This window comes from Zeus faber (assembly GCF_960531495.2).
Source record: "Zeus faber genome assembly, chromosome: 18".
NCBI classification, from domain to species: Eukaryota; Metazoa; Chordata; class Actinopteri; order Zeiformes; family Zeidae; genus Zeus; species Zeus faber.
This window is the reverse complement of record NC_137210.1, coordinates 4536436-4680614: the sequence shown is the minus strand read 5'-3', so window position 1 is coordinate 4680614 and position 144179 is coordinate 4536436. Positions and strand designations below refer to the sequence as shown.

Genomic DNA, 144179 nt, shown 5'->3' with positions numbered 1-144179 from the left:
AGAATGGTGGTGTTGAACATTGGGTCTACACCAAAGCTCTGTGCATAGTCATTTTGAATCTCCAGGTTGACTTTTATGAGCTTCATTAGATGCCTAAGCATCACAAATGTTGTCTGTCCAATTTTGCTAACACCCATCCCGTCTACAGGGTAGTGGAGGTTTTTCGTCAGATTCTCAATCTGATTACTGACAAATAAACCAAAGTCTGCTGAAGCGAGTTGAATGGAAACTTGCATTTCTGCCTGACGATAAATATAATAGAGGATATTTGAAAATGGGCTGCTGGCGGTGATGTTCTCCAGCTTTTTCAAATACCACTGGGCGATCTCCATTGAGAACTTCTGTGCATACTGGGGGTTTTCCAGCAAGGTGGTTTTGATATTGTCAAAGGGCTGCGTGTTGGAAGCTAGCACTAATAGACCCTCCAACACATTCAATTCATTCATGATTTCAGGAGAGTTGAGGTGGATCAGCTGCAGGCTCATCTTGATATTGGTCAAAATGCTCTTCAGGATCTGTATGGCAGGCAGGTGTGGATGAGAGGTGAAGTTGATATGTTGGCTACCAAGGACTGTTTCATTGAGGAAAGCCGGGATGAGGGAAAGTATGGCGGTCTCATTATGGAGAGCGGGCAGTTGTGAGAGAAATTGACTCACTCCCCTCATCAGTCCGAGAGCACAATCGGCTGTCACAACTGGGGTGTTCTGTGGCTCAAAACATTGGGGGACATTGATGATCCCCACAATATTCCTCATCAAGTCATTTAGGTTGGCAGCCCCGACCAAAGAAGAAATGTCATCCAGCTCTGACACTGTAAGGTTAAGGTTTTTGAGCAGATGGTGAAGATCTGCTCCTGGAGAGGAGGTGTTCATGGAATAGTTGCCCCATTGGAGCATGTTGTTGAAGACTGAGATGACGTTGGGCTTTCTCATCCAGTCTCGTGCGAGGTCAAGATTCTGTCCAATTTGGTGCTCAAAGACATACAGAATGGTTTTGTTGAACAGATGTTCTTCAGCAACACTCTGTAAATAGGTATTCAGAATCTCCATGTTCATCTTTATGCACTCTATATTTTGACTAATGATTGCAATGATTGTCTGTCCAATTTTGCTAACACCCATCCCGTCTACAGGGTAGTGGAGGTTTTTCGTCAGATTCTCAATCTGATTACTGACAAATAAACCAAAGTCTGCTGAAGCGAGTTGAAGGGCAACTTGCATTTCTGCCTGACGATAAATATAATAGAGGATATTTGAAAATGGGCTGCTGGCTGTGATGTTCTCCAGCTTTTTCAAGTACCGCTGGGTGATCTCCATTGAGAACTTCTGCGCATACTGGGGGTTTTCCAGCAAGGTGGTGTTGATATTGTCAAAGGGCTGCTTGTTGGAAGCTAGCACTAATAGACCTTCCAACACATTAAATTCATTCATGATCTCAGGAGAGTTGAGGTGGATCAGCTGCAGGCTCATCTTGATATTGGTCAAAATGCTCTTCAGGATCTGTACGGCAGGCAGGTGTGGATGAGAGGTGAAGTTAACATGTTTGATATCTAGAATAGTTTTATTGACAATTGCCGGAATGAGGGAGAGAACAGCGGTCTCATTATGGAAAGCGGGCAGTTGTGAGAGAAATTTGCTGACTCCACTAATTAGTCTTAAAGCACAATCAGCTGTAACAACTGGAGTGTTCTGCAGCTCAAAACACTGGTGGATGTTGACAATCCCGACAATGTTCACCATCAAGTCATTTAGGTTGGCAGCTCCGGCCAAAGCAGTGATGTTATTCAGCTCTGCCAGGGTGAGGTTGGACTGTCTCAGGGCATTATGGATGTCAGATACAGTAATATTTGGTGTAGCCATGACCCTCCCGATGAAATACAGAGTCTTGTTTAACAAGTGTATGTAGGCAGCATCTCTTTGGGACAGAAGGAATGAGAACAGGGTGGTTGACATATCCAAAGACTTCTGGCTCCTCAGGAAAGGATTTGTTGGAGCTAGTTGGATGGTGACATTTCCTTTGGCATTTAGCATCATCTCTACTATTTGTTCCAGGAATCTGAAGATATCAGAGACATTGGCGACACAGTTTTGGTCTGGTAATGTACAGAAGGACATCTGAGCCAGCAACATCTGGAGATCTTGGAGAAGGTTAGAAGCACGCTTCTGGACCTCGACAGGTAGGAAGGCCAGCATTTTCTTTATGACAGCTTGTTGGGCATTAGAGGGTCCGGCCTGAGTCAAGTTCTGGAGTCCCTCTGAAGTGACAAGCTTGAGGAGGTCCATGGTGGCCAAGTGGAGATCAGTGACCTGTGCCGGGCTCCACTGGCCACTGGGTAGCCAAACCTGATCGATTCTGCGTAATCTGAGGGCTGAAACCAGGAACTCCTGTAGTTGGTGAATGTAGCCCAGAACAACACCTGTCAAGCTTCCGTCAGGAGTGTCAATTATCTTCTTAAGCAGCTCAATTGCGCTTAGGGCAGCCTCTGTAAAACCTGCTGACGTCTGGTTACTGTATAGTCGGATGGCCTCACGGAGGCGGGCCAAATCCTCAGGCCGCAGGTAGCCTGAGTACGTCAGTTGCGTGTGTCCTATGCTGAGGGACACAGGGAAAGTTAGGTTTCCCTCCATGGAGAGAAACTGCATCACCAAACTCTCCAGGTTGGGCAGCAAGGGGTCTGTTTCATTGAAGGTGAAGAGGTGCTGGTTCATCCTACCTAGCTGCATGGCGACACCCAGCACCGTAGAGACATTGAGGGTGCCATTGCTGTGAGACAGGGGCATGAGCGGCGTCAGATTAGTGGACTGCAGAAGGCTATAGATGCGAGGGAGGATGAGATTCGGGCTGGAGATATAAGTGTCATTGAGGGTGGTGATCTTCTGGGCAAATCCCCACAGATTATTCATCAGGTTCGTCAGATAGGCTGAGAGAGCATTACCATTGGGGATTTGTTGTTGGAAAAATGAACTCAATGGCTGCTTCACCATGTCGCCATAGAGATGCTGCAGGAGATTCACAGTTCCCTTAAGGCAGCTATGAAGAGCAGAGAGTGAAAAAAAAAAAAAGCCAGACTTTAAAGGCATGCTGCATCAAAATGTAAGACAATAAGTCAAAAACAATTTACAGCAGCACCTTCTGCAGTCTGTTACCTGATGAGAATTTCTGGGTTGTCTGGAAGTGACATCAGCGTGTGAGCTGTTGCATGAACAAACTGTGTCCAGTTCAATCCAGTGTCACAATGAATACCTAAAGTGTTGGCATCAACAGAGCCTGCAAGGAAATACAGATAGCGATAAACTCCATACATGCTAAGGATAGGTTTTTCAACCCCGGCATTATTAAAATGTAAGTTCCCAACATTGATAACTGCTCCTAATACAATTGAGAAATGTCACACTCTGCTGCAGCTTCTATAAAAGTCTGAAGCCATAAAAAAAAATTGTGAAATCTCCTTTTCAAAAAGGAGAAGCTCACAATATAATTGTCTATGCTATACTGTGAAAAACGACTACTGTACTGTGACAATTGCAAAAACAAGTAAAAATAAAATTTGATGTTTCTGTTACTTAAAAAAAATTCTAATAAAAAACAAACAAAGCAGATATAATAGTTCAGACTTTTCCCCATTGGACTGTGTTGAAGCACATTGAGAAGCTGCAGCAGAGTGGTATGTTTCTCAATAGTAGTAATAGATAAGTAATAAAAGTGTTGTGCAAGGCAGTGCTGGTTTGAAAAGTGGCAGCCCTATTGACTATAACAGGGGTTCTCAAACTGTGGGTCCCGAGCCCTGAGTGGCGGTCGGCAACATATTTTTAGGGGGTCGCCAGATGATTTTTCTGAACATGCACCAAAATAAGGAAAATGTGTTTTTTTTATTCAATCATTTTTCACAAAAGAAAAATACATTTTGAGAAATCTCAGTTAAATATTAAGTAGATGCACAATGAACAACCTTTAGGCTACTTTTTCGGTAACAGAGACCGAGAGAAAGAGACAGCTCGGGCCTGTGTCTGTGTGTCCCTGTAACCATAGCAACTCACTCTCCCACTCCTGTTCCCGAGAGCGCAGTCCACACAGAAAAAGAGGAGACACTTTGCTGACACAAAAGCTGCTGCTGCGCTGATTCTCTGCGAACCCAAGTCCGAGCCGCAGCTGGAGCCGCGGGAGCCGGAGCTCACAGCTTGTGCCTTCTAATAATTAAAAGAAAAAGTGTGCTCCGCTTCAATAAAATTATATATTTTACAATATGTCCACTTGATTTGCATCATAATTGTAGTCAACGTTATGGATATGATTTAGATTGTGATATCAAAGATAAGATAATAAATGGAACAAGATGCTGTGATATGAGTAGAATTAGGAAAAAAGTCCGATTAGAGAAGAGCGGACAGAGCGGACGGGGGGCAGAGCAGAAGAGACACGCACTTGCAGTAGTGTTGAAAAGTTTGTCTCTTTTCGAAGAGACTGAAAAGAGCCAACTCTTACGGCCCCAACCTTTCTTTTAACTGTGAAATTGTATAAAATTATGTTTATATTTATTCCACTACAAAACATTATTTATAATGATTAAAGTGAAGCAAGGCATTTCATGAAAAAAATCTATCCTATATTACAATATTTTTCTTGTTCCATTGTCTTCTAAAAGAGTGAAGAGCATGTGAATGGTTCAGTTAAAATTCTCATTTAGCTTTGTTCACTGGAGAGATCTATACCTCTAAATAGTTATTGTTTACTAGTTACTTTCTTATTTATTACGTATTTACTTATAGTTTACGTATTTAGTAAAGCAGCGGCAGGCAGTGGCTCAGGAGGCTGAGCGGGTTGCCTAGTAATCCGGAGATTGCCGGATCGATCCCTGGCTCCTCCTGGTAGCGTGCTGATGTGTCCTTCAGCAAGACTATTAACCCCTAACTGCTCCCCGGGCGCCACCATATGGCGGCCCACTGCTCCTAGATACGTCAATTACTAGGATGGGTAAATGCAGAGAAATGCATGTCGTTGCATCGGTACCTGTACTCTGTGCAATGACAATTAGTTGAATCTAGATTCCATGGGGGTGCTGGTGATACATGACATCCCCCTCAATATTTAGAACACATGCGTTCCCCCCCCCCCCCCCCCCCCCCAATAGAAACAGTTTTGTCTTTTCCTTTATATAAATAATGATATTTCCACCATAAATTCCACCATAATGTGTTTTACGTTATGTATTTTTCATATTGTCCACGATTGGGCAACATGAAAATAGAAACAATCGCCCAACCCATATATATAGGACGCTGTGTAGCTATACCTTAGTGTATCTTTATTGTAAATGTTACCTGTTAATTGTATGTTTTACATGTAAATAAATGTATAAATCAATAAACGTTAAATAATTGTCCAAATCCCTGCTGTTTCTCTTTTTTTTTATAATAATTTATTCAAATAGACCCTCAGGAAGTAAAACATCTCAAGCAAAAGCTTAATGTCAAGCTCTGTTAAATATATCAAAAACCATAGCGGCACAAATGATAATTTTTACGGCACAAATCAGCAGAAACGCAGCACGAATGGCAATGATTTCATTCAAGTTCAAATCACATGGGGTGCCAACTCCACAGAGGTTTGTACATGTACTTAACTATGCTGTTGTTAGATCGAAAATCAGCTAGTTGGAATGACAGAGTCGCAAGACTTTTGGACTTGTTTTTCAGAGGGCGCCAGCCAAAAAGTTTGAGAACCCCTGGTCACAGAGAAACATGAAATTGGTGTGTACCGGAACATTTTTTGTAAAATAAAAAAAAAAGTTGGAAATGGACTCACAGTTAGCTGGCTGTGTAGCGTTGCCAGGCCTGTAGTTCAGGATCCACGAAGCCATGTGGAAATAGCTCATCACCTGTGGCCACTGGCCGCTCTTTTCAGTCTTTTCTCCTAAACTTGCCAAGGCCAAGAAAACTCTGAAACCCAATGTGAGAAAAGATTGTGTGGTTGATTAGATTAAGTTGTGTGGAGAGTAAGGGGGCTTGGATTTCCTGTGACTTGTGCCAAGGCCATCAAGGTTGGGTATTGCAAAAATTGCCAATTGTATGTTCCTGCAATAGAGGAGGCTGCAGTTTCAGGAATGCAGTCCTAGGACCGCATTTCTAAGACCGCATTTGTAGGGACCCTAGGACCCTCCTATGTTGGGACAGCGCCACCTAGTGAATTACAGTTTTAAAGGTTTAGTCCATCCAAATACTACTTTTAATGTTAGAGAAGGTTAAGTTTAGGTATAAGGTTGGAGATGGTTACGTTTAGGTATAAGGTTAGATATGGTTAAGTTTAGGTATGAGGTTAGATATGGTTAAGTTTAGGTATAAGGTTAGATATGGTTAAGTTTAGGTAGGGTCAGGGCAGTCGCTTTGGAGAAAAACATCTGCTAAATGAAGTTATGCAATGTTATGTAAATTGTTAAGTTAGTCCGGTTTGTCTGCCCTGTTAAAGTGGATCACAGGGATCAAAGTCAAAGCAAAATAAACACTCATTCATATTGAAATATCATATTTCATTCATTGTGCATAGAATGACTCGGCGTCCAGTTCATAAAGTATTTACAGGACTCCTGGGTCACACATGTATAAAAGTATTAAAACATTTTTTGACATACATTAATTGGGTGTGCAGTAGGGATGCAACCGTACACGGTATGTTATCGAACTGTTCGGTACGCCCCCTACGGTTCAATACGCACACGTGAACCGCAGTAATACGATATCACAGTAGAAGTCCACCAGATGCGTTGGCCCAGCGTACGGGCACGGCCCGCCGTAAGTGCTGCTCCTATTAAATCCATGTTTATCCACTGCTGCAGCTCCACTGGCCACGTAAGCTGCGCGGGGTCCACGTGGAGCCGTGCAGCATTTTTCTATTTTTTTTTACTTGAACCCCCATCCCCCCCCTCCCCCCATGGCCATACACACAGAGCGTTACACTAGTTACTTGAGGCAGACTACTACAAAAATATTTTTTCCACCTTTTTACTTTAAAACCCTTAAATATAAAGATATCAAAACCGTACTGTTACCTTGGCCGCAAAACCGTAATACATACCGAACCGTGAGCCCACTGTACCGTTGCATCCCTAGTGTTCAGACATTTGCCGGTTTTCTGTAGATCATTTTGTCAGTGTAAAGCGGGATTTTACGTATATCTTGCACATGTGCGAGGGAGAGATGCATAAGGGAGAGATGCACACCCCTAGAATTATTGATACATTTTCCTCTAGAAAAATGCTGCGGGGCCCGTTACACCTTTCCCCGGCCCTGAAGGACCCAGCCCAGACCCGACCTCATCGGCGAAGGTAACCATTCTCCAGGTAACCTGTCTCGCTTGTCTCTGGTCCTAAGATGCCTAATCCTGACCTGAACATTTTCGGATGCACTTAAATTATGTGCAGGTGCACCCAAATGTAAAAGGTAGGCGCACCAGTGCCACCAATGTAAAAAGTTCATCTGGAGCCATGATTTATCATCATTTTCATCGTTAGACTGTTCATGTTATGAAGTGGTTTAAATGCTGTTTTGTCCCTGCAAGTCTGCCTGGAGCAAAAACAGATTACGGCAATTTAGCATTCACAAAATGCGGATCATGCGGCTGTGTTTACAATTTGCAAACAGGTTTTCATTTCAATGGGATAAATGCATGATAACTATGTGCTACTACACACTATACTATACTATACTAAACTATATAACTCTGTATCAAATGTGCGCATGTTACAGTGAAATTGGTGACTGACAAAAATGTCTTGTTTAGAAAAAAAAGGCAATATGTTCAGGTAATGCATGTTTTTCATTTGCATGCTTTCATGTTTCGAAAGACCTTTGTTTGAGCATCCCAGTCATGTCGTAAGTGCTGTTCTCTTGCATCCAGGCCATCCAGTAGTTTGCACCCAGCTCCGCGGCGATTCTATCCAGCAGTGCTGCAAAGTGAAGCGAGTGGTTCGATAGCTTGTGCCACTCAGACAGGATCATGGGAAGGGTAACGTTGCGGTCTGATTGACCGGGAACGGTGCTGTAGATTTCTTGCACCTGGTGAGGGCAAAAAAATGTATTTTTCCTCGTGAATATAACTGACTGAAATGTAGAGATGTGATCTAGAGTCAACAAGAAGTTTTTTTCATGAAATAGATAACCAGGACACTATATAATAAAAAAAACAGAAAAACTCCAACATGGCCGTATTATCAAATCTATAGCCTTCACCTTCATCATCAATGGCGCCCAGTCCCTTGTCAGGATTTGCTGCAGGTCGGAGGTGTTCTGGCAGATTAAGGCCATCCACATCTCTGGGTCTACGCTCTCAGAGGGCAAAATCCACTTGAAGGGACCCACCAGGCCCTCGCATGTCAGAGGGCCCTTGGGTGTCAGAATCTTTAACGACACAAGGACGACAAGCAGCACCTGAGATGTTGCGAGCAGTGTGTGTGGTGCCTTCTACCTTCCACCTGGATGTTGTAGCTTGAATGTTATTCTCCCTTGTAAGTCGCTTTGGATAAAAGCGTCTGCTAAATGACTAAATGTAAATGTAAATGTAAATGTTTTAGGACTCTGGAACCCTCTGATTGTGTCCTCTCTTAATTTAGGGTAACGTAATACTGTACTTTATATGAATGATAGTAGTTTTCATTTTCTCAACTGTGTTTGGGCTATGATGACAGAATTGCAGAGTTGCAGTGGGAAAGTCAATTCAGACTTCCTTTTACCATCATCACCATCTCCACGGCGCTACCCAGGGCCCGGCCGATCCAGGAATTTGCCCCGGACTGGTTGGTCAAGAGCGTCAGGAAGGTCTTTTGGAGGTAACTGGCGTCATTTAAAATGCCGTCTGTAATTTCTGTAAAACCAGGGGGAACATTTTAAGGCCAACGCAAAAACACGTCCTTCAATTTAAAAAACAAACCAAACGCCTCCCTTTCCCCCTTAACAGGGCTTAGTAAGACAGGAACGGGGCCCCAATTTTGAGTTTTGGAGTATGAAAAAAAGTTGTTCTTGGAGGGGAAAAATCGCTAAATCTGACAACAAAGTTGCTCGTTACCATTACTTCTCCTGTTTCACCTTGGGCTCTTTCTGATTGGTGTCCTCAGATGGGTGTTTATTTTTTAGTTTGACTCTGTTCCCTGATTGAGTGGGATTGCTTCTCCCCAATTTTAAGCACTGTGAAAAAGCAGGCGACAAGAGCTGGATATGATATACATTTAATCGCTACTTTATATAAAGACTATAGCTCAACACAGGATTTGTCATTAGAAAATTGGGCTCCAGAGAATCTAAATTACGACAAGAAATCGATTAATCATTGATGATGGAGAAGTAATAATAATTTGGAGAAGAGGAAAGCTACTGAATAAAATTAAATGAGGGAATGGAAAAAAAGAATTGAGTCTGTATTTGAGCTATGCCGATATTTAGGTGAGTCTGTAAAATAATACTTGACATCTGTGCTGTTAGTAATATTTCCCTCCTAAAGTGTTGAAATCCACCCCAAAGGAGACCTCAACTCCCCTATTAATTTCAAACATCTATTTCAATCAATGGGGGATATGAACAAAATTCCTGACCGTAACATATTGAAAAAATAAAATCACTCTGTATTGAAATTGCTGCAAGATCTTACCCTCTACGGAATCCAAGGCCAGGTTGGCTGCCTGCATGGTGGTAAATCCACCGCGCAGAACGGTTTGAACCACCATGTCGACCTCCGGGAAGCTTCTGAGAATATCTATCACCACGTGACCCAGGTGCAAAAAGCTGCCAATGCAAAGGAAAAAGACAAGTGTGATACAGGCCAAGAGGCAGAAAGTAACAAGTACAGTACTTACTTAAAGTACACTCTTAACGGCACTTTATTGACTGTACTTTATATAATACAGGGTAGACATCGGACTTGGATATAGGGCATTGGACCTCAGGAAGCACGTTGAGGAGATTCTAACTTATGTTATGTCGACTGCTGTCAGATTTCTGTCAAACTATGACTTGATAATGTTTACAAGACTGATGGTGGCTGCTGTCTGACTTGTGTATTTATAACTAACATTTAATACAAACTAGACCAATTTAATTTGGGCTGTTCCCGAATCGGATTCGACTGTTCAATTCGAATATTAGACTATTCGGTGGAGGGGGCTCGTGCCTAGGGTTGGGTACAAATCAACCCGGTATTAAATGGTCACTGGGCCTAAAATATTAACGACTATAGTATATCGATAAGCTCTGACGTTGCCGGTACTGTAAACAGTATTGAAGAAATTAAGAAACATGTATGTTATTTTTTTTTAAGGCTATACAACCTGTATCTAACTTGCGATAACATTATGATATTTGTCAAATGAGCATTTTCACTAACATCGGAAGATGTTAGGGAAATGCCATTCCACTACATACTGTATATGTATGCTCGTATGTATATGAAGGCGCCCCTACCGCCCCCTCTCCATGCGTAACGTGCAGAAAATAAAGCAGTGTTGATTCTGCTCTTAATTTGTTTTAGTTTTTCTTTGAAAAAATAGAAAAAGAACCAATAAGAGTACCGTTAAAGTACCAGATCGACGAGCAGTAGTGGACTTTCAGGGGACAGCCTTAAATGTTATCATTAGTTGATGTGGAATTGCATTACTTGTTTAGAGGTTTAAATATGTTCCTGTAGGATAAAATATAGGATTACCATATGCCATATTTTGTTTATTTTTCAAGATTATTGATTGATTTATTAAACGCATTTGTCTGTGATGTACCCTAACAGGCTATACCCCTTTTTAAATCTTAAAGGTTGTGTCCCACTAAACCTGCAGAGCGAAAAAAGTAACTCAATAAGAAATTACTTGAGTATGTTTTTTCTTTAACTATTGTTTAATGTATTTTTACTTGAGTAAGAATGTCCAGTACCATATTCACTTCTGGCCAGGCCGCAAGAGCACATACACATGTTGTCAGGTTTGATTTAAGCCTATTTAGTCTTTAATCCATGTTGTAGTTGAGGTCACATTAGAAATAACCTTTTGATAATGCCTGGACACGGAGGACAAGAGGAGGTAGAAAATACTCTCTGCTTACAGCTCCTCGTCGACGCTCTGTTGGGGATCCTGGGCGTTGCGGCGGGACCTGGTGTTGTTGATGCCTCCCCGGCCCCGCGGGAACGACCCTCCCATCAGGCTGTGCAGCAGGCCTCTGGCGAAGGCCACGTCACCCAGAGCTACATCCTTACTCCATGCCAGCAGAATCTGGGTTAGAGAAGAGGAAATGGAGGAAATGTAAGGGAAAGTAAATATATGTATTTGAATATCGGGATGTCGATACATCCTACAGTACATCCATTTGTATTTTCCACATTCCCTGCTTGTCAACAAGTCTCCAAGCCGCTCTGTCCACTTTGACCACAGTGTCCGACGGGTTCCTGTCTCCTCCGATGATTTGTGACACGTGCACAAAAAACACTTAAGCCACATGTAAATATGTAATGTACAGTGAGTGCAGAGCATGCAGAGAGGAGGTGGTTAGCTAACACCTCCTGACTGGCTATTACCCAGATAGCAGTGTTCCAGCTTAGTGGCAGGCCTAATTAGACGTCCCCAGGGCTTCTGTCTCCACATGTGACCCGGGAGCTGTCTGCCACAATGCTTGTTAGCACTGCTCAATTGCGTGTGAGTGCGTGTATGTGTGTGTGTGTGTGTGTTCATTGGGGTGCAGAATAATTGTTTGTCGTACCGCTGAGTATAATCACCTGCGGCGATGTTAAAGAACATTGGGAGAGAGGGAGATTTTAGACGGACAGGCCGATGCGAGAGATAGATAGATGGACAGACGGATGGACAGACAGACAGACAGAGACAGACAGACAGACAGACAAAGTCACAGCAGCTCACTTAAAAAATAGGCAGTATTTACTATATATGTATATATATGTATATATTATATTTTTGTTATCTTTACCAATTCATATTATAAGTGCCATGTATATAAATTTCTGTATGCATTTTAGCATATATCCTTATTCGTATATGTATCAATCTATATTCAATTGCCATGTCTACATTTTTGTAATTTTATTTTAGGTTCTATTCAGTTATCTATATAGATTGGTTTTAACGGCATGTTTGCACTTTTCTATTTTAATTTTCGGTTATTATCTCACAATGTAAACGTGTGTTTCCCAAGCCAATAAAGCCCTTTGAATTGAATCAATAGATAGAAAGATAGATAGATAGATAGATAGATAGATAGATAGATAGACAGACAGACAGACCGCAGATATGCCCTTTGCCTACACTCAAAGGAGAGAGAGAGAGGGACATGACGTAGAGAAACCACAGGGCATCTGACTTCACTTATCTAGCCCCGTGCTAATAAAGAAGTAAAGCAATGAAAAAGGTCATTGTCTGCCCGCATATCAACAAAACAAGCTTTTTGTGCTATTTTTAGGAGTTCCTTTGTTGGTGGTCATAACAGATTTCGGCCAGACCTGCTTGGCCACCTTCTCCGGACTGATCCAACCCAGCAGCGCATCTACGGTGCCGGTTGCGCACGCTGTCGTCAACAGTAAGCCGGTGCTGTTGCATATGCAGGAGCGAACCATGGCTCTGTCCAACGCCAGGCCGAAAGCCTGCAGCGGCAGAAGAAAAGACACAATAGCTGCGTTATTTGTCAGCTAAATGTTGTGGAAGACGACAGCTTTAAACCAAAAAAAAAATATATATATATATATATATATATATATATATATATACACCCACTTTTTTATATGTATTTTAATTTGCATGTACCAGTACATAACCAGTCGTTCGTTATGTATTCAACTGTCAGCGTTGAACGTCCAGTGTGAGTGAAAAAAAAAGATGTATACTTACAGTACATACTTGATAAACCATATATACTGTATATATATTTATATGGAGTGGAGATGGTGTGGTTTGAGCAGCCACACCTATCTTGGGTAATTGGGCCCAGGATCAGTGTGGCGTTTTTCGACTGTTGCTCTGTAAAAACCCCATCCCCACACACACACAGCAGAGGAGCCCCTCATGAAAGGTTTTACATCTGCTCCAGCCTTGTTCCACCTAGCCCACTCACTACAATAAACTGGTGTGTTTTCAACTCCATTGTCTGTCTCTGTGGTCGGAGGGCCCTGAATACGCCACTGTTGGCGTGTCGCAGGCGGAACTACGACTATATATATATATATATATATATATATATATATATATATAATTATTAGGAAATTTGTTTTTTGTTTTGCAATTTGAAGAGCTTTTGAGTACCTAGATAAGCACAATATAAGTTTGATGTTTATATAACAATAATAATAATAATAATAATAACAATAACAATAATAATGAATATAGCTGCAGGCGGCAATACATGGGGTCCATTATCAAACACCAATTACACATTTTAGAGTTCCCATGGAACGTAGCATCAGTTTGTTTTCAATAAACGCAGCATCGACCGATGTAATTAAGCGGTGAGTCCAGGTGACACACATAATTACTAATACAAGATTCACTTGTTCTGACTTTATCCAAAAAATGAGAAGGTGGCTGTCTCCTATCTGTAGTCCATGGAGTCCTACCTCAGGGTGTCTCTGTGGAAGGAAATCAAACACTGCATGTCCCTCAGAGACATTTGATCAACTTTTTAAACTGTTGGGACTCAAACAAAACAGACACCATTCGGAGCCATTGCTCTGGGGCTGCAAGCAAACTCCCTGTGTGAGGACAAAAACACAGAATATGTTTTGGACTGTTTTGGCCTCCTACAGATGGAACAGAATACGTTTGTATTTTAAAAAAGGATAAAATATCAAACGAAACGCCCTGCCAACGTCAAGCAGGTAAGAGTACATGCACACACACACACACACACACACACACACACACACATGTCATTCTATGATCGGGTGGTGTTTGCTGCTGTGGATGGGTTTCCTACGCCAAAAATAATGTAGGGCTGCATGATTATGGCCAAAATGATAATCCCGATTATTCTACTGAATATTGGGAACACAATTATTAACCACGATTATTCATCCATTTTGGGGAACACAATTATTTTATCGCACTTTGTAAATCAACAGAAAACTGCCCTCACAATAATAATGTATTTTATAAACCTATAAATAAATAAACTAAAATGAACAAATCTTTAAGAAGGTACATAAACACAAGCCTAGTTTGTAATCTCTAACCACAACAGAGCGAGGGAGTCTACACCGCGCACTGGGCACACACTGGCCATAACCTGCACATAAATATAGTACGTAGTACGATGACGTCACAAAGCGTCTTCCTGTAAATTTGAATCTCGTACCATACGTTTTCAAACGTTGGTGTTTCAGTGACCATCCGGCTACGTTGGGTGAGATTTTCTCGGTTTTTCACTAATTTCTGCAACGTATGTGGATTAATTTGGATGAAACTTGAACCACGAGATGTTTGCAACGTCTGGGTTCTAACAAGACGTAAACTGTGTTCGTAGCTTCTGCCTTTGTTCACTGTGGGCTGGACCCCTAATAATAATAATAATAATAATAATAATAATAATAATAATAATAATAATAATAATAATAATAATAATAATAATAATAATAACATTTATATTGTCATATTATATATGACTAGCAGAATACCTATTCTGGTACGTGACAAAATACTGGGTGTGTCATAATACCTTGTTCAGTGGTATCTGGACCTCCTGCAGAACACCTTTCACTACATTGCTCAGCGTGGCATTTTGAAGCGTGACGACGTCTCCCAGGGTGATGTAGACATCTGGGCAGAATCAAATGGTTATGTGGGAGTTGTGAATGGAATTCTCACAAGAATCATTTAGTCCCATCTAAATGATTTATTTAGGTGGAATGCAAAGTGTAAATAAGTCAAAATTCAATATGAATTGTGCCAAATGCATTCACCGTTTTTTCACATTAATTGAATCCTCTGAGTCTCAGTGAATGCCTGCTCTTACCGAGTCGCGAGTGACTCTGTCGGCCAAGTGACTCCCGATTCCTGAGACCTTTCACTGAGTTGTTCACTACAAACAAATCGTTCGCTAGGAATAAATCCTTTGCTCTGACCGAACCATTTGCGAGTCGTGCATCACTAATAAGTACTTTTTGTTTGATATGATAGATGTTTGTCTCAGTAATGTTAATATAAACTACAAAAAATAACCCTCGGGGGGGGTGTAGAAGTTAGGGACAGGGTTAAAGTCTCTAGGCTACAGGCGGTGTTACCTCTTCCGGGCCACTTTTGAGCGTAGTGGATCAGGTGGATGCCTGCAGTAAGCAGCGGGCGCATGGCGGTGATGGTGGCACCGGCTTCGGGGAGGCCGACTTCCACCACACCCACAGCCCTGGGGAAACAACGGAATAAAACACAGAATTCTCCTAACGAGCACTAAAGCACCCTAAACCTCCATGGTACTTAAAGGTGCAATGTGTAGAATTTATGGAAGAGACTTGGCAAAAATGCAATATAATATTCATAGGTATGTTTTAATTAGTGTAAAAAGAACATCTTTCCATACGGAAAGTATATTTTTAGTATATAAATCCATCCATAGTTATTTAATCTATATATATAATATTTTATATTTAGTCATTTTATTTATATCTATAGTTAATATATTTTTATCTGTTGATATGAATTTATTTTCTTTCTTTATCTCTATTCATATTTTATACCCACAGCCAAAGTAGAAACCATGCGGCGCCAGCCATTGCCTTTTAACTATTTTTTATCCTGTGCATAGAATCATATTTTGTATATCCTGTATATACATTTTGTATATTATTGTTATGCTAATTGTCTGTACAGCAATGCACCAATCCTTACCAAGACAAATTCCTTGCATATGAAAATGTAGCTGGCCAAATAAACAGATTCTGATTCTCATAAAGTGTGTTAAATGTTTATCTAAGTATATTTCTACACATTTATACTTTTTTTGTGAGTTAACTTAAGGATAAAGTAAAACTCAACTTGTGATTTACTTTTATGAACTAATTTATAGTACAGGTTTAATATACTAGTGATTTATATGCTCCAAGTGTATTGTAAGTATTGTACACTTAAGTACACAAGCATAAGTGCACAAAAAGTATATTAAAACATTAACCTAACATAATCTTTTTTTTTTTGTATACTAAAAGGTGTCTTGTAATTATAAGTGTGCTATTTTCAGTTCAACAAAACTTTAGTATATTAATTGGAAATACACAAAACGTGCACTAAATGTACTTATTTATTATCATTAGTATACTTTCACACTTAACTTTTGTGAAGTGTGTCCAAATTACTTAAGTGACTTATTGAGGTGTAATGCAAAGTGTAAGCTGTAATTGAGTATACTTAAAAGTCTGCAATAATTATAACTGTGCTATTTTGGCGGCCAAAAGTAACCTTATAATAAAATACTAGAAATTATATTTCTCATATAATTTAGACATAAACACACTCAGTATAACTTAAGTGGTTTTGATTCAAAACAACTCTATTATATATATAATATTAATTGTGAATACATAAAAAGTATACTAAATATACTAAGCATACTTTCAGATAACACTTGTGTTATAAACAAATAAAAATCGTCAAGAGCTGTCTGTTAGAAGTATATTTGGTATTCTTTTGATGTACACAACAAGTATACTTTCACATACGAGACATCACTTAAGTCTGTAATCTCAAAGTATACTCAAAGTATAGTATATGAAAAGCATACTTAAGTGACGTAAGTTTACTTATTTTTTACTTGCTGAGTGTTTTTTATTTCCCATTTTACGAAAGAGAATAATTTAGAGACGCTTATAATGAAAAATTGAGCTGTACCCCTGCAGGTTAGTGAGCAGGGCCTCAACGCTGTCCAGCGCATGGTCCACGGAGGTGGGTGAGAAGAGCCGGGGCACGCCCAGCAGGGTGTCCCACAGCGAACTCTGGTTCTGCAGCTGGTCGAATATCATCACCACCTCCCCGATGGCGGACAATGCCATGCTGGGGTCATGAAGCATCAGGTCCATCAGCATCTGGAAGCCCAAGAGAGGAAGTACGTTGAGGGAATCGTCGTTTCGTATTTTCGAGCCAAGCCCAGCTACCCATTCTGTACAGTGCGGGGTGAATAATAGCGTTCACCTGGTTGAGTGTGAGCAAGGACACCTCCAGCAGACTGTCGTTGGACTTGCAGAAGGTGATTATGGCGAAGGCAAGCGGGTCATCAGAGGTCTTGTTGACCATGGAGAGGCCCACGGTGCAAAGGGAGCGTTTCAGCAGGCTCATTGAGTCCAAGACCTCCTGCTGTAGCTGAATGGAAAGTAGAGCGGGGCATGTTTTGGCTGTGGTAAATAATCGCATTGTGTTTTAGGAAGGAATCGCTTCCTTCTAGAATAATGAAATGGACACCGTCTTTTTGTTCACCCAACTGCTCACTAATTTTCAAATACACTATTCATTTCACGACATACAATGCTGCTTTATGCTGCCTTACAAGTGTAAGACTCAAGGATGCTGAAGCCGCCAGTGAGGCTACAATCATCTCCCTCCCTAAACCCGTACATGTGGGTAAAGACTCCCACAATGTTATTCACTTTTCAATTAATTCAGTTTTTTCACTTACGGATAACAGTGCCAGAATTAAGTAAAGTACACTGTTGTATAGTGTGTGTGTAACAAGTTTAACAGCATTCTCAAAATACCTTACCATATGTGTATCTAATTTGTTGAAAAATTTAATGTGAAAAATTTAATGTGAAAATTGAAACGTGAATAATGAATTAATAAAATGGTTTATCAACTAAATGTGATAAATGTTCCAGGAAAATTATATTATTATATATATTATTATTAATATTTTTATTACTATATTTTCATGTATTGACCTTTGTGTCTTGACAAAAAATAGCATTGAGGCTACACACAACAACCAAGTTTGACTTATTCTTTCTGAACCTCGTGAATCAGCTGTGGGTGGTTTGCCCTTTTACACACTGTGGGAAGTAGCTGACTACATGTGGGACTCATCCCGGTTTCTAGAATTAACAGTTTTATGAATAACGGCCACCTGGTCTCCCAACACCGTGTCATTAACGCTGCTTGTTTGAGCGGTGTTGTTGGGTCTTCCTTGATGAGGTGAAGCTGAAAAGCAGAAGACAAGGGTTAAGCCGGATGACAAGACTTGTCAATATGAATCTGCAATGCGAATGGAATCTTGAATAACAATATCCTTCTTGAACTTGAACTTGAACTTGAACTTGAACTTGAATAGATGGCTTTGATATCAATAAAGTTGGCAACAAGTCATAGAATTCGGTATCAGTGATTATATCAGTGAGACAAAAAATAAGTCTAAATGTTCGTACATTGAGTGTAAATGTGCCTTGTAATGATTTTTTTTTTTTGTTTAATAAATAAACTCATTTCAGGGCCTTTTTCAATCGGGTGGTTTTATTTCAAATCATATAAGGCCATTAACTCATTTATTTTTGCAGTATAAAATGTGTGGAATACACTTACACTGCCATCATAACAGTTTTGACACTGTAATAATTTACATAGTATTAATAATTTATACCCTATATACCCATATACAGTATATACAAATACTTTATCCTGCGCATAGAGTTGCACTTTGTAAATAATGTATATTTTATATATTTGGGTATTTCTGTTCCTTATTTTTGGCTATTTCTATATATTTGACTTTCACTTTATTTTATTTTTTACTTTTCAGACTTAAGCTTTTATTAAGCCTATTGTCTGGGGAGAAACACACCAAGTTCCAATATGAAAAAATACTTGGTGGAATAAACATATTATGATTGTGATTCTAAAAAAGGCTAAATTGAAAAAGAAAAAGTTGTTATAGCAAAAAGAGGATTATTTAAATACCAGGCATTGAAATCAAGGCATCCTGAAACTGTTCCGCTATTGAAAACCTAAATCAAAACGGCTGCCTGGGTGACATACTCAAAATCTTTTCCCACAAGTCCAAAAGGCCTCTCTGGTCGCCAGCGGAGTCTAGGAGAAGCGCTGATCGGACAAGGTCGATCTGCTCGAGCATGGCAGCCACGGGAGGACCGGTGGGCGCAATATGTGAGCTGTAGAAAAAACAAAACAAATTCGTCACACTGGACAGTACAATAACGTAAAAAACAAAAGGAAGGACAATGCCTCAAGGCCTTTTGCGTCACAATAGCAGGGGACAGCAGCTGTCGTTTCATGGGGCGAGTCCTTCTTCGAAAAACCGGTTTCGCTATTTCTCTCAGCGATACGGCCCAGTGACAGCCAATACCAGCCAGCATGACTTTGACATTCCAAAATAAGGCAGAGGACCGGAGTGAGAGAAAGAATGCGAGTGAGAAAACACCTCTGATAAAATTCCTCCACGCGATCCTCGTGATCCGATGTGGGGAGGAAACCAGGCCACATCTCCGATTGATAACAGAAGTGCTCGTTCTGCGTTTTGGTGTTTTCTATTCTGTTTTTCGATCAAAGGTTGACACAAATGCGTTTTTTTATCAGCCACTGTGCTTATTATTATTGTAGTGTCACCCGGGGGGGGGGGGTTAGTACTGTTGAGTCGTGTGGAAAAAGTACCAGTTATTTTACCATCACCAGTGGCGGTGATGGTAAAATAACTGGAAGCATTCACAGAGGTTGGAGAGCAAAAATCTATCAACTCACAAGTATGATGGCCTCCTCCATTTCAGTGTGAAACTTGAGCTTATTGTGACAAACACAGGGCTGCTACAGTATCCTGACTGGAGCTGTTGAATTAGTCGACCTTGCAATTTTGATCTAGCAACACAACTTATTTCCATTATGTATTTATTTAAATTGGAATTTGGCTTTGTCAAAAGCTATCAAAAGCCAAGGTTTTTTCTTCAACCAGGTGGCAAGGTTATGAGCGGGCAGGAGCGCAGCAAGAAATACTTCCAGGTGAAACAACTCCTGTCCCAGTGGTGATTTTCCATGACGACAATCACTAATCATCTCCAACGTGAGGCTGAAATTCAAAAGCGTGACCTTTGGGTCCCAAATGAGGGACACACCCTTGAATTTCAGCCTCACACTGGAGGTGATTAGTCATTGTTGCCATGGAAAATTTTGTGGGTTTTGTGTCACATGATAACAGGCAGTTGGATTACAAAAAAAATGTTCCTGATTGATATCTACATATCTCGAAAGAAATTGCAAAGTTGAGATTCAGTAGGCATATTGTGGACCATTAATCCAGAGGTGAATATATGATGTAGTGTATGTACACTTCTTTATGTACACACAAAACATCAAAAATAAAAAAAACTCTAAACTATAACCAACATCAATGAAGAAATTGGAGAACCAGCCAATGGAAGCAATGTACCTTTTATGTGTGGAGCTTGATTTGTCCAGGTTGGACAGTCGGGACTTGTTGTGGCAGGTGCTGTCGGTGTTGCACATGAGCGTCTGCAGGAAAGGGAAGAACCCCGAGCTGGGAAGGTTCCGGGGGCCGACGTAGCCTGGAAAAGACAAGAGGACAGTTTTGGGAAGAAGGGAAAAAAAATAAAAAAAAATAAAAAAAAATATATATATATATAAAAACCCTTAAACCCTAAAAGTGCAAGAAAAATTACAATAAATCATTAGCCTAATAAACAATAACCCTATAGTTATTTTTCGGATTTTTATTATAATTTTTCTCCTTGGCACTTTCCAGGCTGGAACAGGTCCAAGTGTCTGGAACAGGACAACCACTGCAGCTATGGACACGGGTATCGAGGTGTCACTAGAACAGGGACGTCGCAGACATCTCATGGTTCAAGTTTCATCCATATCAATCCACATACGGAGAAGGAATTAGTGAAAAACCGCCGAAATAAGACCGGAAGTAGCCGAAACGTTTGTGCATCACCGACACGCCAAGGTTCTAAAACTTACGGTCAGCGGTGGAACGAGAGGAGTTTGTGTGTGTGTGTGTGTGTGTGTGTGTGTGTGTGTGTGTGTGTATGTGTGTACAGTCGTACAGTCATAATGTCTGCGGCGCTGTTCGATTGATATGTTATCTCTCTGGCCTTTTTGTAAATGAAGACATTCTGTTTGAATCTAACATCGCGTTAGAGGCTGCATTGTGTTCCTTGTTACTTCACGGGATTCGAGGAAGTCATAAGATACAAAATGTGCAAATCCATGATGAGTTTATATTCACGGAACTAATCTGAAAAATAATACCCGGAAAATTGTCAACCGTTTTCCGGTTTCATGAAATAGTAACAAATCCCAAAACTTGGACAAGAAAACGTTCATCCTGAGAAAGTCGGGTCCACCCAAACTGTGTGAGTGTATGATGCGTTTTACATACTTGGAACGCATCGGAAAACTAGTACCCGGAAAATTGTAATTAATCACAGAAAGACGTCTACACTCTTTGGACTTCATGTAACTGTATCCCATCAGAAAATGTAATAGAAAGGCATCACCATGTCAGTACATCACAAGATCATGGTTGCCCCATATGGAATCAAACGGTTAAGTTTCCGTAACTACGTCATTATTGCCTGAGTCCATCCAAATGTGTGACTGCATGATGCGTTTCATGTGCAAGAAAAAGCGTCGGAAAACTAGTACCCGGGAAATTGTAATTACTCACAGAAAGACGTCAACGCTTTTCGGATCTGATGAATCCGTAAGCCATCATAACATGTGATGCACAGAAAGGCGTCACCACCAAAATTACGTCAAACTTCCGTAACTGTCATTATTGCCCCACACAAGACCAAATGTGGCCTTTCCGTCACTAACTGCAGTTTTATTTCAACAGACAACACGGTTGAGTTCTAACATGACAAGGTTTGGTTTAGAGGCAAAAATAGACAGTTGTTTTAAAGAAATTTCATGCACATGCAGCTTCTTACAGTTAAACTTAGTGGGCTTAAAATGAAAAGGGAGAAGGCTATACTGTATTGTAAAAAACAGATTACATTCTATCTTCACTCAACCTTGTTCGAAGATAAGGATAACCCCAGAGGGCTTGACAGATTATTGTGGTTTGTATTATGGCACAGTAAGATTGTATCTGTGACTGGAGTTTGACTGTTAAATCATTGTATGAGAGAAACACCCGGAGATATGATTGGGGGGACATGATCGTGTAAATGACACCTGACCAATGGCACACAACCTCTCATCGGTATATCGGGCTCTTCGGTAGGAGCAAGGGCAGACTGAACAGCTACACGAGTTTGAAGTGCATCTGTTTCTTTATTCTGCAGAATAAATATCTTTAATACTCTCAGTTTGTTTTTTTGCTTTCTTGGATGGTGGCCAGTGAAATGTGGCCTCTGCATTTTTCCCATCCTGGCTTGTCCTTCCTCCGGGGGGGGGGGGCAGCCAGGAGCGGGCAGCATTTGTCGATGCACCCGGGGACCTGGTACCAAGTGTCCATCGCTGGTGATGTGTGTTGTAATTCATGTCAATATAAAAATATGTGTTTTACAGAACCTGGAGAAATTGTAATAGCCATAATGTAAAAATGATTGACCTTTTGTCAGGGTTTTCACCGCTTATGTCACACTACACAGGATAAAGATGACTATTATGGCCGGACAATTAAATATTTTTCCGGTACAACAAATCCGGGTCAGAATCAGGCATAATTGGTGTAGTCTGATGCCGGATTAAAGAAAATCTGCAAAATGTAATACCAAACTAACAGGACTAAAATGGACCCCATGTATAACTGCCTGCAGCAATATTTATTGTTGTTGTTGTTGTTAGCACTATTTCTATTGTTATATTTATTTGTTTGTTATGTTATATATATTATATATTTTTTTCATTTCATTGTATTATTATTATTATTATTATTATTATTATTATTATTATTATTATTATTATTATTATTACTGTATTATTATTAGGGGTCCAGCCCGCAATTGTACGGCAGCCCCTTATTGTTATTGTTAGAGGAAAATTTTGGAAAAACTATCTGGAAAACCAACTTCAGCACTGTGCCCGGGAGCCGATGCTGCGTTCAAGTAAACTCAGAAAACTGTTCTGCGTTTCAGAGAACTCGAGAAACTGTAAAACGTACACAACACGACTAAACTGGACCGCATATCGCTACCTGCAATTTTATTTATCATTGTTATCTTAGCTATAAAGAAACTATTCTCAGTTTTGTTTATATTTACGAGTATTACGTTGTTGTATTGACATAACGCACAAACAGCATAGGAGTACTTATACAGCACAAACATACCGAAAGAGAGAAAAAAAACAAAATTACCAATAACACAACTATATTCTGATTCCTTAGAGCTATCTTCACACTTGTATCTGGTTGAATTTAGAGACAGGTGCTCAGGGACTTAAATTCGAGGTTGCTCAATGTTTACTTTGATTGTTTCCAGCCTCTCATCTAAGTGGCGTTGGACAAAATTGTCTGCTCAATGAATAAATGCAAATGTAAATTATTATTATCATTTGTATATTATTTATATTATTATTATTATGCAGGTACTCCTCACTTAACGACGAGTTCCGCTCCTAGGATCAGGTCGATAAGCGAATTGGTCGATAAGCGAGGATAGCAGTGTTATTTCGCGGTAAGGGGGCGTGGCCATTGGCCATTGAGAACGCTAGTGTAGTGAATACTGACAGACTGCGAGAACGAGACTGAGACAGAACGGTGATGAGATGAGATGTATACAGTGTATATTGTTGTGGCGGGCCAACGGGGCGTGGTCAAGCCACCGCTGCAGACAGGCGGTGCAGGCGGGGCATGGTACGACCGGGCGAGACAAGCCTGCTATCCAAGCCGCCGGACACCTCAGAGCAGCAGCGTCCTAAAGCGCAGATCTAGTGGACTATTTCCATACTGGCCTGCGAGCCCTTTATTTATCGTTTTGGCCCACGAGCTCCATTTTGTTTAAAGACTGTGAATAAAAACACGCCAACCGGCGCTGTTTCTCTGGTCGTAAGTCCAGTCGGTCATTAAACAGGTAGGTCATTATAAGCAACAGAAGGTGAAGTCATTCCAAAATAAAGTATGGCTTGAATATGTTTTGTATAAAAGCTGAATGGGCCAAAAAAAATCTTTATCTGTGAGGTCACCAGAAATTACATTTTATAAAATAAGAGAAACACATGATTACTCAAAACAAACAACGGAGAGGGGGATTTAATCCTGTGGTGCTCTTTGATAAAACCAAGACAGGGAATTTCTATTGCTCCAGGTTAGGGTTAAGGTTAATATTTGGTAAAATAACTTAATGCTTTATTTTAGACAACATGTTTACTGAAAGAATGATTAAGAGCTTGGTAAATAGCCAATCTGAAAGGAAACAGCTCCATTCAGGGAGCAATCCATCAGGCCACACATTTGGGTGTACGCAGTGCCTTGAGATGGTGAACTGTAAACAATCAAATAGCACGTTTCAAACACAAGTTACGAAGGACGTAGGGTTTACATAACGCCAAAATCACGACAGGGGGAAGGGAATAAGGTGGTGGTGAATTTATAACACCAAATACACCAGCGCACGATATGACAACGTTTTTTTCCTCATGAATGGGGAATAGGCCATTACCTCACAGGCCTATAGGTAATGGAGGAAAAGATTCTCTTTCATCCCCCCATGTTTCACTCAGGCCTTTAAAGATTTAGATTTGCTACAGAACAATACAAGGCGCTCTTGGCTGAGGCGGATAAAAGGAACATAATTGCAGGTTGACCCCAGAGGGGAATCCACAGAGGAGCAGAAGTTTGTAAAAAAAAATTAAAATAAAAATCAATCCAAGAGAAGGCCGCACAGGATTTTGCATTTTGAGGACAACAATGGTACAGGAGAACTTCCATTCTCGTTCAACTTCTGCTTCCCCTTTTAAAAAAGTGTCATTTTCTATTAAACCTCCCCCGCCTTCCCCGCTCCCCTTGGTCAAAACTCATTGTTTCAAACTTGTCAGGGAGGGATTTCCCACTCATAATCCTGAAAAATGAATCCAAAATTAGAAATTATTACCTATTTTCAGAGATTAAACAAATAGGATTAGGGATGTTAACAATTAAACGTTTAACCGTTGAGCAAAAATAAGATTTATGACCGATTAATACTATCAGTTAAAAAAATATTATTATTATTATTATAAATAAATAAAAGTAATTTAAAGAAAAAGTTTGCGTGGTAAAAGAAAAACAGGGATAGACAGTCCATTAAACTTATGGGGGATTTATTTTGCGTGTGTCCAATTATTAACTATTTCTAGGGCTGTTCAATGGAGACATTCTGTATTTTGAGCTGTTCCTCCAAATAAAACAACCAAAACAGTGTAAACAAATAAACACCGCTTTAGTTTTATTTGGAGGAACGGCTCCAAATCCAGAACGTCTCCATGTCTCTCTGCGATCGGCTCTGTTCGCATATAAAATTATCTTTATGGTTCCACTTAAAAATAAAAAGACAATTTTTTTTGTCGTTGTTGGATAACAGTTAATAATCGAGGTTCGGCTATCAGGTCAGAGAAAAGTTTATAAATTAGTGTCCCTAGTATTGGCCTACTAATAGTTTGTGGTGCAAGACTTGGATGAGCGATTCGTTCATCGCGAGCACATCTTTTAAATGACCCGGCAGTCGGGGGTCACTCCAGCTACAGAGATGGCGGCCGAGTCTTGAACTTCCAAAGTGAAAATAATTACTGAGGACTAAATTAAAAGTCCAAGGCAAAATATTTACAGCATAATTAATACTGAATGTGGCTAATTTACACTTCCAACGAACGACTCTTTAGTCTTAAACGAGTGACTCGTCAAGAACAGAATCTTTTTTTCCCCGTTTCTTTCTTTCTTTTGGGGTGGTGCTTTAATCTGAGCGGTCAGATTGCGTTGCTCTCCATACGGGTGTGGTCCACTACCGTGACGGTTTTTCTGTGAAGTAGAATAAGGCAGACACTACATTGGAAAGGGAGGGGAGCGGGCTATTGTTTGGCTCGACTTTCTACATTCTACATTGATGTTAGCAGGACTATCGCATTGCACAGAGAAATCTCCTCGGCCATTGAATTCAATCTGTTGTGCCCAAACACGCACGCACGCAGGCACACGCACGGACGCACGCACACACACACACACACACACACAATTATAGGGACAAAAGTGGGAGGGTAAATTGGTTCATGTATATCGCCTTTTAGCTCATCGTAGCCCTTATGGAATTATTACTAACAATGCACTTTTTTTAAATGATCTATTACAAATTGATCTCTTAACTTCGGCTAAGTAGTCAGTTATGACCAATGCATCTCCTTTATTTTTCTTCCAAACCCAAAATGTGGGTGCGTGCTGTATCAGCGACCCCACAGCAACCAGCGATAAACAAAGCCATTTGGCACCAACGCTACCAGCTACCTTACCTCAGATCAGATGAGATAGGATAACACATTAATTAATCCCTGGAGGGAAGTTCAGACATTACAGCAACAAACAGCTGTGCAGTTGAGAAAGGGATAGAAAATCAAAAAGAGATAAGAAAGAATACATAATACACTATCTACACAAAGTTAAGTTTGAAATACAGTAGCTATGCTAACTAGTAGCACTACGCTTATCCATCACAGAGAGGCAAAATGAGGGATGAGAAATGGTTATATTATTATTATTATTATTTTTTATTTTTTATTTTTTATTTTTTTTCAATATTTTAGGTCATTTTTAGATTAAAATATATTGTTATTTATTGTTAGCCATTTACGGTTTCTATTTTCACATCGTTTCATCCTCTAGTTAACTTTGAGGTTTACGGTATAATGCCATTTTCTATTTAATATTTATATTATATTTCTCTATTATTACTGCCTATTTTTATGTTAGCTGCTGTGACACTATCTATCTATCTGTCTGTCTGTCTGTCTGTCTGTCTGTCTATCTATCTATCATTCAGCTTAACAAGAGCTTTGAATATTAATAACTTACAAATAAATAATAACTTTCCGCGACAAAACCCTCTGTCCAAACAAAAATACAGAGTATAGAATGTGTTGCTGCAGAGCGTGCCGTAAAAAAAAAAAAGCTAAGAAGAAACAAAATTTAAAAAAAAAAACCCTAGTAAGGTAAAGGTGCCCTTTAAGTGCCGTTTGAAAACTGAGAGCGCAAACACTAGAGATTGAGCCAAAGCCATAAGAGATCAATGGAGCACATTGGAGTGTTTTGGCCAGAGGTCAAACGGTTTTAATGGGATAGAGAAACTGGAACGTCTCCAGTGGCGACGTGTGGACATTTCTCTTTCAAACAAACAAACGACATTTGTCGAGTCCAGACTTCCTTCTCGAAATGTGGCCCGTTCAGTTCTATTCTTTAGATATTTGACTAGTATCATTAAGTACTAGTTTCATTCTGTGTTTGAGGATCGGTGGGCGGCGGGGGGGGGGAAACGACACAAGGCTGTCCACCTACATGGGTCCCGCATCACGGCGGGGAACTGGTGGCGGGTGACGGCCAGGATGATGAAGATGATGATGGGCCAGAGGACGAGGGTCAGCGACCATCCCTGAAGAAGCCAGCCGAGCATCCCCCCCAAAAAACACAGAATATGAAGAAATGACTGTATGCACAAAGTCCTTTCAGATTCCTCTCACAAAGTGTTTTTATTCCAGCTTTCATTTATGTAATTTAGTATTTTAGTAATTTCGGGTTTTTTTTTCTGTCTTACTTGTAATATTAATTTATATTTGTAATTTATTCATACCTTATTACATCAGAGTCAGAATGTGTCATTTAGAAAAGGATGTAAAAAAAGACTAAATAATGATTTAATAACAAATAAATCATATTTTATAATAACATTTCAAATAAAAGTATTTACTCATCAAAATAATAATAATTTAAAAAATAATAACAATAGACAAATATTTTTATCATCATCTCAAAACATATTCCTCTATCTATCGAACTCATGAATTTGAAATTATTTTGAAGATTGTTTATTTGCAGTCATAGTTGTATAACAACGATAATTGGTCCTCTTTGAGTCAGTGTGCGTGTTTTTTTTCCAATACTAAATTACAGCATCGTATTATGAAGTTCCTCATTAACAACCTGCATCGTTTTCCCCTCCAGGGGGCTGTGTTGGGGGAGGTAGAAAATACAGAGGGTTCAAATGGATCTTAAATCAAATGGACAATAAAACTGCAGATATGCAGGTATCCTACACTAACGTAAATGTTTTTTGGATACATTTGAATGAAAATTGGGACAAATCATCTCTTTCTTAAAGTATTGCAGGTAAGAGTAGCAGGTAAGTATTGGGATCAGCCGTAGACTCAGGGTTTTATAACAGCAGAAAATGTTGACTCTGATGCAAAAATAACTTATGAATAAACTCCGACAAGATTATCTGTGTTGTAATTAAGACCTCAGAATGTTCAAATCATGAGAATATTTCAGCACTTTTAAGGCCTTATATTTGTCAATAACTGAATTTAAGACAATTCCCGACTTTTCAAGAGACTTTTGGGGGCCACTCACCGGCTGCCGGATGACCCCAAGGCCATTTTTCCAGAGAAGAAGCCGTAATTGACGGAACGACCCCATCTGCGCAGGAAGCTGTGGGGAATAACGTGTGAAAATAACATTTAGAAAATAGTTTTGTCAATGCATTATTCAGAATACCTATAAATGACTCATACCATAGATAGTCATTTTCAAGACCCTCAATTTACATTGGGGCAAGGACCCCATTCGATAACATGTTGCCTGGGGGCCCCCAATCTGAGAAGATTTTTTTTATTGTATGATCCAGTCCCAAAGATTCCACACCTGTCTATGTTATAGTTACAGAAATAACAGCAATGATCAAAACTGTCATGATTGTACATTCTATAATCGTCTGTGAATGAAAATAATAGTGAAGCTTAACTAGTAAATCACTTTTTCTACAAATTAACGCGTTTATATTTCACCATTCCTTGTGGAGACCTACCTTGGTTGTGTCTGAGAAAAAGTGGTAATTGTTATCGAACTATATTACAGGGAGTTGAGGGCACCATCGCGCAGGGGGAGCGCCTAGCGGGGGACCCTCTCCATCAGTCCTCCGAAGAACTAAGTTGGGATCAAATATCTATGAAAATAACAAAAGGAAACACTCAATCGGAGTTTTCCCCCCACACTCGCGCTCGTCCGTCAAAGCGAACCACCGCCCGTGTGACGCTCGCTCCGTGCGGCCGCGACGATGGTCCGGGGGGGCGGGGCCGATCACGTGACGTCACGCCCAGGTGAGGAAAATGGGATTGCACGGATGAAAGTCAATGTCAATAGATAATACAAAATAAAACACAATAAAATAAAATAAAACAATAGCAAGGATAATAATAATAATAATAATAATAATAATAATAATAATAATAATAATAATAAATAATAATAATAGTAATTATATTAGTAATAATAATACAATTACTATTATTATTATTATAATTATTATTATTAGTAGTAGTAGTAGTAGTAGTACTATTATTATTATTATTATTATTATTATTATTATTATTATCATCATCATCATCATCATCATCATTATTATAATAATAATAATAATAATAATTATTATTATTATTATTATTATTATTATTATTATTATTATAACAAATTAATACAATAAAAAAAGGTGTGAGTATTCAAAGAAGACAATCAAAATCGTCAACAAATATGATTTGAAACTGTTCCGGTGTTTGTTTTGAATGGATTTTAAATCCACCCAGAACTAAGCTCCAGTGTCGTGTCGTCAGGCGCGGGCATCCAGAGCAGTGTTGCCAGGTTCCGCGGTTTACCTGCGGAATTGGGCGAGTTTCGAAGCCTTGCCGCGGATTTCGTTTTGTTGCCCGCTGGTTGGATCGATTTCTTTTGCGAACCAGGTATATGAATGATACCCATAAATAAAACAACAAATAGTTCGTCGAGAGCGGCAAAATGGCCAGAGCCGGCTCTCATGACGCCACGGCTTTTTGTCGGCGAAAAGGCGAGATTCGCGCGCACCGCAGTGGCGTCATGGAGCTGGCTTTCGTGGCGTCATGACGCGGGTTCCTCACAGAAACCCGTCAGAGGGGAGCGTCGCCCGCTGCTGCTGGTCACGCGGGGTGACCTTGGGGAGTGGTCACAGGTTGAACAACAGAAGTGACGTTGTTACGCAGGGGTCTGACTTGTGGTTACCATGATGCAACACATGTGACGTGTAGTGGGTGAAAAACGACGCGACCGATCCTACTCGTGGCATAATCCTTCACCTAGTTTTGTAAATTCGACATCGTTCGTTGTCCTTCGTTTCAAGGGGTTTACGCGCCATAATGGAGTACCTATCATGCAGCCTAAGAATCAATACAAATATAAAAAAACCTTGTTTTATTGATACATGTCTATAAATATGGAAGCGGCATGACCTGACAAAGAGACATTCCGGTTGTTTTTATTTAATCAAAAAATTAAACAATGAAAATAACACGAGGCTTCTAGAACTTCTTGTCTTGTTTTGAACATTACATGAACGTTGCTGTGCTTTAATATCCTTGAAATAAAATTACATTACCGGGAATATTACATTGTTGTCCAACCTAAACACAGGATTGGTTTCCATGTCTCTCCCATACGTTGATGAATCATAAACCACAACAAAATAACATTAATGGGAAAAAAACTGACTCATAATGACAATGTTAAATTATTACATAAGCAACTTAATTTTTATTAAGGGAAATTAAAATCATGTTTTATTTGTTATTTTATTATTATTATTATTATTAGTAGTAGTAGTAGTAATAATAATAATAATAATAATAATAATAATAATAATAATAATAGTAATAAAATCCTGATTAACCCTGATTTAATATCATTTAAAAGTTGTCCATAAAATAATGAAAAAATAAAATATTTTCCTAAATTGATTACATTATTATTATTACATTACCCAACATCTGTACACTTTCTGAGTGTATTTATTCAGCCAAGTTTATTTTCATATACAAGGAATTTGTCTTTGTGGTGCATTGTTGCACGGTGAATCGCCATAAAAAAAATTAAAAAAAAGGTTTAACGGTCTAAAAAAAAAAAAAAAGTAAAAAGATACAAAATCTTTTCCAGTCCTTTAATCTGTCAATCGTTCTGGGTTGAGAGTCTGGAGTCAGTGGTGAAAAAGTCAAGGATTGTTCACGAGACATCAATAATCCTACGGGGTTATCACGTAAAGGGTAAACAAACAAAAGTGCATATCTTATTAGATTTAAAAAAAAAAAGGGGGGGAAAAATGCAGGGTGTGTTTGGAAACAAGTCTGCTTGTCTGTCGTTGACGCGGTAGTCAGCTCCTTTATCATTCCTTATCCTTTACCGATGTTGAAGTATTCAATGCGTCAACATCAAGAGCAAAGTGAGGGACAAGAACATTTGAAACAGGTGCCGCTATCAACAGACCAAGACAGGAGTGACAGGGACTTACTGTTTCACTGTAAAAAATGTAAAATATGTATGAAATAACAATAAAATACTTGACATCATAGGTGTTCACAGTGGAGCTCAGGTGGGGCAGCACTTAGAAAGGCAGTGAGAGGCAAAGGTAAAAAGGTAGGCTACATACAAAGGATAAAAAAAAAAAAAACACTTGAGTGCGAGGCGATGACGTCACTTTTTCCACCAAATTTCGACGCGAGCATTCAAAAGGTTTTCATCTCAATTATCAGCGCTCGAAAGAGCGATAACATTAGACAGCGAGCAATCACTCAATAGGTTGGAAGGACTCCGGCTCGCGTTGAAAGTGACCACAAGAACAAAAACACCAAAAACATGCTTTGGGCATCCCAGTTTTGGCCGTCGAAGCACAAATGTCACTGGCGGCCACTTAAAACCTGATCGCACAACTCTGTAGGAATAGAAACGTAGCGAGTAACAAAATTGACTATAAAAGAAACACTGCGCGTCAGACGGCATGTACTACAAAATAAAAGCGTCAATTCCAACGCTGGCTTTGGCACTCCCCTCTCGGCGACATTGGACATGTTGTGAAGTCAGTAGACTATTTTCCAGTGCGTCGGCTTCTCGCATTCCTTCTCTGCGTCCCCGCAAAAGCGGTTGTATGTGGATTTGGGGTCGAAGCCCAGGATCTCCCTCTCTTCGTGGATTCGGAACGAGAACGTCGAGACGGACGTCCCAATGAAAAATCTGTAAAAATAAAATCAATACATTTTAAAAGATGTGACACAAATGATTATTCTGCGTAGAATTCCCATGTGTAATACCATGTCTGAGTTCTCAGAACTTGGTGACAAAACATCGAAATCATAACACAATCTTTTTTACAATGACATATCTACCCGATCTCTTATCATGCTCCTTGACGCTCGTCACGTGTAGGCGCCTGAAAGTCCAGATACAGTATATTCTGCATATTTCCTATTTTTTCATGGTACACTCGGTGCAGCACGTCCAGGAACAGTCACCAACATACTAATTATTTTGGCAAAAGTTAAACATCCACAGAAAAATCCTCAACCTCAAAAGTTTCATTTGAGCGGTTGCCATCTTCAGTTCTGCTCATAGATGCTAGCTGATAGCAGCGTTGTGAATCTGCTTCCATTAGTATTGGTTGCCATGTTGTTGCCAATACATGAATTTTGATCACTAACCCCACACCCACCCACCTGTGTCGTGGTGGTCGTGGTAAATCCAAATAGAACAAGTAAAAAAGTGCAAGTACGGGTACCCCCCACCCCCCGCACCACCTGACGTACTTAGCATGTGCACATATCCACTGGTCAATAATGGCGACACCACCATCTTTGAGGAGCTCCAGGTCCTCCCAGGTGGGCTCGAAGCGGACCATCTCTGGAAGCATTCTCTTCAGCTCCTCCAGCTCTGCAACACACACACACACACACACACACACACACACACACACACACACACACACACACACACACACACACACACACACACACACACACACACACACACACACACACACACACACACACACACACACACAGGCACGCACAGGTTCTCAACTTGTGGCTCTCGAAAAACTGGGCCAAGTCGATTTTGAGTTGACTTGGGGTCTACTCCTACAAAAATCGAAGTGTACTGAATTTCCAAAGCTGTGCTTTGATTTTGAAAAATGTTTTATTAAAGAAATTCTAATAGAAAAATAATCATAAATAAAGCTGCAGGCAGCAATACACAGGGTCCAGTTTAGTCATGTTAGATACGTATTACAGGCTCCAGAGGTTCCAGAATCTGAGCTCTGTGATTGTATGTGGAGACGTTTGGAGCGGACCGAGGGACTCTCTCCTACCGCGGATTCTTCCTTTAACCGCTCTCCTTTTGCAGGGATGGGGGCCGCGCCGGGCTCAGGTTGGGAGGGGTGCGAGTTCGAGTTCAAATTGGCGTTTTAGGAAGACCCTCCTCGTCAGCTCAGGGGGCCTCATCCCCGCTGCGTGCTGCCCGGCCAGAGAGCACTGCGGACGGGGAGAGAGCGGAGGAAGCACCAGCGCTCCTGCTGTACGATTGCCTGCTCGTGTCACATGTTTGAAGTGGCATATTTACGGAGGTTTACGTAGATGTAATCCAAGGAAAGAAGTCACCGCTATAATGACGTAATTACCGTCATTTTAGTGGTGACTTCTTTCCTTGGATTACATTTTTAATAAGTTAGGTTTCCATGAAATACAAAAACGTTGTGGTATTTCTGAGTAATCACCATAACAGCGCTTCTATTTTTCCGACGCCTTGGTGGGTCTTGAAGCCATCACTTACTTGCAAAGTCGAGTAGACTCGACTCAAGTGGTCACGAGTTTTTGTGGACTAATGTTTTTTCGTATTTTTTTATGAATCTGGCAAAGTAATGGGGACCAAAAAGATAAAATATCAATTGAAACAGATCCACTGACATCTACCAGGTAAGAAGGTACATGAATACACGTACCTGCCTAGTTTGTAATGTCTAACCACTACAGAGCCACTGAGTCTACACTGCACACTAGAGACGGTGCCAATGTACGTTCTGAGCCAGAATCTGCACATTTATAGTACACAGTATGATGACGTCATAAAGCCACTTACTGAAAATCTCATCTCGCTCCGTTTGTTTTTGAACGTTTGCATGTCGGTGAAGCAGGACCGTCCGGCTACTGTGGGTCAAATTTGCTCGGTTTTTCACTTATTTCTGCTCCGACATGTGGATGTCGATTTGGATGAAAGTTGAACCACGAGATGTTTTTGACGTACCAGTTCAAACGAGACGACAACCGCGTTCGTGGCTTTTGCCGTTCCGTTTCAAATAGTTTCAGCCTGAAAAATTCAGAGGAATTTTCCCAAGCAATTACAATAGGGCTGCGGACTGGACCCCTAATAATACACAACTTAACAAACACAATCATGACGTTCTTGTTAGCCAGGGCAAATGAAATCAAAGCTAATCTTGTTGGATGGTCACCCACTACACTCAAGCTTTCCACATCGACGCTAATGGTGCAGAAATGCATTGTGGTTAACCCCACTATTCATTTTGTGAAATCAATTAGAATGGTTCAAATTATGTTTGTGCCATGAACCCTCACTGAGATCCAGCATTCTTTGGTCTACTCATTTAAGTTGATCTAGTTTTGCCTTTAGCCTGTCAGCAACTCTGTCACTTCAGATGCGGCCACTCCCCTTTGCTCAACGTCACCTAGGTTTCCCCACTCTTCCCCTCACCTGCATCTCATCCCATCAGTCACCCAGTACTTATACTGGCCCACCTCCTCTGTTCTGTGCTAGATTGTCTTTGCTTGGGCTGAGCGCGCCGGCGTACCGTCTAGTGATCCCTCTAATACCTTGTTGACTCCCCGGTTTTTTGATCCTCTGCCTGTCTCACGGATTCTGATTCTCTGCCTGTCCCTTGCCTGACTTGTTTGCCCTCGCTGACAGATATCCTGGCTTTCCTGACCCTGGCCTGTTTGTTCTAATAAACCCCTGCTTTGTGAACTTTCACCTTCTCTCCTGCGTCGTGCTCTTGGGTTCACCTCTGGTCTGAGTCAGTGAGCCTAACAGTTTGGAGGTTTGTGACTAAATGACTAAGAACGATTGTGGATCCTGATATAAATATAAATACTGTGTGTGTGTGTGTGTGTGTGTGTGTGTGTGTGTGTGTGCTGGCGCTTCGGTAACGTTACCTTCCTCGTCTGCATCCGTGGCGACGAAGACCTTGCTGAGCTTGTGCTTTTTCATCAGGCTGTGAATTTTCTTGACCGCCCCTTTAAGGCTGGGCACGTCCTCTCTGTGACCCCAGATGAAGTCCTTCCTGCGGAGGTGGACGCCCAGGTACGGCCCCCCTTTGGCTGAGCCCAGCTTCACCTGTGAGTTGAAAATTATTATTATTATTTAGATGCGGTACTTCCAGACTAGTTTGATATTCTTGGGGCAGTTTTGAAACCCAAGTAATATTTCATGAATTTATGGACGGATTCTGTGATGGAAAATGACAAAGTGTTACCATGTAATTCGGGGGTTGTATGTATCTTTTCCATATTATCTGACTCGCTAGATGTGTCTCATTGGATGTGTGCGCGTGTGTGTGTGTGTGAAAGACCAATGCCGAGTGTTTACAACCTGGAATGCTAATGGGAGTTTACGACCTGCATCTAAATAACTTCATTTGTCTATGGAGCCACATTCCCACATTCCCACAATCGTTCTGAGATCCTATCTGTATGCAGGGGGATATCCTCCTTTCAGACTTTGTCCGGAGGTAATGGGGGGTTGGCCATTACCTACAGTTCAGATGAAGGTCAATAAGAATGATATGGCTCTCTGTTATTTCTTGTTAGAACGTCTTGTGGATGCGTGGGTACGTGGCGATGTTCTCTTGAGCTCAGTTACTCTTACTTGTATTCTCACCGAGATTGGAAGTTCATTTGTTAAAGAAGTAAAAGTGAATATCCGCCACAATTATTTTTCTGCTGCTTCTGTAACCTGTCGTCAAACGAGCAATAGACAACGTTTTTGCTTTTACTTACCATGATGAATTTAATGTTGATTCGATTGAAAATGATACATTTACGATCACAGGAATCATGTGCATCCTGTGCATCACAGGAAGTGCGTCAACCAGTGAACAGCCATTAGCGAAAATGGCGTCCAGTGGAGCAATCTACTCCAGGGAGATCATAAACGCTTGAATATAAAAATGTCTCATTGAAATCGGTTGATAAATGTACACGTTATAGTGCTTTTTATCCAGAAAAAAATGCAGCTCCCCCGTTTACTTGTATTTGTTCAGAGGCCAGTCTTGCCTGTTTCAATATGGCAGCAATTTACCTCTTCGGTGAACATGTCTCTTCTCTATTATTTCTAAAGTGGTGTTGATCATTTCCACGGAGCGCTCTGTGGAGAATGTAACACGACCGGGTGTCTTTGTGACGGCGACACAAATAATAATAATACCACTTGGAAATGCTACGGAGGGGAAGTTGAAAAGCTGTCTGTCTGCTTTCAAAGCCACATATAGTAATTATTTGGAAGTTTATGTATTGCAATAATCAGGAACAGAGCTAGTACAGCTGCTAATAAAATAAAAACAATTGAAAAAAAAAAAAAAACCCTCAGTATGGCCTTCAGGAAAAACCTAAAATAAAATAACGTAACACATGGACTCACCTTCATGCGAGTCCAGTCCTCGCTGTATGCGGTCTGATCGCTGTTATCGGTGGAGTTCAGGTACTCGGCCCGAAATTCATCTCCTATAAGCCGTAAGTGCTTTGCAAAAACCATGCTGCGCCGGGTCTGAAATCAAATATGACGAAGAGTTTGAGGAGTTTTGACGCCAGGAGGATGACGGATTTAAGAGGTCAGGCGGTAAACGGTGCGATGAATCAACATTTTCCAATACAAATGTTAATTATTTTCTTAATGTTGGAAATAATCAAGTTAAAGGTCATTCATTTTCTTCTCGCCAACACTGAATATATATATATATATATATAAAGTATTTGGGTATCGGTAACGAAAAGCAGCAGAAGATCCGGCCTCAACTCACATCCCAGTAGTCTTTCCCGGCGTAGTGATCGTGGAGGACGGTCTCTGCTCTGTCCAGCATAACAGAGCTGTCGGGAGGGGGAAAGGGATGAGACATTTTTTTTTTAAAGACAAGCATGCTTTCAAAAATAAATAAATAAAGCTATCAAAAACATGTTAAATAAAATGATTTAAAAAAAAGCTGTTTTGCTGTGGACTACTTGCAATTATATCACGGACCCCGTTGGGGGAACCCCCTGGTCTGGTGTAATGAAGGTTTAGTTGTTATCCCCTTATGGTCCCAGTGTGGTGAATGCTGTAATTGGTTGTTTATTGTAATGTTGTTTAATACACTGGTTACAAATCAAATCAATGGATGGAACAGAACAGGATTCAATTCAATTGAGCTATGTATATGAATTGAAATGAATTTGATATTGAATTAAACTGACATCGAAATAGCAGCTCTGCGGACTCACGTCGCTGTGACGTTGCTCCGGAGAACGGGAGCAAGGATAGAGGCGTGGCCTTGGGCCGACATGCACGTCACCTGCCGAACGCGCGTCTCCTCATAGCCCCAGAACCAGCCCCTGCGCAGGAAATGGGGAAAAAAAAGACAGCGTCTGGAATGCGTACTTCCTAAACTTAGCTTTTCAGTGAAGATGACCACAAAAATGACTCAAATCTCCATTTGGGTTGTTTAGACCTGCTTCAAATTGAATGTTCTCTCACCCATTCATTGATGTTCCCTTATCTTGGCATCAGTCAACATTAGTCAATGGTATTTCAACGGTAGCCGCCAATGAGCTTCACAGCTAAAGGTTTCTCGTGTAAAACCTGGCGAGATTTGTATTTTCTATTAAGTTTTTCTCCACCCAATGATGGATCTCAGCCTGGGGTCATTCAGCAAGGCTCCTAACCCTAACTAATGGTTGTTGAGCTCTTCCCCTTCGGGCAAATACATAGTTGTTGCAATGTCAGAGTACCCCGAGGGTTCTCCAAGTTAACCCTCGGTTAACCCTAAGCCTTTTTTTTAAGACCTTTTTAATACCACTTGAATGAAATCTAATGCCAACCTCACAGCCATACTGGCAAAGGTATGAAAGATATAATGGAAAATCAGTATGGATTTAAAGCCCTAGAAAATGATTATGTATCTGCCAGGAACTTGAATTTAATAAAACATTTTGCGGGGGCAGCGGCTCAGGAGGTTGAGCAGGTCGTCCAGTAATCGAAAGATTGCCAGTTCTGGTAGCGTGCTGATGTGTCCTTGAGCAAGACACTTAACCCCCTAACTGCTCCCAGGGTGCCACTATATGGCAGCCCACTGCTGCCATCTAGCTCCTAGATACCTGTTACTAGGATGGATAAAATGCAGAGAAATGCATTTTGTTGCCTCAGTAATTGTCCTCTGTGCAATGACAATTAGTTGAATCTAATCCAATTTTATTAAATCTAATAACATAAAATGAAACAAAACTACCAGCCCAAACCTTGGTGATTCATAATTTGCACCACTAGGGGAGAGTAGAGCATCACAAAAATTAATCTTGAATCAACAGTGCAACAACAACAATGAAACAGGCATAGTACATTAGGGGGGGGACCTTGGTGACCCCCCCCCCCATGTAGCGACACATAATCACACACAAATTCTATGTGCAATGATGGGGTCCTCCTGGATGTTACAGATCTTCACTTCTTTGTTGAGAGAGAAGCCCCTCTCCACTGTAGCCTGGCCATGAGAGAGAAGCTTTTGGAGGAAAGCTCTGGGTGGGGCTCGCTGATGAAACCAAGGAACACGTCCAGCCTCTCCTCCATGGGCTTGAAGGACAGAACTGCTCATTCCTCACCTGCAGGGACAGGAATTGTGAAAACTGCTGGATGAGCAGATCACCTCTAGAGTTCAGAATGAAAAAGTATGTCTATAGATTATATTATCAATAATCAAATAATATGTACTTGTATTTTGTTTGTGAGTAGCAAGCCTGAATGATTCCAGTGGCAGGACTTAATCATAAAAATAATGTCATTATAGATATGTACCTGCAGGCAGTAACACCTCCTTCCAATTGCTTGACTTGGAGAAGTTTTATGACTAGACACTTAATCTTGCCCTGGCACAAGTCTGGATCTGAATACATCATGGCTGGGTTCACACAAGTCATTTGTCTCACAGTCGGGTGATTCAAGGGGCACTTCAGCTGAAACTTCTTCACCATTCTGATGGACCCTCAATGCATTCCTGTCTGAACTGGAGGACTGAAAGCTCTCCTCCAAAAGAATGAGAGAAGCACACACACACACACACACACACACACACACACACGACTGCACCCTGATCATACATAATTCTTTCTACAATACCCTTATAACAGCTTCTGTTCCAATGCCAATGTCAACAGATCTTGGATGACTCCTAGACTGCTTGTCAGTGATAGGTGTCACAATTCTCCAAATTCACGATTTTATTGGACTTCCGGTTTTAAGGTCACGATTCGATTAAATTTTCGATTTAAACTTTTTTTTTCCCAGCACTGACGGCTATGCCATTGTTAGACTATCGAGTCTTTATTTGAAAAGAAATAACACTTGTTTCTCAATAAGTAGCATTTAATTGAATATTAAAAAATATAAATAATAATGAAAACATGAGAATATTCAAACAACACACCTAAACAGTTAAGAGCTTTGCAAAACTAGACTTGAATAATAAACAATAAGTTACTTATTACACTACTGTGGCAGACCAAGAAGCGTGGTCAAGCACCGGCTGCAGACGACAGCGCATCTCCCTTTCCCGTGACCGGGAGGGGAACGGCCGGGGCTCTACCGCACCCCCATTTCTTTCCTGCATGATCCCCCCGCCTGGGGGAGGGCGAATGTCTACCAGCAGGATCCTGTGGTGCCGGGGGACGCTCGCTCTCCTTCCCGTGCTGTCCCCTATCTGTCCCCCGTCCCCTCCGGGCAGAGCTGACGTGGGAAATCAGGGAGCTGGGCAGGGGTGCGGGCACTGTGGGCGGCCGAGCCACAACCGCCGGGACTGTCCCCAGATGGAACTTGGCCAAGTGGTCTGGGTCGCCGGCCTGCCGGACCCCTCCCCCGCCCGTGAAGGGGCCTACTAAGGACCGGTAAGGCTACAAGGGGGTAGACATCAGGCTTTGCTGGAATCGGGCTGTTCGCAGACAGTGGTCCAGCAACGCCTGGTTCAACCCGGGCTTTGGTGGAGGCGTCACAGATGGAGGTTTGTTGTGTACATGGGGATGTTCACATGTATCCAATGGTCCAGCACGAAAATTCGTTACACGGAGAAAAAGGATAGGGTACAGGCTACGGTTAGTTCCCACCTGTCATACTCCCTGATTTTGGGCACGGATTGGCCAGGGTTTGACGCGTTGATGAGAGAGGCTGGCGGAGTGCACGGCCGGTAGGGAGATGTGAGTGTTGTGTGGTGCGCGGTGACACAGAAGGGTCGTCGGCAGGCGCGACAGGTGCTGGGGCAGCGGAATCCCAATTGTGATCTCCCCCGGTCCCCTTGACCTTCCCTAACCTTCCCGATTTTCCGCTGGAGCAATCGCGAGACGACACCCTACACAGGGCCCTTGAGGGGGTAGTTAAAGTCGATGGCAAATTTATGTATCCAGACGCCGTGCTCGCTCACAATTTTTCGGTGATCAGGGACAGGTTATATCAAGTGAGCCGTGACACTCTTAACAGGAGAGGAGTTTTGTTGGTGCCGAAGAGCTGCCGGGAAATGCTCTTCCAGGTGGCTCACCATAACCCGATACGAAAAAACATGACAGCGGATAATGGCCCACTTCTATTGGCCGGGCATTTGGGCAGATGTGCGTAAATGGCGCGCTGCGTGTCCTGAGTGCCAGTTAGTTAACCCTCCGGCTATACCAATAGCGCTGTTCAGGCCCCTCCCCCCAGTCGAGGCCCCGTTCAAAAGACTCGGTATGGACCTCTTCGGCCTGTTAGTCCTAGTGGATTATGCAACACGGTACCCCGAGGCGGTGCCAATTGCACAGGATTAAGGCCAAAAGTTTGGCGCAGGCGCTGTTTCAGGTCTTCTCCCGAGTCTGGACTCCAAAGGAAATCCTGACCGACCAGGGCACTTCCTTAGGTTGCCTACACTTCGGGAACTTTACGAGTTATTGGGTGTCCATTCAATTCAGACCAGCATTAACCATCCCCCGACAAATGGTCTGGTGGAGCGCTTTAATAAAACGCTGAAAAACATGATTCGAAAGTTTTTTCACAACGATAATCGTAATTGGGACAAGTGGTTGGACCCCCTGTTGTTTGCGGTGCGGGAGGTTCCCCAGGCTTCCACGGGTTTTTCTCCCATTAAACCCCTCTTTGGCAGGAGACCCCAGCGGGCCAGACCAAATTAAAGAAAACTGGAAGGAAGACCCGAGCACCAGTAAGAACGAAATACAGTATGTTATGGACCTGAGAGCAAAGTTACACGCGCTGATTCGGCCGTGATCACGGGAGAATTTGCTCCGGGCTCAGGAACGTCAGCGCCTTTTATACGACCGAGGGGCTTGACTCAGACAATTTGCACCGGGAGACAAGGTGTGAGAGTTGCTTCCTACGTCCAGCTCTAAAGTGCCCGCGAAGTGCCAAGGGCCTTTTGTGCTGGCGAGGTCGATTATGAGGTCGAACGGTCTGACAGGCAGGGGGCGACACAGATTTATCACCTAAACCTCTTAACAGTGGTTCTTAAGCTGGGTTCGATTGAACCCCAGGGGTTTGTTGAGTCACTCTCAAGGGTTCGGCAGGGGTCAAGACACACAGCATAGCCCGGTTCACACGAGCAATGTCGGGCCGTTTTTGTCGACCGTCAAAAAATTGGCTGCCGACAATTTGGCAACACACAATTTTTCTTTGCCGTGTTAGATTACAAATATTTAGTTGCTTCGTAAAAATGTGTAACACAAAATAAATTCAGCCCACTCATATTATTCGTGACGTCACACTCCGCTTGGTCATCATTGGCTGCAGCTGATCACGCCACATTGCTTGGCTTTGATATCTGTGCTGCAGGGAACTTGGTGCGCTCAGTAGTCGACTTGTGGCTGTTGTGATTGTACGTCATTTGTGATTTTCTTTTAGCCTTTCAATCCCTTAATACTAACTATGTCGAGCAAAAAAAGAAAGTGGTTGGACGAATACGTACAACATGGATTCACGTGTATAAAGGAACGTGATGGGAGTCAGCGTCCTCAATGCATGATTTGCAATGCCAAGTTGAGCAATTCTAGTCTAGCACCAGCAAAACTAAAGGAACACTTCCTAAATCTGCATGGAGATGGGAAATACAAGAACACAACGCTCGCTGAATTCAAGGTGAAGAGAGCCAGATTCGATGAAAAGGCTACTCTGCCTGTTCTTGGCTTTGTACCTATCGACAAACCGATCCTCAAAAAAATTCTGAGTTCATTCTCATTTTGGCGTACATGGCCAATATTTTTGATGCTCTCAATCGACAGATGCAGGGCGGTGGAGTCAACATCATCGAAGCGCAAGAAAACCTGAAGGCGTTTAAAAAATAGCTACCTTTATGGACGAACAGAGAATGATAACTTAGCAAACTTTCCCCTGCTGGACGACTGTGTAAGCAAGATCAAAGACTTGTCTGGAATTGGAGACATTTCTGTACCTGGGGAGCTGAAGCAAGCAATTGCCATGTAGTTGGATGAGCTCGCAAAGTCTCTCGATGGATACTTCCCCACCAGAGAGTCATATCCAGCATGGGTGAGACAGCCGTTCACGTTTAGTGTTGCAACCGCAGATGTCAACGACGAATACCTCGACGAAATCATTGAACTTCAGCAGAAACAGCTTCAACAGCAACTCTTCAGAACAACAACGACCTCAACGTTTTGGTCTCACCAAATCGTACCAGACGCTCTCATTGCTAAGAAAGCTCTTGAGATAGTCTCACCGCTTGTTAGAACGTATCTTTGTAATCTCAATCCTTTTCGAGGATGGTAGACATGAAAAGTAAGAAAAGGAACAGACTTTGTTGCAAAAATGATATGAGAGCGACACTTGCCAAGGTGAAGCCGTGCATTTCTAAACTTGTATCTCAAAGGCAACAGCAAAAGTCACATTGATTTGCAGTAAATATTTATTGAGTTGTGTTTTTGTGTGAAATTCATGTTTTGTTGGTTTCGTTCTTTGAACACAGTGATTTTGTGTGCAACTGATGCATGATTCATTTTGTGCACTAATAAAATATATACCCATGTTTTGAAGAAATCAATTATTTTTACAATTACGAAGGGTTCGGTGAGTACACTGATGAAGCTTGCTTCAGTACTTCCAATAAGGTTAAGAACCACTGTCTTAAAAGAATAGAACGAGGGGGCGTTCGTGGCTCTGGTCACGCCGGTCATTGGGCAGGATGATTTGGGGCCGGAGGTTCAAAAAGCGGCCGATCAAACCGCAGCCCTGTTAAGTGACCATTTCTCTCTCCGTCCCAGAGGGCAGACGTGGCTGCACTTCAGCGTCGCTTCTCTGATGTTTTCTCCACCCTGCCAGGCCTCACGTCCCTCAAACACAAGATTGTGCAGGCGGAATTAGAGGCCATGCTGGACATGGGCGTGAACACGGTGTCACGGTTCGACGCCAACCCAATGCCCCGGATGAACTTCTCGACCGGTTAGGTACCGCTTGTTTTTGTCACAACACTGGATTTAACCAAGGACTACTGGCAGATTCCCTTGTCCAAGGAATCCAAGGAAAAATCGGCCTGCTCCACTCCATTCGGCTTGTACCACTTTCACTCACTTCCGTGTCCTGCGTCCGCATGTAGCATATGCCGCAGCCTACCTAGACGACGTAATCATTCACAGCGACACCTGGGAGCGACATATTCAGCATGTGGGCGCAGTGCTTGAGTCCCTGAAGCGGGATGGGCTCACCACCAACCCAAAGAAGTGTAACGCTACACACACACAAAACATTTTATACATTTGACACTTATTTATGATGCAACGGTATTTGTTTCATCCTACGAAAGACCTTTGTTACAGAAATGCAATACTTTGTAAATTAAATTGAATACTTTTAATGCCCTATTTTGAGAATATTAAATTCAATACTTTTTTAATACTTTTAAGACCGGCGGGTACAGTGCATATGCTTAAGGAGTTCAGTTGGACAACATCTGTGGGGCAATAACAATACCAATGGGGTGATATCATATAAACACATCAAAAAATGACTAAAAACGTATATATACAATTTTGTATTTAAGAGTATTTCTATACCTTGTAGAGAAATGTTGAGTATTATCATTGAAACTGTGATTTTCTAAAGTCTGCTTCATAGATGCATCTTGCATTTTGGAACTTTTGCTCTACCTGTAGTAGCCCTGCTTGTCTTTGGAGTACATCAACTTGTCAATGCAGGGGCGCTCGTCCACTTTCTCCTCCCATTCCCCATCGCTCCACCCCTCGGCATAGTTCTGCAGCACCAGCACTTGATCGATGAACGGGCCTCCGGACTCTGGAAAGCGAGAGGAATTCGGTGTTAACTGCGATCGGACGGCGACTTCAAACCTGACAAACTGACCTGAGTGACCGTTTGTTTGCACGGCTAGTTATCAGATCAGCGTGGAATGTGGGGGGAAACGCCAAACCCCCCAGAAAAACACCCCTAGCTATACTTATTTGTGAATTCCCACATACCCCGGATATCATATATAGTTGAGATACTAAAAAAAAAGTATTGTTTATTTTTCTTAAAATAATAATAATAATAATAATAATAATAATAATAATAATAATAATAATAATAATAATAATAATAAATCAACCAATCAATACAAAAAAAAATTATATATATATATATTTTTTTTTTGAAACAGTGTGATTTTCACAAACTGCAGTTGGGGGGGTGCTGGATTTTTGCTGTAATTTTTGCTCAATCACCTTCAGCTACTGTATGGTGAGCCGACTATTATTTAAAACAAATAGCCATTGCTATGTGAAAAAAGTTAGGAAGACGGGTTCAGCTCCTTATCAAAACACCTCAACAATACAAACGATATGATAACAACCCAAATCCCGTAATGCATTATTTCATATTCATCCCTTTATTGTCCTTATTGCAGTCAGGTAAAAGACAATAAAAACAGGTCGGACAACAACAACATCAAAGTGGTACGTTGTGTACATTAGGCTGTTGGTACTCCACCTGCCCACTATAGGGGATAGGCAGGTAATCAAAGTAGTCATGTGGGCTACACAGGGGAGTCACAGGTGAACAGCTTGGGGAAATAGGAACTGGGAAGCCACAAAGTTTTTCGACCGTGCACGTATGTGTGTCTGGGCTGCTTTTTTGTCATGCCGTAGCATTAGTATTTTTTGTTTTGTTTCACATTCACAAGCTTGTTTTTCATTTAATTTCATCATTCAGGCAGTGCACCCAACTTTCATAGGTGTTGATTTAATCTGTATATAAACAAAGTGCCAAAACCATAGTCCACGGCAGATCTCATTATTTGCACCAACATGTTGGAAATAACTTAATACTCCTTCAGGTGGATTTTTTTTGGTTGTTTGATTGCCACTACACTTTGTTGGAAATCTTTGCTTCAATAGATGGATCACGTTGATTTGTGACACAGGAGGACAGCACTATGTTCTATTGAGTCTGTTCCAGCTGATTCCACTTAATTGAACGCTGACAAGTGGGAGCCTGGGTTAAAGCAGACGTTGAAGAATCACGGTAGAATTATTTCACAGTTGTTAAACTGTGTGGAAGAGATTGGCCTCCTCACAAACAGGAAACAGGTAAATCCTTCGGCAGCTTTGTTAAATCAATGTCAAAATGAGCAACGTGGAAATGAGTGCACCTGTTTGAAGTGAAACGGAGAATGAACTTGGTAAAAGGCCGGTTCAACTCACGTTTAAGGCATTAGAAGCAAAAGTAATATCACATCAAAATTAAGGAATTCTAGGATAAAGAAACTCCACAAACAAACAAAGGAAGTCGAGCAACTGATGCTTTCAAACAAAAATGTGTCTGAGGTGCAGAACAAGTATGAAATGTTTTTGAAGTGTTTTTAGTGTGTGGGGGAAAAAAAAGAGTTACATGGGTTATTGATAGCACCAACCATGAATACCGAGGATGAAATGTCTAAACAAAAGGAATGGTTTGAAGCCAGAATTTACAGCAGCAGGCAGAACAAAAAACAACAAAAACAGACAGCTCAAAGATTCAAACCATCAGTTCAATCATTCTCCAATAGGAGCACGGCCCAAGGAAACTATTTTGCAAAGAGTTGGACCAAAGGCTCATGCTCTGAAACACATCACGACACACATCACACACGGAAACCGATTCAGTGTACTAGTTTAGTTTCATCTTTTCACCATCATGCAAAGGCAAACGCCATATTGTAACAGCTACCCTAGTGCAGCAGCAGTCTTCATTATCATTACCCCCAAGGGATATACCAACTTTTGATGGATGCCCTCTTGAATATACCGCATTCATCAGAGTGTTTGAGCATGGAGTGAAGGGAAAGGCTGCTAGCAGTGTAGGCTGCTTGTACTTTTTGGAGCAGTACACCAAATGTCAACCTAGGGAGCTGGATAAGTTCCCATGGCTGCAATGCCATGAGGGAACGGTAGTTATAGGACTGTATATATATATACATATACATATACAGAGATGAATATGCCATACATACAGAAGGACTGTTCATCTGTTTGCCGCAATATCATCGCCAAGCTGTGCCAGTTTGGCACCAAGAAAAGCTGCTGAGGACAACAGAGCAGAGTTCCCCAGCACAAGTGAGTGACACCAAAGTTCAAAGTTAAATGTGTTTTATTTGTCAAGTGTACAGTACAACACAAGGTCATTCGGTACAATGAAATTCTTGGGGCATGACAGGCAACAACTCTGTAGTGGGCATAAAAAGATAAAATAACAAGGCAAATATAAGGAGGAAATATATTTTTTTAAATAAAACAAGAGTCGAATATAAAAAAAGTAAGAGTCGATGTTACAAATATGGGCAAGCGGTGACAGAGTATGTAAGTAACATGAAAATAAGAAAAATAATCTTAAAACGGAAACTAAAATAATTGGAACATTGTAGCAGTTCCAACAGAAATAAATAGGTCAGTCTATTGCAGAAGATATAGATATAAATATAAAGTGAAGGAGTGCCGGTGGATATGTACATGTAGTTGTGGTGATGTACATTTAATTTACATAGGTGACTACAGATGTTGCAGGTTGAGAAGCCTGGTGGCCTGAGGGTAAAAACTGTTCGTGAGTCTGGTAGTCCGTGCCCAGATGCTCTGGTAACGTTAACCAGACGACAGCAGCGTGAACAGTCCGTTGCCTGGGTGGCTGTCGTCCTTTATGATTTTCCATGCTTTCCTACGGCATTGTGTGCGGTAGATGCCTTGCACGGAGGGGAGGTGGCAGCCAATGATGCACTCCGCTGTCTTCACCACCCTCTGGAGCGCCTTGCGATCAGCAGTGGAGCAGCTGCCGTACCAGGCGGTGATGCAGCCAGTGAGAATGCTCTCAATGGTGCATCGGTAGAAGCTGGTGAGAGACCGGGCGCTTTTGTGCAGTTTTTATTGTCACGTCCGATTGCCTGGACCAGGAGAGGTCATCACTGATGGACACACCGAGGAACTTGAAGCAGGAGACTCGTGTCGTCCGCAAACTTAAGGATAGTGTTGGTGCTGCGCGTGGCCACAGTCATGTGTGAACAGGGCGTACAGGAGGGGACTGAATACGCAGCCCTGCGGGGCTCCGGTGCTCAGGGTCAGTGCAGAGGAGGAGTAGTTTCCCATTCTCACCACCTGGGGTCTGCCTGTCAGGATGTCCAGGATCCAGTTACAGAGGGAGCTGTTAAGACCCAGGATCCTGAGCTTAGAAACAAGCTTAGCGGGCATAATAGTGTTGAATGCTGAGCTGTAATCTACAAACAGCATCCTCACGTATGTGTTGCTCTTGTCCAGGTGGGAGAGGGTGGTGTGCGCTGCCAGGGCGATGGCATCGTCCATAGATCTGTTCGGGCAATATGCAAATTGAAGGTGGTCCAGGGTGTCAGGAAGAAAGAGCAGATGTGGGTTCTGACTAGCCGCTAGAAGCACTTTGTGATGGTAGAGGTCAGTGCTACGGGGCGATAGTCATTCAGGCAGGTGATGGGTTGTTTCTTGGGTACCGGGACAATGGTTGTCTGTTTGAAGCAGGTGGGGACTGTAGACTGGATCAGGGAGAGGTTGAATATGCAGGTGAATACCTCCGCCAGCTGGTCAGCGCACGCTTTGAGGACATGGCCTGGAATGCCATCAGGCCCTGGAGACTTCCGAAAGTTTACTCTTATGAGAGCTCTCCTCAAGGCAGCCGTAGACAGGAACAGAGTGCAGTCATCCTGGTCCTCCGCTAGCCTTGCAGCTGGGATGGTGTTGCGTGCCTCAAACCGTTTAGAAGTTGTTGAGCTCGTCGGGAAGAGAGGAGGCTGGCTGGGTATCACTCCTGTGTCTCCCTTTGTAGTCTGTGATGGTGTGCAGTCCACACCACATACATCTGGTGTCGGAACTGTGGTAGTCCGACTCCAGCTTGTCCCTGTAGGCTCTTTTGGCATCTCTGATGGCTTTCCGAAGGTCATATCTGGACTTCCTCAAGGCCTTCAGGTCCCCAGAGCTATAGGCGGAGGGCCATGCTCTGAGCTTAGCGCAGACATCAACATTAACCCAGGGCTTCTGGTTGGGGAAAGTCCTGACCTTGACTCTCAGGACGACGTCATTAATGCACTTGGAGATGTAGGCTGAGACAGAGTCTGTGTATGCATCAATGTCCCCATCAGCTGCAATACAGAACATCTGCCAGTCCGTGGTTTCAAAACAGTCCTGGAGAGGGGCAGTGGATTCCTCACTCCAACGTTGGACTGTCCGACAAACCGGTTTTCCTTGCTTTAATCGTGGTCTGTAGGTTGGTAGGAGAAGAATGGAGGTGTGATCTGCCTTACCAAAGGCAGGGGGATGGAAGGGTTTATAGCTGTCCCATAGTTGTAGGAAAGTTGGGTAGGAAAGTTGATATGCTGGTGATATTTAGGCAAAACTTTCCTCATATTAGCCTATTGAAGTTGCCAACAACAATAGAAGCTGCCTCAGTATGAGCATTCTCCAGTCCATTAATTACTCCGTAAAGGTCCTCTAACGTGCACGTTTTATCCGCCTGCTGGGGTATGTAGACGGCCGTGAGTATAGCAATCTGAATTCCCAGGGGAGGTAGAAGGGACGGACTTTTATAGTTAAGAGCTCCAAGTCCGGAGAGCAGTGTTTTGAAAGTACTGATATATCCAAACCCCAGCAAGAGTTAACCATAATGCAGACCCCACCGCCTCTACGTTTACCTGACTCCGTGTTTCTGTCGTGCCGGTAGAAGGAAAATCCAGCCGGAATAACGGCAGCGACTGGCACCATAGCGTCCAGCCAGGTTCCTGTGAACGCCAGCACACAGCAGTTTGCGATGTCCCGCTGGAAGTTAATCCATGTGTGTAGTTCGTCCATTTTGTTGTCCAAGGATTGAACATTTGCCAGTAAAATTCTCAGTAGCGGCGGATTGCAGTATCTCGTCCAAGATCTGCATAGAATTCCGGAACGTTTGCCTCTTCTCTTCCTCCTCCGCCGGTGTATTGCTAAACACAGCGGCAGCAGAACAAAGGGATAGCAGCACGTACTCCGAAAAAGTCCGTATTAGGTGTTGAACAGACGTCCAGGAGTGCTTGTCGTTCATATTGTAAGAGCGACAGGGCACTGCGTGCAAAAATAAGAACAATACAAATAGTAATAAACACAAAACTACAAGTTGAATGCGGAGCCATTGCCAGTGGGTCCATACTACGGCACAGTATCAGTCAAAGTATGGAAGTACCATCCCGCACAACCTCTATTTGGATCAATGCTTGAAGTCCCTGCCTTCAGTGGCAGAAGCCACGGCCTTGGCGGTTGTATGCCAGTTGGGAGGATTTCAGTTGATGAAATGGATAAGCAACAGCAGGTCAGTGTTGGAATCCATTGATGTGGAAAAAAGCCAAGGACGTGAAAGAATTGGATTTCGACAGAGGCAGTCTACCTGTTAAGAGAACACAGAGACTACAGTGGTGTGCAGAAACCAAGGCCTTCAGGTTCAAAATGGCAGTCCAGGAAAGACCACTGTCTTGTTTATGGTAAGCACATTCTTCAATCCCATTGGATTTTTAGCACCCTTCACCTTACCTCCCAAGTTGATACTGCAAAAGGTTGTGCTACAGTTGGGATGATCGCATTCCCCACAACTGTGGGGTGGCTAGAGGACCTAAGAAGGCTCAGCACATTCAGTGTGTCGAGATACATCAAACCAAAAAGATTTTGGACAGCTCACAAGTGCCCAACAACATCAGTTCTGATGCTAGCAAGGATGGTTATGTCAAAGTTATGTGCCTGCGGCTGCAGAATGACAAGGAGAATATTCATCTAGCCTTTATTCTAGGAAAGGCACGAGTTGCTACATTAATGAATGTGACCGTTCAACAACAACAGTGCCAAAGTACATCACGAATGAAACAAAGTGCTTTCACAGCTTTGTGGCCAATAGGATCTCCGCTATAAGATTCTGTCACTGCCATCTCACAATGGAGGTAGCTTGATACAAAGCGGAACCCGGCCGGTAAGGCCTCCCACGGGGTGAATGAGTACCTCCTCACTTGCAGCGGATGGATCCATGGCACAGACTTTCTTCTCAAGAATGAAAGAGAACATTTTGGACTCTACTTCTATCAGCAGTGACGACTCAGTCAAAGGAGAGGCTATGGTGAAACAGTCATCATCAAAGATACAACAAACCAGCTGATGATGATGAAGCTGTTTCTCTTGATGGAAAAGGCTAAAGACCTTGGTTGCTTGGTTTCCAGAAAGATGTTACAGTTGTTGAATCAGAAGAGAAAATAAATACAAGCCTCTGTGTCCAGCAGTGGACTTGACATAACTCAACAAAAGAACAAAGCGGAAAAGGAGATGCAAAGATTCATATGCCGTTTCTCAATACCAAGTGCACAAAGTCTTGACTTGCGGACTTGGTAGTTCAGACTTGGCAAGTTCGACTTGGGAGTACAGACTCCCGGGGACGGGAGGACGCAAGACGGTCATTCTGCGAAATGCATTCTGGGATACTTGGCTGTCCCAAGCCCACACAAGTCATCACCGATGCATCCTCCATAAAATGGGCAAGCGAGTCCACATCCGGGCATTTGGACTGGACTTGGCTTGATGTGTACTTTGAATTGGAACAGTACTTGGGCTGCGACTGATGACGTTTCACAAGTCCACAAGAACACAAGTACAAACAAGAACGCAGATTGAGAAAGGGCCATAACCACATTGTTTGGTCAAACCTTGTCTCCTGACGATATTGACACCGCTGAACGTGCCGTCATTTGGTCCTGTCAACTGGACGAGTTCAGTGACTAAATAACTGCTTTGAAAAAGGGGACATCTGGAGTGAAGAAAACAGTCACATTTACAAACTTGATTCAGTGCTGTAAAAGGGGCTCTGAGAGTGGGAGAAGGGCGCAGCAATGCCTGGTGATATGAAACACCCAGTCATTCTTGCTAAAGATCAGCACATCTCCACTCTCATCTTATGCCACCTTCATGAGCAATTAGGACACTGCGGAAGAAATCGTCTGCTTTCCAGACGTCGTCAACAGTATTGGATTACCAGCGCAAATGCTGCGGCCAGAAAGATCCTTCCTGCGTCATTTGCAAACGTTACAGGGCAGAGCTGGGTTAACGCAAGATGGCAGATTTGCTGAAAGAAAGACTTCAACCTGACCTCCCACCATTCACAAATGTGGGCATTGACTATTTTAGCTCATTTGTGGTGAAGAGAGGCCACAGCCTCATCAAACGTTATGGAGTTATCTTCACCTGCATGGCCAGTGGGGCAGTGCATTTGGAAATGGCATATTCATTAGACACCAGTTCTTGCATCAATGAACTGCACAGATTAATTCCCAGAAGAGGCCAAGTATCACACATCAGATCAGACAACGGAACCAACTTTGCTGGAGCAGAACATGAATTGAGGGACATTATCTGCTCTGAATCACAGGAAACTTCAAAACTCATTACTTCAGTCTGGAGTTAAATGGAGCTTCAACATTCCTACTGCGTCACATCATGGGGGAGCGTGGGAAAGAATCATTTGCATGGTCAGGAATGTACCTCATCAGCAAAATGAGGACGATGAAGGATCGCAAACTCTGCGGTGCGAGGTGGAAGCCATATTGAATGACCATCCCATCACAAGGATCTCAGATGATCCTAATGACCTTGAAGCCCTGACTCCAAATCACATCCTCTTGTTGAAGGGCAAACCTACTCTACGTCCTGGGCTTTTCGAGAAAAGTGACTCGTACACCAAACGATGACGGATGCAACTTCAATTCCCGTCAGATCTCTTTTGGCACAGACGGATTTACCACTGTTACAGGAACGACAACACTTTCATGACACATGAGGACTTGTGCGGTCTGTTAAAGTCCAGAGCAGATGCAGCATACTCTCATTCTCAAAGATCGGTCTTCGTCAGGAAGCTGAATAAAAACTGATGTAAAACCCAAATCCCAACCTTGGGGTTACCTCTAACCCAATGGAGACATACATGAACATTATGTACTGAAAACACACACTTGCACTAGGACTTTTCATTGGCTCCATTATTTGTATGATGTTGAATTGTTATGTTATTTCACAGTAACAATTCGGGGCCGGTGTGTTTGGCAGTTTGATGAACGAAGCACTTTAAGAACGAAGAAAAGAAAAGCAAAGGTTACTCGGCTTGACGAGGCCGTAAATAACTCGATGTCTCACCAGCGATGAATTCTTCATATTCCATGACTGGCACGTTGGCCTGCAGGCTGGTGAGGCTGAAGAACTCTCCCCAGGGGATGCGCACCTGGTGGATGTCCGGGCTCTGCCAGTGGTAGAGGCGTCCCCAGGGGGGCAGCACCAGGACCCAGTCATCGCCGTCCTTCCTCAGATTCTTGGCCAGGGACGCCATGCGGATGTAGACATCCCTCCGCAGGTTGAAACCCTCCGGGGGGTTCACATCGTACAACAGATACCTGGGTACGCGGAAAAGTTACTTCACTGTGTAAACTGTTGAGCCGCCACCTTCGTTACATAACAATGATCGGGAGTGACAAGAGGAAAAGGAATGATCCTGGGGGGATATTTGTCTTGTGAATTTGACCTATCCTGTTGCTATTTAGGAGCCAGGGTTGATTCTGGGGTTACAAAATGAAATTTAAGGACAGATACAATCCATTTTCCATGTGATCTTGATTAATTAAAATATTATAATAATTATTATAATAGTCTCATTGTCTATTATTTATATTTGTATATCTATTATATTTTGGTATTTTATATACGTATATATAATTTTATTGCCATCTATTATTATAGGTGTATATTTCCAAGCATGCTGGATGAAATGTACATTTCCTTGGCATAATCTGTTGTAAAAGCGATTCTATAAGTGTTTTATTACGTTGCGATTTGGATAACAAAACCAGGGGGAATATCACGGGTTTTCAATTATATAAAATGGCATAAAATGAACAAAAGGGACAATTGTTAATTGCAATTATTCACATGGCAATTACCACAATTTCAACCACCAATTCTGTTACCTTGCCACACAGATTGTTGTCTCAGAACATACAGCATTCACTATTTAATGAATGCTCTATCCGTCAGTGAAGAAGACCAATACAAATGGGTAGGATCAAGACCTTATGGAGATCTATTGTATTCAATTCAATAAAATAAAAATAAATAAATAAATAAATGTATTAATTCATTTATTAATCAATCAACCAAAAAATAGAAATCTGAAAAAATGTTGTACAAATAGAATAGAAATTAGATTGAATAGTCTACCTTTTAGACATTTAACTGTGGCATTCAGCTTCCTGCTGTGCCTAGTGCACTGAACATTACTTTTTTTTTTTGTTATCGATTGCAGATGGAGTGCACTTTGAGCTCATCATCCTGTCTCATCGTGCTGAAATGTCAAAGTGGACTCTGTGTAAACACTACATTCCGCCAGCTCGGTTAGCAACTTACCGAATGTCCCGGGCTGCAGCGACCGGTGCTGTGGCCGTGTGGCCGGCACTAAACATGTCATTGGTCCTCACGCCAGCTACAGCCACACAAACTATGAACGCAGAGAGAGCGTATTTGAAGGAAGGCTGCGTTGAAAACGTCAATAACGGGGGGGTGAGCGGCGGTCTGCGCGCCATGTTTCCTCGTCCCAGACGCGCCACTTCCGTGGGAGTGGCGCGTCTACGGTTGCCTAACAACGGCTCCGCAAGTCGGCGTTACGTGCCTGTTGCGGCGTTCCTCGGAAACTCGGAATTCTGAAATTCCGAGTCGGTGGTCCCCACGTCTCCTTCCGAAGAGGCCGTCCATTGATCATGTTGGGGGGGCGTGAACTTCCATGTTTGTTTGGCTTATTCATCTTCAAGCTACAAAACGCATGTTAACGTAACGTAAAAAAAAAACAAAACATGCGGTGCTTAACGGTTCACCGTGAAGGCCATGCGGCTCCTGCGTCGGACCTGTTGTCTCGCTTCACTTGTTCCGACGAGAGCTGCCCCGAAACTCCGAGCTGGATTTCTACTCGAAATGGGTGGGAACGCAGCATCAGTCCTCCTGCCTCGTGTCCCTGCGCTGATGGGACGTCACGACGCAGCCGACGTGATCTGACGCGTGCACGAGGGCAATGCCAGAGCCATCCGGATCACGTCACTGCTGGAATTTGCTGACTTTTAAACGAAGGCTGTGTTCATAAGACGAGCACCTAATTATTCGTCTTGAATAACCATGCAGGTGACGACACCGGGGAGGATGGAATTTCGCCCAAACAAGGAGCCTGGACGCCGTACACACTGTGACCCGGGGCGCTGCTCACTTGCAGGTCCCTCTTACGCCAAAGGCCGAACTCCACATAAAGTGCGCCAGTGAATACCCCCACTCGTGAATTTTGAAGCTTTTTCCTGCCTTAGAAAAAAAAACAGCACAAACTTTCAATTCCTTCCTTTGACAATATATCAACAAAGTCAACTTTGTTTAAAACGCAACATCTGTCATTCAAATGGGAGCGTCATTACACATAAAAGCTATGCGACTGAGTAAGCCTTGTGAAACAAAAGAGATTGTGGCCCATGATATAATTTCTTCTTTGAGGCATTATCATTTGCAATCAGTGAAAATGAAGGAAATCACAGAAAAAAAAACAAAAAAACTTATGGTCATCAAACACATGAAAGATAGCTCCAACTTGTACAGTAATTCCTTAAGACATAACTACTTATCTATTGAAAAGTATTTACAATCATCACAAATGAAAAATGTTGGAATTTGCCCGACTCAAGTTGAAATACAAGCGGCAGTAGATGTACTAGCTGTACATATATTCGATATAGTCATAACAAATGGTTAAAATATTGTATATCAAAACCACAATTTCACATAGAGACAGAAGTTAACCTAAAATGTATCAACAAGTAATTATGAAGTTGTTGCATCAAGATTTAAGATTCAAGAGGTTTATTTGTGTTAAATATCCAAATTCAGAAGATTGTGGTTATATCTGCAATAAATAAAGTCAAAATGAAAACGACAAAGACCATTCCGTGACAGAACTTCCAACACCTCCGACACGTTAGAGAAAATAAAAATACAGAGAAAATGATAGACTTCATCAATTTGCTTAATACCATAGATATGAAATACAAAGAAAATATATAAAACAAAAAGAAGGAAAATGTAATACTAAAAAAGTAAAAACACCTATAAGACATGACAATGTTGTAAACTACAAAGCTGAACAGAATTACAAGAAAAAAGGACTAAAATATATAAAAGACAAAAATATATATAATGAACAATACTGGAAGAAAAAACAAAGGAAAAACAATAATACTATTCATAAGCAAAATACAATAATGAAAACAAAAAAAAAAAGAAATATTTACGTTAGTTGCCATCAACTACTTTTTCAACATCAAGTCATTAAATGTCCAAATTAAGAATATATTAAAAAAAGCGAATTAAAAAATGCTTAAATCTCAATTTATTGAATAACAGAAATCTATTTATACAAATGCACATTTTTTTTCCCCCTGGGACCACTCTGCATTGGGAGACCCTACCAGGGGCTAATGCCCCCGACAACACAGCTCCCAGGGTCACAGGGACACACAAACCCCTCCGCTGCGGTAAGGTGGCGATTCTTTGGGGAAAAAATTGTTTTACAAAAAGCTAGTATTGCCATTGACAAAATGGTGTTCATGGACCAGTCACATGCATACCTTCAAATATCACTAATCTAACAAATGTACTTCCAAGATGTGATGATAATGACCTCATGATTTGTGTCAAATTAAAAAGAAAGTTAACCTACAAAGGCCATTCTAAATATCAATATGTTATTACAGATAAAATAAAAAGAGCATTGGCGTATTTGAAAATGCATAACAAATGGTTGAAGGATATGGAATTTAACAATGAATGGAATAATCCTCTTTCCAAAACTGAAGAAGATCCAAAAAACACAAACAACAATAATGAATCTATGTGCATTGATAATATTTAAAATGAAGATTTAAGTTCAGAACATGAAAATACTGATGAAACAAAGTGATAAACAACAATATGGTATGTTTATGGACACATGTTTACAATCAGTTGATATTGTACAGGAATTACTTTCTACTCCTACTTTATTCTATTTTCTACTCAGTGGAGAGCATCCTGACAGGCAACATCACTGCCTGGTTTGGGAGCTGTACTGCTCAGGACAGGCGGGGCCCTGCAGGGGGTGGTGCGTTCAGCTGAACGTACCACAGGAACTACCCTCCCCTCCCTGCAGGACTTAAACACCAGGAGGTGTAGTAGCAGAGCCCGTAGGATCATGAAGGATCCTCATCACCCCAACAACGGACTGTTTCAGCTGCTGCGGTCAGGCAAGCGCCTCCGCAGTCACGCAGCGAGAACAGAGAGACTGAGACGGAGTTTTTTCCTGCAAGCCATAAGAACTGTCAATGCTGACCTCACCAGGGGTCCTCACTGAGACACACACATAGGCCCCACTGCCTTACTGTACTGTATGTAGCATACTGTACTGCATACTGTATCACTATACTAGGTTACTGCATACTGCGCTGTATTTCTGTTCTGTTCAGTGTTACTGTATTGCTGTGTCATACTGTTGTATACTGTACTGTATATCTCCATACTCACTTTATTCACATGCACTTTACTACACATATCTGTATAAAGAAATAGCCTATCCCCATAAACATAACTCTATTCCAGGGGTGTCCAAACTTATTTCACTGAGGGCCACATACAGAAATATATGCGAAGGGCTGGGCCACTCACTAGACTATATCGCCCCACTTCTAGTGTATCAAAGTTAGCAAAACCAATCAAATGTATGTAAATAATGCTTGATAATTGAATATGCTTCAAGAAAAAAAAACTGCCTACATCACAGCTTTCCATTAATGAGTTTTCACTTATTTAGTTACAAAAATGGTTGGCAGCACATTCTCAAAACAGCTGCCTCCGATTGCTTCTCAGTCAGGACGCTGATCCCACTTCACAGCTCTGTATGAAGGGGGGGGGGGGGGTAAGGGGGAAAAGGGGATTGGTATATTTCAAGCTTTTTATGCAAATAAGTTATTGGGCTTGTTAACACATCAACTAACATTTGATAGAAAATGCTATCAACTTTAATTGACTGGATTTATTAAGTAATTGGGCTTATTAACACATATACAATATATTTTTAACTCATCTATAATGGGAACAGTGTTGCACTCAGTGGGAGCAGTGATGCTGCACTCTGGACTGAAGGATGGCTGGCAGGTCAGTTAAGTTTGGCGGTTGAGATGCAAAGAACAGCACAGAGATGGGCAACAGTGAAGTTGCGTAGTTGTGTCTCAAAGACACGGCTTCAAAAATGTCCCGACCCGTTGCTGTGTCCTTTAAGACTCCTAAGATGAAGCAGCTCCCTCCGCAATTCAAAAGTTTTCGTCAACTCCCTGCAAAAAAAAAAAAATGAACAGCTGTGCGGTGACCGTGGCCTCTGTGCTCTCATCACATGCAATCGAGTGAAAATCAAAAGCACAAGCTTTACCTGACACTTGATGTTTTAAGTTAGCTGACAAGTCTTCAGTTCACCGCACAACTGTGCTTCTGGACATGCTGACCTTGTCAAATTCTCGTTCTTTGATCGCTCTTGTTTTGGGGAGAAGCTGCCTTGTTCGATACAGTAGAACCACCTAGTGTCACAACTAAGAAGTACAAAACAGTCAAGTACCAACTTCATGTCTGGGCCATATTCCATTATATTTTTAGAATTTGCTGCGGGCCAGTTAAAAATGAACCACGGGCCACAGTTGGCCCCGCGGGCCGTAGTTTGGACACCCCTGCTCTATTCCCTTTATTTCTATTTTGTACCCCCACTCTGTATTACCTTTTTGAGTCTTATTTCATTTTATTTTATTTTGTATTGCGTCCTGCAGCTATATTTATGACCATTATTCTCCTTGGCATTTTTCAGGCTAAAAGTGTCTGGCCCACGATAACCGCTGGACCCACAGCGGCGGTTGAGGTCTCGTTAGAGCCGGGACATCTAAACATCTTGTGGTTTCGGTTTAATCCATAATGGTCTACATTTGGAGCAGGAATTAATGAAAATCCAATACAATTTTTCCGGAAGTAGCAGAACGTTCGCACATCGCTGTGTGTTGTGGGGATGGTGCGGTTTGAGCAGCCACACCTGACCTGGATCAAGATAGTTTGGGACCCAGGACCAGAGTGGCTGCATACCTGTTGCTTGCTGGTTGGTCTAACGAGCAACAGGTAAAAAACCCCATCCCCACACACACTCAGGAAAGGAGGCCGTCTCATGACCCATCTCTTCTCTCCTCCTGGGCTTTTTCCAACTAGCCCTCTCCCAACAATAAACTGGTGTCCTCAACCTCCTCTTCCGTGTATCTGAGCCGGAGGTCCCTGAACACGCCACTTGGGTGACGCGTGGTAGGCGGAAACTGCCACACGCTGATACGCCAACGTTCTAAAACTTCAGGTCGGATGGGGAAGCGAGATGAGTTTGTGGCGCGGGTGCTTTGTGACATCATCATCCAAGTTGTTGTGTTACGTGCAGGTTGTGGCGTAGTATAGACTGCATCAGTCTGCTTTGTTGCAAACTGTGTGTGTGTGTGTGCGTGTGTGTGTGCGTGCGTGCGTGCGTGTGTTTCGTCTTACCAGCTTAACGCCGGCAGGGAGTTTAGTTTGATATTTTATTCTTTTGTCCTTTTTGTAAATATAAAATAATTTTGTTCCATCTAATCCGGTGCTGTGTACCTCTTTACTTTGTGGCATTTGAGCCAGTCATAACACGCACACTGTAGGAGTCAAAAACAAATTCCGTGTTTGTGTCCTCACACATGGAGTTCGCTTGCAGCTCCAGAGGCAAGGCAATTATTTGTATCACACATTTCAGAAACAAGGCAATTCAAAGTGCTTTGCATAAAAAGCATTAAGACAAAGTGCCTGGAACCACATTATTAAAGGGCATAGAATAAATAAAGTAAAAAAAAATGAATACACAGAATGTGTAGGGCAAAATAAACACATTGTAAAAGGAACATAAAGTTAAGAAATCAAATGCATAAAATCAAGTCAAAGTGACAGTGCAGTGCAAGAACTTGATATTTGGTTTCGTAAAAGGCAGCGGCAAACAAAAGTCTTCAGCCTCGATTTAAAGGAGGTGAGAGTTGCAGCAGACCTGCAGTTTTCCGGGGGTTTGTTCCAGATATGTGGTGCATGAAAACTGAACGCTGCTTCTCAATGTTCAGTTTTGACTCTGGGGACAGAAAGCAGACCTGTCCCAGACGACCTGAGATGTCTGGATGGTTCATAACGTAGCGATGGTTAGAAATGTATTTTTGACCCGAAACCATTCTGTGCTTTATAAACCGACAGTAGTATTTTGAAATCACTTCTTTGACAGACAGGAAGCCAGTGTAAAGATCTGAGAACTGCGGTGATATGATCCACTTTCTTGGTCTTAGTGAGGACTCGAGCAGCAGCGTTCTGAATCAACTGCTGCTGTCTGATCCATCGTTTAGGGAGACAGTATAGTGATAGTAGGCTGACTGTTGAAAATTAGGTCAGAGTCCATGGTTTGTGCTTTTAAACATTACCCATTCAAGCACTTGCTCAGTGATTGTATTGGATCATAGTCCCCTGGTGATATGGTTTATGTACATTTGTGTGTCATCTGCGTAATTATAGTAAAATGTTGTTTTCAATAATCTGAGCCAGTGGGAGCATGTCGATGATAAACAGAAGAAGCCCCGGAGTGGAGCCTTGGGGAACTCCTCATATCAAGAAGGTCCCGGGGTCGATACCCGCCTGGGGCGCTGTTGGCACCGTGCAGGTTATCTCCCAAATAGGAGCCTTTCTGTGTGGAGTTTGCATGTTCTCCCCGTGCTCACATGGGGTTGCCTCCACCTAACATCAGTAAGGACCCCCACCCAAAAACATGCACACATCATCATCATCTGACCAGCGATGGACACTCATCACCAGGTCCCCGGGCGCGTCCACGTATGCTGCCCACTGCTCCTGGCTGTGCCCCCGGAGGAAGGACAAGCCAGGATGGGTTAAATGCAGAGGCCTCATTTCACCAGCCACCATCCAAAGCATGTGTGTGCGTGTGTGTGTGCATGTGTTGTAGTGTGGTGTGCTTTGTGACAATTAAAGATTCTTCTTCATTCATGTCATTTTTGTCATTTCAGATGTGTAATTACCTATAGACACCAAGTAGTCTCTGTCCTTTAAGTAGGATTTAAACCAGTTTAGTACTGTGACAGAAAGTCCACCCAGTTTTCCAGTCGGTCGAATAATATGTTGTGGTCAAGGTGTCAAATGCAGCACTGAGATCCAGTAATACTACGATTTAAATTCTGCCACCATCTTAGTTCAGATGGATGTCATTGAAGACCTTAACAAAAGCAGTTTCAGTGCTGTGGTGTGGTCCAAATCTTCACTGGAAGACATCAAAACAGTTTGTGTGCCAAGAATGCCAAGAAATTGTTCAGCTGTTGAAAAACAGCTTTTTCAAGATTTTCCTTTAAAACAGGAGGTTTGATATGGGCCTATACACCGCGTTCCAAATTATTATGCAAATTGGATTTAAGTGTCGTAAACATTAATTTTTTTTTTGTTTTTCAATTAAACTCATGCATGGTGTTGTGTCTCAGGGCTCTTTGGATCAGTGAAATCAATCTCAGACACCTGTGATAATTAGTTTGCCAGGTGAGCCAAATTAAAGGAAAACTACTTAAGAAGGACTTTCCGGATTATTAAGCAGGCCACAGGTTTCAAGCAATATGGGAAAGAAAAAGGATCTCTGCTGCCGAAAAGCTTCAAATAGTGCAATGCCTTGGATAAGGTATGAAAAACATTAGATATTTCACGAAAACCTAAGCGTGATCATCGTACTGTGAAGAGATTTGTGGCTGATTCAGAGCACAGACGGGTCATGGGATTTAGAGAGCAGCTGCTAAAATGCCATTACAAAGCAGCAAACAGGTATTTGAAGCTGCTGGTGCCTCTGGAGCCCTGCGAAGCTCAAGGTGTAGGATCCTCCAGAGGCTTGCAGTTGTGCATAAACCTACTATTGGGCCACCCCTAAGCAATGCTCACTAGCAGAAACGGTTGCAGTGGGCCCAGAAATACATGAAGGAATCATGGGGAGAGAGCTGGTAGGCCCCTTTAGGGTCCCTGAAAGTGTGAAATTGACCTCGGCAAAGTATAAAGAGTTTCTGACTGACCACTTTCTTTCATGGTACAAAAAGAAGAACCGTGCCTTCTGTAGCAAAATCATCTTCATGCACGACAATGCACCATCTCATGCTGCAAAGAATACCTCTGTGTCATTGGTTGCTATGGGCATAAAAGGAGAGAAACTCATGGTGTGGCCCCATCCTCCCCTGACCTCAACCCTACTGAGAACCCTTGGAGCGTCCTCAAGCAAAAGATCTATGAGGGTGGGAGGCGGTTTGCATCAAAACAGCAGCTCTGGGAGGCTACTCTGACATCCTGCAAAGAAGTTCAAGCAGAAACTCTCCAAAAACTCACAAGTTCAATGGATGCAAGAATTGTGTAGGTGATATCATCTATGTTAACATGTAACTTGGCCTGTTAGGATGTTTTTGAGGAAATAGCTTTTGATTTCAGTAAATATGACCTCCTAATGCTGCACATTCAACAAATGACCATTTTCAGTTCTTTACAACCTATAAAATGTTTTGAAACTCTGTTGTGCATAATAATTTGGAACTGTGCATTTTGAGTTTTTTATTTTTGAAACAAATACTGTTATCATTGGGAGGTTTGTTCAATAACATTCAAATTATACCCTGACGGTTGATGACTTGAAAATGATACTGACTGTCATTTGCATCGACTATTTAGGAAAATCTGAGAAAAATATAATTTGCATAATAATTGGAGTGCGGTGTAATTGTTCGATAGTGAGGTGTCTAGATTGTTCTTTTTTAAAAGCGCTTGATGACGGCTGTTTTCGGGGCCTGTGGGAAGAAACCTGAGAAAAGAGACGTGTTGACAATTTGTAGAAGATTTGAGGCCATGCAATTTGAAACATTTTTGAAAAAGCCTGTTGGCAGACTTGAATGCAGCAGGAGGAGGATTTCCGATGTTGTACAATGTCCTCCAAGTTTCTATGGGTGATCGGATCAAATTGCGTCATGGTATTTGAATTGACTTTAAGTGGACACAAGGACAGCACATATTCTGTACCTGATATGGCGGTACTGACTGTATGTCTAATTTTCAGAATTTTGTCGGTGAAGAAGGAGGCTAATTCATTGCAGGCCCTGGTGGATAGAAGTTCAGAGGCTACTGACACAGGAGGGTTTGTGAGCCTGTCGACAGTAGCGAACAAGGCCTGTGCATTATTATTGTGTTTGGCGATGATGTCAGAGAAGAAGGAGCGCATTATAAATTATAAATGCAAAGTCTCTCTTTATAGATGTCATAATGAACGTGAACGTTCGTTTTTTGTCAGCTTTTCGACACTCTTTTTTCTATTCTTACCAGCCTGGCACTTCTCCATGGAGATCTTTCCTTACCAGAGACCACCTTCACCTTAGTGCAGGGGTGCCCAATATGTAGATCGCAGAGGTAGTGCGGGTAGATCGCGCGCCATTCAAAAGAAATATATATATTTTTTTTAACCGATCTGACCAACATGTTGAATGAGCTCAATTTAGAGCTGCAATGAAAATAAAAAAAACGTGGTCAACGTGATCAGTTCAGTTAATGCTTTCAAACAAAAAAATGCAACTTCTGTCCTCAAAGCTGCAGCGCCATGATTTGGGGAACATTCAAAAACCTTGCATCAGAGCTGGAGACCCAAGGGAAGGCGTGTGCGCAACTTGACAGAGGGCACAACACAGAGCAGATTGAAAACGTACTCGAGCCAATCGCTACACTTATGTGCTGCCCATTTAGGGAAGATTTTGAGGTTGATTCACTCGCATCAAAAATTGCAACAATTTCACCTGAACTCGTCTGCAGTGGAGGATGAGATGCTGACACTACAGGCTGACATTTGGCTCATGTTTTGGAACTTACTCACAGAGGAAAAGTACCCAAACATGAGGATATGTGCTACCTCCTTGACTGCATTACATTCTACTTAATTATGCGAGTCAGCCTTTTCCCACATGAAGATTATTAAGTCCAAATACCGTTCCACCATGAGGGATGATCATTTGGAAGCAGCTACTGTCCGGGTTATGCAACCCCAGCCGACTCCATTCAGTGCAAGCCATCAGAGTAAGGGAGTGACCATAAATGTATTTAATTGTATTGGGCCGTAAGGGCTCATGCAGTGATGCAAGGTACGCCAGCATTTATTGTATATATAAAGTATACTCAGTATATATATATAAATAACTATATTTAGCATTTTTTAATGCAGGTAGATCATTTTGACCTGGTCATTTTAGTAGTAGCTCGCAAGCCGAAAGAGTGTGGGCACCCCTGCCTTAGTGGGTGCAATGGCGTCAATAACATTTGTAATTCAAGAATTAAAATGATTTACAAGCTCATTGACTGAGACCCACGAGAGGGCAGGCGTGGAAGAGAAAGCCTGAATAAATATTTCACCGGTGTTTTCAGGGATATACCGCTCTGTGATGACCTCCGTTTGAACATTTGTGTGCACAGAGATAGCGCTCAAAGAAAACACGGGAGTGATCAGAGAGAGCAACATCAGTCACCACCGCCTTAGAAATGTTCAGACCCTTGAAGATGATTAAGTCAAGAGTGTGGCCCTTTTTGTGTATGGGCTCCGTCACATGCTGAGTCAGTTCATAGTTCATAGTTCAAGAACACAACACAGCTCTTTGGTCCCTTTGTCCTGGGGGTTGTCAACATGATTGTTAAAATCACCAACAATAACTACACAATCAAAGTCAATACAGATTATAGACAGCAGTTTCGCGAGGTTATCAAAATAGTTCGCACAGTATTTAGGTGGCCTATAAATGTTTAGGAACCTTTAGGAATCTTGGTCTAACCAAGTTTCAGTTATAAACATAACATCAAGGTTGTGCTTGATAATGAAACAATTAATTCAAAATGTTTTTTCCAGCCAAAGACCTAACATTTAATATAGCTAGATTTAGTGTGTTAAAAGCATTAACTGCCTAATTTTTTTGGGACATGCTGTGGCTGACGAGGAATGGATGCAAAATGTGTTCAATTTGCTGAATGGGTTGGGTGCTTCCTGTATCTTAGCAGATTCACCATTCTTTTTCTATGACTTATAAAGACAGGAATAGAGGAAGCTACCGTCACACAGGGCCCCCCGGCTTGTTCTGGGAAGAGTCATAGGTGACATGAGTCTTGCAGCCTGGACCCAGCAGATATCAGTTAGGGCTTGCTGTATTTTGTACGCTACGTGTGTATTGCTGCCTGCGGCTATATTTGTTATTATCACTTATGTTTGGCCGTCTTAATATTATTTTTCATATCTGCATTTCCACCGTGCGCGACCACAACTCTCGCAGTGTGTGCTGAACGCAGCATTTTCAAGTATAATAAAGCTAATATATATATTTTTTTCATAATTTTAATTGTCGTGACAACCGGGACAATGTGGTAGTGGATGAAAACCGGGACATTTTAATGTTTTATTGATATTTTTCAGACTCTAAGATGAGATAAGAGGAAAGAGAAAGAGAAAGGGGGGAGCGAGAAAAAGAAGAGAGTGATCTCTGGGGGCCGACTGGTCTGTGTGGCGACCTCCACCGCTAGATGTCACAAAAGGTGTAAAAGTTGAACATTGCTTTGTGACACAAGTTTGACATTTCAACAAAGTTACTATGAGACTAAATAACATGACCCTATACAGTATTGTGACATGGAAAGTGAAAATAAAAGGGGGTGTGATGACCCATCATTATAAGCAAAAAATTGCATCATTTTACATCAGTTCTGAATTTAAAATAAAATAATAAAAAAATCATTTTAATGGGTAGAATATGGTGCGTTGTTCACCCCCCTGCACACAGACAAACGTATTCAAAGCAAATCACTGCAAATATAATAAAGTCACGATGAATAAATATTAATTATTTTTTTTAAATAGATGTATTATTACTCCATAAATACTGTACATATACATTTATTATCAATATAAATATTATATGTATTTATGGTAAAACAAGAACGCCATCTTATGCTCATGTGGGTCACATTTAGTTTATTTGTTCTTTCATAATAGTTTGATGCCTAGTGCGGTATTCAACATTGTTTATTTGAATATAATAACAATTGTTATCAGTGATACATAAATATATTTTAGTTTTTATCAGTTTGATTTATTTGTATGAGCTGATCACTGAGGGGCGAGTTATAGAGCTCCTTCAGTGATTGGCTACTCTGTGTGCATCAATTAAAAGTTGTAATCGTTACCATGACAACGGAGTTGACAATACGAGAGACAGATTGTGCTGTGGATTGTGCTTTGGCTGTCAAACCATAGTGGTCATTAAAAGTGGTCATTAAAAGTGGTCATGTTCCTGGAGTCTTGAGTTTAAATCCTTAACGGTGCTGTAACCGCAAGCGGGCCGCCACTGAACTAGCCTGAGGTTCAAGATTCAAGAGGTTTATTCGTCACATACATATACATACCTTCATACATATATGCAGTGAAATGTCAGTGCAACACACCCGGTGATTATACACAATATGTTCGAGACTGAACACAATAGCGACCTGAAAATTTCTACTTCTACTTCTACTCTAACTGATTCCTAAAACAATGCAGTAAGTAAGCCAAATAATATAGAATAAAATAAAGTAAAAACTCAAATGTGATGCAGAGTGGGGGTACAAAATTGAAATAAAGGTAATAGACGTATGTATATGGGACAGGCTATTATGTATATACAGATATGTGCATTAAAGTGGCATTCTAATAAAGTGAGGTAGTGGTAGTGGAGATATACAGTACAGTATACAACACTATGACACAGCAATACAGTAACCTGGACCTGGACCTGGCCACACAGTCGTGTGTACAGGGAGTACAGTAGGGGGCTGAGGGGGAAGGGGGCTCCTGTGTTCAGGGTGAGGGTGCTGGACGTGCGCTTCCCCACCCTGACCATCTGGGGCCTGGCTGTGAGGAAGTCCAGGATCCAGGCACACAGCGGAGGGCTCAGTCCTAGCTCCTTCAGCTTGGCAGCGAGTCTGGTGGGGATCATGGTATTGAAAGCTGAACTATAATCGAATAACAGCAATCTCACATAGGCCCCCTTCCGGCCATCCAGGTGCATGAGCGTGGAGTGCAGTACCTGGGAGACCACATCGTCCGTGGATCTGTTCTGCCGGTACGCAAACTGCAACAGGTCCAAGGTGTGGGGGAGGGAGGTGGTAGTCATTCAGGCAGGCAGGAGAGGCGATCTTCGGGACAGGAACGACAGTGGACCTCTTGAAACAGGACGGAACCACTGACTCAGCCAGGGAGATGTTGAATATTGTAGTGAGCACCGGGGCTAGCTGGTTAGCACAGGTCTTCAGTACTCGCCCAGATATGCCATCTGGGCCCGCAGCTTTCCTGGTGTTCACCTGCATCAGAGTCCTCCTGACGTCATGCTCAGACACTGAGAGTGCGCGCTCATCCCCAGCGGTGTAACTCCAATTAGCTGGTGAGCTAGCGGTGCTGTTGCCAGACTCAAACCGCGCATTAAAGGAGTTCAGTTCGTTGGCTAGGGAGGCGTCCACACTCTTTGCTGGGGAGGGGCTGCTCTTATTCTTTATAGTCCACAGTCCCTGTCACAGGTGTCTGGTGTCCCGTTGCTCCATCTGTAGCTCCACAGTCTCTCTGTACATTCGTTTAGCCTCCTTTACCGCCCTCCGCAGATTGTACGACGCTGCTTTGTTTGGTCTTGTTTTGAATGACGCTCACGCTAATAATATTGGATCAGTGTTCTGTTGTTTCGTTTTGGAAATGACTCCAACTCTGATTAAATCATGACATTTCTATTGGGATGTTTGATGCCCTTTCCCCAGTTAAACACCACCCGAGCAGAGGAGGAGGAGGAGAGGTTGGAGCTGGGGGCGGTGAAGGGTTGGAGAGGTCGATGCTTTCCTCCTCCCACGGAGACGGATCCCGGGACGACCGCTTGTCCTCTAGCGGGAGTCATCCAGACCGAGCAGAACACTGCTGCTCCTGCTCCCAGGACGGCCTGAGAGCTTTGAGCGAAGGTCAGCAGACAGACAGACAGACAGACAGACAGACAGACAGACAGATAGACAGATAGATAGATAGATAGATAGATAGATAGATAGATAGATAGATAGATAGATAGATAGATAGATAGATAGATAGATAGACAGACAGACAGACAGATATAGATGTTAGGTAGGTTACAGTGAGAGAGAAAGGTAAGACAAAACTGAGACTTGTTTTTATTTTGAGCGCCAATACGAGGTGCTGGAGCTGCTTTTTGCTCACTTGCCTTTTTTGCTCATTATTTCCCGGGTTGGACCGTGTCTGGGAATAACATGTTTACTTCCAATGTTTAACATCATCTTGTCTTATTTATTGATCTCTTTCTCTGTCGTGGTGTCTTCCAGACACCATCTCTTACCTACCTCCAGAGTGGTTCCAGCACAGGTGCTACAGGGCGGATGCCTTCGCAGTGTGGCGGCTGTAGCGGAGATGAAGGAGATGGCGGGAGAACAGGCACACACCCATAAACACACCATCAGACACAAACACCTCCAATGTTTATTACAGCGTTATACAGTTGGTACCAAGTATTTTTCAATTCAGATTCGACTTTTTACATTCATACAGTGAGTACAACAGCATTTTGTGGACCAAACCAGGATGTGTTTTTCCGCACTCGGACACAAAATGAATGAGATGAATGAAGTGGTTTAAAGTTTAACCTTCAAGCTCTTTCTCTCCAGATTGCCAGGACTTGCTGCGGAGGTGCCTGGCCAAACGCCCTGAAGAAACGTCCATCCTTGAAGGAGCTACTGTTCCACCCCTGGCTGACTCACAGCTTTACCTTTGGCTCCGATAACCTTCACCCGGGTACAGGCCTCGATTGGACGTCTGGACACCCAGCCCTGCTGTTCTGACTGTATATTTACGACTGTTTTGGTCCTGGCAGTGATGAAAGACAGTCTGGAGAGAAAGACTGGGACAAAGCCTTCCACAGCACGTTGGATCTTTCCCCTTTTTTTGGAGGTCACCGGTAATCAGTTGTTATAATAATGATAACAATCCTGGTAACCTTCCTATTAATAATATTGGTTATAACAATAATTGAAGTATATTGCCTTTTATTGCCCTTTACTACCTAGAATCTACTAACTACCTTTGTACATACTTTACCTTTGTAAAGTTTGTATACTTTGATACATACTTTCTAAGAGATCATTGACTCATTCTTATGTATTTTTTATAATTATGTGGCTGCCACTTACAATTTTCTGTATGTATCGTGTAAAATTTAACTTTGATTATATTTATCAATTGTTTTTTTGTGAAGTTTTTATACTTATATGTATATATAATTTTTTGGGATCATTACTGTCTCCTTAGTATATTTATTTTATGAGAAATATACAGTGAATGCACATACAGTATAATTAACCTGAACTGTAAACTCAAATAAAATTGTGATTTTGATTTGTGAATCATTTTCATACTTTGATATACAGAGAGTCCCCGGGTTACGAATGTCCGTACTTGCGTACCGATCTTCCTGAAGCCTATTGTTTACATACAGTACAATGGTTCGTACTAACAAATGGGCGGAATACTTTGCACTCTGTGGTTCGGTACAAAATAGTCGCAGGTATAGGAACCAATAATTGTACATTGTGTTTATTTATTATCTGTTTTCTTCACTTGCATGGGGAGGTGGTCATTTGCTTTGTTCAGTAGATGTCGCTACTGAACAATTGTATCCAAAGAGACCCAATAAATAATGGACGTCACTAAATGAACCCTATTTGAATTGAATAAGGTTTTGTTTCACGGTTTTTAACTAATTGCATATTAATTCAATATTAAATGTATATCTTCCACAGGCTCCGTCCATGAATGGGGAGACAGCATAGGCCAACTACTCATGTCATTTGCCTTAAAATATTATGTTTATGTGCTTGACCCTTTGTAAATTGCAATTATTGTTAATTCCAACCACTTATAAAGAATAAAGAAAAAATATATATATATATATTATTTTAAAATTGATTGTTCTTCAATATCAATCAAATGTGGGGAAAAAAAAAATGATCCAAACCTTAGGTTCAGGAAGTTTAAACCAAAACTAGAATATTTAAAAAAAATATTCTATAGGGAATACAATTTGGATTTCATTGTGTAATATTTACACATCAATTCTAGACCCAAAAAGGTCAAAACAGTTGCCAAAAAGGCTTCGGAAATCATTCAATAAAACATCTTTATAAATCCTTTTCAAAAGCATCAGGCAAAACACCACACAACTAACCTATGATTATTTTTGTAGACTAATGCAAGTGTTTTACAACGTACCCATCACATTATGGTAATAAAACGGGAAAAACACAACATAGCAGCTGGAAAGAAAATAAATAAAAAAAATTGTATTTGTCCCTTCAAGATCATTCAGTCGTACATTCTCCTCCTCGTGCAGTGCTATTCAAGACCTCCCAAGAAATATAAATGTAAAGTAACATCATGGAACATGAATCTGTGGCTTCACTTGTGCTGAAAACAGGTCTAATTCTAGTAAACCCTCTGAATAAGGTAAATGGCACAGAAAAGTGGGCGTGTTATTGGAATAAAAGGGTGAGCATCAGCTGTACCGTGATCTAAGATTAAAGATAAACTGACTAAACTGTGCTGCTACCGACACATTCTAAGCGGATTCTCAGTCAGTGTTCAATTCTGTGAACTCCAACGATTTTGTATCAAAATTCCAGCAAGCAAATGGGAGAAGAAACAAGGTGTTTTCACATCCCCATCGAAGATCTCACAAATGCAAATCACTTAAAACTAAAAAACAAAAAAAAAAAAATTAAAAAAAAAAATCGGTGAACCGAAATAAAATGCTGACACTTGATATTGCACGTAATGCATTACAGTACCTTATATTCTCAGCGAAACCTATTTGTACACAGGCGACACAGCAAAACATCCAACTCTAAAGGCCGCCTCCAAGTATTTGATGTTTTTTCAACTGCACTTCCTGGCCGGGGGTGGCCTTTCAATCGACGTCCAGAAACCCAAATTAGAAACCCGGTGGTGGCTGCTGGTAAGACGGGACTGGAGAATGGAATGCCACACGACGGTTATGTACACGTTTGGTGTTTTTTGAGCGTCCGGGGCCCGCTATCTGCGATTGAACAGGTCTTTGCGCCTGCGCAGCTCCTCCAGGGCCCGGGCCCGGAATTCGGTCCAGTCCTCGTCGGGGAGCTGCTGGAGGCCCAGGGCCTTGTGGAGGTCGGGCAAGTGGAGCCGCAGGAACGGGTTGTACGCCTTCTCTTCACCGATGGTGGACGGACTCTGAGAACACAGTTTTCAAACCCTTCTTTTTAAACTGGAAATGATAGAAAATGTCTTCCAAATACTTCTTATACCATTCTTTTTAGCGGGATTCATTTCTCGTCACTCTAGCTTTTTTTTCCTCTAAACTTTACGTTGAATGCCACAGAATGTTTGATTCTTCCACTTTAAATATTCAGACTTGACAGCCTACCTAACCAGATTTTATTTTAATCGTTATCGTCAAATGCAAACTTTATTGTTCCACCGTTATTGCATTGGACAGGACTCCTGCACACAGGCTCAAGTTAAAGTTTGTTTCACATCTATGTACGTTGAGAGGCTGGTTTAATGCATTGACGCAGATGAATCATCGTGCCCCGAAAAACCTTATATATTCTGTTTTCAATACATATTTCATAAATCACTTGGGTTCATTCGGGAACAGTTTGCCAAACTTGAGGGTCGATGGCCTCTCACCGTGCACAGTTTCTGGCTCCGCTGCTGTTGCACCCATTGGTATTTGCTTTCCCTGGCGGTGTTTTGCGGCTCAACCTCTGTAGCAAATAGTAAGTTGTCCTCTGCATACTCATGGCCTGAAGACATCACACACACACACACACACACACACACACACACACGGTCATTCATTCATTTCTTTACATTACACGAGGCTCTTGTGATGAATGCCAATAATGCTCCTACCAGGCCATAATAGAGTGTCCTCGCTTAAGGAGCCAACTGTATCCAGAGAGGACAGCATTGTTCTCGCACTGCCTTCGAACATCCTCCCTAAACAAAAGAGAGAGGGGATGCAAATGCATTAACTTGTATGACCAAGCCATTTCAATACACATTTTGACCAACCTGCCTTTGATGATAATGACTGGTAATGACAACAAGGGGTAGAAAGCGAGCTGAGGGATAGAAAGCACCAGTGTGCATATTCAAACAACCAATTACCGTATTTTCCGGACTATAAGCCGCTACTTTTTTCCTAGGTTTTGAACCATGCGGCTTATACAAAGGTGCGGCTATTCTGTGGATTTTTCTTCCACCGCTAGGAGCGCTCTAACCGGAATTAGAATCAAAAATAAGATAGACGAAAAATCAATGCAAAGAAGAATACGCTACTTTTTCTTTAACAGATAGAACGTGGACGATAAATTACCAACTGGTAATTATTTTCAAATCCTCGCCCCTTCATCATGGAACCCACACGAAGAAGTTCGTATGATGCAAGTTTAAAGTTGAGGCCATCGACATCAGTGTGAATCGGGCATTTAAAGCTGCACTCCGGGTTGAGTGGGAGGCTTGGATGACAAGTGGTGAGAAGTCATTCACAAAAACTGGCCGCATGCGAAAAGCATCTTTTTCTGATGTCTGTCAGTGGACCCTAACAGCGTGGAGTGCTGTGAAAAAATCCACCATCACCAACGGGTTCCGAAAGGCTGGACTGCTACGCGAAGAGAGCGGCGCACCTTCAGAGTCAACTTCACCGGAGGATGACAGTGACACGGAGAGCGAGAGTGATGGAGACAGATGTGACGAAGCGCTTCTGAGGCTGTTCAACTCCGACACGAAGAAGACGACTTCATGGGTTTCAGCGAAGATGATTAAAGTGACTTGTGGTTTCAAACACAGGAGAAATGAAGGTAAATAAATGCCGGTTTTTTTCTCTTAGTTCTGTTCCGTTTTAATCAGCAAAGTTGCTGCCGTGTTAAAAGGCACTGTTCGGAAAGAATCTGTTCAGGTACATACATGTACATTTACAGTTCAAAATCGTTCTGTACATGCAGTAAATATCTAATTGTTCAACATAGATATCTGCGGCTTATAGCCCGGTGCGGCTTGTATATCTCTTTTTTTTTTAAATAGAGCGGATGCGGCTTATATACAGGTGCGCTCTATAGTCCGCAAAATACGGTACATGACAGAAAGTTGGCAGAGGGCAAAATTGTATAAAAAAAAAAAAAACATTTTTAAAAATAAAGCAGACAGCATAAAATGCAACAATCACTTGTCCTTTGCATTGGAAGTCAATTCCATCTCCACTCTCTCAATATGAGAGTGTCCTATCCCATAACGCAGCACAATGTGTTTTTGACAAAGCACACCATGTGATGTGCCGGAGCACAGAGCCGCTCTGTATTTACTGGCAGATTCTGTTTCAGTCAACTTTGTTGACACAACTCACTGTAGGCTTGGAGTCATTAAACACACAGATTTGAAGGCAGAAGGATTGGCCAGCACCTCAGGTGCCGGGGGTGAAACTACCTGTTCTGGCGTCCTTCCCCTCACAATTTACCCAGATTAGCATAGTAAGTCGCCAGAAACACGACAACAAAAACATGTAACTTGAAGCGAGCTGCACTTCCAACAACGACTATCTCCAACTAACATTTACCTTCTAGGATCTCATGATGCTTATTGGTAAATGCAAACTCCAACTGCATGAGCTGGACGACAACATCTTGAATATTCCAATTCCACGTGTCCTTGGCTCATTGGGTTCATGTTGGGATCACTAATTGAACATATTGACCAAGTTGACACCAAGTTGTTGTTTACAGCCTACTGGAACTGAACCACATCTTTATATTTGTGTAAGCTAAAAGGGTGGGTGCTACTTACTGTAGCCAGTTGGAAACTGGTGCCTCAGCTCACCGGAAGCAGCAGAGTGCCAAAACTTTTCATGGTCAGGGTCCCACATTGCAGCTCCTCCCCGATGGACGCGATTACTGCACTGAGTGGAACGACACGCAGGCTCAGCCAAACCCTCCCAGGCGGATGTGCCAAAAAGTGCTGTGTTCAAACCTCACAAGCGCCTTCTCTGAGCTCGCTAGGACCAGTGGACACATCCTGTGTTCACTTCACAAGCTTCAACCCTGACGACCTGCGCGACACATTTTGATAAAACATACAGTATATGAAGCTCCAGCCCAGTGGCCCAGGCCCAGCATGGGGCCTCTAAGCTAATGGCACATTGAGCTGAACCAAGGGCAAATGCCCTGTAGCATGGGGGAATGCGCGACAGACTGTCCCTGCATGCAGGATCATGGGTGTAACAGTGATGGCTCAGACCTCGGGCATAACCTGTCAAAGCTGTTCCTGACAAGCAGAGACCACGCTTCCTTGAAGAAGAGGTCAGTTCCCAGTGGGCTGCTTGGCAGAGCAGTTGCCTCTATTCAGTCATCATTTGATTCGAAGAGAGTAACACCTTGAGAAACATGGTTCCATGTAGACAGGTCCCGTCCACTGGGCACTAGGTGTTTTTCCACACTCAAGTGAAGAGGGCCCACGGGGGCAGTGGGCATGTCTGGACAGCAGCTCAGCACTGCTCCCCCTCTCACCGGGCCAATTCCTCGCAGCTGCTATCTACTCGTTGACAAACCCACAAATTCCAGCTCTGCGGCGTGTTCACCAGAATTGAGATGTGAAGCGATGCTGCCAGAATGCGGTGCTGTGGGTCCTTTAGCGTGGACACTCTTCACACAACAGAACAAGGATAGATTGTTGGACGGCGTCAACAGCAATTGGTCGGTGCTGGTCAGACACAAATGTCGTGTGACGAGTGATGTGAACCCAGGCCTGAGTAGGGTGAAAAAATTGAGAGAGCCCAACCCTCCCCATTGCCTCTACGGACAGGTTATGGGTCGATAAAGGACAGGCCTGTCCTCCTCCTCCACCGACACAAGGGCAACATGTCTGTCCATGTACTTAGTACAGACCTGCCAACTGTGGGAAAATATTTGGAGTACAACAATAGTGTAACAGGGAGTCTCCGTGACTTTTGAGTTACTGCAGCAAAATGACTTCATCAGTTATTCACACCGTAGCCGTCTCATGACGAGGATCGTCACAACGTATGCCAGCTACTATGGCTAACTATATGTACACTCATTTATCTGATTAGGATATACCCCTTGAAATGCATCATCTCCTTAAGTTATCGAACATGTTTACCAACTAGAGATGCACCGATTGCCATTTTCTTGGCATCTTCGACTTCTGATTTCTTAAAAGTCTGACCTACTGATTACAATTTTCATTCACTTGTGTGTTCATAATAAACCCTTCAGTATTAAAGATATTTCACATTGTCTTCCGATCGTTAAGAGTTTATATCCGTGATCGGACCGTGACTGGAGAAATAACATTTTCTTATCATTTGGTTTCATCGGGTATATCAGCTGTATGTCAATGACAAATACAACACGTGATCTGATCACGCTCACGTGATAGGACAGCTGTACATAAGTACTACTGCTGCAATTTTCAGTTACCATGAGAGTGAGATTGCTGATTTTGACTCGCTCCCTTCTTTGTGCATCAACTACGTTACATTACGTTGGTATCAGAGCATTTTTATGAGTACAGTACACGAGTACAGTATAGGGCGTGTAAATTTGACCAGCACAGAATCAAATATATCTGACACTGATCGGAAGATCAAGCTAAAAACCAGCCGATTCTGGTGACCGGCCATTCGATCGGTGCTCACGTTTTATATGTTAACCTTACGGTCACATTTATGTTCTTGATTATTACTCCTCCACTTCCCATTTTACCTCACAATGCGGTGTTACGCCTCGTGGATAATAAATTACCGCTGCGCTCTGTATCAGTGGATGTTGAGTGAGAGGAGAGGGAGAGGAGGGGGTACAGAACCACAAGGTCGTAGCTCACAAGGTCTTGCCCAATTCGAGGGATGTAGTTTAAATACCCAATAACTGTATGGTTTTGTTTTGTATTGATTTATTGTTTTCCCAAATTAAATCACAATTTTTATATATATATATATATATATAGATATGTGTGTGTGTGTGTGTGTGTGTGTGTGTGTGTGTGTGTGTGTGGTTTCAGCTGCCATTTCGTATCTGCGTGTTCTGACCAAGAATTATGTGGTTGGCACACAAAATGCACGCTGGTTGGCAGGTCTGTTACTAGCCCAGCCGATACTAACTTGTGTCAAGGCTGTCAGGATGCCAGTTTTCTTCCAGGCCTGAGCAAAGTAGTCACAGACCATATGCTTCAAAGAATGAAAATCTGCACCATCAGGCTCAGTGCCAAGAGTGGTGAGCGAAAAATGTTTGAAAAAGAAAAATGTAAATGATTCTAAAAAGGAATGGACAACATCCCTCATGAATTCAACAGACGCCATCACGCCCCGCTTGTGATGCTGGAGTAGCACGCCACAGTGCTCGCCACACAACGTGCCAGCGGCTTCCGGGCATGTCAGAGAATGGCTCCGATCTGCAATTAGGGTCTGTTTATTTGGGTAGTGTGGAATCTATCAGGCAAGGGGAATGATATGAACAAAGAAATGAAATGAAATCAGTTCAGTTCCACGACAGGAAGTTCATTCCAGTCACTACGGATGTTGCTATGTAAAGGGCCGGTGGGCGGTACACACTACTCTTGACTTAAGGGTATTGAATATGCATTTGAAAGGATTCAATTCAGAATGCTGACTCAATGTCAGCTATTATAGTCCATACAGCCGAGAGTGTGGTTCACCACACATACCTTAACATGACCGGGCACACAGAAAATCTGAGACGGCGAGATGTAGGAATTCCTAGCGCTGCAATTTTGGGCAGCGTTTAGCTCCTTGGATGTTCACAAAATGTTTTCACGGCAGCTCTGACTCCATTGCGAGAGGAAAGGATATGATTTATCGTTGAAGTCTATGGCTCCGCTCCATAAAGAAAGCAGGACTATTGAGATTTTAACCTCGTGTTATGAACATGATATCCATCCGTTAGCGGACAGAGAGAATTTGAAAATCCTCCAACCTTTTAAGTAAACAAAGATAACGTGCCACTTGAGGTAGAAACATTTGCACATCATATAGCAACTCGAACTTTACAGAAAACACAGAAAGATGAATCTTGAGGGTTCTTATCCCCAGTGTATCAAAGAAAAGGCAATCTGTCATTGCTTTGAAACTAAGTATGAGCTCTACACATTTTGTTTGATGAATTGTCTTGTTTGTAGTGCCATGGTTGTGTATATTTTCAATATAGAAAAAAGGAATGTGTCTCAATTTAAAAAAAATGTTTCTAATTTTCTAGTTGTGGTCAGTAGACCAGCCATATTGCTGTATCTGCTGTATTATACCGTTTTCACACCAAAATTAGTGGGGGGGTGATCTGTACGGATCACGGATCAACTTCGATCCATTACATTGTGCACAGTGCATTGACAATATCTATTAACACTAACATTTTTCACACAGTTATAACAACTTTATTTTGTCCACTTTTGTCCAGTAAATCCAACTTATCATTCAGTTTGTAATCCGTATTGAACCACACCTCTACTTAAGCGTTGTACTTTAAATGAGCACAAAAGGTCACTGTGTGCTAAAATATTCAAAAGCACAGCTCTTCCCAGGTTGGTGACTGAGTCAGTGTGAGATCCTATTAACACTGGAGTGTCCCGATGACCATAAATTCGATGGACCATGAACTGAGTGGGGAGGAACTGCCGCTCACCACATCCAGACAGGAACACCAGGTCGCCAGAGAAGAGGCTGGGTGGGACACCGGCGCAGCCGTCCAGGAGGTAGATCATGTGGCCCACCGTGTGTCCGGGCGTGAAGAGGGCCTTGAAGTGCAGGCGGCCCACCGTCACAGAGTCCCTGTGGGAGAGGGGGCTGATAGCAGAGAGGGAGCAAAAGGGTCGCTTTTATGAAATGTCGCCAGAGAGAATTTCCTCACGGTGAGATACAGCTGAGAGAAAGATATCATGATTTGGAGGTTCAAGTTCAAGAGATTATTTGTCACATACATATACATACTGTCATACATCAAATGTCTATTTCACGGCTGACTTATCATGGTAAATTATTCTATTTGAATAAGGTCCAGCACCGTGCATTCGGGACATTCTCATGAAACCACCATAAAACATGTCTGAAATGAATTCATACACATATTCACAGAGAGTATGAAATAATTCATTAAAATATCAAAGTACACAACGCCTACTTTATGGCCCACTTAGTTGTTCCTAACTATGATATTATTTTGGGGTTTTTTCTGTGCTTTGCTTGTCAAAAAATGTATTACTGTAACACGTCCGGGCAAAAATACATTGTAACAGTAGTGTACCGTAACAATGTAGTACCTCATAGTTTTTGAAAGAAATATATATATATATATATATATATATATATAGTGTATTCATTACCGCAACAGCCATCTTTAATTATCCGGATGCTTTACAGTAATTAATTCTTTGATAAGGAAAGCACAGAAAAAACACTAAAATAATAGCATAGTTAAAAACAACTAAGTGGGCCATATAGTAGGCATTGTGGACATTAATATTTGAATGAATTATTGTTCTTTATTGTTATTATTATCCTCTGTGAATATGCGTTTCACTTATTTTCGGACTTGTTTCATGGTGGTTTCATGAGAATGACCCATTCAAGTCATTCTAGTGCGCTGCATTATGCGGTGCTGCCCTTGGATCTGTTAACTTACTGCGTGAGGCCAGGAATGTTATCAGTTGCATTTCCATAGACACGACAAGAGCCGTGGAGCCTCTTCAGCCATTTGTTTCCCCCACTATGATCCCTGGAAACCCAAAAGAAAAAGGTGTTCGGGCAAACGGACTTGATACATGCAGGATAAGACATCATGGAAAATGATCCGTTTGCAAGTCTATGTATTGGGAGTGTCACGTATACAGCCTGCATCATAGAGGAATGCTGTTTTTGCAAAACTTTGTGCATAACAACGGATTCTGGCAAACGCAAAACCACCCTGTGTGTAAAGTGCTCTCACCAGTGTTTGTGCGTGCAGAGGATTGCTTCCAGCATCACCCCTTCTTCTTCGAGGACAGCCTGGAGGGACAGAGTGTGAGGCACGCAACTTCTTTCATCTCGTTTATCAGCAGTGCTTGTGAAGCGAGAAAGCTTTCACAGTTGGAAGACTCAGCCATATTGCCGAAAAACAAACCAGATTAGAGTTGCCATGAAAGCTTCTCAGTGGTATCGAAGACAAACTCAGTCACCTGAACTGCTTGCGGGTCTGCTGGGTCTACCACCGCTGCCACGCTGGAGGCGGTGTCAATCACGAGGTAGCTGTAGTTGTCAGACAGCACCGAGATGGGAATTATTTTGACACCTGCAGACAGGGCACATGAACAGCTGCATCAGGATTTCAAAATCACCAGCAGGCATTTGTCAATGATGGCTCTTGTACGCGACCTGTTAATCAGAGAGTGGCAAAGGGGTAACATATGTCTTGGCCATCGGTGTCACCACACGCATAACTGTTTAGAGGCGCAATTGACTTATATCCCTATACATGCATCACACCATATGCTTGCAATGCTATTAAAACAAGAGCATGCGGGTCACTGGAGGATTTGTTGTTGATACGGCTGTTGCGTGAGGCTACCATTGAGTTCCACGGGCTGAGCTTTGGAGTGTCCGGCGGGGTAGTGTTCTCTGGCTTTCCTCATCTGCCTCTTGTAGAACAAGTAGCCCAGTCGGGTCTTGGTGTACAGCGTGTACCTGAAACATCAGATCATCTGGGGGTCTTAAAGGATCACACAGACGTGGCCTGGCTCAACCCGGTTAAGGCTAGATATTCGGGTTCTGATGATGCTAAGCTAACCCGCTTTTCAGATGCAAGGGTGACAGCGCCGTCATATCGCGCCCGGCGAAAGGCTCTACTCACGCTATTCGGAACAGAGGCTTCTCGGTACGGGCCATTATTTTGCTCACTCCTTCCCTCCACAGCCCTCGGCCTGCTCTGAAGCGGAGACACAGACACAGAACTCCGCAGAAGGACGCGGCCGCCGCCAGAGTGAGGGACCAGTCAGGTGGCGCCATGGTTCAGCGGGCGGGGCTTCGCGGTTGCCAGCCTCAACCTACTCTACGTAACAGTATGTATAACGTAACACAGATAGACAGACGTCAAATCAAGTCATCAGAACATCCAAAAACCGAGCAACTACTCGCATTAACGAATATTTATGATATCTGATATACGGAACGTCGGGTTTTGATCAATATCCGGGCTGTATTTCCCCCCCCCCCCCCCCCCCCCCCCGCGACCTGGCAACCCTACTCCCACCGCTCGGGGGAAGCGGCGGTGCCGGACGCGGAGCATCGCGCTCGGTCGTGATCGGAGTCGTTTGTCTGTGAGACAAATACATTTTCACGGACCAGCCCGTTGTGGCGGTCATGGCTGGAGTGCAAACAGACAGAGCGGCGTCGAGAAACAACGTTCAACAGTCTACAAAACGTCTATAAACAGTAACCATACGGCAGTGTCGACGCGGTTAATACCGGGCGGCTGACTTATATATCAATATAAGGAATCCATCTTTAACACGATTACATTTCCTTAGGAATATTCCAGGTTTGTTGCTCATGAGACGAGAGCCGTTACCGTCCAGCCCAGAACCACTGGTTTGAGGTGTCCGTCGCAGTTCAGCGCCGCGGGGCGGTAGAGCTCCTGCAGCGGACACGCTTGACGTGCGTCAAGGAGGCTCCTGCTGCTGTGGCGGCCTCTAGTGGCGGATGTTCGCACATGTCGAGGACGAGAACCGCGGTGAAGTCCGTTTCACGTTGGCACCGCGCGCCCTCTCAGAGTTCAAGCACTTTTTTCCCCGTCCACGCGATATTTCAGTACAAAAAGTTGGAATACTTTCTCATTTTTTGACCCAGGCTTTTTCCCCCTCGTCATTTTTATTATGTGTTGATTGCTCATTTATTTCTATGGCTTCGCCACCGGTCAGATGACACCAAACCAGCGTGGAGAAGGCAGATGGACAGCAGATAATAGTTCATATAAACAGACGGATATAAAAAGATAAACGAACCATAGAGTTGCTTTGGGCTTATTCGTCAGAAGCAGACACTTTGGCAGGATATGTAAGAATATAATTTGGGGAAATGTATTAACGCCGCATCTTTCTGAGCTTGGTGAGAGTAACCGTGGGGCCATCAATAGGGGACGAGCAGGGTAGCAACCCCCAATTTGGAACGAACTTTACCTTGGTAAGAAGAGAAGGCTCCGGCAAAGTGACAAGAGCAAAACACGCTTCTCCTGCTTTCTGAACAAATCCACAAGGTATTGCTTTTATTTTAACATATGGAAATAACAACAGACAAAAAAAGGATCAGAGTGTGCATGCAAACCATTCAATGACAAGCTTTTGCCACATCGCTATGACGTTTTAAAAAACCGATTCACCATTGTCTACAGTGTGTGTGCACTATGTCTGCAGTGTGTGAAGTTGTTTTGTTTGACTTTTGCTGCACTGGATTCTTACGATTGTTCGTGTACGTTTAGAAAACAGCGGATTAAAGTTATGTGTTGACGATGATATGAATCAGACTCCTATGGGTGTTGATATCATGAAATGCTGATCGATATTGCAGGTATGTGTGTTGGGGATGCCGACCTTGTCTTTGTGATTGTTAACAATGTGAATTCTAGATGACCTGAAACTTTCATGCAGAAAGGGCGCGCGCCCCTCGTCCCCGTTTCCCGCCAGGTGACCCGGCTCAGTCTTCGCCATGTCCAAGGCGGATCCCCCTCCCGCCTACGAAGACGCCCTGCACAGCCCCAAGTACGGCGACTACCCCCAGCGGCCCCCCCAGTACGGCCAGTGCCCAGCCTACGCCGGTGCCCCCGTCCCCCCGCCGGCCTATAGTCCCAGCCCCGGCGTCCGCCCGGGTCAGCCCGGGTACCCCGCCCGGGCGGGCGTCTACCCCCGGCCCGGCGGGGTCACCACGACAGCCGGGACACCTCCCGTGATACCCACGTGGTCGGCCGGGGTTCCCTCTCCCAACCCAGGTTTTAAAGAGCGGATTCAAACGCATCACACTCTAGATCAGAGAGAGAGAGAGAGAGAGAGAGAGAGAGAGGGGTTATAGGTTATTCACCAACGCTTCCCCATCCTGCAGGAGACATGGAGGACTTCATGAGCACTCAGTGGGAGAGCACGTCGGTGCGGCACGCTTTCATCCGAAAGGTAAGCGCTGGAAAACAATTGACGGAGCGGAGGGGGTTTCCTCCCCGCTGCATTCTCCCGCCTGACTGACGCGTGTTCGCGTGTCGCCTCTCGCCAGGTTTACCTCATCTTGGCGGCTCAGCTTTCCGTCACCATTGCCATCGTGGCGGTCTTTACCTTCGTGTGAGTTCAACCCGTCCGCCTCGTCCCTGATTGAAACACACCCGTTTCCATTGGACACGCAGGCCCACGTAGTGAGGAGGTTACGGGGTTGGTTTTTTTCCGCAGGCAGGGTTTCCGTCGAAATCAGGACCGAGCTCATCCTACTTGAATTTATCCGGAGTTTCGAAATTCCTCGCTGAGGCGTCGCATAACTTAAGATCAATTAGTTCTAGACTAGGAAGTCCTGGACTAAGGTGATGAAGGATTAGTCAGCTCCTTCTCTCTGATCTTGGTGATGGTCTCGACCAGAAGGGCCACATCCATCCATCCAGAGATAAACCTGCCTCTGGCCAGCTTTGAGTGAGGCCTTCACTTCATCCAGATAAGCTGTAAGGTTCTTCCTGCAAATCTTGGTTTTTCAACCAAGACGAGAACAAGTCTGAGACTATTTGAAACCATGACTGAGAAGAGCCATTTAAGTGAGTCCAGATTACATTTAGTGTGGTTTTAGTCTAAGATTAGGCCTAATCCATGTCCGCCAAACCGTCCCTAGTTGCTTAATATGTATTCGTTCCCAGTGATCCAGTGAGGCTGTTCGTCGTCAGTAATCCGGGCGTCTACTGGGCATCATTGTGAGTCAACTCCAAAACTCAAAGAAAGACATTTTGCAGTCTCAAAGTGAATTGCATTATTTTGTACAACTGTTTAAAAATACTATGACGTCTCCCCCCCTCCCCGTTCCCGCAGCGTGGTGTATTTTGTGGTTTACTGTGTTCTCGTCTGCTGTAAAGAGCCAAGGTAAGCTGTTGTATTTCACAAGGAAAACAACTGTTTTAAATAAATATTTACATACTGAGCAGAAGGCTTGTTTGTTTTTAGGCGACGCTTTCCATGGAATATTTTGCTACTGGCTGTTTTTGTAAGTAAAGGTTTAACAACCTGATTTGAACGAGGATTTACAAATTATACACTGTATATACACCAATCAGCCACAGCATTGAAACCACTGACAGGTGAAGGGAATAACATGGATCACCTCGTTCCAGTGGCACCTGTCAAGGGGTGGGATATATTAGGCTGAAAGACTGGGCCAGAGCATCTTCAAAACGGCAGGTCTTGTGGAGTGTTCCTGGTATGCAGTTGTTAGTACCTATCAAAAGTGGTTTAAGGAAGGACAACCGGTGAACCGGCGACAGGGTCATGACCACGGCCACCTAACGCTCAGTGACGCGTGTGGGGAGTGGAGTCCAGCCCGTCTGGTCCGATCCCACAGAAGAGCTACTGAAGCACAAATTGCTGAAAAGTTAATGCTGCTGTGATAGAAAGGTGTCAGAACACACAGTGCATCACAGCTTGCTGCGTATGGAACTGTGTAGCTGCAGAGCGGTCAGAGTGTCCATGCTGACCCCTGTCCACTGCCAAAAGCACCTACAATGGACACGTGAGCGTCAGAACTGAACCATGGAGCAATGGAAGAAGGTGGCCTGGTCTGATGAATCACATTTTCATCATGTGGATGGCTGGGGTTAGGATACGATCGAGCATCTGTGGGATGTGCCGGAACAACAAACCGATCCACGGGGGCCCCACCTCACAATTTCCAGGACTTAAAGGATCTGCTGCAAACGTCTTGGTGCCAGATACCACAGGACACCTTCAGAGGTCTTGTGGCGTCCATGCCTTGACAGGTCAAAGCTGTTTTGGTGGCACAAGGGGGCGCTACACAATATTAGGCAGGTGGTTTTAATGCTGTGGCTGATCGGTGTATAACACTTAATAGTAGTTGCATACCTAATATTTTTACGATGCCGTTTTCTTTTTATCCTGTAGACTCTTGCAACGTCCTACATAACTGGAACAATCGCCAGGTTTGTTCCCCCCCCCAATTCCATACACTTCAATTTGTATAATGTACACTTTACTCAGCAGTGGTTTCATTTACACTCAATTGTCTTCTTTACAGCTACAATGACACAAAAGCTGTGTTTCTGGCTATTGGTATAACAGCAATAGTTTGCGTGGCCGTCACAATCTTCTGTTTCCAGACCAAGGTAGATGGAGATGCGCACCTCAGCCTTTTCTGCAGCTCAGTTGGCTCGTGAGAGGGTGTCTTTGTATTGGATGTAAACAGAGCCCTTTTGTATCCTGTTACAATGGGGCACTGAGACTTTTAAATATTCATGGTCTTTTTGGGGCACGACGGTATGTGAATCCAAGCAGTTAGGTCCCACGTGACTATGGGACGAATGCTAGAACGGCTAGATTACATTTTTTTTTTTTTTATCCAACATTTCCTCCACTGGTTTTTAATTTGGTCCTTTCCATAGCCCTGAAGCGTCTACGCTTGGTAATCAGTGAGTTGTCTTTCATGGCGTTTAGGAGATCTGCCTCTCGTTACAGGTGGACTTTACCTCCTACGGGGGGCTCCTGTGCGTTCTGGCGGCCTTGGTCACGATTGTCGGGATCATCACAGGCGTCGTGCTCTCCTTCCAATATGTGAGGGTTCTTACTCAATGTGCACATCCCCCCTCTTGGTCAAATCAAACTTTAGAGGCTTTGCGTAAATCAATTCCCTCTCCCGGTGTGTTGCTGTGAGCGACAGCCCAGCACTGGGGTTAAGAAGCCTCTCTTTCTCTATTGCTCAACAGGTCCCTTGGCTGCACATGCTCTACGCTGCAATTGGCGCCATCCTTTGCACTCTGGTGAGTTGACGGTTCACATGAACTTTGAGTGAACAGGGAGACAGAGGGCTGTCAAGTCAAATTCTGTTTCCTTTACAAAAAGTTGTTGGCGTACAACACTCAGCTCCTCATCGGAAACCGGGAGTTGGCCATCAGTCCGGAGGAGTACGTCTATGGAGCCCTGTCTCTCTACGTCGATATTGATCAGATGTTCCTCTTTATTCTCTGTGCCGGAACGGCCGCAGAGTGAGACGCGGCTTGTCCACCCCCGCCAGAAGATAACTTTGACCTTCTCGGGTGGTTCCTTTTTCTTGAAAGTTGCGTTACCCAATGTTATTTATTGTGACCAGCTTTCAGTATTGAAAATTGTATCTTGCACGTGATAGACAGACAGACAGATATGATCTAATACTAATGCACTTTTGAGTCATCTATGCTTTGTATGAAACATTGTCGTGGATTGAGTCCTTCCTCTGTGAATGTAGAACAGCAATTTCTGCCTCGGGATGTGTTTGGTTGCACGTGATAATCTGAAGAGTGCAAATCAATAAAATGCTTCCCCGTCACTATCAAGTGGTGTACATAGGAATCTTATCACGGTCTTAAAGCAATCCAAGACTTGGAGACTATATCAAGAGGGAAATTCCATGTGTATCAACTAAAAATATCTCTTGTCTATCAACTACTATCAATATTTTGCTACTACTTTTACCAGTACTATGACTATTAATTGATTTCCCCGATTAAAGCTGCATGGTCCAAGAAAGTGAAAAACAACAATTAAATGTGTCCCACAGATGAGGTGGTAGAATAATAAAAAGCACAAATAGAGAGAATTTACGGATTTAAGGTCTTTTATTATTATTGTTCCCATCCTAAAGTTAATTATAAAACATCTGCAGTAAACAACAGCATTGTATTGCTTGGGAGCAATTTCATTTCCCTCATTATAACTATGTTGCTAGTGATAATCACTGAGGTGTGTATCACAGTAAACAGTTACAACCCCATTAACAAAAAAATAAAAAGCGCCCAGACAGACAACAGAACTTTAGTAGGAGACAGATTATGTGCTTTCACCTGCAGGGTTTGCATGTCCATGAATGGATTGCCACTACCAGTGTGGGTGTCATCTCCTCTTTTCCCAAAGTGTGTTTGCTATTCGCCATGTTAAATCAGACCACTGTGTGTGTGTGTATGTGTTAATCAACTGAGTGAGTGATTTTCAAACACTGCTGCTGCACACTAGCGTGCTGCGAGAGCTGGCCAGATGTGCCCTGAACATTTTTCTAATTCCTCTAGAAACAAATAATGGAAATTAACTCTTGTGTTGCAAGAATGCAACAATCAAAGATGCAATGCTGTACCGATTCATCAGGTCCAATACCAGCTTTGTGTTCCTCAGAACAAGCTCAAGTGTGGATGGGGTTTTAATGGCAGCTTGCAAGCCACATTATACATGTTTGTGAGGTTTTGAGTGGTTGACATAATAGTGGTGTGGGATTATTTCACGAGTTAAGTACATGATATTGATTTATTGAGGTTTTCATTCTCACGGTTAAATCATGATGGCACTTTAGAGTCAAAGGGTGGCACTAGTTACTAACACATTCTCTTTTCTCTGGACTGTACATTGGTAGTGTAGATGAGGGCCGTTCAGGGGGTCAGGCGCTTGGGGTCGCGCGGGAACATGGAGGTCTGCCGCACGTTGTGAAGGCCCAAGTACAGCATGCAAACTCTCTCCAGACCTGTGGGTTGGGGGTGGAGGGGTGGGGGGTAGAGTCAACTCAGTCACCACTTTTAAGCTACAATCTCTTCTGATCTCTAAGAGTGCGTCAGACCCTCTGAATTGTGGAACATCCCTTAGCTTCACAGACCACCTCTACAAATACAAGGACGCTATGAACACGGCCGATTCACCTACTGCTCTGATCTCATAGTCAGGCTCCGAAACCTCATAGTCCTGTTCTCCACAATACACAGACTCATCAAACCAACAAAGAATCTCTCCCGATCCTTCTCAGTTGACAGTTTCCTATCATTTTTCCCAAACGCAAATGTACAACCAACTGGCCACTCCGACCAGCACCACATCCCGGTTCAAATCATACCTCTCTGACAAGGATACCTCACTCCCAATACACAAACATCAACAACTGCAAATCCGGCCATATCTGCCAGGGTGTCCCCCAAGGCTGCGTGCTTGACACCTTCCTCTTCATCCTCTATATGCGTCCCCCCTTGGTCACATAATTTGCGGCAAACAAATTGTCTCAAATGTGATATCCTTGTCATTGGCCCTAAGTCCCTCACCAAATCCACCCCCCCCACCCCAACTCTTCCCTCGTGTCAGCCCATGTCAACTGAATAGACATGGGCTTAAAACATTGCCCCTCTCTGACCACCACTCTCCTTCTCCGCCGCTGAAACACTGGTCCATGCATTCATCACCTCAAGACTCGATTACTGCAATAGCATCCTTTATGGCACACCCACCAAAGTTCTCAACAAACTACAATACATCGAAAGCTCTGCCGCCCGCCTGCTCACCCATACCCACTCCTCCTACCTCACCAACCTCCTCCATCCATACAATCCCTCCCATAACCTCTGTTCTGCCCCCGCAAACCTCCAGATCCTTCCCACCAGGACCAAGCACTGAAGCCGGGGAGACGTTTTCCAGCCCTCTCCCTGGAACTCTTCCATGTGATTTTAGTGTAAAGTCTTTGAGCATTGGGGAAAAGTACGACAGAGAGAAACCATATTATTATTCTTATTACCAATTCCGCCGCCACCATGAGGAGGAGCGCCATACCGGAAGGAGTCGATGTAAGCTTTGATCTTCTCCAAATCTGTAGTGGGATGAAAATGCAATAGAGGTGAAAGGATTTAAATGTCGCAACAGAAGCAATTACTGTGTCACATGTCACAATATAAAAATCGTTCTCAATGTGAATTATGGAAAATACACATAAATATTGAAACCATTTAAAAGTCAAGACTTGAGGTTTGTACTAAATGAATGAGGCTGCTTCACAACTGTTGGGCTTTTGAGAACATTTCACTGAGGATCTACATAGGATGTTAACAGAATATTTTTATCCAAATAAATGGCAAAGGCTAATGCGGAAAAATGTCGTGGGAAAAACGAAACATGTCTCGAATCATAATAAACAGTCCATGCCTGCAAGCTTAGCTGCTTTCAGAAGAAGGCTACATGTAATCTTACAAAATAAGCAAAGGCAGGAAATCAAAACAAACTGGCAGGTTCAAAGGGTACGGTAAACAGTATCTGACTAAATGATAACACTTAGGCGGACTGCGTTCTCTAAATCTTATGGAATAAGTGTCATAGGTTTGAAAATATACAGCCTTTGAGAACAAAACTTTCCAAGTATAAATCTCGATTTTCAAACTACAGAGTTCACTTTTTAAAGTGATCTATTGCAATGAGATTTGCCCCCCTCCGTAAAGCTTAAAAAGCTTAACATTGCTAACTTGCATCTCTCCTTACCAATCTGGTGATACATGGCTCTCTCTGTCAGCAGCTGAGCGTCGTGGATTCTCTGCGCTCCGGAGAGAATCTCCTCCCCCCTCATGAACATGTCATAGGAGTTGGAGTATTTCTGGCGAGATGTGAATAATAAATAAATGATGATTATAATAATAATAATAATAATGACTTTTTGTATCAAACAGTGAGGTTATGAGTAGTAAAGGGGTTTAAAGACATTCCAGGTCCAGCTACTCATGCAGGTTTATAGGTAAAATCTTTATGTCTTCTATCTTTACGCGTGTTTGCAACTCATGCCTCCGGGTGTCAACATTATCTCTTTGTGACTTTCTAAAAATGTTTTACTACTGGGAGAAGGATCAAACTGGCTGAACTGCCGCCAGAACCAGTAAAAGCTTCCTTGCAGAGAGCCACTCGTTTTCTGAATGGCTAATGTAAATGTTGACGTCACACACAGAAAAAAAGCCGTGCTGTATATTTGCTGCTGGGATTCTATAGACATTGTAGAGCCATGGGGAAACTTGACGCACAAATCCAGAACAATGCCACAAGGCGCCAGTTTAACCAAATAAAAAAATATTTGCATTTTAACAACTATTGAAGCAATGTTCTGGTAGTATTTGTGTGTGAAAGAGACGGAGACAGGGAGACAGAAAGAGAACGCCTTCTTACAGGGTTGCTGGGATCAGGCATGGTGTAGAACGGTCTCACGGCCAGTGGGTATTTATCCAGCACGTAGAAGTCTGTGTCATACTGAAAAGGAAGAGAATTAAGAGTCAGTCAATTAATGAACTATTAAAGCAGAGAATTTGAGTCCACCGTACAGCAAACTAAAGACATCAGTCCGTACCTTCTCCTTGACCAGGCGACCTAGTAGCTTTTCATTGGGTGTGCTATAGAAGAAAAACGACAATAAGACAATAAATGTCATGAAAATAATGTGTTTCACTCTTCCCAGTTACCCCACTAGCAGTGCCTAACTGACCGCTAAAAATGTACGTTGAAACAGCATAGCATGTGCAACAACATGTCACTTTACGGTGAAATATAATTTGCTCCCTGAATGTTATTATGTATGTTATTATTAGGCTTGTGAGAGCTTTACATTCCAACTACTCAGATTTCCTTGTGTTAAATACTGTAATTCCCACCGTGAAACCCCACAGTGACTAATTGGAAGCTGTGGAAAGTGGCGCAGCAGACTGAGTAGGTCAACAACATAGTGTGAGGGAGAACATAGTGCGGCGGGAATTCTCCGCAAGACCGGCAGGACGCAGAAGAACCGGAGAGGCGACGGGAGATTTATTGTTCTGACCTGAGGTCGTCCTCGTCGCCCATCTCCACCCCGGCCTCGTGCAGCATGGCCACAGCCTCCGTATACTCCAGCCTTAGAGTGGGCTCCAGGAACTTGAAGGGCTCACTCGGGTACTGCTTGTTCACAGTCTGAATCTCCGTCTGGAATCTGACACAATCGGAACAAGATTCATTAGTTCTTCACACACAGGAAATCAGGCGCTAGGAAAAATGGCATAGCTTTACACACCATACAGTATGTCTGGACTATGACTAGAGTAGACTCTGAGGTTAGGAAGGCAGATATAGCAGTCAGAAGGACACACCACATTAAAAGAGCTACAAAAAGGTTTTAATTATATTCATTTAAAGTCTTTCATCAGCCATGCATTGTGTGATGAATATAAATATATATTTTTTGTTTTTCCCCCCATGTTGCATGGCCATGCTTTTGCTATTGGGCTGCTGTTATGCTATTACAAATATTAACACCAGGGGGCATCAAAGGCATTTAAATCATTATTTTTTTCTGCTGGTAAGAGTTCTCAGGAAAGTAGAGATCACTCTCCTCAATCCACACGACAGCGGTGTTTAACAACACCCACATTGTCCTTGACAGTGAATCCCACTGCCGTTGGCATACGTCCCGGCTACAAGTTGGGCCTGTCAAACTTTGGAGATCACAAGGATTGAGCCTCCCTTGGCATTTCATTCGCACCCATAATTTCAGTTTGATCATCATGTGACTTCCCATTAAGCCAGGGGATTACCAGTGCCCTGTGAATTCTGTGAATGCAATGAGAACTTCCTTAAGCGGCATTAGCACACTCAGCTTGGTAGAATTTGATACGTGCTACGACTTAAAGTGCCTGTAAACTGAAACTCAAATTGCGTTCTGAGTTCATCACACCACAGAAACGTGTTATTAACCACCAAGCCAGATATGAATGATTAAAAAAATCGCCAAGTATATAAAATTAGGTTTCAGAATCGTGAAAAAAGTTGTGTCTGTTTTGAGACACTGGGGGCGTGTCCGCATGGGTGTCCAAAGCACACCCAATCACATTAACTGTGTAATAATATATAAACATTTAGGAGTAACTTCCATGTTTAAATGTTCTGCTGAACCCAGTCCTGTGTCTCTTGTTGCTCACTTCATCAAAGTGCTGCTGTCTGGCTGCGGGACTCCCCGCTGTCCAGTGACCCCTGCTGGCTGCTCTGCACGCCGGGTCGGGGCATAGGCGGCGATTTATACTTCTAACGGTTGTGGTAGAGGCACAGCGGAGCGTGTGCGTCTCGGGACATCGCGGGCCCATCGCCGGGTTCACGGTCTCCCTGAAGACGCCTTTTACTCCTGGAGTTTATTCCCAAAACATAATTTTGTCCCAAACTCCCGGCTGTTAGCTTAGCTTATTTCAGCACTGATGCTCCGTTTCCGACGGTCTGACCTGGTCTTTATGTAGTGTTAGGGTGAGGGGCCATGCCTAGTATGACCACTCTTTATCATCGAGTCATGGTTTAGCCCCGCCCAAAAAAATCATCACATAAATGTTGAGAAACAGTTAAACGGTCTAACTCCACAATTTAGTTCTACATTGTTCACAGTAGGGGAATCATAAATATATGTTTAGCTGAATCGTCCGCTTCCGGACACGGACACAAACATGGCTCTAAGTCGCTGTGCCCTGTTCCTCCAAACAAAACAACTACAAATAGAGTAGGGACGGGGCATGGGTAGGGATGGGTAGGGGTTTTATTTATTTATTATTCATTTTAGTGCTACAACTACTCTTACCGGTACTGCTTATCGATCTTGTACTTTTACAGTACTCTTATCGGTTCTCGGTTTTTCTAAAACCAATTGACAGCAGAGTGAAAACTGCTTTTTTCCCTGTATTATGCATGGAGCGGGGGCGGTCGTGGCCCATATAAATGTTAAATATCTGTGAAAACAGATATCTCAACACATCAGTTTTACTGGGCAATTAGTAAGACTTAGAACGTCAGTTTGGGGTCAGTGGAGCATATGAATTGACATGTTTATCTCTACGAGAGACACTTAAAAAAAAAAAGAAAAGGCAGACCTTCAGCTGTATTTAAAATAAAAAAGCGCACCCGGTTCAAACGGTATGGAGCGGAAGAAGGGTGTGACCTTACTTGTCTCTGAGGCCTTTAAAGATCTGGACCATGGTGTCGGTGATGGAGTCAATGACCTGATGGTAGTGGTAGTCGAAGGCCAGCTCGATATCCAGGCCCACGAACTCCGTCAGGTGACGGTGGGTGTTCGAATCCTCAGCTCTGAAAACTGTCGCGCAAGAGTGGGTCAGGTGGCAACACCGGCAAACAGCTTTACGGACAAATGTGCAAGAGTTCTGTCTTCCAACAAATTCCATATTTTGAACATCACAACCTTCATCTCCAAAATAAACTACCGCCTCCTGCAACACCTCAATGATCATCGAATATCGCATTTCCAGTCCAGAGTTTGGATGAGAGGGAGAGAGAAATTGATAAAACCCCAAGATCAATCATGGAGGCCCAGGACCTTGGGAAAAGCCAAGATAGGGCCTGGCTTTTATCTGATCAGACAGGACAGAGTATCTATGAACCGCCACACTAGGCGGCTGACACTTGTTCGGAATACAGCCCAGCGCTCTCTTGTGTCATTCTGCATTGATTCTGATAATCCCAGTTACTGCAGCTTTAACAGATGGTGGCGCAATTGGACTACTAAACTGGATGTTGGCGGTGGTGTGGGGTATTGCGGTTGGGCAATCTAAATGGTATTATTACTTTTACAAGTTCCACTGCTTCCTTTCCTTGCTAAGCTCTCTTTGAAAAATAAACGGAGCAACTTCCAACACATCCAATCGCGTTCCTGACCCCCAACACCAGCTACGAGACCAAAAATGTAATGTTTTGAGAGATGCAGTGGCCAGGGCTTGGGTGTTGCTGGTTATTGTTAAATGAAAGGGTGTGTGTGGCTGTATAAGAATGGCAGACCTGGGCCCACGCAGAAGACCTTGTCGAAGTCGGCACAGATGCACATCTGCTTGTAGAGCTGGGGAGACTGGGCCAGGTAGGCGCTGGTTTTGAAGTAGGAAACGGTGAAGACATTGGCTCCCCCCTCACTGGCAGCTAGAAGTGGGGGGACGGGACGCTTTAATTACTTTGGGACACAGATTTCATAATTCTTCACAGTTGTACCATTACTAATGAGGTACTACAAGGAAATGTACATAATATGTTCAATAAGTACACAAAACCGCATGGTGATAAACCCATTTCACGTTGATACAAAGCCACTGAAAGATGGCACAAGATAATACGGCTTTAGAGCTCAGTCTTAAAAACATGCCCTAAAACATGGTATTGGCAGGGTTGTTTTTTTTGCAGTGTACACACTTTTTTTTTTTTGCCGTCTGCGTTTTTGGGTGGAGGCAGGAAGACTGCGGCTTTACCCCCTCACACTATAAAAGTACATCATGTTGATTCAAAACTGCCGCCAAAACCAAAGACGCACGAGTTTTGAAATTTTTGTCTACACCTATGTCAACCGTCATTGGCTCCTTGTGAAAATAAGGAAGTGTGACTTTCACTTTTCCGCAGTTCTGAATAGCTCAAAATGCTGAGAGAGGAAGGGAGGGAGGGAGGGAGGGAGAGAGCGAGAGAGATTGTGTAGGAGGTTGTGTGGCAGGAGATGAGAGTAGAAAGACCAGAGGTTTTCTTCGCGATGCCCAAAAAACTCCAGCAGCACTCATCTCACAAGTTGAATCTGAATACGAGTTCCCCTGCACAGAAGGATATAGTAATTTCAATAAGAGTCTGATTCCCAAATTTTACAGAGGAGCAATTTCAGGAGCGTTTTTGATTCATCTTAGACATGCCGACAGTGATGCCATGGCAACGAAAACCCCCACACACACCAAGTTATTTTTTGTTCCCCACCTGTTTCTATGAGCTTTTACTCGCCTGCTTTTTAAAGACATGAAGGGGTGGAGGAGTTAGGGTAAAAACCTTTCAACCCTGTCGAGTTTGAAGATTGAGGGGAGCGAAAGAGGAAGGTGAGGTGAGGATTGTGCTGAATAACAAGAGCTTTCCATGGAGGAAGCGCTATTCCCAGGTCGGGGTTTTTTAAGGCCTTCATTGGCCTTAAAAAACAAACACACAAACAAACAAACAACTTGTGCTTTTAAACAGATCTGATCAGGTTGCGTGCAAAGTTGAAGGATGATTTATGAGCTTCTGCTGGTGCTTGGGGGCTCTGGCTCGCAATTTCAACTGCCGGCAGGCCTCACTGGAAGGCAAATCACGCGCGCACAAACACGCCGTGACTCATGTCTGTAGGCGACGATGTGAAAAATAAGGCACGCCCCGTCTGAAACATCTAATCAAACAAAAAAAAAAAGAAAGAAATTCATCAACGCAAGTCAGCGGGAATTGATTCGTTCGCTGGCGGGCCAAGGCGGAATGAGGAGATTATCATGATGATGATGAAGACGGTGACGAAGGCCAGAACACTTTCGCACCTGAAATGATTTTTGGGGTCTGGATCTCCACGAAGCCCTTCTGGGTGAGGGTTTCTCTGAAGAGCTGGCACACCCCCGACTGCAGCCGAAAGATGGCCTGGCTGGTGGTCGTCTGTGGGCGCGTGCGCACACACACACACACACACACACACACACACACACACACACACACACACACACACACACACACACACACACACACACACACACACACACACACACACACACACACACACACACACACACACACACACACACAATTATTCAAGTGATTTATTACACAATTACAACAACATCATCAGGTTGAAATAAAAATGCTAGCATCTGAAAGGTCCTTTTGCTGTATCTGTATGGACAGGATGTGTTCACATTCAGCGCCTCAGGAAACGTGAACATTTAATTAGACATTTATATTGCATGCATGTCATTGTGTTGAGTAATAGAACTACTTAATTCAACTGACAAGACTTGGAAGAAGAAATGTAGAATAACTGTTTTGGCAGTTGGCGCTCCGGTGAGTGTCGCTAAGCATGAGCACACGCCCTTTAATCGATTGACTCATCTCGAATGGCCACAAGATTGTGCCAGAAACCGTCTTCTTTCAAACTCTGGGTATTATTATCCCTCATGAAAGGCCAACGGATGGGCAACACAGGCCCCGCACATTTGAAAGGCTTCATATTTCTCGTTTTCCTTCCAATGGACTGTTCCGCATCCTGAATGACCATTGTCTAACCGTTGTCTAATGGGAAACAAATAGTGACTGAATGCAGACTGCCTCATCAATCAGAGAAAGAAGCCCCCCCTGGCTTGTCTGGTCAAACTCAGCTTCGTTTTAATTTTCTCAAAGAAAAGAGCAATTCCATCTTCCGCCACAGAAAGATTATTAAAGGGCTTTATTTCCCAGGAGGCAGCGGGGAAGCCAGTTAGGCGTAGCAAATTGACAAAATAAACTTTGAGAGTTCGACAACTTCAGGGTGGCAGAGTTAGTGAGGGGCTGCTTGAACGTGAACAAAGTTGGGCATGGAGTGTGACAAAACGAGGCTTAGAGATAAGCCTCCAATCAAGAATCATGTTCAACAGGAACTCAAAAGTGACAGCTACATGGTTACACAACAGCACTTCCTGTTTATTAACGCTTCTCAAGCTCGAGAGGCTTGTTGGCGGTGGTAGAACGGCAAACTGAATTTTGTTTTTCTGTGTTCTGGTTGTGGGGCGGGGACTTCAACTGTCGCATGAAATAGAGAGACAAGAGGTCTTGATGTGCGTCATTGCCGCTCGCATGACTGATCTCAAAAAGAATGGCAGCAAACGGTCCATGGCTTGAGTTTTTTTTTTACCTCAAAGTTCAGGAGTGGTTTCACACTCCCACTTTTGAAGTTGCCCATAACTTGCACAGATGGCCAAACTTAACTGTGTTTCACTATTACCACAAATTATAATTTTTTGATAACTTGGTCAGCCGTTTTTTTTCGCCGAACAGGCAAAGAAGCTCATTCCCCATCCAGAATAGCGAAATCCGCAGTTGGTGACAACAACAAGTTAAAAAAAAAAAGTGTCAAAAGCTGGGGAAGTTACAAGGGGACGTTCCTTGGAAGCCGTTCATTATTAGAGGCTTTCCACAAAAAAGAAAGAAGAGAAAAAAATAATAATAATTTGGCTCCACCGTAAGAGCGTCTGTCTGCCGGTGGGAGAACCTCTTTATGGCCGTCCTCGGCTCTCAAGTGCCGAGCTGATAACAGGCACCCACGGACCTCAAAGGGGTGCAGTGCTGTAGAAACAGGTGTTGCCACGATGCCGGGCAGAGCGCTGCACCGTCCTGCCGCATCATCCACATGGAAGATCAAAACAATGAGTCCCTCTACGGCCTCCACTGCAGCAAGTTCACACGGCGCTCAGCTGCAGGACAGTTCACCGTGCAGGCCGGGCTCTAATTGTGCACTCCTGATAAACAGGGGCCCTGTTTATCCTAACACACACACACACACACACACACACACACACACACACACACACACACACACACACACACACACACACACACACACACACACACACACACACACACACACACACACACACACACACACACCTTGGGCTGATTTACGATTCAATCGTCTCCGACTTCTGCGATCAACTCCATCGATTGTGATTGACATTGATGACAGACATTTTCTTTTTTAACCGCCAGGAGAAATCTGAGAATTGAAACGGTGTAAGTGCTGTTTACTGTGTTCTGAAACTGGAGCGGAGAGAGTGGGGGTGGAGGGTCTTCTCCTCTCCGCTCAGAGCTGTTCAGTAACCACTGGTGATCAGGTCTCACTTTCCCTCTACAGGCCGCACAGAGGCTTTGCGAGGGGCAGGTACTCAAAAAAAAAAAAAAAACCAAAGCAGCATAGCAGAGCGCTCATCACTGGGAGGAGATGGCCCGCCAAGACGTCCGTGATTTGCATTTTGCTGTGCGTACATCGCAGGTGCACCGAGGTGCGAGGTTCATGAGGAAATCCTCATGAATATATCTTGTACGGACAATCTGCTACCTTGATACCCATTCATTAAAAAAAAAATATATATATTTTTTTTTAAACCAGCGCGCCTGATAAGAGGGGCACCGTGGAGTCCATGGGGCAGGTGCTCGGATAGTGGATAATTAAAATATTAATTTTCGTTAATATTTTCAGACCTTGGGAGAATATTTTGAGCGGCACAATAGTGTAACAGGTAGTCTCAGTGGAGGAGTTACTGCAGCTCAATGACTCCATCAGTTATTCACACAGTATACACAATCTCATTCGGATATACCCCTGCATCATCTCGTAAAGCTACCGAACATGTTTACCAACTAGAGACGCATCGATTGCAATTTTCCTGGCCAATTTCTATTTCTAATTACAAAGTCTGGCCTGCAGATTCCGATTTTGGATCTGCTGTACGTTGATGACAAATACATCCCTTGATCTGATCATGCTCACGTGATAGGACAGCTGCACATACAGACTACCCACTGCAATTTTCAGTTACCACAATAGTGAGATTGCTGATACTGTTTAGTATTGTTCATTATTCACTATGGAACAATAATAGAACATGAAACTGTCCCTCAGTTCCAATACATTTGAATATGGGAATGTCACCAAGTTTCAGTGTAATTCAACCTGTAACTCTTACTGAGTTTTAGTAGGACCCAACATATACAGTAAGTAACATGAAATGTCCAGTTCAAACTTCAAATTAAACTCTCTTAACTTTAACTGCAAATATACATTTATACAGGTACTCCTCACTTAATGACCTACCAGTCTGTATTGTACTCTGTGTACAATACCACAGTGTCACAGCGTCAAGCATCTCATCACACATCACCCTTTATATACTACACTATATACACTAAATATACTATATACACACTATACATACGATGTATATCTCATCTCATCACTGTTCTCACTACACGAGCGTTCGCAATGGCCACGCCCCCTCACCTCACCCTCATTACAAAAAAAATAAACAAATTAAACAAATGGCCGACTCTTCTCGCTTTCGCTCACTGGAACTCCTCCTTCCCTCACTCTGCATTAAAGCCAGTGAATCAAATCAAACGACTTGTTTTACTGAGTGACTTGTCAAGAACCTCAAAAAAGTCTCAAATAACAGTAAAACTTTTCATCATGAGCGGAGCTCCGGTGTGACAGCGATAGAAACGCTGTCTGCACAATGTTGGAATATTGTCAGGTGAAGGATAAATAATTTATATAATGTTCTTTGTTTACCTTGAACTACCTCCAAACAGCTGACATTTACATTATTTTGCTCCCCTTTTTGAGTGTCTACGACGCAACTATGTTGCATTACGTTGGTATCGGGTTTAAATATTGGAGCATTTTCACAAGTGCATGGCCGATCGATATTGGTGTGAAAATTTGATCGGCTCAGAATCTGACATATTAGACACTGATCAGCAAGTGAAAATCTACCAATTCCAGTCATGGCCGCTCGATCGGTGCATTTCAAGTTTTATATGTTAACAATACAGTCACATTTTTGTGATTTTTATTACTAATACCCACTTTCCATTTTACCTCAGCAATGCAGCATTACACCTCGGTAGATAATAAAGTACTGCTCAGTGCGCCTCGATCAGTGGATGTTGAGAGGAGATGGAGGGCTTACAGAACCACAGGTCGTAGCATCTGGTCCAATCCGAGGGAAGAAGGTAAATACCCGATAAATGTACGGTATTGTTTTGTATTGATTGATTTCTGTCATTAAATTACAATTATATATATTACATTTTGTAATTATTTATTTATTAACTTTTTTGTTTGGCGTAGTTTCAACTGGCATTTCGTACGGATTTTGACTTAGAATTGCGCAGTTGGTACACAAAATGTGTACACACACACACACACACACACACACAGACACACACACACACACACACACTATATTTTAAAAACGCTTCACAATAAATAAATAATAAAAACAGTACTATAGTTAGTTATTTTGTGTAGAACAGGTATGAACAGTATTTTCACACATAAATAATAATAGTAAAATAACTTATTGTAATAAAACCTCACAGTCAGACCAGTGTGAGTGTGTCTTCACTTTGTGAACCTCACAGTACAGTGGGTGCTCTACTTTCTAGCCAGGGCACCTCCCAGCGAGGGAGGAGCGTAGGCTACATCTTACATAGAGGGGGGAAGATTTGGCAGCTGCAGGGGACGGCAACTTAAACATGCACAACATACAATAACATACAACATAAAACTGTTAAACTTTACAAAAAAAAAAAAAAGAACGGCTCATCACCCAGCGAGACTCACGCGAAGACTCAAGAGAAGTTCGAAATAAAGAGGAACACAGCCATCCCAGGGGGTTATTTTCCGACTGGACACCTTGATTGATTGCACTTAATACTAAAACATTTCTATGTAATTTCATCTTGTGTTTCTATGAAAAAGGCTGCGTAGCCGCATGCAGTTGAAAAATAAATCACACAAAAATAAAGAGATGATGCGCGCAGGGCCCACACACCTGACGTGGTCGGTGGAGCTCCAACAGCGGATTTAATAGGAGGCAGCACTTATGGCACGCTGCGCTAAGCCCATACACTGCGCCAACATGTCCAGTGGGCTTCTACCGTGATATTTCAAACTAAGTGTTTTCTCTAATTGGTATCACACATGTCTTCAATGTTATAATCAGTCCTTCAGCCTATTTAAATGGAGAAAAGTAGTCACTCTGCTGTTTGGTATCAGCGTGTGCACCACACTGAACATGGACCAGAGAAAGCAAAGGAGAGAGTTGTCTGAGAAGATCAGAAAGAAAATTATAGACAAGCATGTTGAAGGTAAAGGCTACAAGACCATCTCCAAGCAGCTTGATGTTCCTGTGACTACAGTTGCAAATATTATTCAGAAGTTCAAGGTCCATGGGACTGTAGCCTGCCTGGACATGGCCGCAAGAGGAAAATCGACCCCAGACTGAACAGAAGGATAGTGCGAATGGTCGAAAAAGAGCCAAGGACAACTTCCAAAGAGGTACAAGCTGAACTCCAAGGTCAAGGTACATCAGTGTCTGATCGCACCATCAGTCACTTTTTGAGTGACAGTGGGCTCCATGGAAGATCCAGGAGGACTCCACTTTTGAAAGAAAAACATAAAAAAGGGAATTTTCTAAAATGCATATTGACAAGCCACAATGCTTCTGGGAGAATGTCCTTTGGAAAGATGAGTCAAAACTGGAGCTTTTTGGCGAGTCACATCAGCTCTATGCTCACAGACGAAAAAAATGAAGCTTTCAAAGAAAAGAACACCACACCTACTGTGAAACATGGAGGAGGCTCGGTTATGTTTTGGGGCTGCTTTGCTGCGTCTGGCACGGGGTGCCTTCAATCTGTGCAAGGCACAATGAAATCTCAAGACTATCAAGGCTCTCTGGGGCGAAACGTACTGCCCAGTGTCAGAAAGTCTCTGTCTCAGTTGCAGGTCATGAGTCCTCCAACAGGATAATGAGCCAATACACACAGCTAAAAGCACCCAAGAATGGATAAGAACAAAATATTTGACAACTCTGAAGTGGCCTTCTATGAGCCCTGACCTGATCCTATTGAACATCTATGGAAAGAGCTGAAACATGCAGTCTGGAGAAGGCACCCTTCAAACCTGAGACAGCTGGAGCAGTTTTCTCAGGAAGGCTGGGCCAAACTACCTGTTGACAGGTGTAGAAGTCTCATTGAGAGCTACAGAAATCGCTTGATTGCAGTGATTGCCTCTAAAGGCTGTGCAACAAAATATTAGGTTAAGGGTCCCATCATTTTTGTCCATGCCATTTTCATCTGTTTAATTACGTATAATATTCTGTTGAATCAAAAATCAAAAGCAAGGTGTGATTTCTATTAAAAATGGAATAAACACTGATGGATGGCAATTACTTTTGTGAGTTTCAAGTTATTTCAGAGAAAATTGTGGGTTCTTCTTTTTTCGTCAAAAGGGTACCAACAAATTTGTCTACGTCACACACGAAACGACACGTCGTTTTATATATATATACAGTGGGGCAAAAAAGTATTTAGTCAGCCACCAATTGTGCAAGTTCTCCCACTTAAAAAGATGAGAGAGGCCTGTTATTTTCATCATAGGTAAACCTCAGCTATGAGAGACAAAATGAGAAAACAAATCCAGAAAATCACATTGTCTGATTTTTAAAGAATTTATTTGCAAATTATGGTGGAAAATAAGTATTTGGTCAATAACAAAAGTTCATCTCAATACTTTGTTATATACCCTTTGTTTGCAATGACAGAGGTCAAACGTTTTCTGTAAGTCTTCACAAGGTTTTCACACACTGTTGCTGGTATTTTGGCCCATTCCTCCATGCAGATCTCCTCTAGAGCAGTGATGTTTTGGGGCTGTCGCTGGGCAACACAGACTTTCAACTCCCTCCAAAGATTTTCTATGGGGTCGAGATCTGGAGACTGGCTAGGCCACTCCAGGACCTTGAAATGCTTCTTACGAAGCCACTCCTTCGTTTCCCGGGCGGTGTGTTTGGGATCATTGTCATGCTGAAAGACCCAGCCACGTTTCATCTTCAATGCCCTTGCTGATGGAAGGAGGTTTTCACTCAAAATCTCACGATACATGGCCCCATTCATTCTTTCCTTTACACGGATCAGTCGTCCTGGTCCCTTTGCAGAAACACAGCCCCAAAGCATGATGTTTCCACCCCCATGCTTCACAGTAGGTATGGTGTTCTTTGGATGCAACTCAGCTTTCTTTCTCCTCCAAACACGACAAGTTGAGTTTTTACCAAAAAGTTCTATTTTGGTTTCATCTGACCATACGACATTCTCCCAATCCTCTTCTGGATCATCCAAATGCTCTCTAGCAAACTTCAGACGGGCCTGAACATGTACTGGCTTAAGCAGGGGGACACGTCTGGCACTGCAGGATTTGAGTCCCTGGCGGCGTAGTGTGTTACTGATGGTAGCCTTTGTTACTTTTGTCCCAGCTCTCTGCAGGTCATTCACTAGGTCCCCCTGTGTGGTTCTGGGATGTTTGCTCACCCTTCTTGTGATCATTTTGACCCCACGGGGTGAGATCTTGCGTGGAGCCCCAGATCGAGGGAGATTATCAGTGGTCTTGTATGTCTTCCATTTTCTAATAATTGCTCCCACAGTTGATTTCTTCACAACAAGCTGCTTACCTATTGCAGATTCAGTCTTCCCAGCCTGGTGCAGGTCTACAATTTTGTTTCTGGTGTCCTTTGACAGCTCTTTGGTCTTGGCCATAGTGGAGTTTGGAGTGTGACTGTTTGAGGTTGTGGACAGGTGTCTTTTATACTGATAACGAGTTCAAACATGTGCCATTAATACAGGTAACGAGTGGAAACTTACAGGTCTGTGAAAGCCAGAAATCTTGCTTGTTTGTAGGTGACCAAATACTTATTTTACCAAGGAATTTACCAATTAATTCATTAAAAATCCTACAATGTGATTTCCTGGATTCTTTCCCCCCCATTCTGTCTCTCATAGTCAAAGTGACCTATGATGAAATTTACAGGACTCTCATCTCTTTAAGTGGGAGAACTTGCACAATCGGTGGCTGACTAAATACTTTTTTGCCCCACTCCGCGCGCGCGCGCACACGCGCACGCACGCACGCACGCACGCGCACACACAGTTTAACGAAACCATCGATGGAAACAAACCTCATGAGTCAACTTTTAAGGTATAATAAACGTCAAAGTTTACTAAAGTCCCACCATGCACACTCACGCGCGCATACGCACACAAACACACATACAGACAAACGCTCCCTTGTTTTTACCTTACCCTGAGATCAATCACCCGGTTGTCCAGCTTGGTGTCTTGGTTGACGGTAGCTCTGCCCTCCTGGAAGACGGACAATATAAAATATTGAATTAAATGCACATCAAAGAAAAAATGTATAACCAAAAAATACAGAACACTCAGTGGGTTTCTAACGCACAATGTGTATCATTAGGTTTCTGCATAGTTTTAGGTGTATGGTCGATGGCGAACACCGTAACGTGTGGTGATAAATAGGAATACGGATACGGGAGCGGGGGGAGAAGCAAAGTAAATTAATCGGTAAACAAACGCAGCTGAAACGGTAAATGTCTCATCGCTGGAGGAACTTGCTGCTTCCTGTGGCAAAGGGGAACGAGCCCTCCTGCTCTGGCAGTGGCCGCATCCTGCTCCGGCAGACGCAAGGACAGACAAGGACGGAGGACAGATGGACGCAATGGAGCAGGGATTGGAATTCAGAGGGATCGTCTCATTATATATTACAACGATACCTGCCGATGACTCCATATGTGTAGCGGTTCTTTCAGAATATTTTAAGTATTAAGTATGTCATTTTTCAAGTATGTAAATTCAATATAAGTGGTAAATCAAATGGTAAGTCATTACCCAATGACTATTGACATTTTTTCCAGGTAATCCTTAGGTTTATTGCCATTTTTCTATTCTTATTATGTTATTATTATTATTATTATTATTATTATTATTATAACCTATTTGATGAAAGCTGCTGTCACACTGCAATTGCCCTCTGGGGATCCATAAAGTATCTATCGATCTATCTCACGAAGAAACTCAGTTGAAGATCCTTTGATTTTCTAACTCCCGCCCTTAACGTGGGGGCGGTGCAGACAAATGGACAGACGGGCGGATGTGGGGACAGAATGAGGGAAAAGGGTCAGGGTCGAGCCTCCTGGGATGGCAGGTGGTGCCAGGGATCGTGTGCGAGGGACAGGCTGGATGCCAGGGGAACCCACCTGGGCTACTGCTGGTTTGGCTTACTGTGTCAACACTGAGCGGGCCCCTCAGTTGTTTTTGGGACGCACAGCTGGAGTAGGGACCCCCCCCACACAGCAGAGAGTGACATTGTACGCTCTAGGCTTGGGCCGATATTCGATAATATCAAATATCGCGATATTTGCCACAAAAAGCAATATTTTCACAGTATTGAATATCGCCCCCATCCCCCATTAAATTCATCAAAAAATACAATAATATAATTATGTATTTAAAAAAATAAAATAAAAAATGTTTTTAATAATTGTTGTATTAGATTTTTTTTCCACAGGTAGATCAGTCTCCCTGTCCCCACAGCCTCCTCAGTGGGAACACATGTTTACTCAATGCACCCCTGGCCTTCATGCTCACCTCGTCTCCCTCCCCCTCTGGCCTAACGGCGTCCTCCAGCTGCAGGGGCAGCCGTGGCTCGGCCTGGCTGACAACAAAAATCTAATGGGAGGGGAAGAAAGGAGGAAGGAGATAAACAACAAGCAAAGATTATTTGAAGTAACAAATACAAACTTTCTACCATTTCAACCGAGGGCTTGCTTTGGCAAGTCCCATGGGTATCGGCGCTGAAGAAAGAAGACCCTAATTACCAACTGACAGCCTACGTGTAAGTGTATGTTAGACCATGCAAAGATGTGTGCATGTGTGTGTGTTTACATGCTGAGAACACTGGGCCTCCTAAATCGGTTTGTATGTTTTTCCTTGAGTGTCTGAGTAAGTAAACACGGACATTGGATTTAGAAAGGCTTCCGGCAGGTGCCAATTGTCCCCAAATGAGTTTGAGTGTAAATCAATGAAAACAGGCATGAAAATAGTTAAAAGCAGGGATAGAAGTGACGACACTCGAATAAGAGATGTATAGAAGTATATCGTTTAATAATGTAAAAATGGAGGCAAAACAAAAAAAATGTTTGAGATGAATTTCAGTTCTATGCTTCTGTTCATGTTTCAAAAATAAGACCCAATGTGTGTGGTAAGAGATAGGTTTGCCATTTTTCAACCCAGAATGAATGATGATGGTTCCCATCATTTAAAACTGTTCATAGCACAACTGCATTGAATGCTTCACTATCAAGAAACGTACCACTCTGCTGCAGCCTCCCCTCAGTTTACGTTTTTAAAACGGGAAACTCACAATTTAGTTACATGTATCTTAAGCCCCTTTCCCACATGGAATCCACAACATCGCCGGATAGAAAAAAATCGTGCAAATGCAGTAGGTAGTCATTCACACCTTGGCTTTCTTCACGGAAAAGTTCCATATGGAGTCTGTTCCCACATTGAATGACTGTTACGGTTGCAGTACGTAATGGGTTAGGTTTAGTACATTATGTTCAGTGTAGAAGATGCGGTGGTTTGGACAATCTGTCGGCAACGGACATACAATCCGAATCGGTTTCATTATTTTTTCTGGCTCTCAGAGACCAGCGCTTCACCTCCGTACTCGATTTCCTCCACTGACGGAGCAGGGACAGGGCCCCAGCCTACGGACGCAATAATCCTAACCCAATGTATTACATTGGTGTGATTTTAACTCGTCCTACACTCTCTGCCTCCGGAGAAGGAAGGTTCTCCACGCGTTCTACCGCTCCCTCTCTGGCTTGGCGCAGCTGGTGGGAAAACAAAACAATTGTTCCAGTTGTTCCCGTATCGCACTCCTAACTCTAAAATACACATCAAGTGTCTGAGTGGCATTTTTAAGAAGAAAAAGAACATATTTTAAGAATAAAAAGACCTGTCTCCATAGAGACTGGATGTGTTTCAATTTCTCGTCTTTGCAGCCCAGCTTCACGGTTCGGACTCGCCATTTTCCGAATGTTTTTTTTTTCTGCCAGAAAACAAATAGCTTTGAAATATTTGAACGAAATAAATATTCATAAAAACCCACTATTTGTGATTTGCTGGTATTTGGATTTGGCTCCACCCCTGCTGTACACGTTTGTCACGGCAATGTTATTGCTTCCATTCCCACACACTTCCATTTAGAGCAGTACTGGCATTTACCCGGATATGATACAAGCTCGAGAGCGGGGAAATTTACGGAACGACTTTTACGGAACATTGAAAACAGCTCCTGTTCCCACATTATGCCAATATGGAACATTGCCAGTCAATTTACAGCTTTCAGTGGGAAAGGGCATTTAGTGTATTTTTTCAATAACAGCGATATCACATATTATTTCGAACTACTATTTGAAATTGCCGCAGCACATCAAAAGCATAACATTGGGTAGAAAAGGCTGCCAATAGAAATTGGCGCAACTTCCTAGTCTACCTTCCTTTCTAGTCTCTCGTTATGTTTGGCCAAAAGGGCAAAAAGATTCGTAGGAGTGTAAAACAGTCGAAGAAAACAGGAAAGGATTTGAAAAGGAGATTTAATATTTCGACTCTTGAAAAAACATTGTGGCGACCTGCCGCCTCCAGCCCTACCCTCTCGACGTAGAGCTCCACATCCTGCTGGGAACAGCTCTCAATCTTCTGCTCCACCTTCTTCACCACCGCCTCCACGTCCACGATACTCTCCTTATTGATGCTGGGGGGGGGGGGGGGGGGGTGAAAGAAACACTTGAATACTGGGGGAAGGAGACTAACAAGGAAGGCCTCTGCGTGGGCGGTTAGCTGTGCGAGAGCTGTCTGTATGGATCTGCATGCATGCCACTTTCCATCAACCCTACCGACTGATGTTCAGCAGCGAGCCCTTTCATCATTTGAAAGGTGTGTGGGGGGTTGGGTGTGGGTTTGTTTGTCGTGCAATAGACAGCCAGACAGACGGAAAAAGCGCACACATGCGCAGATAAATGGTTTTTTTTAAAGACGTATTTAAAAAAAAAAAAAAAAGAAAAGGAAAAAAAAAAAAAATCACAGCACATCCTGAATAACGTTTGCTGGTGGGTGAACCCTAGTACTGCTGCTGCCATGTCAGCTGCGCCTGGTGAAACCAAACCTTCTTGGCCTTTAAAAGAAAAATCTACAAGTTGCAACAAGGCAAGAGAACTGGTATGCGACAACCCTATAACATATCTTAACACAGGTAAGTAGGAATAGTGTGTGTACCTAGTTCAGAGGAAAGACTTGAAGCTTCAACCTACAAATAAACGGCTAAACCCTGAATGAATTGCGTGGCCATTTTAACCTTCTGAGTCAAATCAAAATCCCCTTGGCGAAGACGGATTTAGCTGGTTTTAACTGGAGAAGCGGCACCAACTGCTGTGCTGCGTTATGAGGCCTGATGCGTGGGCTTGCTTCAGAGCATCACTCCTTCTCATTATGGTGGCACCGCGTGCACGTGTGTACTTTCAGTGGCGGCAGCAGCTGACCGCACCCTCTGCTGTGAGGGTATCAGCTAGATAAATAAATCCTAGCATTAATAAGCACCGGCTCAAGGCCTGGGGGCCTTGGGAGGGGGGGACTAACAACCAGGACATACATTTTTGAAGCTGACATGGGCCCAGTGAGAAGGGAGACTGGCGGAGATCAGAAATATCGCCTAGCCACCCATAAGATAAAAACCATCGGGCTGCCCACTGATCCTCCATGGTGCTCCTGACGCAGAGAGGGAGGTAAATGAGCTGAAGGGAACGCGGGTGATGTGAGGTTACGCTGTTTGTGTGCGGATGTCGTAAGGGATAGTGCGTTGTTGAGTCAAACGGTGTCATCACTTCCTCTCGCTTTGGCGCTTTGGTGGAATTATTGCAACGTCATATGATGACACCGCACATTTCTCAAGCAGAACGATGAGGAACCGATACGGGTCAGCCAACAGATTAAGAAAAAAAAAGACAGCACAAGAGTATTAGGAAAATATCCAAAACCCTGTCCAAAATAATATGCTGTTTACAGTATAGTGCGCACAAGTCCTTGGTTGTAAAAATGCTCCCACATATCTAAACTGGGTTTCTGTTATCTAGTAATTACAGGTTATTGATCGGGAAAATCATTCACATATTTCATACTTCAATCACATATTTAACTCTCTCTGGCCAAAATGCAAATAATTCCCTCTAAGCACAATTTGAATTAGTGCTGGGCGATAAAACGATAACTTTAATTACAGCAATATTTTTTTCCTCAATGTCGAAATAAAATAGACTCAATCATTTCGATAAAAGTCTTCCGCAGATTTGTTCATTGATAGAAGCGTTGGGGAAATGGCAACGGAAAGCCAATCAATTTTGATGCTCTAAAGCTGACCTTTCACCTCTGTAGAAAGTTAGAAATGTAGAAAGACGACCCGCTGGCCAGGATGCACTTGCAAAAACACCGGCACCGGAGACAGAGTTGGCAGCGTCCAAAATGAGCAACTCGGAGAAGGAGAACGATGATGTTATGCTGACTACATCCATAGTTTTGTTTTTTGTTTTTTATTTCCGACCCAAAGCAGACAGTAAATATTCATTGTGTAAAATATGTCAACGAGATGTGCCGACCAAGACGAGCAGCACCACAAAATTTATAATTTATTTAGACTTTATCTGACTATCTTATTGATATTTTATTTAAGTGAAATGTTAATTAAAGCAGCTGCACTTTATCGTGTTCACTTCTTACTTACATTACGACTGGCTTATATGACATTTTTTTACAGAGTTTTTATTCTATTTTATTTTATCTGAGAAAAGGCGAAAGGAAATGATTTGATTTGAAGTCGACAGATAGGCCCACATGGAATTTTTGTTTGTTAACAAATAGTTTTTATTCACTTTTATTTTATCTGAGAATGTGTAGGCCTAAAGCTGAAGGAAAATCTTTGTGTTTACGTGTTGGCCCCAATGAATGTAGGGTAGCGTAATATTTATTTATTTTTAAAATAGCGTTATGATCGTGAGTCTATTGACGGGACTTATTTTATTTGGAATATAATGTATAAGCAAAATTTGCCTACTTTTCAATAAAAAATATTAGAAATCAACATGCCTTGAGGATGTCATTCTTTATACAGCCTGCCTATCAACTGTTTTTAAGCTCAATAAACACATAATCGGAGCGGAATTTCTCCCATTTGTTCGGGACATTGAAATCTTCCAGGACACGTGGCTAGTCAACAGAAACTCTGTACCTAAATCAGATTCACGAGTCACTTGACAAACCGTATTTCTTCAAATAGTGAGGGGGGGGCCCCATATTTACCTCAACTGCAGAGGGTACCAGACATTTATTGGAAGCAGGCTTATATTAGATGCAGGCTTTCATATCTAATTCCCTCTGCTTAACAAGTATATTTAAACATATTTAAGTATGAATTTTGAATCAAACTATTGTCTGGGTGCCATGCCATGCAAAGACGTTATGATGAAAAAATAAAAGGCTAGTAGCTACTCTAAAAGTCGCTCTTGTGGTGGTAGCCGACGGGGGGATTTCAGTTTTCTGAGTTCACCTTGAATGCACTATTGCTGCTTGGAGCACTGGAGAGCGAGAGCTGAGAGCAGAGCATTTGCCCCAAGAAGCGATCTGCTACTCAGCAGTAGGGAATTAAATGCATAGTATTTAAAGTAAATTAAATACATCTACAATAAAAACACACTGGTTTTATTTGCTTTGTTTGGCACCGGAACAGCGTCGCAGCTCCAATCACTTTTTCCCCCCGTCTGTATTTGAAGCAGGCTTTTACCTGTTCATGAGGACCACGGCCCCGGCATTTATTAGAGGCCTGGTTTTTAATTGACTATTGGTTAATATTTTAGGAAATACCGTAAACGAACTGACTTTAATGTTGGCGTGTAATTTTTGGAACTCAGTGGGTGAAAATGTGTGCCCACAGGTCACGCCGCAAGGACCACGAAAGCGTCCGAATATTTGTGAGCTTTCTGCAGACCATTCTTTATTTTTATCTCAAGGATGAGCAAATCGATGTATGACGAGATGCTGCTGCCCCCCCCCCCCCCGCCCCGCCCATTCCTGTTCATTCGCCGACAACCGGTAATGTTCTTGGGTCCGACCCCGATCCTGATTCAAGTTGCTGGGAAGTCGAAGCGTTTCTTCCTCCTCTAATCTGTATCTGCCATCTTTAAAAGGGAGTGCTCCATTAAAAGCACTCTCTCAACACTTGTCAAGTGCAAACTGATCGATCCCCAAACCCCACCCCAACCCCCACCTCTTGGTGAATGTGTGAAAATGGACCGTCGAACTGTAAGGGCCCAGAATTTTCCCACCATTGTTTGTTTTTTTTTTGCTTTTTTTCTTTGTGTGTGTGTGTGTGTGTGTGTGTGTGTGTGTGTGTGTGTGTGTGTGTGTGTGTGTGTGTGTGTGTGTGTGTGTGTGTGTGTGTGTGTGTGTGTGTGTGTGTGTGTGTGTGTGTGTGTGTGTGCGCGTGTGCGTGCGTGCGTGCGTGCGTGCGTGCGTGCGTGCGTGCGTGTGTGATTGGGGTCCTCATCCGAAAGGATATGCAGTCTCAGTACTCACTTAGCGGCAAACTTGACCATCTGCTTGCTGGCACGGTCTCCCACGGCGACCAGGGCCTGAACGTTGAACTGCTGCTGACGCAGGACCAGGAAACACTGCTTCCCTGGAAAAACAGCAACAACAATAGGCATAGTGCGAGGGAAGGGGGAGGGGGGCTGTCAACGTTCATTCTGGTCAAACACATCGGGCTAATGGGCTTGTCAAAATAAAAGCCGGGTGCCTGTGACTTGAAGTGGACTTTCTTGGAGTTTACGGCTGAGAAAAAAGTTGTCGCGATGTCTAGTGTTTGCCTACAGGACCCCCACAGGTAAAGTGTCATCCGCCAAACGACCATTCCCTTTGAAGGGGGGCTGTGATGGAGCCAGGGTGATAGATACATTCCCATCGGAGACGTGCACACACACACACACACACACACACACACACACACACACACACACACACACACACACACACACACACACACACACACACTTTAGAAAAATGTAAATAAGTTAGCAGACAAACACTTGGGACATGAAGAAGGTCAGACCACCCAGGTGCTTTGATGTTGCTGGTGTGTGTGTGAGAAGCGGGGTAGTGCCTGATCCCGGACTAAATATGGATGTTGTCCTGTTCTCAAGGCTCCTCTCAGAAAGTCTACCTGACAGATGGATAGACAGATACGCGAGTTGCAGAGCTTCCCTGGAAACAAGAACAGTTTAGAGATCACCGAATAGGTTGGACAATTGAAAGTTTGCTCCTGGACGCAAGGTTTTTTGGGTTTGGGCGCTGGGCAGAGCTCAATAAGTTCATTGTATTTAAATGGGGCAGCGGGCTCGTTCGCTGCTAGGGTAGCTGGGGCCAAGCAGGCAGAGTGTTACTTCATCCAGCGGTTCTGTGTTGACTTGTTATATACCGCCAGTTGAGTGATGAGGAGAGAAAGCAGCCTAGGAACGCTCGAAGAGGAGGGAGAGAGGTTGGTGTGTTTTATTCCAGAGGGATAATCGTACAGAATGTGGGGGTGGGGGGACAACACCCCAGGTGACATCACATTACCCCTCTCCTTGATTCTTTGATCGGAAGATTCACCCATAAGTCAAAGTATGGTACACAATGAAGTCGGTTTTCAAAAGAAAAGAGCCTTTCTTTGTGGGGTGCTGACCTTGGGTTTTCGCCAAAATAAAAGGTTTTCTTTATATATTTTTTTTTTACATTTTAGCCCCAGGTGTAGTGGCATTTTCTGGCGTTGGCAGGCTCAGAGAACAAGGGGGTTTCATCGCAGCCGACAGCGTCTTTGACCCGAGCTGCGGAGATCGCTGCTGTGTGATCCCCAAGGAGGTGGGCTGAACTCACCTTTAGCTCTGCTGGTGTGGATTCTGGCGCGTAGCCAGATCAGCTGGTCTGCCTTCTGAGGCGTCAGGTCCTGGACGCGCACCAACACTCTGTCTGGCTCACACACACACACACACACACACACACACACACACACACACACACACACACACACACACACACACACACACACACACACACACACACACACACACACACACACACACACACACACACACACACACACAATGAAAAAGAGATGGGGGTGAGGGTCTTGTAGGATAACTTCAAAGGACAGATAGCTCTCCTTGCCAGGTTAAAAACGTGACACAAGCCTGCGTGTGCAAGAGGACGCACAAACAAAAACCTGCTCATTTCACAGATCTGACAGGCCGGGCTAATAAATACGATATGCGAGGAGACCGACTGAAAGGCCGTCCAACTTCTCCGAGGGGCTTTATTTTTCTTTTTTGACAAATTGGCTCCAGTTTCACCTGGTGTCATTCCGAGGCTGGTTTGAACCTCATTATTGACAAGCAGAAGAGCCAGACACTGTGGCAGTGTCTGGCTCTTTCTCAGCTTGCTTGGCTGGGAACAGCTTTTGGCCACATGAAAGCCTCCTGCACGCCCCACCCCCCCTTCCACAGTTAGGTATGCAAGCGAGGGAGTGGCACGGGTCTAGCAATATACGGTTGGTTTTTAGGTAATTTTGACAAGGCGCAGCTCCTGAATAAGGCGAATAAGGCCCATTACAGAAGTGCAGGATTTATCATTTACAAGTATTAACACCATCCAGTTTTTACTCATTTAAGTCCCAAAGCAAACAAAAGCAATGGGCAGACCATTCCAACAAAACGGGCATGATCTGTGCTCCGCCGTGCTGCTCCCTTTGCCCAGAGCTGCAAAATGCCAAGAACCGGAGCTGGGGTAACATGTGCTTTTTCTTTTTTTTGTGCACCTGCCCCTCTTATGGGACTGGAGAGAACGGGACTATAAAGCAGGGAAGAGAGATCCGATCACCAGCGGTTACTCGGCAGCTCTGAGCAGAGAGGTGGAGAGCCTACGGCCCTCTCTCCCTCCCTCTCTCTCTCCAGTTTCAGAACATGGTAAACTGCACTTAAACCTGGGTGCTCTGGGCCACATTCTTTTAGCAGTGTAAACGCAAATGTGTCCTGGCCACATTGAAGGACCGCCTACTTACCTGATGTCCACAGCGGAAACAGAAGCACGTACTCATTTGCGCTCCAGTGACTACATATTAAAGTCTGGATTCATTTTTTCTAAGTGAAGTATTTACACAAAATATAAGTAAAAGTGAAGTATCTACACAAAAACAGAGTTTTTACAAAATTAAGTCCCATAGCAACAAAAAGCAACGGCAGACGTGCGTGACGTCACTGGGGACAGGCAGGTTTTGGGTTCGTCATTCCATTATGCAGTGAACAGGACAGTCCCGTAACTCTGTTGTGTTTAAAAAACTCTTTTATACAAGTAGGAAATGATCGATCCTGGCGCTGTATAGAGGAGACAAAACACTTCAATTCTCCGAGTTATGTTCACGCTATGTATTATTATTAGTCTGATAATAAGAATGTTATATGTATTATAACATTCAATGTTATAATATTGCAACATGTGTACACAACGCATGTCTCCTCCCAACTCCAATCCCCCTAATCCCACTCTTCAGTTCATTTATTCATTAAGATCCTGTGCGTAATTCTGAACAGATTTGTCTAATTCAAATTTCTCCGTAATCCACAAAGTCTGATTGTTAATTCCTTGTGTCAATTATGTTTTTATCACCAATCAATCAAAGGTTAGGCTATTCAGTAAGATCCCGCATGTAATTCTGGAAAGATTTTTGTCATTCAAACACATCGTAATTAGTTAACTATAAGCAGCCAATTCAATAAGAACATTTCGGTTTTAAATCGGGCTCGGGTGGGCCCATAAATGCAGCCAATGGAACGAGCCTGTGCCGGGCTCAGACAGAATGTGCACGGGCTCGGGTTGGGCTTGTTTTTTTGGCCCAATCTGCTTTAGTGTGCATGGAGAAGAGGGGTTGTTCACAGACGGGTCTGAGCAAGAGAGACGGGGCCAGTAGGGGATGTGCGCTGCGCGCAGCTCAACTGTGGTTCCTTCAGTTCAGATTCAGTTTAAATAGTAAAAAAAAAAAAAAAAAAAAAAAAAAAAAAAAAAAAAGAATGTATATGTGGCAGTCAATGTTGATACTTTGCAGACCTGCCAACCTTGGGAAAATATTTTGAGTACCACAACAGTTTAACAGGGAGTCTCTGGGGTGTTTGAGTTAGTGCATCTAATTTAATCCATCAGTTATTCACACTGTAGCCGTCTCGTAAAGATTGTATGTAACAAACGACGTAACAACAAACGTATGCAGCTACTAAGGCTCACTATATGCAGTATACAAATTTAGCTTATTAGGATATACCCCTTAAAATGCATCTCGTGAAGTTACCAAACTACCAACTAGAGATGCATCGATTGCGATTTTCTTGGCCGCTTTGATTTCAGATTTTTTAAAAGCGTGACCTGCCGATTCGGGGTGATTCAGACACTTTTACATTGTAGTCCGATCATTCAGAGTTTATATCCGTGACAGGAGAAATAACATTTTCTTATCATTTGGTCTCATTGGGTATATTTGCTATATGTCAATGACAAATGCATCCCATGATCTTATCACGCTCATGTGATAAGACAGCTGCACACACGGACCACCTCTGCAATTTTCAGTTACCACAATAGTGAGATTGCTGATTTTGACACAGTTTTTTTTATTATTGTTCATTATACACTACAGGACAATAATAGAACATGAAACTGTCCCTGAGTTCCAATAAAATAGAATATGGGACTGCCACCAAGTTCCAGCATAATGCAACCCGTAACTGGACACAACATATAACATGTACAACAAATGTCTAGATCAAACTTCAAATGAAAGTCTCTTTCACTTTTAAGTGAAAATATACATTTCTTCTATGATATGTATATGGTACTTGCCATTCCAAAATAAATCGCAATCATTGCAATAAAAAAATAAATTACTTAATGAATGGATAAATAAATAGAGAAATTAATAAGCCAATTAACAAATTAATTAATCGATTAATTAATAATAAATGGCCGACTCTTCTCGCCCTCGTTCAGTGGAAGTGCTTGTGCACTATGAACAACCAGAGCAGATGCTCCGCTGTAGTGACAGCAATAGAAACGCAGTCTGCACAATTTTGGAAAATTGTCAGGCAATAGATAAATCATTTATCTAATCTTATTTCTTTACCTTGAAGTACCTCCAAAGAGGCGACATTTTTTTTTTATTTGCTCCTTTTTTGTGCATCAACTACGTTACATTACGTTGGTATCAGAGCATTTTTATGAGTACAGTACATGAGTACAGTATATGGCGTGTAAATTTGACCAGCACAGAATCAGATATATCTGATACTGAGCTAGATATACGCAAGCTAAAAACCGGCAGATTCTGCTGACCGGCCATTAGATCGGTGCATCTCACGTTTTTAATATGTTAACATCACGGTCACATTTTGTTCTTGATTATTACTCCCCCACTTCCCATATTACCTCACAATGCAGCATTACGCCTCGCGGATAATTAAATACCACTGCATATCAGTGGATGTGGAGTTGGGGGGTTACAGACCCACAAGCGCAAGGTCGTAGCATCTGGTCCAATCCGAGGGATGTAGTTAAAATACCCAATAACCTGTATTGTATTGTTTTGTATTGATTGATTGTTTTCCGTAATTAAATTACAATAAAATACATAACGGGGAAGAGACATTGTCTAACATGTTTTGTGTCATCTTATCTGAAGAAGAAGAACAATCTTTAATCGTCACACATCTGCCTTTATACCAATCACACAATTTTGAACCAATATCGGCGGATGGTGATCGGAGCACCCTTAAATGAAAGTCTATCCGAGATTTTGGGTCTACCCATTCCTGTTCCTCCATAGTTTTTTTCTTACCTAACCTGCTTATGTTTGAGGGCTAAGCGGTAAAGAAGGGGTAATGCGTGACTTCCTAAAAGCTCACCCAGTTTCTGCTGGGACTGGACCATCGCAGGAACACCATAGCGGTCCTTGGCAAAGTCCTGAAAGATCGAGAAAGCTTTCAGTTAGTTCTTAAGCTTTAAAAAAAATTAAAAATAAAAAAATTAAAAAAACACAAAAATAACTGTTGCAAAATAATAATGCAGTTCCCGAAAGCTGGACAGGGAATTTGTTGTTCTTTCCTGTCCAATGGTTAAGGCCAAAGCTTCTACAGTTCCACATGCTGAACTGGAATAGGATTCATTTTGACAGAAGAAACTAGAGAGGCTGTGCTCTGATGAAGAGAAACGACTAATTCTCAACAGGTGACAGACGTAAATAATCAAATCTGACGGTCAATCGATTTCAATGTACTTAAGTTTCGCGATCACTTCAAGATGTATGTATTCATTTCATTTCTGTGTCCCCTATCTGTGAGGGAGAGAAGACCGGGGCTGAGAAAAGCAGCTCCGGCACAGCTTTTAATCCCCGAGCCCCTGTCTCCATTACATGTGAGATAAGGGGAGATAATGAGGCTTATGAGGGGTTTCGGGAGGAAATGGTCAGAGAGCAGGAGAGAAATTATTGGGACAACCTTTACAGCACCACCAGTGATTTTCACTATTCACACATGCAGCGACATTCTGGAACGTTTCCGTCTTGCGCTTTTTACACATGCTATGATAATGCAGGATACATGGGGCAAGGAAAGGTCCGTTCCAGTGTAGATGCGATCGTTTGGACAATCTGTGTCGGCAACGGACGTACAATCTGAAGCGGTTTCCTTTTTTTCTTGGCTCTCAGAGACCAGTTTGCTTCCCCGTCTCCCCGCGCCTGCCGGACGGACTCTGTTCCCTATGCTGACAGAGCCGGGACAGAGCCATACCTGACAACATAGGGATTTGAAGAGCAGGGAAAATTCCTGTCCCAGTGGCACACCGTTGGCGGGGGGGGGTTTACACACGGTTATGTACCGTGTTTTTTTGTTTCATTCAATTTAAATAAATACTGTACATCTACAATAAAAAACAGTTATTATTCGATTTGTTTGGAGAAACAGGGTACGTGGACACAGCGGATCGCACGGCGTTCAGTGCAGCAGAGATTGTGGACATGGGCAGCGCTGCCAACCGTGTTTTTTCTCTTTTGAAAAGGTTAAAAATACGGGATATTTACAGGTAAATAAAAAAACTGTGAGGACACTATGAAAGGGTACACTACGGGAGTATCCCAGGTAAAGGGGAGGGTTGAAAGCTATGGACAGAGCCCCCGTCCCCCTAAATACCCCTAACCCAACGTTGAGAGTGAAAATGAGTGTGATTATTTTAAACCTGTCCAACACGGCCTGCCTCTGGAAAAGGAACTTTCTCCACCCGTTCTACCCCATCAGCTCATTCCTTCACCAGCGCCGCGCACCGGTGCTGCCGGCGGGAAAGCGAAGCACTTATGGCCAGTCACCATACTCTAAGCAGTTCCTATGTCCCGAACTGACACACCATGTAGTGCCCCTCTCCATCCCTAACTTTAAAAGACACGTGTCTGAGCAGCATTTTCAAGAAACGTCCATTCTGGATGTTTCTTGAAAATGCTGCTAAATGCTATAGAGAGCGAGAGATACAGAGAGGGAGAGAAATAGAGATCGAGAGAGAGAGAGAGAGAGAGAGAGTGAGTGAGTTAAATTTGCATACAAACCATCAGAGAGGTGTCAGAGTGGATACGGAATGGGGAGTCAGACAGAAAGAGACGGGGAATCTTTTTCGAGAGCCCGCCAGGGGAACCTTTTTGGGGATACTTACATCTTCTTCCGTGCTTTGCTGCTCGGCAGCCTGAAACACAAGAAAAGGGGTGGGTGAGAGGGGCAGGGGGGGTTTAACGGTATTTGTTAAACAAATTATAAGGCAATAACCGCGCCAGGAGGACGTTCTCTGTTGATTTCAAAACTCCTCACGCGGGAGGTTCAAAGCAAATATATTCCACTTCCCAGTGGTCCAGCGGGGTGGGGTGGGGTGGGGTCAGTGGGGTGGGGTGGGGTGGGGTCGAGTTCATCCCATTGCCATCAATGATTTGATTCAAGAGAGTAAAAGGCCGAAGGCCAATTACGATCCTTCCCATCTGCGATCTGCAAGTCCCAGGCATTCCGGTCTTTTCCGCGTAGCTCTAGCGCAATATGTCGAATTGTGTAATCGAAACAGAATTTAAAAAAAAAAGGGGGGGGGGGGGGGCGCCGATATTTCTTGACTTTTCTTGAAGCAACACAAACACCACCCCCACTATCAGAGAGGATCGTTCAATTACCTATGCAAATTGATACGGCTGTAACAAACTGGCTATAAGAGGATTCATCCACCCCTGATACAATAATTCAGTCACATGATGGATGATACCGGAGGGGGACAGATTCATTTGAATATGCAGTGAGAAAGTAAGCAGCACCAGGAATGCCCCCAAGCAAAGAGCGATGTGACATTAACTTGTCATAAGGGAATGAGAAAAGGAGAACGAAGAAAAACAAACAAACAGAGTGATGAATCACTTGATTAACTCAAGGCCGATTCTGCCCCTCGAGCCCGTGCTTCCGAAGCTGCGTTTACATGGGCAGAGGAATGCGCAATGCAAAATATCTACAGCAGCTTGCAATCCATTATTGCTGTAAATGTACCTGTAAATGTCCACTTTAACACACAGGTAAGAGGACATCTGGCAATTCAAGGACTAGCAATCTGCAGAGGTTTCCTTAAAATGATGTAGCTCTCCGAAACAACACAAAAAGTGAGTAACAACAGAAAATACTGAAATAGTCCCTCAAGCTCTATTTAACTTGAGTTAAATACTGTATGTTTAACATATATTAAAAAAAAATACAATTTAAAAAAAGCATTACGCCCTATGGTGAACTCGGTGAATTTGTAGTTCTCAAAGTAGGGCTCAAAGCATTGCTTCCTTTTGACTGGTCTAGAGTACACATACTATGTCTAGCAATGGCTGCGGCCACGCGCTAACGTGGTTCCACAAAGGTTTTAAGAGGAACCGCTGTGTTTTAAAGAAAACATAGCTCTATTGTTTGGGTTGAAATAAACACAGCCATAAGGACAGGAATAGCAAGACAATGCCCTGTCCCTCTACCAACCCTCACCCCCCAACCCGGACCCCAACTGGATCCATGGTGCCCGACATGGTGGCACGTCACGGCACTACCAGCTGTGAGAAAGAAATTGTGTGTGTGTGTGTGTGTGTGTGTGTGTGTGCGTGTGTGTGTGTGTGTGTGTGTGTAGACACCGTGAACTCACTGACCAGCTTGGCCTGTTTTTCAGCCTTCTTCGCAGCCTTTTCTGCTTCCTTCTGCTGTTTCTTCAGGCCTTTCTTTGACAGTGCCTGCTGCTCCTCCTCCTCCTCCGTCACCCTGAAACAGGAACACCCCCGACACAAACATGTGAGTTCGGCTTCCCGACTGAGGAAGTCCTCGACCGAGTGGGAATTTTCTTTTCCCTCAATTCGCGTAGCCTCTGCCACCTCCACCAGCGCCCACTGCTATTGTTTCACATGCACACGCACAGACATTCACTCAGGAATAAGAAAGACAAAAGACAGCTGTAGCACATGTGAATTTCAAAAAGCCAGGCTAGCTTGAAGAAAGCGATGATGGGATGGATATCGTGAGTTGCCTGGCAGAACAACAGTCTACTTGGGAGAACTGTCTCATCTGATCTCAGCCTACTTCCTCCTACAGATTGGTTAGCAGCTAGCTCGCAAGTTAATGTATTGAACTTCCCTCGGTTGTGGTACCGAGTAGCGCAGTGAGCCGAAATCACACAGTAACAACAAATGCGCTTATGACAGACGCTGAATGCTCCTCGTTATCCTGCAGTTGAGCAACTTTTCTCAAAGACCACAATGGAATTTTCCACAGGGTTTGAGTATTCACAATTTGCTCTCCTTGGAATTCGCAGATTGCAAACACAATCGCTTAAGCTGGCAATTGTGCCCATATCGGCGCACCACTGGAGAAAAGCCCTGATAAGTCACAATCGGCTGCTTGCTCGGAAACAATTAGCATTATTCCATATCTCAGGACTCAAAGTCATAAAGAGATAAGGCTAGTTTATATGAAACAGAACGTCAAGCCACATTTACGAGAGGTCATAAGGTGTGACGATACACATAAAATATATATTATAATATATATAATAATATTTATATAAAATACAATATATAAATTCTGCCAAATGTAAGATAAACAATCTGACAGAGGTGTAGTTGGTTCACAGTTGAATGTGTTGGTACCTTAAACCAAGCTGGCTGGTTTTCCCAACCAGGTGTCTAGACCAAGAGGAAGCCTACTGGATATTTGTCAAAGGAAATAACAAGGATCAAAGGCCAAACTGCAAATAGCCACGCAGCCCAAACAAAAAGTGTATTTTTCCCTCTGAAAAAAGTGAGCGCTGGATCCTTTGTTTTTGGCCTTATTTTTACCTCTATTCATTCACAACCTATACACTTCACAAAGAACATGTTTTATGCAACTTACAGAGAAATGAGAGCTCATTATTTCTCTATTTTTAACATTTATGCAGATCCACAAATATTTGGAAGCTATGCCAAATATGGGCTTAAATTAGAATTCAATTGATAATTACAAACGGTGCATTACAGCAGGAAACCAACAAAGAAACATATACTTGTTTTATTTCTTAACTTTTGTCACGTCATGGCCTCCAAAATGTCAAATTTCAAACATATGCATGATATATTGCATAATGTGTGCTTTTTTTATGCAATCACTTTAAGAAATCATGCTAAAATTTGATTAGGACTAAAAATAAACTGCATAAAGGGTACAGGATATAAAAGGTGGCTATGACGCGTCCTACGCAGGAGGAGTAGGCCTTCTCTTCTGAGAGTAACGGACGTCACAGTTTTACAACCAACTGAGCCGCGAAGTGGAAAAACCGTAGGTTTTTTTGAAACAGTATTTCATTTCAGTATTTTGTTGAAACACATGCATCACCCTGTCTGCTGTTTAGGACATATACACCTCTAGGGAACCATTGATTTGCATAAACACATTTTGTTTGTTGCATTCCTGACTGATGATTTCATCTCTATATATATATATATCGTCGGCACTGTAAGGGAAATGTGATGTTACCAAAATCATCTCTGTTGTAAAGTAATGTTTAAAAATATTAAAAGGAAAAACATAAATTTATGCAAAAAAGTGTCCGGGAACTTGGTGGTGTGATCACTTCCCAGACAAGATCGCTCAAAGATGTCATTCCATCTCTATCCAAACAATATGTTTAATACAAAAGTAGGCCCAATAAATTGTAATTCTCTTCATAGAGAAACATGTACATTATGGGGAGGAGAGGTGTGACAGGAGCACAATCACTAATTGCACCTTGTTGAGAGGTGTGACAGGAGCACAATCACTAATTGCACCTTGTTGAGAGAGCTTTTGAATAGGATGACATCATTTTGTGTGTCTTGTCTGTTGGTTGTTGTTGTTATTATTATTATTATTATTATTATTATTAATAATAATAATAATAATAATAATAATAATAATCTACAAGGAAGTCCTAATGGTTTAGGACAGCACTCATCCTCTCCCAAATCCTGCTGGAAATAGGAGTAGTTTCCCAGGTTAAGACAATCGATGAAATGATTTTACTACCTAAGCCTAAAAGTAGGAACACATTTGCGTCACTCGAGATTTTTTGGGCAGTTGTGGCCGATTTGCTTATCTGAGACGCTTCATAAATATGGGCCCTGATCAACAATTTGCAATTCTCTTGATGAATGTGAGGATTTGGACCATCTGCTGCAGCTGTCTGCCACTCCTCTGTCAGACCAGCTCTTGGCCACGCCCCTCTGCTGTCAATTTGCCACAAAGCCAGTCCCATGCCACACATGTTTTATGATTCACAGTCAAACATAATTAACGTTTACTCTCCTGCTACTACACACACATTGAACAAGTCTAAAATTTGACCCACCCAATTTGAACATGTCTTATTGTGTATTTGGGTCTCATTAATTTAACTCTCTCACTGTTGGGCCTTATAATTGTGTTAAAAACCGAAAGGAATTACACAGTAGAATGTGTACCAAGAGGACTGGGCAGGTCAAAAATGTATTTCGCTTATATATATGTATAAACGGGCTCTCGAACGTAAGTAAGTAAAAAATACAAATAAATAACAACATAGTAACTGCATTAAACCCCTGTATAGCTTTATTGAACTTTGAATGTAAACTCAATGGGTTACCACTCCGAACACAACGTTCCTTACGTTTATTAGCTAATGTTGAGATATTGGAAGAATGAAAACAAACTGCCAATATGCTAAAAAAATAAAAAAATATGTTAAAATATCTATATTGTGCAAGTTTGCATACACATATATGAAATATAAGTTGTACGTATACTGTGTGCAGAAGGGTGGAAATCAAAACGGTTATAACAATATCATAATAAACCAAACAGAAGAAAAATGAAGCGTCAACCCTATAATGTTTTTTTCCTTGCACTTTATTTGCATTGGATCTATGTGATTAATCCTGTTGCGTGACCTGCGATCGGCGGTGTGAACTGTCAGATGATGCAACAACTTTCGGATTGGGGTAATGCTAGCATGCGCTAGCTGTTCGGCTAAAGAAGTCAGACGTGCAGGAGACGTTCTCAGGTTCACTACTAATTTTCGGGCCGGCGGTGCTTTTCTTACCCTTGGACTTCGTCTTTAGTCATGGCGAATGTTTTTCTTTTTGGTTGTTGTTGCTGTCGCGGTGTTTGTAAAGAAATGTTCCACGTTTCTTTCGGAGAACCCCTTAATCAGCTGTTCGACAACACGCCCGGGTGACGGAAGGGAGGAAGGGAGGGAGGGAAGCAGGCGGCGTTTGCACACAGAGCCCCTTCTGGTCCGGGTAGAAACAAAGTACAGATGCTTTTTCATTCCGGTTTGACTGTTGTCACGTTCGTTTTTTTGTTACACCTCCATAATAAACCCGCTGTTTTTAATGGCATCGCGGCTTTCGTCATTATTATACATTCCCATGTGCTGCGTTGCACATTGTTTATTTGGTGTTCAATATTCATATTTTCAAATGATTGCTTATTTGAATATTTATATTTTGCATTTCATTCCAATAACTTATTTATATTTTTATGTAGACATTTTCCAAATGTATTGTATGAACCATTAATACATTTCTCAAAATATATATTGAAAATAAATATTAATTAAAATAATTGAATTTTAATTAAAAAGTTAAAAAGTAAGTTAATTAAAAAGTAATGAATTGAATTTATTTGTTAGTTATTTTGTGTATATACTATTACCGGTACACGAAAGGCCCTATCTATCTAATAACAGTACTATATAGTACTGTTCCTAAAGTTCTACAATACATGAATAAAGTACTATCTTATCTTATCTTCTTAAAAATCCAACACAATGTAAAGGGGTTTTTCTTCTGACTGCCACACCACCCTTACCATGAAACTGCTTTCACACCTTTGATTGAGTGCTTTGGCTGCACCGGGGCACTCGCTGGCCTTTTGACCAGCATCCATGCACAGCAAGTAATGGTTTTGGTTTTGAATATAGTGGAGGGTCATTCATGCATGTGGGCTACCCGAATGCCCCTGATGCAGGAAACAGTCTTCCTGCTGTTCACTTCCCTATCAAAACAATGTCACTGTTAATAATAGGCCAATGCCCGACAGGAACTCCTTCTGTTACCGAGCTGTGTGACTTTTGACCCCACTTCTCAGTACCCCTACGAGAGCCGTTAATGAAGAGTGATTTCCACACGCACGTAGACGTGTTGCCGGGCATTATTTTAATCTACTGTATCTCAACTGCCCCCGTGAGCACCCAACACAATACAGTCCCGAGGTCCAGCTTGAAACACAGCAGTAGGAAGCGCACTGCTAATAAATTACCGGCGGAGGCTATTTCCTGTTCATTTCAACAACTTTGGCCTTTAACCCAGCAAGGCAACAAGAAAAAACATTCATTAGATGTCAGTGCCTGCTGCACTAAATATTGTGATAGTTGGAGTTTGTTTTAACTCAATCTTTCCAATTTGGCAGGGTGTTGAATTTAATGATGTGCAGAAAGATTATACAGAACCTTTGTAAGAACTATGAGATACAAAATGCCAGATACCGGATACAACGCCTGGTTGCCTGAAAGAAAATGAACTTTTTATTAGGATAAAAGTACCCTGGGAAATATAACAGGCTGTGAAGGATACACAAAAAAAAAAAAAATCCAGAGGATGACTAAGCAGAATCGAACGGTTTCCCCATGTGAAAACGCATCATCGCCTTAATATATATTAATAGTTATAAGTACGTTTAAATCTATGTATAATCCCATAAAAACAGGAATAGATGTGCCAGGTTTAACTTAGAATGAGCTGTTTTTATCTACATGGGCGCGGGTTTGTTCACGGAGACCGCCATGTTGCACCGCCATGTTGCACCGCCATCAGGAGAGATTTTCAGTTGGTTGTGGTCTGCAACCTCACCGCTACATGCCACTAAATTCTACACGCTTGCACCTTTAAATACTTTTTTTCCATCCCAGGTGTGGACACACTGTAAAAATTGACTGTTTTTACTGCCTCACATTCACCCATTCACACAGCTATGGTCGTGTCAGCCTTGCAAGGAGATCGCCAGCTCGTTGGGAGCTCTTAGGGGTTCGGTGGCTTGCTCAAGGACACCTCTACAAATGCGCTGGGAGGAGCCAAGGATCCGACGACCACTTTACTGCCGCCTAGGGATCAAACATCTTGAGAATAGAGATTACACTGTACGTAGGAAAGACTTATGAACTGAGATAATATCAGAGATGATATCAAACCAAACCGACCATCTCAAATCATGCGACCGCCTCTTAATGGTGCAGTGTGTAGAATTTAGAGGCATCTAGCGGTGAGGTTGCAGATCCCAACCCACTGGATACCGCTCCCCATGGTGGTACAACAAGGCGGCCTCTGTGGAAGAGACAGTGGCCGTGGAAGAGACGGTGGCTGCGAAAAACGCAAAAGGCCCTCTCTAGAGCCAGTGTGCTACTGCGGAAGGAACATGGCGGTGCAATATGGCAGCCTCTGTGAAGCGTGCCCGTACCCTATGTAGATAAAAACGGCTCATTCTAAGGTAAAGCAAACACAAACATTGCTATTGTCTTGGGTTTATACAGCAATTAAAACCTACTTATGATCATGATGATCATATTCCGTTACTGCCAAGTCCGTTCTGTAAATTCTACACACTGTACCTGTATGAAAAGAGATTTCCTTATGATTCGCTTAAGATATTGAAGATTTCTCTGACACTGGAAAATCCTAATGAAGGTACTCTGGTGTAAACTACACCTAGAGCAAAGCATTAGCTCAGCAGAGGTTAGGGTCTCATTCCCACCGGGGCCACAAACACATAAAACATGTGCACTTAAACATATACTACGGTTAAAATCACTTTAGATAAAAGCATCCGCCAATTAGTATTCGTAGAATAATCCCAAATCCAATCCATCAATGGCGGTCGGAAGCATAATGTCCATCAGGGGCCACATAATGTGCTCCATGTGATTTACTATGGTATATCCACAGCCAATCATGTTACAACAGTAGGCAACTTTGGAACATTGCATCAACATTATTTATTTATTTATTTGTCTGTCTATTTGTTTATTTATTTATTTGCATATTTACCTTACATAATTACTTACTTACTTGTTTACTTTAATACATTATAACTCCTATTTCATCACTGGGCAATGTGTTCTGAATCATGTTCCGAAAAGGTTATTGCACTGAAATGTTAACACACTACGAGCATATTCTTGAAGGATAAAAAATAATTATAAAGTTGTGCGATCCTTTCAACAGGTAATGTTCTCATAGGATGTCTTTTTACAGCAAGTCGATGGGGGAGAGGGCTTCCCTTACAAGTTCATTGTTTATGCCTTGCTACAATAAAGACAAAAACATTGGAAATCATTTACACCAATCTTTTACACTCCCTCCATACATTACATCCAGTGATCGACAGGACATGAAACACCCGGAGACGCGATCCATGATTACATTTTATCGGTCATATTTCAAATTGGAGACATCTTACCGCAAGAAGATGGTTCGGTTCAGGAATAACTTCAATCGAGAGCCCACACTAAAACCAGCGGCTGAGGATGATTCAAATGCACTCATGCGGAGGGTAAATGACAGAGCTTCCTTATGCCAAACGAGGCAGCCATATGCTAATGTACATTCTGCACCATTACCAATTGAATGGAGGACTCCCGTTTTATCCTGTTTCATTGTGATCTGTGAGAAACAAGACTCAAAAAATGTCAGTAAAATCCCCTGGGTGCGATATGGCGGCACTTAACACCTTTTACCAGCGTAAAGACATGGAAATGTTCCTCATCGGAGCCTTGAGTGATCCACGCAACACAATGCACCGTAGCTTCTCTCCAACACAATTTCCCTTCACAGCCAAGGTTATCAGCTGGCTTGACTCCCCCGAGTCCCCACAGTCCAAATTCATAAAACCTTTATTATATTTAAGATAGAGCTCTCCGCCACAGGAAAAAAGAAAATAGCACAGCGCCTGGATTTTAAACTCATCTTTATGTTTTATCTGGTTCATTTCTTACCAGGGCAGAGTGCGTGAAAATTATATTTGTAGATTTATAGCGAGTGAGAGACCCGCTGAAGCTACAACTGCCCCTTTTCCATGCGTCTTCAGTGTAAATCATCCGAATAGTATTATTCTTCTTTTATGAGAGCCGGCCCTTCTCGTAAAATTTCACCTCTTCACGGGGCGAGAGGGCTGGTTAACCCATTGACCCATTTGTGATTCAATTTGTGAGGTGAACAAAGATAACACTATTGTTTACAAGCCCGGGGCAGTATATCTGCCCAAGTTGGTGGCAAAAAAAAAACCCTGACGGAACATAACATGTTATTTTCGGTGTAAAGAAGCCATATGGGCGCTAATCCTAAATGATGATTGGGAGCTTTTGTGTCACGGCTGCTTAAGATGTAAAAGTGCACAGATGTTCTTGCAATTACAGGGCCTGTCTGTTCAGTTCTCCTCCCTTTCAGCCAGATCAGGTAGAGACATTTGTGTTTAGAAAAGGAGACACACTCCCCCCCCACGTCTCCAACCACCCCGCCACCACACCTCCCCCTGAGGGGTATAGCTGCCAAAAGAAGATGGTTAGGTTGAAATGCACACCACACGAGTCATTAAGGGGTGGGTTCAATTTTTTTTCTTTTATTGTAAAAAGGAAATAAAAAACAACTTTGAAACGATACGCACAACAGAGCAAAAAAAGGAGAAAAAAACCCAAAACAAAACAAAGAGCAACACACACTCCTCCAGTGTGAGCGACAACAATAAATAATGGCTTTTCAGATAATCACACGAGTTAAGTGCGAACACACAAATGCTTAAAACTCTATACAGATTTTTTTTTTTAAAGCAGCAACTACCCTTGAAAACACAACAGAGGCTTATATGGCAACCGTTTTTTTTTTTGTTTTTAGAGTAACAGTTTGAAAAAAAAGCAGAAATGGTCCTTATATACACTTCAGTCAGCCTATGAATGGAAGTCGCAGGTATGAGGGGTATGAATCAGGCTCTGCCTGAAGATACAATCTACTTCACACAAAAAAAGACACATTCAGAATATAAAAAAAATACAAAGGGCATAAAAACCTTTATAAACATCTGTACAAAATGTAGTAAGTCCGTTGAAATAAAAGCTTAATTTTTTTTCCACTTCTCCTGAGAGTATCAAGTAGGGCTGTATATAACCGTTCGTTAACTGGACAGGACGCTCGACGACTCGGACTCAGTGGACACGGAGGAAATGGGCCCTCGCTTCTTTGTCATGAGAGTCTTTTGACTGGACCTACTACTTAAAGTCAGTGCGCTCTTGGCCGATTTCTTAAACTTGACGCCCAGGAAAGCGTAGAGGATGGGGTTGAGGCAGCAGTGAAAGTAGGCCAGAGCCTCCGTGATAGAGATCCACTTATGCACCCCTTGCTCCAGCTCGCAGCTGTAGGGGATCACATTCAGCATGAGGAGGGTGTCCACGAAGATCCCCAAGCAGTAGGGCAGCCAGCAGCTGAAGTAGCAGAGGATGAGGATGACGGTGGTCTTCAGGGCCTTCCGCTTGAGCGCCTGGCCCTTGGAGCCCTGTGACAGCTTGGCGATGATGATGCAGTAGCAGGTGAGGATGACCAGGCCGGGCAGGATGAAGCCCACCAAGATGTGTTGGAAGCGAAACGCCACCTTCCATATGTTAATGGAATCCTGTGGGTAGATGCGCTCACAGATGATCCTGGAACCCTCCATGTTCTGTGCCTTGGCTAGCACCAGGTCAGGCACTGTGAGGAGCGCAGCGGGGAGCCACACCCCCAGGTAGATCACCTTGTCTGCCAGAAGCTTCCGGGTGGCCTGGCTGTTGGTGGCTCGCACCACTGCCAGGTATCTGTCCAGGCTGATGAAGGCCAGGATCAGGACGCTGCTATACAGGTTGAGGGTGTAGATCATGTGCACGGACACGCACATGAAACTGCCAAAGTACCAGTTGCTGGCCACGTCCACAGCCCAGAAGGGCAGCGTGAGGACGAACAGCAGGTCGGCCACGGAGAGATGAAGCCGGTACTTGTCTGTCATCGTTTTGATCTTCTTCTGGTAGCCCATGACAATGGCGACTAATCCATTGCCAATGATCCCCAGCACAAAGATTATTCCATACACGGTGGGTAGTACGATCTTGTAGAAGTCGGAGCTCAGCGCCCTGCCGCACGGCTCGTCGAAGTTCGGGTCGTAATCGCCGGACTCCTCAGAGGAGTTGTCGAAATCGCCGAAAAGCACGCGCTGCAACCAAAAGCACGTTTAAAGTTGAGTGACATCATCGGGTGTTCATATCTTCATTCAAAAATAAAATAAAATAAAATTGGAATGCCATGATAATATTATGGCTGTACACCAAACGGAATCAAGATCGGATCCCAAGCAGAGAACCCGAAGCGACGTAAGCGTATAACTTTATAAAAAAAAACTTTAATTCACAGCATCAACTTTTTAATTCGCGCGACGGTTCATTGAGTTTCGCGTTATAAATGCACAGCTTATCACGCAAAATATCGCAATAAAGACGCAAAGAAAAATGATAAGTAAATAAATACAAATTAAACTAATAAATAAACAAATAAATACTACAACATCACAGGAAAACTCACCTCTTCGTAGTAGGACATATTTTCCCTCTTTTAAATGAAATTAAAACACCGCGAGCAGAAGTTTCTTTGCCAACTTTGTGCGGAGTTGTGAGCCAACGTCTGTCTGGCGGCCAAGTGATAAATAGCCTCCCAGACCCCTCCCTCACCGAGGAGGAGGAGGTGGGGTGGGGTGGGGAGGAGGAGGGGGGTGGGGAGGAGGAGGAGGTGGGGTGGGGTGGGGAGGAGGAGGGGGGTGGGGAGGAGGAGGTGGGGTTTGGGGAGGAGGAGGTGGGGTGGGGTGGGGAGGAGGAGGTGGGGTGGGGAGGAGGAGGTGGGGTGGGGTGGGGTGGGGAGGAGGTGGAGGAAGAGGGGCGGGGGGGGCAGAAGGCTCCAAAACGGGGAGGCTATATAAACAAGACGCAAAGGAGAAGTTTTGTCAATGTTCTCAACAGCAGCCACTTCGTCTTTTGTCCGTGTCACATTCCGCCCCGAGTTTGGATCCACTTTCTATGGAACATAAACATAAACAGCATACCGACATGTCTTTAGCAAACATAATCTAATGTATTTACTATTTATATCTAATATTTACTTAAATCACATACCTTTTGCAATATAATGTCAATTTTCTACACTAATTTATATAAAAAATCAATTATTCAATATAATGTAATAATATTATTATTACATTATAATAGTAAGAGTATTATAATCATTCCATTACTATTATTATCAGAATTTATTTTTTACTGTATTGTTATCTATCTATCTATCTATCTATCTATCTATCTATCTATCTATCTATCTATCTATCTATCTATCTATCTATCTATCTATCTATCTATCTATCTATCTATCTATCTATCTATCTATCTGTCTGTCTGTCTGTCTGTCTGTCTGTCTGTCTGTCTGTCTGCCTATAATTAAATACAATACAAATACAATAATATAAAAAATGTTTACACATATTTGATTATTCTTGTATTTCTATTGAAAAGGGACCTATTATTCTCCTTTTCAACAAGCTAATATAGATCGCTGAGGTCCCCAAAAAGTTTTTTTGTGGGGTGGAGCCACCCTCCTGAGGTCCCTCGTTCTGTGAGCCAATGGGGTTTGAGCTTTACTTTCAGGTTCCGTTGTATTTAGTCTGTAAACTTTCGCTGATTTCACCTTATCAGTCCAGTAAAATCTGTTTCTGAACAAATTTGAGGCGAGAAATAAGCCTTAAATAATATACCAGTTGCTGAATCTTCGCTCATATTAGATCAAGAAGGCATGATTTAAAAGTTTGTTCTGACTTTCGTTGCCGTGCTCCAAGCTTGTGGAGGCCACCGCACTGTTTCATGTAAAAATCATCAAATACAATTGAATGAAATAAATAAATACATCTACAATAAAAACACACAATTTTTTTTGTTCTGTTTGGAGCAATGCACAGCAGATCAGGCTCCACAGCCTACCTTTTAAAAAAAATGTAAAGAAACTTTTTAAAAATATATGTTTTTTAGATACTTACATTTCCATCATCTGCAGTTTCTTCACAGACAGCTGGTATCCATTCCTCTTTTTTTTTTATATTTGTGCAGGTCTGTAAGTCAACAGAGCTGTTTCCAACAGCACTTGTTATTCTCCAGCCATGGGTGGAGTTACGCAGATGGAGAGCGGTTCTAGTACTACTGTGTCTCAATGTGTCGTAGGACTGATACACAAATCAGAAGAGCTTATTTCATGACTTGTTTTCAGAAATATCCAGCTTGCATAAAACTGACTGAGTTGTCTTATTTCACAGTTTGTACTGTATGTCAGCAGGCCCATCAGAGGCCCAAATGTATGTGCACAAGCAATGAAAAAGTGTGTTTTTCATAACAGGTCCTTTTTCATGTAGTTTCCTTTAAGTCTTCCGATTGGATCCTAAGATCACATGTCAGACAGAATGCTGCCGATGAGTTATCCATCTCCATCCAGGTATCCATTCACTATACAGTATATGAAATCCCGCTCGTCCCGAAAGCACAATTTTTCAGATATGAAACCATTTTCCACTTTCTACAAATGACCGCCTGCCGGCACTTCGCACTACTTTAAAACATCTCCAAGGTTGATTGGGGTGATCATCAACCAGGGGGCTCGATCTCTCTCCACCTCAACCGCTGTCACTTTTCAAGTGCTGTTATGTCTTCGCTCTCAAGTGCCAAGTGACCCCCCCCCCCCTACCACCCCAACCCCAACCTCTTGGATTTGGGACTTTTTTGTTGTTGTTATCAAACCATAGCCTCAGAGGAGGACTGGATCCTCTCTCTCCACCCTCAACCTCTCTGATTTCAGCTAAAGTTGTTGATGACAGGGCTGGGTCCCACACAAAACTCACCCACTTCTCTAGCTATGTGATCTTTGTATCCCCGATTGAAACCCAATATGGGCCTTGTGGGTTCTCCACTTTGATATGTGAGAGCGGTGACGGATCGAATGAGGCTATATATCCACCGGCGTGTTGAATAACGAGTGGCCGGTTGCGGATCGGCACAAGCTGGCTGGGGGCAAGATATAAAAGTGATGATTTTGCCAGAGCCATCACTCAATAATCCAATAATTACGAGTAATCCAACACTCCCAAACACCTTTAAGGATACTTAGTGGCATTGAATGAATTTAATAAGCATTTCTCGGGGGTTATCAGTTGTTGTTTTTCACTAATCCCATGTGCTTTGTCTCGGTTCCCGGATCCATCTGTCTTTTGGTCCTTGGCTCCTGAGGAGAGGTAAAGGGAGAGGAGAAGAGAATGACCACTGTATGTATATGCTGCTCTTATCTTGACAAGTGGTTCTGTTATCTGTCTGCTATAGACGCCGTCAGTGTGATGAGAAATTAAATACAGTATCTCCGTCCCTTCGCAGCCCTGTGAGATTTACGGTTTCATGTTATTGATGTCAAAAATATTGTTATTATAGTATGGTAATAGTGTGACTCGTTATATTATTATTATTATTATTATTATTATTATTATTATTATTATTATTATTATTATTATTATTATTATCCCAAACACTACCTCGCTTTATTCACATGCCACTTTAATGCACGTATCTGTATATACATAATTGCCTATTCCATATACATAAGCATATTCCCTAACCCTAACCCTAACCCTAACCCTAACCCTTCCCCATTTTATTTCATTTTATTTTATTGTATTTATTTTATTCTATATATTTTTATTCTATTCTATAAGTATTCGACTTACTGTATTATGTTTAAGGAGTCAGTTAGTTGGTCTATTAGAAAAACATTTTTCCTAGGACATATTGTGTGTTATCACAGAGTGCGTTGCATTACATTTCACTGCATATATGTATGAAAGTATGTATATGTATGTGATGAATAAACCTTTTGAATCTTGAATCTTGAATCCTGAATCTATTATTATTATTATTATTATTATTATTATTATTAGCAATAATAATAATAATTTACAAATTTATTCATTATTATTAATTAATTAATTGTATTATTATGAAGCATGTCAGTGAATTCAGTTCCATTTAATCAATTTGTTTCCTCTTTAATAATAATAATAATAATAATAATAATAATAATAATAATAATAATAATAATATTATTATTATTATTATTATTATTATTATTATTGTTATTATTATTATTATTATTATTATTAATAAAATCACCCTCTTCATAAACGCTGTCCAATGTTGGCAACTTGTCAATATTATAACACTATATACTATATATTACATACCAAACAAACAAAACAAAAAATCGAAATACCTAGAAATGGCAATATTCAAAGAAATATTGATAATAAAAGAAGAAACAGAGTCGTCAAGTCACAATCAATAGAGTTCATAAACCCACAAGCGTGTAAGTGTCTTGACTTGTTTTGAACCTTAAAGCTGTTTAGCGACCCCAAACAACAACAAATGCAGAATGTAATTAGTCCGTTTACATTTTTTAAAGATGTTTTCAATTACTCTCTCCTCAAAACGATTTGCAATTAGTGCAACCGCAGAGCATTCTCCATCTCCTCCACTGCCGACTTTACAAGCAGTCAGATTAGCAGCATGGTGCGCTGGTGCCGTCAATAAAGCTCCTAAGATTGGAAAGAAAAAAAGAATAGAGTCAATTTAAAATGAGAGATTCTTTGAGATTAGAGATTAGATATTTCAAACTGTTTCCCCACTAATTGAATTTCTTAGGAAATACAAATAAATTCAAACATCCATTCAGCATTTGTTTGATCCACCACAATGCTGTGTTAGACAATGACCTCTCTACCTTTGCTGTCGGACCCAATTTTAAATGAAATTCAACTTAATTCAATTCAATTTATTCAGATTCAATTCAATTCAACTTCAATTCCATTCGACTTGATTCAATTCTATTCAACTTAATTCAATTTATTTCCATTTGATTCAATTCAATTTGACTTGATTCAGTTCAATTCAATTCAATTCCATGGCAATTGGCCTCGACTGGCACTTGGCCTGTAAACTTACATTAACAAAGCAAATAGACAACAAAGATTAAAAATGAAACGTAAAACGAAAATGTATGCAAATGAGCGAATGTTACTTTACAATAAAAAATGGCCATATGGAGTATTGAAAAGTGCACATTAATGTTCATATTCAAGTTTATTCGGGAAGGTCGTCCTTCCCAGCACCACCTCTCTTGCTTTTTATTGTATGTACTTTTTTTCTGTACAATTTTTATTTCCCTGCAAAACCCCCGCCAGTGCCAAAAACAATGCGTGAGGCTGCAGAAGCCCATTTAGCATGGAACTCAGGAGATCTGTGGTGAGCCACTTAGAATACAAATTGGTAGACTTGTGAATGGCAGCAGCAGTGTGTGTGTGTGTGTGTGGGGGGGGGGGGGGGGGGTGCTCTTCAGTAAAGAATAGGTATTTAAATTCAACAGAAGAATGCATTTGAGATTTAAAAAAAAAATAAAAAAAGAACAAAGAATGCCGTGGCGGGCATTTGCTGTTGTTCCAACTCGGCCTTCGGGAGGGGCATGAGTTGGAGACAACTCAACGATCACCTTCGCTTTCTTTAATTAACACGTAGGAAATAACACACTACATGTACGCACGCCCACCCCCCCCCAATGCGTTCAAAAACAATCATCCAAGTGTTGGCTCATCCAAAATCACCCCCAGCGTCTCATCTTGTCTGGTGGGGATTTCCTGCCAGGTCGCTGCCGCCTTCCAGGGCCTTACACGATGAAAGCTTTATGAAGGATTCTCACGTTTACAATTCCGATTTTTTCCCCTACTCGTTTGAAGAGGCTCAAGCGCCCTAATATCGCGATCAGGGCCACGGTAAGTTTCATGTTTATGTCTAAGCAGCCAAAACAACAACGCTGTCATCCGACAACGTCCACGTCGAATGCAAAGTCGCGCCGCAGCGGCCTTGGAGGTCTCACCTGTTCCGAGTCTCGGGGGCGGGGCTCGGGAGGTGGAGTCTCGTCTCGCCATCGGAAGAACCGCGGCTCGTCCCGGTCGCATGCTGAAGCGTCCTCTTCACCCCCGAACTCAATGAATAAGTCGCTCTGGACGAAAACAACCTAATGTTCCGTGAAGGAAAAGCTTGTAGCTTGGAATCTGGGATCGGAATGCCCTTGCGTGTTTGAGCGCCAAGTCATGTTGGAATGTCATGGCTTTTCATATCTGTGCGTTATCAGTCATCGCTTCTTGGTCTATGCATGACAATTCTGGAGAAGAGGCGCGGTGGGGGTTGCCAGTCAAGGTTGCCAGTTGCGGGAATTGAGAAGACTCGTCTGGCCCCCACATACTTGTGTAACTCCGCTCCCGGAGGGCCTTCTGTGCGGGGGTTGTGTCTAGTGTGTAACCAGGCGAGGTATGACGAGTCTGGCGGTTGTCGACAGAACAGAGACACCTGAAGAACACCAAAGACGCTTTTAGAGATACACAAATGATAGATATTACACACCGCGAAACATGAGCTCGCAGATGGTTTTTTTTTTCACCATTTCTTTTCTGTGTTTTGGGAGCTGGATTGCACCCGTGGAGATTTATTTGTATCTTGGAGCTGGCACGGTTCGATTCCCGCCGGGGTGCGGTTGGCACCGTGCTGCGGCAGGTTATCTCCCAAATAGGAACCTTTCTGTGTGGAGTTTGCATGTTCTCCCCATGCTCACATGGGGTTTCTTTCACCTAACGTCAGTAAGGACCCCCACCAAAAAAAACATGCACACATCATCGTCTGACCAGCGATGGACATTCATCACCAGGTCCCCGGGCGCGTCTACGAATGCTGCCCACTGCTCCTGGCTGCCCCCCCAGAGGAAGGACAAGCCAGGATGGGTTAAATGCAGAGGCCTCATTTCACTGGCCACCATCCAAAGCATGTGTGTGTGTGTGTGTGTGTGTGTGTGCATGCATGGTGTGCTGTGTGACAAATAAAGATTCTTCTTCTTCTTCTTCTTCTTCTTCTTCTTCTTCTTCTTCTTCTTCTTCTTCTTCTTCTTCTTCTTCTTCTTCTACCAGGGGTTCTCAAACCTTTTTCAACTGAGGACCCCTTATATGAGAATAAATAAACTGAGAACCCCCTCAAGTTTGTCCCCTAAAAGATATTTGATATGAGGCCTATTTCTCACATTTCCACATAGGTTACGTGAAAAACACACACACAAATCAATGGAAGGGTATTGTAAATATTTGCATTGCACCATTTCAAAATACAGAAAATAAAAACAATGTATTCAGTTTACATCGCAGCTACACAAAATATCAAACACAAATCAAGATCTAAAAGGAGATATAAATACACAGTATATTGCTTACAAAATATTTCATTTTAAAAATGTAAAGAAATGCTCCTTCAAAGGACACAAACTTAATAAATAATTCAAACCCATTTTTTGGTTTTGTTTAGTTCCAAATACCTTTCACAGATTCCATGGCCAACCGCCACGGAACCCTGGGGGACCGCAGACCCCACTTTGAGAATCCATAGAATCTCTCTTTGTATATTCTGTACTTTTTATATATTTGGCTATTTCTGTTTTGTATTTTCTGCTGTGTATCTGTGTATATTTGACTATTTGACTTGACTTTTGATTCAATTTTATTTTATAATTATTTCACATTTTGCTTTTTTGTTGTTGGTGCTAATTTCTTAGTTAATCGTGCCAGCAATGCTAGTTGTCTGAAGAGAAACGTGCCAATCCTCGCCATGAAATAACACAAAATAAATAAAAGAAAAATGCTGTTGTATGTAAATGTGGATTAAACTCATGCTCATTCTGATTCGGATTGTGGACAAAAATGTTGAAAAACTTGAGATTGACGGTCGGGATCGGATCGTTCACTTTACTGGTGTGTGGAGGAAAAAGAGCGAGGCGTTGAACAAGAAGCCTTTACTACACAGAACCAACGCTCGGCCCCTTATCTTGGAAGGGCACCATGTGAATCTTCCCTCTTTTGCAGTTGGGTTTTGGACATGTCGGCCTCTGTGAAAAAAATCTTTTATCACCTTAATCAAGGTCATGGAAATCGAGTATTCCAGAGGGTTTATAACAAGATGGAGGGTATTATGCAAAGGGTTGGTTGGACATCTTAGATGTTTGCAGTTTTTAATAAACACCAATTTTCCCAATTAAGTTATCAGTTAAATCCAAATTAAAAATCGTTCATATTCCAATGAAATGCATTGTTGCTTATTTTTGTTGTTGTCACATAACGTCACACTTAAAGAAGATTAGTCACAATAGTAATGTTTGTAAAATCATGGAAAAGTCTTGGAATTCTCTCATGGAGAAAATGGATTATGTGCCAAGCGTTATGATTGTACGACGACAACAAGAGGTCTTAATCTTTACTAGCCCTAACTCCATCGCTGCCCTAACCCTAACCGTACCCCTTCACCAAAAGCAATGGATCAGGTCTGTATGTAAAGTTTAGGCAGGTTATAGGTGACAGCAGCACGGCACTGGCAGCTCTGGCACACAAGATGTGCCCCATTTTTATCCACTCTTTAAAATAGCCGACCCCTACTAGTTTTTACAGTGCTGGTGGGCAATAACAGGAAGTAGACAGTTTGTCTTGCAGAGCTTCTCTGATCCCACCGAATCTTGCCGCTGCTTGTCCTGACATAGGATCCTACATCGCAGAATTAGAAACACGGAGGCATTAGCCAGTAAAACGCTGACATTCTTGTTGACAGTACCCCGGGGTGTCGGCGAGGAATGCTTATTCTGGATATGCACGCGTTGGCATCAGTCCCACACAAGCCACAAGTGTGGTTTGCAATGCAGCTTCAGTGTTGCATAGGAAAGGGTGTTTTCTATGTGTCCATGATAAATGCAATTTGGGTTCCCCTTTCACTTTTTCCACCAACGTCTATATTGCGGTTTTGCAGTTTGCGACAGCGACAGCTCTGCCAGAAGGCGCGGCATTGGCCCTCTGCGCTCTTCCATCCTGTGCACAGTTTAGATGTATACCAACCCACTGCAAATTCACCAGCTGCTAATACAGATTTGAATGTGATCGTTTCCATCGACTTTCATAAACAACAACAACAACAACAACAACAAATCAGAATCAGTTTATTCCCCTCAGTACAATTACATATACTAGGAATTTGTTCTGGTGAGGTTTGGTGCATTATACTGCACAGCATTGGCAAAAAAAAAACCACTTATTAGAATTAAAAGTAATAGTAAAATGGAAATCGAAAAAGAAAATAAACAGAATATTCAATGCAATAGTATGCACCGGATAAATGTTTGTTATGGGCACATAGGGTGTAAATTATAAATATGAATTATTTCTATGAACTTCAAATCTGATAAAGTGTTGTGTTTATTATAACAAACTCCCAAATCTGCTCCTCTTCAGTGTGGGAATCTGTTCGAGAGCGGCTCTTTGCAGCTACTTGTGGACGACAGAAGGCCACAAAAAGGATCACAGCCAGCCTCCTTTCATCCTGCCAGTGGCTGGAGACCCTCCATATGGCCTGCTTGTGCCTTCGAGAGGTGCTGGGTGTGGGGTTGGGGGTGGTGGTGGTTGTGGGTGAGTGAGAGAAAGACCTGGTGGGCTCTACACTGGAGCTCTCAGCTCAGTCCTGATCCCCTCAGACAAGGGGGGACAATGGGCCAGATGAGGGAAGATAAGTTTTCTGCTGCGCTGGGGCTTAAAAAGGAGGGAAAGAGGGAATAAACCTGCTGCCAGAGCCTAAAGCCTAAAGATCGGGTGACCTGATGGAGATTTTCATTTCCTATTTAGTTAAATGCTTCATGAATGATACAGCGGTGTTGGATGCTTTCGGGATCTTTTGTTTAAAATGGTAAAAAAATAAAATAATGACATTTATGCGTTTGGGATTATGTGTAAGTGTTAAAAGAAAAGCTAAAAACCATGACTGATTCCACTCTCAATAATGTCTACATTTGCAGAGAAGCTAATAACATGTATATATATATATATATATATATATATATATATATATTTGGCCAAGTACATTCACATATACAGTACAAGGAATTTGTCATGGTGAGTCAAAGAGTGAGAAAAATAAAAAATTAACATAATAAAATGTCAAATAAGCACAAAAATGCCAAATTTACACAAAAAAAGCCCCCCCAAAAAATACAAAACAAAAATAATGAAACATGTAAAAATATACAAAATATATAAAACGTGATTCGAAGCCCAGGATAAACCAAAAGCAACCATTCGATTTAACAACCTTTTTTCCTTTTTTAGGGTCATTGTATGAGTTACAGCATGGTGAAATATCAGGTCAAACGAGTGCTACTACACACCCCGTTGACCAGCATTTTAAAATAAAACCAGACTATAAACTTTGACCCCACCCCCCACCTCTTAGTCTACAATTATCCAGCAAATTTGTTTTGTTTTTTTCAAGCCATGGCTTTACACCAAAGCCAGTGTCGCCTGCAGCAGTGGCTCTGCTTTTAGCACTGATTTATTAGCTCCGCTCAGCACAAGGAGATGGCTTCCATTCATTATTTAGGAAGACGTGATGGGTTTTGAAAAGGAGCTAACTATCTTGTGTGTGTGTGTGTGTGTGTGTGTGTGAGTGTGTGCGTGTGTGTGTATATATACAGTATATATCGGAACATTGGCGTCAATGCACCCGAACTGGCTTCCTGCCATGAGCGATGCACGCGGGCTTGGCCGGGCAACAGAGACTGGATGGAGAGAGAGAGAGAGATACATCAACCCCAGCCAGAGGGCCGCGTTTTACCACCCCGCTGGTGCCTTCAAGTCTGAAAGATGACACCGTCTACTACACTCATTGCCCCAGGCCAGCAGAAAACATATATATATATATATTTTTTTTTTTTATTATTATTTTTTTTCTTCTCTTTCTTCCTAGCGTGTTTAGGAAAGGATTGTTGAAAGTTAAGAAAGAAGAAGAAGAAAAAAACCCACTTGGTTTCATATGCTTCATCTCAGAGCTCGGTGAGTCAGAGGCTCAGTCAGGTGAGACTGGCCCTTTTGAAATTGAGTGAAAAACAAAAGTTATTAAATGTTTTTGAGTCATTGTGCACGCACTGCTGCCGTGAAGCAATATGAATGATGTGTCAATCTTTAATCTGATTTGGAGCAGAAGCGAGTGTGTGTTTCGCAATCACCTGCAAGGATGGCCATATCCTAAATGTTGTTATTTATTTATAGTTTATAGTTTATAGTTTTCACAGTATGTGACCATAATATGATGTAGTATTTCTTTAGTTATAGTATGAATTGTTAAATGCAAAAAAATCATTTCAATACAACTTTATACTATATCACTCTATGTTTCTCTTATAATACTGTTAAGTGTTATTAGTTTATTTAAAATAGGATGCATTTCCATCGAATGCCCATTCCTGTTGGCAGACACGGCGGCTCAGTGGTGCACACCCATTGCTTCACAGCCGTGTGTTTCAACCTGCAGGGACTGGGCTGTGCGTCAGGATTAATGAAGACTGCCTGCCTGTTGATCTGGAACTGTATGTATGACTGTTACTACTCCTTTTATTGTGTTTATGGGGGGGAAAAACATACTCCCAGAATAATACACTAGTTACATTGAAAAAAAACCCCTATGAGGCTCAATGACACGCACTTTGTGTCCAAAAACTCTCAATTTGTAACCACCTTCCATTTTTTGAAAACGTCGGCCGTTTTGGGAGATTTTTGCGGTTTAAGGGCCTAAAAATGCCAGGCGCCGTGACCGTGTTTTAGACAGTCTAAAGGCCTACGAGGCTTTATTAACGCTCGCACCGCCTGACATTTCTAACAAATTATGTAAAAAAAAAAATGCAATTTTCCTTTTACTCCCATTTAAAAACCTTGCTTGTCATTCACACTGAACATAACTCTGACTATAAATTAACTATACAATAAGACCATTACAGTTAAAGTTATGGGGTTTAAAATTATCTTTGTAGTGCATTAAAAACACATGGAAAATCAATACCACAGTACTACAGCCCATTTTCGTCTGGGTCTACAAAAGAGGTGCGGTCTTCAAAAGACCGGCACAAAATAATGTGAAACCAGCGTTAACGCGCGAGAAAACCTGTGTGTTTCCATCTCCTGCACTTGTGTCCAGGCTGACTGCAAAGGTCCTGTGTGGATATTAAAAGAAAACTAATCAAAACACAGAAAAAGTGGCGGAGTCTCTCAAGAACGGAGAACTAAGTAAACAAACCCGCCGTGCTCCTTCGCTCGCTCGTCTCCCCTTGGCCCGGACCCCCGGGGGCCTTTGTATTCGCCCCCCCCCCCCGGGTTTATTTTCTCGGAGTTGCGAGCACAATTGAATTCTTTTCTTTCCTAAAGACCACAAAGATCGTAGATCCCTCCGCTGATACCGGAGCGTATCCCTTTACCCCCCCCCCCCCCCCCCCCCCGCCCACCGCACCCTCTACCTCCCTCGATTATTGTGTTTTGGGGTAAACAGGGACGCAGAGTAAATAATATATGTTGGTTTTCGCCGGCCTCAGACCAGCATCCTGTCCCTTCTTTTTGGATTATTTAGCAGGGTCGTTCTTTGGCAAGGTTTACGGCAGGAGGTAGCGGTGGGTCAGCCGCACCATCAGCGAAACAATACAACCACGACCATTGATTTACTGTTGCGTCGTTTGTTGTTACTCTTTGAGTTTTGAGCGCGCTACGCCGAAGGGAAAAAGTCCAAATTCTGATTTCCCCACACCCGTCGGAGTGTCTCCAAATTGACACTCGCGTTATCTGTTGATTCATTCCGTGATGTACCGCGGTTCGGATGCCAAGAGGATTCTGTGTGTGTTTATGAATCATTAATTGTCTCTCGCCGTCCAGACTTGGCCACACCGGGAGACGCTGAAGTTCGCCAATCCAAGCTTTTTACAGACCCACCGCCGCCACCGATCCAACTAAAGCGAAGCACCTACGAACTGATATCATTTGGACCGATGATTATCTGTCATGCACCTAGAGGCTTGGATATTTGCTCTGGGTCCCCCCCGCGGTGCCAGAGAAGGCGACGAAAGAGCCAAACCCGTGGAGATCACGGGCATCATCAGTGGGAGCGCCGGACAAGGTTTCTTATCGTCCATGACATCTGGTGTGTGTGTGTGTGTGTGTGTGTGTCTGTGACTGTATGTGTGTATATATGTGTGTGTGTGTGAGACTGTATGTGTGTGTGTGTGTGTGTGTGTGTGTGTGTGTGTGTGTGTGTGTGTGTGTGTGTGTGTGTGTGTGTGTGTGTGTGTGTGTGTGTGCGTGTGTGTGTCTGTATGTGTGTGTGTGTGTGTGTCTGTGTGTGTGTGTGTGTGTTTGTGTGTGCGTGTATGCGCGTGTGTGTTGTTTTGATCACTTGTTTATCTTTTGGCTTTTGCCCCTGGGCGATGTTTTGCTCTAGTTATATTGCACACCGCCCAATGTGTTGCGTTAACATTTCAACTGGTTATAAAGTTTGCAGGGCTGCCAGCAGTTGCCGTGCAAATACACAAGGGTGTATAGAAAGGGTGGTATATAAACATCTCCCCATCCGATTGTAGAGAATGACAATTGAGGGGTGGGGGGCAGAGAGGAGGAGAAGAGCCCCCCCACCCCCAACGCAACCCTATAAAGCAACAATTCATTTTTCGAACCCGTCGCTACAAAAAGGTGATTGTCCACAACAAGGCCCCCAGCCTGTCCACTTATAGTTTCCTGCCTCCCCCGGACCCCCTTCTCCACCCCCCCAGACAGTCATCGTCAAACCATCACTCCCTCCCCTGGCAGAGGGCACAGACAGCTGCTTTCACTCTCCCTTCAAAATCAAATCAATGTCTGATCCATCATAGCCCGCTCGGCCTCGGGTGGGGGGGGGCGGTGGGGGGGTGGGGGTGGGGTGGGGTGGCTTAGGATCTGCGGGGAGCTGCCCTCTGGGGCTGTCCACTCGCTAGCCACTGCTGCTGCTGTCTAGGACCGGTGCGCGCGCGTGCGCACTGTGTGTGTGTGTGTGTGTGTGTGTGTGTGTGTGTGTGTGTGTGTGTGTGTGTGTGTGTGTGTTTGAAGAGTAATAGAATTAGAGAGGGGGGCTTCCGTCCCCTGGGCCATTTCCATCTGGTTTTATGTGTCATCTGACAAAACCGAGGGGACAGAGGGCTATAGGAGGCGGCCCCGTTGGGGCTGAGATGGGATTCCCCCCGTCGAGACGTGCTTCTTGAATACCCAGAGTTGTACTCGTGAATTTATTAGAAAAGCGTCTCCCTACGGGACGACTCCCGCCACAACCTCCCCCCCAAAAAAACCCAACCGCGTCTCATGGAGGGGTCTTCAAAATGAACTTATCTTATAGGAATAATGCTGATTACCAGGGGAATTGTTTAGGGAATCCAACATGACGTCGAGGGACGTCATCTACCTTAACTGGGAAAGGAAGAAATATATGTTGCTCCTCCAGAAGAGAGGGACATGGCTGTCTACTCTAGTCCTACCTCTACACTATTGTACTCCAGCTACCTCTACTCTACTCTACCTGTACTATACAGTACATCTACTCTATCTGTAGTCTACTCTACCTCATCTACTCTGTCTATTCTACTCAATCTCTACACTACTCAACTAGACCTGCCTCTACTCTACCTCTACTGTACCTCCCTTTTCTCCACCTCTGCTCTACCTCTACAGTACTCTCCTATACCCGCCGCTACTCTACCTCTACTCTAACTCCCTTTACTCCACCTCTTCTCTACCTCTACAGTACTCTACTATTCCTGGCTCTACTGTACCTCTACTCTACCTTCCTTTACTGAACTTCTGCTCTACCTCTACAGTATTCTGCTATACCTGCCTCTACTGTACCTCTACTCTACCACTGCTGTACCCTTTTACTACACCTTTGCTCTACCTCTACTGTACCTCTACTGTACCACCCTTTACTCTACCTTTGCTCTACCTCTACAGTGCTCTACTATCCCTGCCTCTACTGTACCTCTACTCTACCTCTACTGTACCTCCCTTTACTGCACCTCTGCTCTACCACTACAGTACTGGACTCTACCTCTACTCTACCTCTACTCTACCTCTACGCTACTCTACCTCTTCTCTACCTACCTGTATTCTACTATGCCTATGCTCGACCTCTACACTACTCCACTCTACATCTACTCTATCTCTACTCTACTTGTTTTTATAAGCTTCAGTACACAGCGTTGAGTTACTGAGATGTATGTAGTAGTAATAAATCTTGACGTCTTTATTGACTTTATCCATCGTATACCATTGATGATGTGAGTCCCTCGCTGATCAATTAAAAACAAGCAAAAAAAAAAAAAAAAAAAGAGTGAAAAACACAAAAACAAGTCAAACAGCGCTTTAATGATCCTGGCGTGGAATTCTGGGAGCCGGGCTCAGACACCACGACTTTCCCTTGCACCTGTGACCTGACCTCAAACCCCTCCGGGCTCTTTCCTGGCTGTTTATCTGTCTTACTCACCTGACATCTTCTGTGGTCTTTTGACAACACTCTGGTATTGGTGACTCATCCATGCTCCGCGCACACACCCACACACACACACACACACACACACACCAGCACTACCTCTTCCACCACCTTCAACACACACAGCTCCAGTTTCTAAGGCGCACCCCCGCACCCCTTGTGATTTATTTACTTGTGTGTGTGTGTTCGAACAGCCGGCGGCGGGCTGCCATCATAATGGGTGGTGAAAGATCATTTCACCTATCATCGTGATATCGATCACCTGAAGGGCTTTTTTGGGTTGTTTTCTTTGTTCCATCCGCAACCTCGTCGTAGCGGCTTAATAATGTGGAGCCGACGAGGTCTAATAAATCCCCTTTAAAATGTTTTACATTTAATTGTGTCACGCACGTCCCCCGCAGACGCCTCTTCCAGCCCACAAGTGATGCCATCTGGATGCGGCAAGCAGATAACAGG

The 144179-nt window shown here is 42.8% G+C and overlaps 5 protein-coding genes across 5 annotated transcripts; 1 reads left to right on the top strand and 4 right to left on the bottom strand.

Annotated features, from left to right (window-relative positions):
* Positions 1-30438: 30438 nt before the first annotated feature.
* On the bottom strand, positions 30439-54345 carry pofut2 (protein O-fucosyltransferase 2; the record flags this gene model as incomplete). The annotated part of the gene is made up of 9 exons (XM_080019517.1): positions 30439-32180; positions 32750-32873; positions 35168-35348; positions 36651-36776; positions 37030-37096; positions 37487-37597; positions 44384-44528; positions 52910-53163; positions 54170-54345. 9 exons carry the CDS (start codon positions 54343-54345, stop codon positions 32027-32029), a joined length of 1338 nt encoding a protein of 445 aa, XP_079875643.1. The 3' UTR covers positions 30439-32026.
* Positions 54346-70129: 15784 nt separating this feature from the next.
* On the bottom strand, positions 70130-80064 carry pnkd (PNKD metallo-beta-lactamase domain containing; the record flags this gene model as incomplete). Its single annotated transcript, XM_080018747.1, has 9 exons — positions 70130-71231; positions 71691-71806; positions 71916-72002; positions 77711-77871; positions 78707-78799; positions 79010-79068; positions 79239-79351; positions 79628-79743; positions 79910-80064. The coding sequence occupies 9 exons, from the start codon at positions 80062-80064 to the stop codon at positions 71058-71060; spliced, it is 1074 nt and encodes a 357-aa protein (XP_079874873.1). The 3' UTR covers positions 70130-71057.
* A 1204-nt stretch (positions 80065-81268) lies between these two features.
* LOC307244367 (protein lifeguard 3) lies at positions 81269-85289 on the top strand (the record flags this gene model as incomplete). The annotated part of the gene is made up of 12 exons (XM_080019516.1): positions 81269-81310; positions 81738-82039; positions 82150-82217; positions 82315-82379; positions 82937-82990; positions 83106-83156; positions 83238-83277; positions 84189-84226; positions 84322-84409; positions 84759-84854; positions 85007-85060; positions 85143-85289. Exons 2-12 carry the CDS (start codon positions 81760-81762, stop codon positions 85287-85289), a joined length of 981 nt encoding a protein of 326 aa, XP_079875642.1. The 5' UTR covers positions 81269-81310; positions 81738-81759.
* Positions 85290-85875: 586 nt separating this feature from the next.
* On the bottom strand, positions 85876-122367 carry dars1 (aspartyl-tRNA synthetase 1). The gene is made up of 18 exons (XM_080018683.1): positions 122235-122367; positions 118801-118909; positions 117306-117335; positions 115514-115571; positions 111447-111539; positions 110112-110214; positions 106143-106245; positions 104073-104153; positions 102711-102770; positions 94376-94487; positions 92850-92984; positions 92004-92151; positions 89869-90015; positions 89404-89446; positions 89226-89306; positions 88554-88665; positions 87820-87891; positions 85876-86787 (listed from the first exon to the last, which is right to left on the bottom strand). Exons 1-18 carry the CDS (start codon positions 122255-122257, stop codon positions 86696-86698), a joined length of 1602 nt encoding a protein of 533 aa, XP_079874809.1. The 5' UTR covers positions 122258-122367; the 3' UTR covers positions 85876-86695.
* Positions 122368-126934: 4567 nt separating this feature from the next.
* Positions 126935-128869, bottom strand: LOC307243791 (C-X-C chemokine receptor type 4-like). The gene is made up of 2 exons (XM_080018744.1): positions 128785-128869; positions 126935-128419 (listed from the first exon to the last, which is right to left on the bottom strand). The coding sequence occupies exons 1-2, from the start codon at positions 128800-128802 to the stop codon at positions 127355-127357; spliced, it is 1083 nt and encodes a 360-aa protein (XP_079874870.1). The 5' UTR covers positions 128803-128869; the 3' UTR covers positions 126935-127354.
* Between the last annotated feature and the right edge of the window lie 15310 nt (positions 128870-144179).

Coding starts and splice junctions, on each gene's coding strand:
- dars1 (XM_080018683.1), bottom strand. CDS start 122,257: ATGACTAAAGACGAAGTCCAAGG. Junction 102,771..104,072: donor CAGAGGGGGAGGGAGACGAG/GTGAGCATGAAG, acceptor TCCGTCTTCCAG/GAGGGCAGAGCTACCGTCAA. Junction 89,307..89,403: donor GTCGCCTGGTCAAGGAGAAG/GTACGGACTGAT, acceptor CTTCCTTTTCAG/TATGACACAGACTTCTACGT.